This window comes from Arvicola amphibius, chromosome 9, assembly GCF_903992535.2.
Source record: "Arvicola amphibius chromosome 9, mArvAmp1.2, whole genome shotgun sequence".
Classification (NCBI taxonomy): Eukaryota; Metazoa; Chordata; class Mammalia; order Rodentia; family Cricetidae; genus Arvicola; species Arvicola amphibius.
In genome coordinates this window covers 58,191,158-58,313,006 of record NC_052055.2, presented here as the reverse complement: position 1 = coordinate 58,313,006, position 121,849 = coordinate 58,191,158, and the positions used below count along the sequence as shown (strand labels likewise).

Genomic DNA, 121,849 nt, shown 5'->3' with positions numbered 1-121,849 from the left:
TGCCTGTGGAAGTCAGAAGAGGGCATCTGATCACCTGGAACTGGAGTTGTGCACAGCTGTAAGCCAACATGTGGGTGCTGGAAACCGAGCCCTCTGGCAGAGCAGCCAGTGCTCTTAGCCACCTCAAGTCGTTCTTCAGCCCCACCCAAACTTTTTAAGATCTCTAAAAGCAGTCAATCTTGAGAAATTTTACTCCTCAGAATCAGGTCTGAATCAAGACTTCATAGAGTTACCATAAGCCCTGGCCTCAGGAGTCTGATTTTTACACCTCATCTAAATTCCTCATTCTGACATTTGCCTTTGTCTGAGATGAAATGTAACCCGCACCCACATGTCACTCCCTCCAGCCCTGTACATTGCTTTGAACGTCCACTGAAGCTTCTCCTATGTCAGACGTGGGGACAAAGGTAAGCAATGGCATAGTCCCTGCCTTTAAAACCTCCCAGCATCAAAGCAGTTCGTTGACAAGTTTCTCTAGAACAAAGGTCAGCCCTGAAACAGGGGTGGGGATGGGCTGGGCTACAGAGGGCTAGTTATCCTGACAGGGCTTTGTGGATCAGGGAGTTGAGGTGCCAGGGCCTTGCCTGGATGACAGTTGAGGGTCCAGAGCAGGTGACTGACATCCTAGTCCTGTCTTACTGCTTCCCTTTTGCTGCTCTGAGCCCACCCACTCTCAGCCAGGCCCTGATAGGCTCTGCTCCACACCAGTGACAGCTACTCCATGCCCTTCTTGGACCTCATACCCTTTTGCCCCTGGGCCATGAGAAGGAAAAGGGGCTCCTCCCACCATTAGAGAAGATCATCAGCTTAGGACTCACCCAGGGCTTTGGTATCTTGCTGACCTGGGTTCCAAACCTAGATGTGTTTCAACAGTGCTGTGTGGTGCTGGCCAAGAAATGTAGTCTGTCTGAGCCCGGCTTTTCTCCACAAACTATAAAATGCAGCTGATGCCTAGGCCAATGAAGCAGCGCATGCCTGGATAACAGTAGGTGTTCTATCAATAGTGCCAAGCACCAAGACCATCTCCGAAAGGCTGATGGGGGCAAATTCCCCATGGACACTTTCCTTGCATATGGCCCCATCTGCTGCATGTATAGAAGCACCCTCCAGCCCGTCAGAGATGGGTGGAGGAGAGAGGAGGGCAGAGGGGGACAAGGCCCCCTGGGACTCCTAGGCAGCTCTTCTCGCTCCCCCGTGCGTGAAATCACGAATGCCCCAATCTGTCTGTATCCACTTCATTTGCCAGCTCAGCAAATGCAGAGACAATTAAGAAGTTAATTTGCAGGCAGTAGGGAAGGGGCTAGGGACCCATCCTCACACTCCTTCACCCTTCTGTGTCCCCACCCATGACTTCACTTCTCCCGCCCACCCCCACCGTCTTGGCTTTCTGGTTCAAAGGCTCCTTTCACCCCCCCTATGCTTCTCTGCCACCTTCACCCTTTCTAGCTTGTGCTATGCTCACTTCTGACCCATTTCTCTCCCGCTTCTCATTCAAGTCATAGCCTTCTCTGCACTTCAAGGCTCCCTCTTCCTCCTCCCAGCCCAGCTCCATTCTCTTCTCCTCTGCTTTTCCACCTTCCTGGTTCCCACCCCCACCTGAATCTGGATCTCATTGGACTCCACATCTACCATAGGAATCAGCAGCTTCATGTTGCCTGCCGGTCCCCTGTCTGTCCCTGCAGCCTTGGAGGGTCCTCCTCTGGCCTTCATTTCTGACTTCATGCTTGAGGGCTCTGATTTGTGTCAGTGCAGGAGGTAGGACAGGACCTGGAGCAGAAGGGACATGGGGCAGGAGGTGGGGGAGATTTTCTTCACACTCCTGTCCCTGTCTGCACAGCTGTGGCTAAGCTTGTACTCCTCCCCTCTCTGGGGGTGGCTAGAAGATGACCACCTCTTTCCTTTCCTTTTCTTTCTTTCTTTCTTTTCTTTCTTTCTTTCTTTCTTTTTTTTTTTTTTCGAGACAGGGTTTCTCTGTAGCATTGGAGCCTGTCCTGGAACTAGATCTTGTAGACCAGGTTGGCCTCGAACTCACAGAGATCCTCCTGCCTTTGCCTTCTGAGTGCTGGGATTAAAGGTGTGTGCCACCACCGCCTGGTTTGACTACCTCTTTCTACCACCCATTCTGATTTATGTGTCAACATGTCATATTCTGAAATCACAAGCTCTACAAGGGAAAGATCATTAAAGGGAGGGAGAGAAGAGAGAGAGAGAGAGAGAGAGAGAGAGAGAGAGAGAGAGAGAGAGAGAGAACACTAGAGCAAGGTGGAGATTAAAGGGCAGATGGATGCAGAGGGAAGGAGTAGGGAAGGAGAACTGGAGACACGAGACAGGGCAGAGGTCCCAGTGGCCTTTCCCTGCCTGGAAAGGCTAGGTCTTTGAGAAGTGAGTGCAGAAGCGACACAGAAGGTCCTCATGCCAGAAACTTCCCTGGTTAATTTCTTACCTAGCGCTGAGTTCCAGGTCCTCCCTGAACCATCTTGCCTTCTCTACTTAGGATGGATGCTATGTCTGCTTGGGATTAGGTCTGTCTTCCTCTTCCTCTTCCTCTTCCTCTTCCTCTCTTCTTCCTCTTCCTCCTCCTCCTCCTCCTCCTCCTCCTCCTCCTCTTCTTCTTCTTCTTCTTCTTCTTCTTCTTCTTCTGTTTTTTGTTTTTTGTTTTTTCAGACAGGGTTTCCCTGTGTAACAGTCCTAGCTGTCCTGGAACTAGCTCTTGTAGAACAAGCTGGCCTCGAACTCAAAGGGATTCGCCTGCCTCTGCCTTCCGCGTGCTGGGATTAAAGGCGTGCGCCACCACCGCCCGGCCAGGTCTGTCCTCCTGTATCTTCTTCAGGTGGGGTATCCCAGAAGCGGGAGTTGCCTTGATTTCCAGAGGCGAGAGCACTGTGGATGCGGTGGGCCTAGATAAGGGTGCTCCAGTCTTTCACTTGCTAGTCTGGAGTGGGACACAAGATCCAGGGCACCTTCTGGGGGAGGGGCTACATTTCTGACAGTGGGATGAGGAGACCTGACATGAACCTGGTAAATGCAGCTGGGGAAATAGCATTTAAGGAACTGTGTAAATGAAGAGCATTCTTGGGAGTCTTGGTTGGGTTAGACAGGGTCTGTATCTACGCGCGCACGCGCGCGTGCTCGTGTGTGTGTGTGTGTGTGTGTGTGTGTGCGCGCGCGCGCGCCCTCTTTTCCTTCCGTCAGTTCGTCCTTGGGGCGCTGGGGTCTCGGAGCTGTTCCCAGCAAAGCACAATCCTCCACTACCTAGCAAGACCTCTCCAGTCCACTGCCCTTCCCAACGGGCCCCCTCCTACCCTAGCCGGCGCCCGTGGAAGGCGCAATCTCAGCGCCCAGGGCGGCCAGCGAGCCGGAGGAGGCAGAGGCGGTGAATAATTCATGGGGCTGGGAGGCCCTTATCTCCCCGGCCGGCCCCACCCGGGGGCCCCTGTGCTGGGCTGCAGTCCCTCGGCTCTCCGCTTTATCTCGACGCCCAGCTTGTAATGCAGCCCTCCATATCACAGGCAGAAGGGGAGATTAATTTTCTGGTTTTGCATGGGCGGGGAGGGGGAGAGGGCGAGGGGAGGTGCTGGGGAGCAGAAGCTGGGATCTTTCCGATTTCAGACTCCAGCGGCTTAATCCTCTCCCAGGCCTGCAGGAACCGGAGGAAGAGGGTGTTGCAAGCCAAATTTCATCATCGGCGTCAGCCCCAACAGAGGGAGGAGGAGGCGAGGGGCAAACAGACGGCAGAGGCAGCAGCGCTGGCGCGGAAAGGGGAGCTGTTTGGAAACAGGGTGTAGGGCGGCCCTCAGCCTCTCTGCGCACAAGCCCTCAGCTGGGACTCCCTGCCCATGTGGTGCACGTGTGGGCACACCACATGGGCACACGTATGTGACACATGGAGCTCGGGGGGTACATGGTTATACCTCTTTGGAAGCTGTCACCATCCTGATGTCTGCCTTCCTGTGCTGACAGCATAGACCCAGAAAGACTAAAGAAACTGACTGACGGATGTCTGGGTAATGTTGACGATCTGAGCAGACACAGAGCCACATGCTCCTAGAATCTGGTTCTGCCAGCTTCTTGCCATCTGCCCCGTGGGCCCTGGCACATGCCCACTACTGGCTCCCTTCATTTTTATGTGCTTTTATGATCTGCATGGGACAGTGAGGCTCTCTCTATGTCTGCTTACAAGACATGACTACCCAGATGTAGAAGAACCTATCACCTGTTAGCTGAGACCAGGAAGTGAGTCCCAGGGGAGATGACTGACACCTGGGTCACTGCTTCTGTGAAAGAAAGGATGAGATGCTAGGGAAAAGAGCTCGGTGGAAGAAGCATTGGTGAGAACCAGGAAAGCATTTTAAAATGTGGTGTTTGAGATGAGGTTTTGTTATTAGCAGAAAGTGGGAATAATGGCGCTAGAGGGAGGTGAAGCATCTTAGTCTGGGAAAAAATGATGATGTGGGGACGTCAGGGTGAAAACATAGTAATTTCCTCTGTTTAGTGGGTGATGACGGAGAATAGCGAGGGTCAAGGGCTGGGGTCAAGTGAGGAACTTAGATCTACCCTGAGGTTACAGGGTGGCTATTTATGTGTTGTGATCAGGAAGCAGCTTGGTCAAAATGGGACCTGTGGGAAGGAAAGATAGCCAGCTTTAAGGAACATTTGCATGCTGGGTATTGTACTAAATGTTAGGGAAGAGGTTATCTCATTGGAACCCGTAGACATCGAGGTCACCCCATTTTGCACTAGGTCTCAGGCAAGAGGCTGAGAAGTGATGTCACCTCACGGCATAGACAAGAAAACTGAGTCACGGAGGTGTGGGCAATAGAATGGAAATCGATGAAAGAAACAGAAATTGGCACAATAAATTATTTAACAACTCCATGCACTTTCAGGCGTGGAAAAACATAGACTCCTTTTTTTGTATTTTGATGTTCAATTAATCTTTATTCAATTATTAACATTCCTCCAAATAGTCTCATACTACTTACACAACCAATAAATCCAAAAACTTCTGCAATTAACAAATTTTATTTCTCCAAATATTTAAGCATTGATTGCAAATGAAATCAAGCTCTTCATAAGTCCATCATTTTTTTCTAGAAAACTTTAAACATCATTAAAAGCAGACAAAACACCCACTACAAAATCAACATCATGCATTTAATTTTCTTTGTGTGGTATTTCTAGGGCCGCTTTCTTTGTTCTTTTTGTATTTTCTTTTCCCTTCCCAGGCTAGGATTCTCCTAACTTGAACTAGAGAGTGCAGATTTACCGTCTCCTGCAGCTGAAACTATGGGATGAGAGCAGGCAGTTGGGAGAGAGTGAGGAAGGTGGACAGAGCCTAGGGGTGGGGAGGGTCTTCTAAGGACACTCTTCTGAAGTTCATTCTGCATCCCTCCCCTATTCCATCAGGAGCAGCTCTCTTTCCAGGCAGGCCAGCCACAGGCTCAGAGATTTCGTGTATGACCCTAATCTTTTCCCCCAAAAGATTCTGGTTCTGAGGACCTTATCTTTACAGCGCAGCCCACCGGATAGCGCTGTTCTGAAGGGGGCCTGGTCTGGTTAAGCTGAAAGCCTTTGGTCAATTGGTTAACTGGAACTCCAGCCTTTCCTTCCCAACCGCTAAGACCTTCAGCATTGTCATCCAGGGCGCTGAAGCAAGTTTCAAAGATGAGGTGTGAGGTATTAAAGGCTTAAATTAGGGCAGTGGTGATGGAAATAAAAAGGAAAGGATTTTTTTTTTTTAGAAAGTCTATGAAGGCAAAATTGACTTCTGCTAACTGGAGGCTAATATTTGCCTCATTGAATCAGTGAAATGCATGTGAGCCCTTTGTATTTTATGAGCACCACTACATCCTATTTTTTCCTTTTGTTATCGTGCTACCATTATAAAATGGCTAAGAACAAAACTGCACAGAGTTTGTACAAATGCGTGAACAAAAAGAAGGCAGGTGAGGAGGCTGAAGGACAAGTGGCACCCGAGAAACATTAGTTGAAGGGATGAAGACAAGGTAGGAGGCATCACAGAGACCACGGGGGTGGGAGCAAGAAACAGAGAGGTGTGTTATGGGAGCCAGGACAGAAGTGGCTAGGGTCTAGGTGGGGCAGTATAGGTGTGTCAAGAGACAGGGAAAGAAAAGAGATAAGAGGTATAGCGGGTTGTACGATGTGCTGATGGGGTCACAGAGAAGCTGGTGAGTAAAGTCATACACCTGAGACCTGAAAAGATGCAAGACAGGAAGGCGAGGGTGGCTCTGGGTTCCTATGATGCACAGGACTGAAGATCCCTCTGTGGCCAGTGTGGCTCTTCTTAGTGAGCAGAAACTGTGTGTGCCATATGGTCCTCAGCTTTCTGGTGCAGCTACAGCCTCCCGCTCAATCTCCAGCCTTCCCTGAGATTCTGAGATGTGGAATTGCAGAAGCTTAGGACCAGCAGGCACTCACCCGGGTGTGGTGCTGCACGCTTGCACTACCAGGATTTAGGAGGTGGAAGCAGGATGATCATGTATGTGTTTAAGGTTAGCCTAGGATACGAAGGGAATTCAAAACCAGTCTGGGCTAAATCACAGTATCCTGTTTCAAAGTACCAAATGCTGGAACTGTAGCTCAGTGGTAAAGCAATTGCTTGAATGTCTAACAACCTAGGTTCAACTCCAGCACTGGAAAAGCCAAACCAAAATCAGACACACATACTGAGCCTGGAGAGCAGAAGTCACATGCTTAGAGGGACAGGCCAGAATTAGAACTCCAAACCCCAGTGTGACATCCTGTACTTGTCCCTCAGTGTGGAGATCTTACTGCGTGAGGACTTGGTCACCTAGGTGTCTGAAAACCCTTTCCCATGTGCTAAAATATTTGTTTTGTTTGTCAGGCTTAAAAATGCTGGGACTGGGGTGGTAGATATGAGTGTACCATGAGGCTTCAGCGAAGGCGAGCCCCCTCATAGGCTTATCCAGGAACACCTGTGGTGTTGGGAGGTTAAAGTAATGGGAGGCAGGAGTGGGAAGAGGTTAGAGGCTGGAGGTGGAGGCTCTGGAGTTTTACTGAGGCCCAGTCTGTCTTTCCTTAAAGTTTCTCTCTGTCTTAAAGAGTGGGAAGGGCTGCAGAGATGGCTCAGAGGTTAAGAGCATTGCCTGCTCTTCCAAAGGTCCTGAGTTCAATTCCCAGCAACCACATGGTGGCTCACAACCATCTGTAATGAGGTCTGGTGCCCTCTTCTGGCCTGCAGGCATACACACAGACAGAATATTGTATACATAGTAAATAAATAAATAAATAAGTAAAAAGAGTGGGAAGACTGAGAAGGAGAGATGAAGTGATGGTGGATGAGGTACGTCCTCACAGAAGCGAGAGAAGATCAGGGGTGTGAGGTTTCGGAACTAGATGAGGAGGAGGTGCCTTTCTCTAATGGGAAAGAAACACAGACAAGCCCTAAGTGAAGCATCCCTCTGTCTGTCCAGGGCCTCTGGACATGTGACCTCCTCCCTCTGTTTGCTGGTGGTAATTGCTCTCCATTTGGTCATTACTTAGCTCATTAATTGCCTAAAGGAGAGGGGCAGCCCAGAGCAGGGGTGACTGGCAGAAGGAGTAATGGGTTAGATGGACTCTTGGGGAATGGAGAGGGCTGGAATGTGGCGTGGGCTGGAGTATAGCAGAGCGCATTCAGACTCAGTTTGGAGGAAGCATTTCAGCTGTAATGGTGACACCAGTGCTTTACCTCCGGGGCCCCTGCCATGCCCACTCCAGTCAGTGCTATTAGCTCCATTTCCCTGGGGTCATGGCTACCACCATTACCGTTTGCTAGGCATCCTCTAAGGGGGCTCCCAGTGACCTCTGCCTCCTGATATTTTATGTTATGTATAAACCTATTCCTTTAGCTTGGTTGCAATTAACAATTCCTTCCTTCCTTCCTTCCTTCCTTCCTTCCTTCCTTCCTTCCCTTTCTTTCTTTCTTTCTTTCTTTCTTTCTTTCTTTCTTTCTTTCTTTCTTTCTTCCTTTTTCAAGATGGTCTCACTGTGTAGCCTTGGCTGTCCTGGAACTCACTTGGTAGATCAGGCTGGCCTTGAACTCAGATATCCACCTGCCTCTGCCTCCCGAGTGCTGGGAATAAAAGGCATGCACCACCACCGCCAAGCTTGAATTTACTTTTACATTTATCTATTATTGTGTGTGTGTGTGTGTGTGTGTGTGTGTGTGTGTGTGTGTGTGTGGTCAGAGGCCACCTCTCAGGAGTTAGTATTCCCATTCCTCTTTGTAGGGTCTAGGGACTAAACTCAGCTTGTCAGGCCTGTGGTCAAGCCCTTTGCCCATTGAGCCACCTCAGAACCCCCAATAACATCTCTAACATCTCTAGTGAATACAGTCCAGTGAGGAGATGGGACGTGACTTTAAGATGAAACCACACCAAGTGTGGCAGGGCACTTTTGTAATAGCACTATGGAAATGGAGACACAAGGTTCAGGACTTCAAGGTCAGCTCCAGCTACAGAGGGAATCTGAAGCTAGCATAGGCTGCATGAGAACCTGTCTCAAACAGATGGATAGATGAACAGAGTAGTCTCCAGAAACACTGCGGCTTCCATTTTAGGTACACTTTCACTTGGACTGAGGAGAACCAGCTGCCATCATGGCAATGACCCTGTAGGGGCTTACTTGGAGGGTAGCCTCAGGCCAACCCCCAACAAGGCCCTGAGGCTAAGAGGAACTGAATACTGTTTATAATGGTGTTCATGACTTTGGGATGCAGACAATTCTCCAATGAAGGCAAGAGATGACATGGTAGGCCCTGTTGTCACCTTCATAGGTAACTTGTGAGAGACATGAGCCAGAAACATCCAGTTAAGCTGTTCAAACAGCTGCAGAAACTGAGCTAATAGATGTGTGTTGTTTTTTTCACCTAAGTTTTAGGTGGAATTTCTTTCTTCCTTTCTTTCTTTCTTTCTTTCTTTCTTTCTTTCTTTCTTTTTTCTTTTTGGATTTTTTTTTAAATTTTATTTATTTATTATGTATACAATATTCTGTCTGTGTATATGCCTGCCGGCCAGAAGAGGGCACCAGACCCCATTACAGATGGTTGTGAGCCACCATGTGGTTGCTGGGAATTGAACTCAGGACCTTTGGAAGAGCAGGCAATGCTCTTAACCTCTGAGCCATCTCTCCAGCCCCCTTCTTTTTGGATTTTTGAGACAGGGTTTCTCTGTAGTTTTGGTACCTGTCCTGGAACTAGCTCTTGAGGCTGGCCTCGAACTCACAGAGATCTGTCTGCCTCTGCCTCTTGAGTGCTGGGATTAAAGGCGTGCGCCACCACCGCCCGGCGTTTTAGGTGGAATTTCTTATGCATTAATAGACCTCCAACACCAGTCACCGTCACCACAAACATCATTACTTTCAAATTCATGCCATTTAATAGCATAAAGATCATCACTACCAACTGCAAAAATCTTTCTAGTCCCCAAAATGTGCCAGACTCCTTACACCGCAGGATGGCAGAGGTAGGAGATTTATTCTGTCATCAGATGGGGACTGCAGTTGAGGAATCAGGACACTTTCCTAAACAGTGAGTGGTAAACCCACTCTCGTTGTCTCTAGATCAGGATGTGTCTTAGTTAGGGTTTCTATTGCTGGGATAAAACACCATGACCAAGATGCGAGTGGTGAGGGTGGGGGCTGAACTTCCCAAGGAGCCGGGTTCAATTCCCAGCACACACATAGTGACACACAGCTGTCTAGTTCCAGTTTCTGGATTCTCCATGGAGCATGCACATGGTGCACAGACATATTGCAAGCAAAACTCATGAATTAATAAAAATAATAAATTTTTAAAAAGCAAGTTGGAGAGGAAAGGGTTTATTTGGCTTATGCTTCCACATCACTGTTCATCAGAGGAAGTCAGGACAGGAACTCAAGCAGGGCAGGGTCCTGGAGGCAGAGCTGATGCAGAGGCCATGGAGGGGTGCTGCTTACTGGCTTGCTCCCCATGGCTTCCTCAGCCTGTAGAGGAGTCTATAGAACCTAGGACCACCAGCCCAGGGATGGTACCACCCACAATGGCCTGGGCCATCCCACATCGATGATTAATTAAGAAAAATACCCTATGAAAAAGCCGAGAAACCTGATACAAAAGAGAAGAAACCTGCAGCCAAGAAGGCTGGCGGTGATGCCCCTGCCGCTGCTGCAGCCAAAAAGGGTGACCCTAAGGCTAAAAAGCTCAAGAAGGGGAAGCCCCATTGCAGCAGAAATCCAGTCCTTGTTAGAGGAATTGGCAGGTACTCCCGATCTGCTATGTATTCCAGAAAGGCCATGTACAAAAGGAAATACACAGCTGCGAAAACCAAGGTTGAAAAGAAGAAGAAAAAGGAAAAGGTTCTTGCCACTGTCACAAAACCTGTTGGTGGTGACAAGAATGGTGGTACCCGGGTGGTTAAGCTTCGAAAAATGCCCAGGTATTATCCTACCGAAGATGTGCCTCGGAAGCTGCTGAGCCATGGCAAAAAGCCCTTCAGTCAGCACGTGAGACGCCTGCGTGCCAGCATCACTCCTGGGACTGTCCTCATCATCCTCACCGGACGCCACAGGGGCAAGAGAGTGGTTTTCCTGAAGCAACTGGGCAGTGGTTTACTGCTTGTAACAGGACCTCTTGCCCTCAACAGAGTCCCTCTGAGAAGAACACATCAGAAGTTTGTCATCGCCACCTCTACAAAGGTTGATATCAGCACAGTTAAAATCCCCAAACACCTGACTGATGCTTACTTCAAGAAAAAGCAACTGCGTAAGCCCAGGCACCAGGAGGGTGAGATTTTTGACACAGAAAAGGAGAAATATGAGATTACAGAGCAGCGCAAGGCTGATCAGAAAACGGTGGACTCACAGATTCTGCCAAAGATCAAAGCTGTTCCTCAGCTGCAGGGCTACCTGCGTTCTCAGTTCTGTCTGACGAACGGGATGTATCCTCACAAACTGGTTTTCTAAATTGCTGACAACCTAATTAAACAGCTTCATGTGTCAAAAAAAAAAAAAAAAAAAAAAAAAAAAAAAAAAAAGAAAAATACCCTACAGGCTAGTCTATAACCCACTTTTATGGAGGCGTTTTTCTTTTTTCTTTTCTTTTTTTAAGATTTATTTATTATGTATACAGTGTTCTGTCTGTATGTATACTTGCATGGCAGAAGAGAGCACCAGATCTCATTATGGATGGTTGTGAGCCACCATGTGGTTGCTGGGAATTGAACTCAGCACCTCTAAACAGCAGCCAGCCCTCTTAAGCTCTGAGCCATCTCATGGGAGGCATTTTCTTTCTTTCTTTCTTTCTTTCTTTCTTTCTTTCTTTCCTTCCTTCCGCCTTTCTTTCTTTCTTTCTTTCTTTCTTCCTTCCTTCCTTCCTTCCTTCCTTCCTTCCTTCCTTAAAAAAGAATCTCTCTGTGCCACCTTGGCAGGTCTGGAGGCATTTTCTTAATTGAGGTTCCCTCCTCTCAGATGACTTTAGCTGGTATCAAGTTGACATAAAACTAGCTAGGACAGGGTCGTAGGGAAGGCCTTGTGGAGGAGGAGCACCATAAGGACTTTCTGGAGGCTTTTACTCAGGCCTGACCTTAAAGGAGCAATGCAATCGCCAGGGAAGACAGGAAGGGGAAGGCGCTGGTCTGGATGCTTTGGGTGAAAACTGGAGTGTGAAGATCCAGCCAGAGGGGAAAGGTCATGCAAGGAAGTCACAGGAAATGAGACTGGAGCAGAAAGCAGGCTGTGGAGAACCACAGCACTTTATATACTTGTGTGCGGCTCTGGGCTTTCCAAAGTCCCCTGTGCTGTTCAGGAGAGCCAGCCTCTGTAATGGAGAGCTGGGTAACTGGGAGGGGGAGTGAGCTGCGTGTGTGGCTTAGTGGCGGAGCAGTCGCCTAGTATGCATGAGGGTCTGGGTTCAGTCCCCAGCATGGGGTTGGGATGTGGGAGGCCAAAATCAACTCAGCTTTCCAACTCAGTCATGGGACAGGCCTGTCTGAAGGCTTAGATGCTCAGTGGAGACAGTGTGGAGTGACGGGATCGTGGTAACCGGCCTCAGGTTACCAGTGAGTAATAATGGACCCACACAGTGTTAGCCTTTGTGCTGATTTTACCTCTTCTCAGGCTGTGTGCAGCCCAGATATTGTATGAGGAACACTGAATGGAGCCTGGCTCACAGTAGCCTGATAGGAAACCCTGATCTTTGGGGCAGGAGAGATGGTTCAATGTTAGGACCACTGGCTGCTTTTGTAGAGATTCAGTTCCCAGCACCCACATAGCAGCCCACAACCATCTCTAACTCCAGTTCCAGTTAATCTGATGCCCTCTTCTGGCTATGCATATGTGTGGTGCATAGTTATACATGCAAGCAAAACATATACATAGCATACAAACAAATATGTCTTCTTTTAAAAATTGAAGAAAAAGAAAGAAAGCAAACTCGATCCTGTCCCTAGCCCCAGTACCTCGCCTGTCCCTGGAGGCTGGGTGGAAGTTGTCTCATTCCTTATGACAGCAGGGTGACTCCAGAGGGTGCCTGTCCCCTGTGGACATGAGGACTGGATGGCACAAGCAACAGGCTCCTTCTCAGACCCCTGCCCTGGGAAGACCTTTCAGGGTCTGTGGGAGGTGAGTTGAGAGCTGCCCCTCTCCACATAGGACTGTTTGACAGAGAAATGGCCAAATTACCCTTTCCTCAGAGAGACTATATCCCTAGAGGGGACCAGATCAGAATCAGGGATCCTAGGCCAACAGGGCCCTCTGGAGGCTTTGTGCCCAGGCCAGTCTCTAGCAGGAGCATGTCTGGATCCTCACAGTGCTGCCCCATTTCGTAGCCCCTAGTTACTTCCACCTGAGTTCACTCAGCTTTTTATTTTCTTCAGCCCCATTTTACAGATGAACAAATGAAAGTTGAGGATAAGGACTGAAGCAGCAGGCGGCCTACCTGACCCCAGGCCTCTGGGTGTTGTCTACTCACATGGTCCATGGCTTAAAAGTCTGAATGACTGTCCCAGGCTGAGATGTAACTGGAGGTTGGAATCCCAGCCTCCTCTCCGGGCCCCAGATCAGTGTTCTTTCTGCTTCATCATCACACTGTGCTGGTAGAAAAACTGCTTTGGGGAACCCAGTTTGGCAGAGGAGAGGGAGAAAGAAGGGGTGGGTAGGAGGAGGGAGCTGGAACCCTGCGGGTAACTGCAGAGAACAGGGTCGATAAGGAAATGGGAGGATTGGGACACCAGGGTCCCCAGTTGACTGGGGACGGGACCAGCCCTTCACACTGTCATGCCCAGGCCTGAGGCTGCAGGCTGCCAGTGTTCTTCTTTTAAGACCCCTGGAGAGCCCGAAATCAAATATTCCTCCTCCCTGGCTCAGACAGCCTTATTGCCATTGACAGCAAATGTATTGCTCTAATCTTTTCTCATTTGGCCAGGATGGGCTCCATTCTGACCTCCCCCCCCCCCTCGTCTTTAAGGCTTCAAGGAGGTAGGAGGGAGTTAGGAGCAAAAGGAAAGGTGGGAGGGACAGGCAGGACTCAGCTGTCAACAGAGTAGCTGAAGTGACCCCAGACTTGTCATGGCCGACTCTTTAGCATGCTGAAAGCTCCTAGACACATGGAGGCACCTAGGGAAAGCCAGTCCCTCAACCCAAGAGTATCCCCATGGAGGCAGGGTGGGACACTGCAGGACAACAGACCTCTGCAGAGCACTGCGTGTGTGTGTGTGTGTGTGTGTGCGCGTGTGTACGTGTGTGCGTGCGTGTGTGCGTGCATGTGTGTGTGTGTGTCTGTCTGTCTATGTCTATAGGTGGAGTATGTGTTTAAGGGATGATCTGCCTGCCTGTCTGTCCCACTGTCCTCTGCTGCCCAAAGAAGCCTGGCCAAATATGTGTATTGTTGCTCCTTTGACTGTTTCTCCTTCTGGTCTTCTCTGCTGAAGCGTTCTGTAAGGGTAAGGTGTGGGAATGGGACTAATACACTTAAGAGTAGATAGCTTGGGGAATAGAGATGGTATCTGAAGCCCAGATAAGGGATAGAGAGAGTTAAGAGGGAGCGGGGCTAGATGTGGTGGCGCACACCTTTTTTTTTTTTTTTTTTTTTTTTTTTTTTGGTTTTTCGAGACAGGGTTTCCCTGTAGTTCCTAGAGCCTGTCCTGGAACTAGCTCTTGTAGACCAGGCTGGCCTCGAACTCAGAGATCCGCCTGCCTCTGCCTCCCGAGTGCTGGGATTAAAGGCGTGCGCCACCACCGCCCGGCTTGGCGCACACCTTTAATCCTAGCACCTGGGAGGCAGAGACAGGTGGATCTCTTTAAGTTCGAGGCCAGCCTGGTCTACACAGTAAATTCCAGGCCAGTCAGGGCTACACAAAGAAACTCTGTCTCAAGGAAGACAAGGCGCATATGTGCGTGCATGGGATTGTGGGAAGAAACTTGTAGCTCAGAGGCAGAAGTGGGGTACTGGCAATGTGAGGCAGGCAGGAAGAGCAGGAGGAGCAAGATGAGGTCATATGTGGTGTGGTCACAACTCCAGAGCAGAGGGAGGCAGGCCAAGTCAGTCACATATGCTGGCCGAAGAATCTGGAGGCGGGTGACTGGGAACTGGAGGTCCAGGCTTCTCATTTGTTCTGCTAAAATTTATCCCGAGCGTGTGTGCACACACGCACATCTGTTTCTCCCAGCACAGTGAAGAGTCCTGTCCATCTCTTCGTGAGTCTTTAGGTTGGGCTGGAATGTTTTCTGTTTACTGGCAGAATGGGGCCTTAAATCTGTAGTGTGGGTGTGTATACACATATACACACCAAATTCTCTCGTGAAGTCCCCTGGCCCTTCCAGAAGCAACCTTTGATAGAAATGGCTGAGTTGGATCAGAACCTGTAGGGTCGGCAGAAGAGCGAGTGTAATGGAGACCTTCTGGCTCTATGCTGCTGCCTCCTACTGCCAGGCAAGTATGTTGTCCACTTTGACAAAGGCTTCCCTGTCTTGTTACACAGCTTTCTGTCCTTCCTTCCTTCCTTCTTTCTCTTCTCTCAACACCCCTGACCCCATGGTTTCTTTGTTATGTAGCCCCGGCTGTCCTGGAACTCACTCTGTAGACTAGGCTGGTCTTGAACTCACAGAGATCTGCCTGCCTCTGCCTCCCGAGTGCTGGGATTAAAGGCTACCAAGCCATACTTCTTAGTTCTTTCTTGTCCGAGGATGGCTGTGGTGGAATTTGGGAAACTCTACTTCTGGGTTTCTGAAGTCTAATTGAAGGAAGAGAGGGATAAAAGTAATAAAAATAGCTGGACTGAGACTGTGGTTCATTTGGTAGAATGTTTCTTAGCAAGAGGCCCCTAGGGTTAGTGCCTGGCAAGGCCTAAAATGGGATGTTCAAAATCATTCTTGGCTGCCTGTGAGTTCAAGGCCAACCTGGGCTACGTGAAACTGTCAAAAACAACAACAGAAAAGAAACAAATGAAATCAACTAATATTCTTGGAGCACAACGTGTGCCTAGCTCTGAGCTGAGTTTTGTAAACAGTTTGATTTAATCCCCCAGACAGCCTTTGCCATTTAATACTACCATTACACCCATTTAATACTCAGGCAAGGGAAGAAACAGAGTCCCAGGAACTACATCTAACTAGTTGGAACTGGTTTAAGGTCTCTCCTGTCCTCTGTGAAAATCCTTTACAGTCTTGTCCCCAAACTTCCAGGGGCCTTGCATTCCAGTAACAATGCCTGGATTCTCCGTTTTCTCTTGACAAGTCTGTCTGCTGCACATTCCATCCTTTGGTTGGGTTCTTCTCGTTCTTTTGACTTCACACCCAGCGCATCTGCCTTCAGCTCACCTGTCCAAAACAGTACCCAGCCTGATGCTGTGTGAGACCAGGCCTCTGCCCCAGCTGCCTCTATAAGTGCATCATGCATAGCCTTCTCCAGGCAGTGTGTGTGTGTGTGTGTGTGTGTGTGTGAGAGAGAGAGAGAGAGAGAGAGAGAGAGAGAGAGAGAGAGAGAGAGAGAGAGAGAGAGAGACAGAGAGAGACAGAGAGAGAGAGAGAGAGAGAGAGAGAGAGAGATCCTCGAATAGACGCTCAATTTACATTTTCGGAGAACCGGAGGAGGAGTCTGGAAAGAACATCAGGAACAAAGGAGAAGGAACTGAAAGTCGTGAAAGTTGCAAGCCGGGTTTTGGCGGGCGATGTGAAAAGACAAAAGCACACTGACCAGCGACTCTGGTGACAGCACCTCTGTCCTGATCTTGGGCTCCTGGCCTGCTGGGGTTCCGGCGAGGCGGGATGGGGCTGCCTGGCAAGGGTCCTCGGTGTCCAGCTCCAACCGGAAGGACTTGCCCAACAACAGCGCTTTTCCTGACACCGAAGCCCTTTCACAGACTTGACCACTCTCCACCCACATCCCAACACTCGGAACCACTGCCATCTCCAAACCACTGCCATCTCCAAAAGGCCGGAGACGGAAGAACCAGATTAAAAGCCTGTGCCTTCAATAATTGGCAGAGTCAGGATCGAAATCTAGGCTTCCTAGACCCGGAGCCTTTGCTTTTCCTGGTTCAAGTGCGCCCAGCATGTTCCCTATGCAGAAAACTAAGTGGGGTGAAAGGATTTTAACACCCCACCCCTCCGCGCCATACCTGCACACACACACACACACACACACACACACACACACACACACACACACAGCATTTTTTCTCTTCCCCAGGCTGGTGCAGCAGACAAAGGGGGTTGAGTAGGATGGTGCTTGCTTTGGGTAAAGGTGACCCGCTCCCCAGGCATCATTTGGCGCTTGTAGATTGGGTGATGGAGTGGAATACTGCCACCATCTTGATTGAGCTCAACTCACCTGCACGTAAATGAATGTTTCTTGGGGCTACCTACAATGGGAAATGTAGTGGTAAATCAAAAGCGCTCTACTGCTGTCCTCCTGAAGCTGACGGCCCAGCAAGCAAGGCAAGGAGCTTTTCCTGAGCATTTACTTCATCCTGGGATACGTGGTGAGTGTTACACGGACATCTGAGTTATTTCTCTGAATGACCCAATGAGACAGACATTATTTCTGCGTATAGACGACTGAGGCAAAGCACAGTTAGCATGCGGAAGGCCGACAGAGGTAACCGTACACAGATGTGGTGACTCATGCAGGGCGGACAGCAGTGATTAGAGTAAAAACAGATATTTCTGAGAAAGCAGTTAAAGTTCAAGCTGTCCAGAGAAGACAGGACTTGGTCAGATGAAGTGGGGCACAGAAAGAGTGCTGAGGCAGATGAGCAGCAAGAGCAAAGCTTATTTCGCTAGTTTGCTGGCGCTTGGTGAACTCTGAGGCCCGTAAATAGGAGGAGCTAGGAAGGGCAGCTGGGAGAGCACGGAAGCCCATGTTAGGCGAGCCCTGTTCAGGACTTTGGTCTTTAATAGGAAGGAGAGGTGAAATGAAGTTATTAATGGTTTTACACAAGGAAGAACCATGGTTAGATCTGCTCTGTTTGTTTTAGGCTGGCCTGGAGCTCAGTAAGTAGCCACGGCTGGTCTTTATCTCTCACTCTCCGCGTCTCAAGTGTTGGAATTATGGGTGTGTGCCACTATGCCCACGCAGAACTGCCTTTTTTAATGTCACCATTGTAAAGAGTCAAGGAGGGGTACAGCTTTCTTGGTGGTCGGACTACTGAAGTGGACCAGACTGGTTTCAGTAGAGAAGTCAGATGTGCCTGGTCTGGAGCCCTGTAGACCAGGCTGACCTTGAATTTACAGAGCTCCTCCAGCCTCTGCCTCCTGAGTGTTGGGATTGAAGGTGTGCACCATCACAGTACCTGGCTCACTGTTTCTAGTATGTAACTGGTATTTTGTCAGGTTGCTGGTATCCAGTGAAGGAATTCCAAGACAGATAAATAACAAAAGAATAGAACGATCGAGAGTACATTAACAGGTTAAGGATGAAGAGTTTGCTGGCACTCGGTTGTAGGGTAAAGTGCCTTTCTGATGTTGGGTTCGAACCTTTGAAAGTTCTAAAGCTTTGTACCAGCATATTGCCAGATTTTAAGTGCATTTATTAAACGGGATTAGAACACTTCATTTTATATTTCTGTTTGTTTCTTGGAGCTGTCTCCCTCATTCATGGCTACTGGAAAGCTGAGACCACATGATCTGTATTTCTCTGATTCCAGCAGAGTGCTAGCTAGCTATGAAGTTGGCATACTTACTGTGCATCAAATAAAAGTCTGAATGAATGCGTGAATGAATGAAGGATAATTATAGCTCAGAAAATATGGTTAAAATGATTGCTACTCTGTCTCCTTCTGGAATTCTTCCTATTCTACAGTGAGACCTGAAACTATTCAGTTATTAGTTTCCAAGAGCCCTATTTGCCTGCCCTGGGGAAACAAGGAGGCAAGAATAATATGCAATTAGTCAACAGGTCATTAGAATAATTGCAGGAAAGGGAGCCGGAGCCGGGGGCGGGGAACCTACACGGACCACAAAACACCCTCTACCCCCGCAAAACACCCCACAATGCCCCCACCCGAACTGTGCCCTTAGCCAAAATGGCCCTTTTCGGCGGCTCCCTAACGTAACGCGCATGCTCATCTCCATTTTTTTTGCTCCCGCCCCCTAGCCCTGACGCATGCGTTGTCGTAAGGATGATGTTCTCTGATTGGCTGGTCCGCGATTTTGAACCGGATCTGGCGGCGCGGTTCCACACTGCCGTTAGTGAGGCGCGCCGCGAGCGGACGGCAGCCCTTCTGGGGCGCGGCGGCCGGAGAGTGAGTGCCTCGGGCCGGTCGGGCTTGCGGGTGCGCGGGACCAGGAGCCTCGGTAAGCCGGTCCGAGGCCACGAGCGGGCAGCCGGGAGGGGGGCTGCTCTGGGCGTTGCGTTTTGGGCTAAGTCAGGGGCGTCCTTTTGAGGCGTGGCCGGAGGGGTGTGGGTGTGGTTCCCCTGTGGTGGTCTTCGCTTCATGCCTGGCTTGGGAGTGGCTGGGATGGAGCTCCCTGTGACCCCTTCGGAGGAACAGGTTTTTCGGAGGGGGAAAGCACTGGTGTTTGAGGGGCCTAGGCGGCCCAGAGTTGTCTCCCTTAAGATTAATTAGAGCACCCCTAGTTGTGAAGAATTGGAATGTTGCAAATTCGGAACCTTGACTGTCTCCGGTTATCTTTAGGTCCCCCTTTAATAAGAATTCATTGCCCCGCTCTCACGGACCTACCGCCCTGAAGCACGTTTCTGATGCTGCCGGATAACAGCTTAGTCACAGCTCCACCGAGAGGAAAGTTAAGGCTGCTATCCGGTAGCATCCCAGTAGTGTGTAGGAGGGTTAGTGGAGTCACCATTTATCTTAAGTTCTGTCACACCTAAGTTAACTGTACCCTCTGTGACTATGTGTGACAGTGTCCTATGTAGCCCAGGCTGGCCTTTTGTGGCCAAGGATACCTTTGCACTTCTGATCCTCCTACCTCTGGAGTGCTGGGATAACAGGCATTACAGGATAATTTGGAAGTCTCTAGTGTGGTCCACCATGCCCATTATTTGCTGTGCTGAGGACAGACGCCAGGGGCTCATGCATACTAGGCAGGCATGGTGTCAGCTAAAGGCCAGCACAACTGCACACTTCCTTAAGTTCAAGGAAGATCGTCTTCTACTTAAGTCTTGAACAAAAAAATGTGTTGATTGATGAAGCTGGTGTGCACGCCAAGCTGTGGGTTGCTGTAAAGAAAGGGAATCTACTGTATTAGGTTTCAGTGCTACTGAGTGGATGATCTTAGCTTTCGGGTTGGTGAAAAGTAGACTTTTTTTTTTTCTTCCATGTAGCCCTGGCTGCCCTGAAACTATCTATAGGCTAGGCTGGCTTCGAACTCAGAGATCTGCCTGCCTCTGCTTCCTGAGTGCTGGGATTAAAGACATAGGCCACCACCACCATGTCCGGTTCAAAGGTAGTAGACTTGTCATTCATGCCAAAATTTCATCTGATGTCACAAGAAGGTGACTGGTGAATTAGTGGAGCTAAAGATCACTTGAGATGATTTGGCTCCGGATCTGAGATGGTCTGTCTAATGCTCCACAAATACAGGTGTTCTAGTCAGCTTTATAGAATCCTTAACACTGGCTTTTCTTTCCTTTGGGAAAACATTTTGGCAATATTTATCAAGAGCCATTTAAGACTTTTATACTACGATACATTAATTAAAGGCTGTTGCAAAAACTCTCCTTAAAGACCTGAATACTGGTCATGAGGAGGTTCACTCATTCTGTGACTGTCAAGTCACCTTCCAAGCCCCAGGCAGTGTTCTAGTCACCAGTGGCTCTGCAGCAAACAGACAGTAAAGTAAGCAAATATATTAGATGGAGACAAGTCTTTGCAGCAAAATTAAGCTGCCATTTCCAAAAGTTGCAATTTTAAATAGGGAAGTTAGCAGAGACTTCACTGAGAAGGAAGTGCAGATTCCTGGGTGTGTGTGGGGAGGGGAGGGCAGAGGTGACAGACAGGACAGTGCCATGCTAGAAACTGCAGGCAGAGGGTAATTGAAAAGCTATTTATAATTATCTAAATCCAAAGGGAATAAAAAAAGATAGTAGCCCATCAACTCATTTTATTAATTTATTTTGTTGTTTTTGTTTTGAGACAGGGTTTCTTGGTATAGACTTGGTTGTTCTGGAACTGCTCTGTGGACCAGGCTGACCTTGAACTCACACTGACCCACCTACCTCTGCCTCCTGAGTGCTGGGTTTACAGGTGTGCGCCACTGCCCCAGCGCCCATCAACTCTAGTGCTTAATTGAAACAAAGTGCTGGTAATCAAGACATGAAATTGTGTGTCCCTTGCAGTGTAGCTCTGATAGTGCGTGGTGGACAAAGGGTGTAGATTGGATGGCGAGGGTTTTGTTTCACTGTTTAAAAGGTGTCATTCCCCAACGTGTATTACCATTGTGAGACTTTCTATGTCGGCCTGAGCGTCACAGATGACGAAGTTGATTGAGATCATTAGGAAAAGGCTTTGGGGATTAGTGAGACTCTAGGCGTGAAGACCCAGAAGATCTAGCAGGACACAGAATGCCCGTGTGCTGAACTTAAAACATCACAATTCGGTTTTCCTTTCCCTCAGTTTAGTCTTCACGCATGTTGAGCCCAAGGCATTCTGTTTACTTTTCCTATAGTTGATTTGCTTACAAGAACAGCTGGTCTCATGGTAGTAGCTCTTCTGCCAGTTGGATGGAGCCTTTGATATGGAGCAGAAGCTGGGCATTTAGGGAAATGAATTGTTCTCAAGTGCTGTTGAATGAATGCATGCTAGTGTTGAGCTTGTCTTTGGGAGTGCTTTTCTTTGGCAGCAGGAACCCTACATTGTTAATTTCTTGGGAATCTCTAGAACAACAATGTGTATGTATAATAATGTTTTTGATTAAAACACTTTGTTGAAGCCGGGCGGTGGAGGTGCATGCCTTTAATCCCATCACTCGGGAGGCAGAGGCAGGTGAGTTCGAGGCCAACCTGGGCTACAAGAGGTAGTTTCAGGTCAGGCTCCAAAAGCTACAGAGAAACCCTTTCTTGAAAAACAACAACAACCAACAACAACAACAAAACACTTCGTTGAAAAGAAAAAAAAAACCCAAGCAATCTGCCATTGCTTTGTTTTATACTATATAATACTCTTGATGCATCTAAAATACTTGATACATAGTTTTCTTAATAATGTTTGTACGATGGGTATAGATGCTTTTTCTAGGATACCCTGCAGAAAATCCCGTAATGGTCTGTTGTTCTGAAGGACTGTCTGTCTCTTCGCTGGGTGATTGAAATTAAATTGGGGCCTCAAAGCAATAACAGCAAGCTGAGACTCTTTTTTCCTGGTGTTGCCAAATTGCTCCCTTAGGGATACGCACAGAACGGGACTGTAACACAGTGACGACTCTCCACCTCGGGGCTCCCCATCAATAACAGCTGAGATTCTGGGCACCTTTTTGTTTAAAGTGCTATAAACTGATTTCCTCGCTCCACAGACGGGCTGTTGCCGCATTCTCAAAAGGCAGTAGCCTCTGCCGTGGGAACTGACAGCTGCTTTACAGCTGAGAGCCACGCTCTACTACACGACTGTTGTGTTCCTTCACATTAGCGCGTCTCCTAGCCCTGAAGCTAAATAATAAAGGGGAGGACATAAACAGGAGGATGGAAGTGTGGCCCAGCAGGAAAATTAAAATCCTTCTCAGTCGACACTGAGAAGGACAAGGAGGCCTTACCTCTCCAAGTCACAATTGACTGAGGTACTGAGAGCTAGTAGTGATGCAGAGGGATAGTTTCATCACCTAGAAATAATTCCTGAGAGTCACTTCTGTAGAATGTTAGAATATAAGGCCCCCTAGCATATAAAGAGGAGTATATTTTGCTAGAACCAGATTTTATTTCTCTTTAGCAAAACTGTATTATAGGGGGGAAGTATGAACTTTCTTCAGCCTCATTGAGAACAGCTTGTTTGACCCTGTCAGAAGTTTGTTGTCTTTTTCGGTCTGGATTCTAGCTGACGTCTGTGTTTACACACATAGACACATGAGTCTGCTTTGCGTGACTGTCAGGATTTGCAGGTGTCTGAGAAGATCTTTGGCATATATGGTCGATACTTTTCTGACACTTTAGTGTGTTAGGGTGGAAAGAAAATAGACTTTGGACTCAACACCTGCTTTTCATTGTGCGCTCAGTATTTAGTCACTTCATGGTTCTGAGTCTAAATTGTCTATAAAATGGCATCTTAGTTAATTAGATTCATAGGAAGGAAAATGTGAAATGTCAAGTTTAGTACTCAATTCACAGCAAAGGCATATATTAAATATTATGTAGCACTATTTTAAAAAATAGTCTATGTTTCTGAAATTCGTGGTGCCTCATGTGGAGACAGTCTAGATGACTTAAGGGGACTCACTCTTTCAGGACCTAATTAACAGCCGTCAGACCCCAAACAACACAGAGTGCACTTCATATTTCCATTTGTTTGTTTTTTGGAGACAGTGCTGTGTAGCCATGGCTGTCTTGGAACTCATTCTGTAGACCAGGCTGGCCTCGAACTCACAGAGATCTGCCTGCCTCTGCCTCCCGAGTGCTGGGATTAAAGGTGTGTGCCACCAGCGCCCGGGGTTGCATTAGGATTTTAAATCACTATCTCCTAGTATGCCTTGAGAACAGCTGAGACTTTGTTTGCATGCACACCAGCTGCAATGTCTTGTAGAGTCTGGTTTTTGGAATCGGGCTTGTTCTCAGGAAACTGTTTCTTTCTTCAGCTAGGCAGAGTGGCTCATGTCTTACAGTATCACCACTTGGGTGGACTGACATATGATTGTTGTGGGTTCAAAGCCAGCATGGGCAGTCTCAAATAGCCCTTCCCTCAAAACAAAACACCAAAACCACAGACAACCAGCTTCTAACCGTACTCCTTGGAGTACACAGGAACCAGAGTAATCATGAACTAAAGAAACTTGAGTAAACGTGAGGATTCTTTTTCTTTAATCCTGCTGCTGTAACAAAGTACCTTAAACTGGATTGGGTAATCTATATTTATTGTGTGTGTGCACACGGACCACATCAGCCTTTAGTGACGTTTCTCAGGAGCTGTCCATCTTGGATGTTTTGCTTTGTTTGAGATAGGATCTTATACGCATCCCAAGCTAGCCTTAACTTGGAGGTCTGCCTGCCTCTGCCTCTCCCTCCCTAGCGCTGAGACTGATAGAATGAAAGGTGTGTGTCATCACTCCTGGCCCAGTGTCTTGGCTTTTGGGCAGGGTCTCACTAAGACCTGGGGGTGAGCTTTGAGGATCCTGTTGCTTCCCCAGTGCTAAGATTCTAAGTGCACATCACCTGCTCATCTTAGAGTTTCTCTTTTCACATCTGTGTGTGGGGTGCACATGTGCCACAGCATGTGTGTGTTTAACTTCATCATATTTGTCTGTGGGATCCAACTGGGGTTGTTAAGCTTACACAGCGGGTCCTTGTCCTCTGAGCCACCTTGGTGGCCTGCACATAGGTTTTTACGTGGTGCCGGGGACCAGACTCAGGTTCTCATGCATGTGTAGCAAGCACTTTATGGATGGAGTTATCTCTTTATCCCTGAATCATTTATTTCTCAGGGTCTAGAAAGTCCAAGATGAAAGTGCCGTGTCATTGCTTGCTAATCCTTTCTTTCCTTGATGATGCATTTTTTGTGACCTTGTGGCAGAAGAGCAATAGGGCCACCTACGTCCTTCAGGCCCTCCTGCATGAGGACGCTAACCTTATAACATTCTAGTCCTGCTGCAGAGGGAATTCAGTTTCGACATCCATTTTGGAGGGACACAACCAAATCATAGAGGGAGTCAGGTCAGGTCCTATTGTCATTTAAGATAACATTTTTGGTGGTTGTGCTTTGAGACAGGGCCTTGCCGTATTGCCCCCTGGCCTGGAAAGTGTGGCCATCCTGCCTTTATCTCTAGTGCTGAGCTTGCGACACAAAGCACCAGGCCTGCTTAAAATGAGGTTTTTGCCTGGTGTGGTGGTACACACCTTTAATTTCAGAGGCAGATCTCTGGGTTCCCAGTCCAGGTCTCAAAAACAAGACTGCCCCCTCCCCCCCCACCACCATTTTCAATATCATAGTTGCTGCAGAATCTGTTCTCCTGAACTCCTTAGAAGTTTTTATGTTCTGAATTGGCAGGATATACTTATGATGCTGAGAAAGGAGAGATCAATATTCAGTGTTACAGCTGTTGACTAATGGCCTCCATTTTTACTGGGAGCCAGCGATCATCATTTGAATTGATCCCGAATGTTCTTCCCTGCTTCTGTTCTGCCGCATTGTGTGTGGACCTCTCCATGACTTCCACCTCCTCCCTGCTGGCCGTAATGCCACTCTTACTTTGTTCTGCTCTGGGGGAAGATGTTTATAAGTCAGTTAGTCTGGTTGCTTAACAGCTTGCCACAGTTAGTTGCTTGGAACCAGATACATTGTTGCCATTTGAAGAGCATGGTTCCAGCCTCTTCTGGTTACACTGCAGACAGACTTGGAACTGATAGATTTTTTTTTATAGCAGTTGTTTCTTGACTTACAAATGAGTATTTCTATACTGTTTAATAGAAAATATTTTTATGCTCCTGTATTCCTTTTTTGTGAGTTTTTGCTTGTTTGTTCTTTTTTCTATTTTTCTACTGTCATAGCTTGCAGTACAATCTTGCAAATATTTGCAAAATCACTAAAAACTCAAAATAGAGTTCTGAAGTTTTTATTTAGATGCATAGAGTAACTACCTGGACAGAGCATCAGGGGTGAGAGGAATGTGAGGGTCTTCTGATGTGTTTCTAAGAATATTTCATTTTCAAGTGAAAGTGACTTTTCTTGATATTTTTTGTCACATTTAGTAAATGGCTTTCCTGATGACTAAAGAAGAACTTATTTTCCTAATCCATTCCTTGTTGAAGTCTATTTGGGGAACAGAGAGCTGCCTAGAAGGCTGGCCTGAGTTTTTAATGCTATATTAGCAGATCTCTGGGAGGAAGCACAAAGCCTGAAATTGTCTATACAGAGCACACTAACAAATGACTTCCTTTGCCCTTGTCCCTGGGAAGGTGCTGCCTTGTCTCTGGCGCAGGGTGGGATAACATAGTCCTTCGCCTGCACTCAGTATAAATTTACTCCACACAGTCCCTGCATGCATTCCAGCAGAGAACCCCACACTACAGAAATAATTCTTATGCTGCTGAGCTGGCAGTTTCCCCACTTAATCACTGTGTGATGTCACCTGTGCCATTGGTGGGAAATGTGCTGACCATGTCCTGCCTTTTAAGAGACAGTTGTGACCGGATATTAGCTAAAAGTGAGGTCAAAATAAACAGTTCAAGTTACATTATAGGTTTTCAAAGTCTGAAAGATTATAAAGTAGCAAAAAAATGTTAAATTAGATTTAAAGAACCACATTTTGTTTGTGGTATTTATAGTCCACTGACATGCTCCTTCCTACTGAAAACAATTAGCACCAGAATCATTATAAGAATTGGTATAAAAGTAAACAGAGGTGTGTGTCGTCAGTGGTCCAGTGGTTTTCTAGTTCATAAGTAAGCATTAAACATTGCAGTTTTGGTCTGGCATATGCTTGTAATCCCAGCATTTGAATGCTGAGACAGGAAGATTCTGAGTTCAAGTCCAGTTTGAGCAACTAACTAGTCTGACCTCCTCAGAAAATAAACAGCAGCCGGGGGCAGGGAGGGGAGGGAAGAGGGGGATGGGAATGAAACAAAACAAAAACACTAACTTTTTTAAAATACAGATTAGGGTCACAAAATTGTTGGTTTAAGATTCTTGAAATGGGAGCTGGGTGGTGGTGGTGGTACACACCTTTAATCCCAGCACTTGGAAGGCAGAGGCAGGTGGATCTCTTTGAGTTCAAGGCCATCCTGGTCTACAGAGTAGAGTTCCAAGACAGGGCTGTTACACAAAAAAACCCTATCTTGAAAAACAACAAAACAAATAAAGATTCTTGAAATGGTGGCTGCCAATAGGAGAGTCCAGGTATTGGCAGATTGTTACTGAATTTTCTGTAAGGGGGAGAAGGCATCTTCCTTAATGTATATTTGATTTCTTGGCAGAAGATGGATACTACAATGGTGAATTTGTGGACTCTGTTTGAGCAGCTTGTGCGCCGGTTGGAGATTATCAATGAAGGAAATGAAAGCAGTAAGTCATTCTGAGCTGGTCTCTGGAGGGTGGAGAGGGAGGACGGGTGAGATAAGAAGGAAACCAATCAGATTTCAGCATTTGGTTTGTATGATGCTGTCTGAAATGGCTAAGATCTGAAAGTTGGTGTTCTTTCAGTTTCCCTAAGAAGACAGTGATGGCCAAAAGGTGCTGGCCAAAGGGTGCTGAGCACTCGTTTTAAATGACCATTAAAATTTATTCTATGTAACTCATTTTTATTTTTTTAGTTATTTGAGACAGGGTTTCTCTGTGTAACAGTCCTGTCTGTCCTGGAACTAACTCTGTAGACCAGGCTGGCCTCAAACTCACTGAGATCCACCTGCCTCTGCCTTCTAAGTGCTAGGGTTAAAGGTGTGTGCCACTATCGCCCAGCTATATTACTCTTAAAAAAAATCGTGTGTATGTGGGTACCCATGGATCCAGAAGAGGGCACAGGAACTTCTGGAGCTGCAGTTACTGGTGGCTGAGAGCTGTCTGACGTGGTGCTAGAAATGAGTGCAGGCCTTCTTTACCACTGAGCCATCCATCGTGGTTTTTAAGTGAACTTTACCCAACTAGCTAGATTGCTTGCTTTCTTGCTTACCAAGGGTCTCTTTCCATAGAATAGTTGATATTAATTACCAATTTCTTATTGATTCGATGAACTGGGACAAGTCTGGATTTCTGAGCATGTTGTTTTTTTTTTTTTGTTTTTTGGTTTTTTTGGGTTTTTTTTTTTTTTTTTTTTTTGTTTTTTTGTTTTTTTGTTTTTCGAGACAGGGTTTCCCTGTAGTTTCTAGAGCCTGTCCTGGAACTAGCTCTTGTAGACCAGGCTGGCCTCGAACTCATAGATCCGCCTGCCTCTGCCTCCCGAGTGCTGGGATTAAAGGCGTGCGCCACCACCGCCCGGCCTGGTTTTTTGTTTTCCCTTTTTAAGAGGGTAGGTCTCATACTGTAGCCCAGACAACCGAAGTTGCAGCAATCTTCTTACCTCAGATTCCTGACACAAGCACAAAGCTACCTCATGCAGATCTGCTCTTCATGCTTCCAGACAAGCTAGCCCAGACTTGCCTAAAGTTCTGTTCTTCCTGCCTCAGCCTCCCAAGTTTTGATGGTCTTGAAACTTACTATGTAGACCAGGCTGGCCTTGAATTTACAGAGATCTGCCTGAGTCTGCCTCCCTAGTTCTGAAATTAAAGGTGTGTGCCACCACTGCCCAGCTCTAAGATAACTTTCATACTGCCCTACTTTATAAAATTGGTCTGCTACTAACATAAGTTCCCTTATGACTCAATTTCTTTCTTTCCCCTCATTTCCCTGACTGTCCTGGAACTCTCTCTGTAGACCAGGCTGGTCTTGAACTCAGAGATCCACTGGCCCCTGGCTCCCAAGTGCTGGGATTAAGATGCATGCCACCACACCCAGCTGACTGGGTTCTTTTGAATGAATTGGTATACCAAGTTGGAAGTTCAGTCAGATTAAAATTGCTGGTATGTTGTACATTACTGTACATGGTTTAAATTTGTATAGGAAAAAAATGCCCTCTCTACCTAAAAATCTGCTGACTTTATATGAATGTTTATCTGTAAACAGGGTTTGACCAGCAGTAGCCACAGCTTGGACTCTTCCAGTATGTTGCTGGTGGAGAGTGATGCTTGTATATAGGTTGAAGTTGGCTCGGGAATTGAAGGCACTTGTGTGTATTGTAGAGCGGTCTTCATCAGCAGCAGGGGATGAAAATGAATGCTGCTGGGGAGTGATTCTGTTATTGCAGATGTTTGAGCAGAGTCCCCATTCTGCTTCAAGTGACTTTCCAAGAGCTTGTGTGATCATTTCTGCTTTTACACTAGAGTATTTACTTCCCCTCAAGGCATTGTTAAACAGCAAAAGCAATTGGTTCTTTACTTTCTGATCAATATTTGTATAATTATTACTGAATGGAATTACAGGCCTTAGATATCTGTAATATTAATCTACATCTACTAGAGCGTATTGTAGCAGTTGTACTTGAATTTGCTGTATAACTCTGGTTCAGCAATGTGTGACTGTAAAGGAAGCTGTTTTTTGTTTTATGTGACTGTCCTGGTGTGTGACGGCTGCCCCAAAGGTATCCCTCTTTGATTGCCTTCTGTTCATGATCTTTTAGTGTTTGTGACATCTGGAGCCAGGTGACTAATGAGTTATACTCCATGGCAGATGCCCTGGTTAAGCCAGAACTGTGTAGCCTATTGGATCAGGTATTGCTTCCCACTCAGTTCTTATCCATAGTGACAGAACAGGTTTGTGCTTGGTCATGTTCAGATATGTTTGACTATAGTCTAGCAAGACTTTATATTTGGGATGAAGCTAACTAACTATAGGCCTGTTTGGTTGAGCAGTTGTAGTTTTGCTGCTTGGATTATTGAAGTTTTTACCTGTCCTCAGTTGAATTCATCCAGGTTGTGAAGGACTTCGAAGATTTCCGGAAGAAATGTCAAAGAACCAACCAGGAGCTGGAGAAATTCAAAGATCTGTTATTGAAAGCAGAGACTGGGCGGAGTGCTCTGGACGTTAAGCTGAAGCATGCTCGTAATCAAGTAGATGTAGAGATCAAACGGAGACAGCGAGCTGAGGCTGAGTGTGCAAAGCTGGTGTGTACTCCTGGAGTGTTAGACTGGTGATGGGCTTGGGAGACATCATTTGATAATGTTTCTCTTTATCAAATATACCCAGTTTCTCTCCACATAAACAACTGAATTGTTTGACATATTGCCTGTGATTAGAGATGAAACTGCAACCTGTGACCTCTGTTTTTTCAGCTTGAAATTAATATTTATTTTCTCCTTTACATTTGAAACTGTTTTTCGCTAGACATATTTCAAATGAGAGGTATAACAAAATGGCCAAGAATGTAGTACAGTTGGTAAAATGCTTGCCTGGCATGCTCAAGGTCTTGGGCTCCAGCACTCCATTTTTTTTTTTTTTTTAAGAATTAAAATGAGGGAGAATAATAATGAAATTCTAAAATCCTTATCAATCACAGTTTATTTGCTATTCTGCAGGGGTGGGTGGGCATCTTTTGAGACAGGGTTCTACTGTACAATTCCTGATAGGCTGAAACTCAAGGATGACCCTCCTGCCTCTGCTCTGAATACTGGGTTTAGAGTTGTATGCCACCATGCCCATCCTATATTGTTTATTATAAATGCCTAGAATATTGTTCTCCTTTTATGAATTGGTGGCACTGGCCTGCTGTCACTGATACAGGCAGGCAACTCTAATGCTTTATCATTGCTCTCTAACTCAGGATAAAGGGCTAGACGTAGTTAGTGAGTTAAACAGTGTGACTGGCATATGACATTATTCTTTTGATGTGGCAGGAGGGGTCTGGTGCAAAGGAGAGCTTTAGCTGAGGGGCCTAAGCCATCTTAACTCAGTGTTAGACGCCTCAGTGAGCCTAAATTGTCTGCATTGCAGCTTTGTATCTATTTTAATGTATTTAGCTCCATTATTTAGAAAAACATGACTGCTTTGATCTATAAGAGAGGCCAATAATTGTACTGATAAAAACAACACTTGAAGTATTTTTGCTATGAGAAATCTATTTTGGAACTCTTATTCTATATCACTATCCTTTTGGATTAGCAGTTTGATCTAAAAATCTTATAGCAGAGACCCCCCTATTCTATATGGAGCTGATTTTACTCATCAGAAACCAGCCACAGCATGGGCTTGATGTAAATTAATATTCTATTGTTGTCATGCCTTCCTGAAGGCCCATTTGCATAATGTTGTATTTTAATGTCATCTGTCTGTCCCATAAATTTAAGGTGAAGCTTTCTTCCCTGGCTAGTTCTGATGTTTTACTCTGCTTTGGTCTGTAGGAACAACAGATTCAGCTGATTCGAGATATACTCATGTGTGACACATCTGGCAGCATTCAGCTGAGCGAGGAACAAAAATCAGCTCTAGCTTTTCTCAACCGAGGCCAAGCAGCCAGTGGCAACTCTGGGAACAATAGGTGGGGAGCTGCATCTGTTGTAATCTGATCACAAGCGGCACAGCTGTCAGAAGTCCTGACATCTGACCCTTAAATGTACTGCTTCTGGGATGTGTGCTGAACAAAGCAGAAGAGCCTTAGGAGTAGGGCGGTGGTGGGGCACAGAGCCCGCCCCCATTTGCTTTCATTATTTTTTTAAACTTTCCTTAGGATGTTGTTTCACCAAAGGTGCAATTTTGATGCTGGTGTTAAATTGCACATCAATAACTAATCCTTAACATTGCGGAGAATACTGAGGTGAAAGTAGGAGTTCAGCAGTGCTCACAGTGTTTATTCTCCAGAGCTCCGCGGCTGCTGGGAGCCGTAGTGTCAGGAATAGTTTCAGCCAGGCTTTGAATGTAATGCTCCCAGTACAGTAAGTAGGGAAAGACTTAAAGACTCTCAGGGTTATTTGTTTTGTTGGCTGTTTGGTCCATGAGGAATCTTGTTTGGTAAGATAGGGTCTTAGGGTATAGCCCTGGCTAGCCTTCATTTATTGTTTATACTGAGCTGCCCTTGAATTCATAGAGACCTACCTTTCTCTTCCTCCTGAATGCTGGGTTAAAGCTATGATGCTCCTATGTCCAGCTCACATGGAATCTTTATAATTAAGAAGATATGGGAACTTTTTTTTTAAGTTTAAAAAAAATTATGCGTGAGTGTGAGGTAAGCATGTGTTCAGGGTGCACATGAAAACCAAAAAAGAATAGTTATAATAATAGTTGGTCCCCCAGAATGAGAGATGTAAAAGACTGTAAGCCGCCTGATGTTTGTAGTGGGAGGTCTTAATCGCTGAGCCATCTCTCATCCCCGGCCCCTGTTTTTTGAGGCAGGGTCTTACATATCCCAGGTTGGCCTTGAATTCTTTAGCTTATGTCTCTCAAGTGCTACAGTTATTTCATGGACCACTGTATTCAGCTTAGACTTAATGTCTTAAAAAGTCAGGGCTGGAGGCTGGGGATGTAGCTCAGATAGTAGAGTACTTGCCTAGGATGGTTTAGTTCTCAGTGCTTTGTAAACTGGACATGGATGTGCACATCTGTAATCCCAGTGTTTGGGAAGTAGGGGCAGGAGAGTCAGATGTTCAAGGTCATCTCCAGTTACGGGAAGTTCATGGGACAGCCTGGGCTAGAAGCCTTATCGCAGACAAAAATATCAAACTAAAAGCTCAGTACTTGGGTAATATTCACTTGTAGGAAATCTAGACTCAATTGGAATTAAATTGAACCTCAGTCTGCTTCCTTGTAGTATACACTCAACAAGAAAAACCCCATAGCCCTGGCTATGACACTTACTGCTGAAACCACTGTGCTGTTCTACACTCACAATGCTCCATGGAAATGATGGAGAGCAGCTCATTGCAGCCATGGCTTCAGCTTGTGCTTGTCTGTAAACTCGCTCATATTACCTGACCAGTGGGGCTTTTCAGGGTACTGGTGGCTTTTATGTTTTATAGCGTCTCTGTTTAACACTGTGTTATTGTTTTTAATCCAGACTATCAACCATTGATGAATCTGGTTCCATTTTATCAGATATCAGCTTTGACAAGACTGATGAATCACTGGTAATAAACATTTGATCTCTAGAGTTTCTGCTTTTGTTAACCTGCCCTGTAGGAGCATCCCTGCTCCTATCCTTGCCGTCCTTTATGATTCTTTCATTGATTTGTTACAGATTTCGAACTGGCAATTTAAATTATAAACTTACACAAGCTATAAATATATATAAATATATATATTTGGCTTAAATATTCATTTTCTGGAAGTAAGAATGTGAAATTCAGGATTTGCTGTGAAGTTGAATTTATCTGAAGGGTCTCTGGGAGGCACCTGTAGTAACTGATGGTGTCTTAACTTGTTAAAGCCCTAGCTAGAGGTAAAAATTAGCAAGATTGACCAGGCAAGGTGTTTTAATTTTTGAGATTGGCTCTCACTATGTAGTTGTAGCTGTCCTGGAGCTTGCTATGTAGATGCAGGTAAGGTTTATTTGCTGCTCCTGAAGTGAATGGATTTGTACTTTATTACCCTCATAGTTTGTTTTTTGAGGGAAGCTTAGCCATCCTTCATCTATTAGAAGGAAACTAAAGTCCTTGGGCTCGAGCCAGAAGGATAGAATTTAAATTTCTTGGCATCATATTATTCTTTGATTAAGCAATGGTTGCTGTCTAAATTTTACCTTGCTTTTGTCAGTAGCAGAACTGGTGAAATTTCTAAATAAATGTTAATGTTTCAGAAACCTACTGACATTTAGTCTTTAATGTTCAGGAGACTGGTAACCCACTGGCAGTTTATCATTTCCGTGGGAGGCTGAAACCTAGGAAACAAGCCAAAGCACAGGAAGTTGTTAGTGTTTGGTTTTTGATGGCAAAGCAAGTAGCAAGTACTTACTACATTTCTGGGAGTGTAAAAACTCATAGTCAGTGTTTAGCCAGAGAAGCAAATGTCCATTTTAAGGATATAAATACTGGGAAGCCACCTTTTGAAATAAAGAATTATATAGAGTAGGTCTGGGGTATATCAAGCATATCAGGTGAGTTTCGAGGAAAACCTCTACTGTGGTAGCTGTTATAATTAGAGCTCATCGACCAGTAGCTGAATTATTTGATCATAACTGGGGAAGTTCAATTCATGTTGCGCTACTGTTCATTGTATGTGCTGTTTTCAGATACTGTGTTTTTAGGGGTAACCGGGAGTAAGGGAAGTACAAGTAGATACCAAAATGATACAGTAATGGAAGTGAAACTAGTCTGTAGTAAAAAGCATAGACTTCAAAGGTAAATCGTATTTAGGATCAAGAAAGAGTAATATTGAGGGTTAAAAACATAAACCAGCTTCTTCAGAGGGCCTGTTGGGTGGAATATCCAGTTAGACAGTAGCAGTCACCTAGGGCAAGAGTCACATCTAACGTGGTCAGTACAGTGTCTTGTATTCTCTAGGTTCTAACACTAATTAGAAGAATAATCAGGAATAAAGGACCAGGTGCCTGAAATACCACGACAGGGGTTGGTTCTCTGACCTTTTCCTGTCTCTGTGGCATTGGTTCCTGATTCTGTTACTGTGGCTTCAATATTTGAAGGAAGCCTGCTAACTGGAGCTTTGGAGCAAACTTCAAAGATCGTCCAAATTTCCCTCTCCTGGGGTTTTAAGTTAGGTAGTCTGACTTATTTGATGTAAATTTATTTGTGTGGGATTTATGAGCGACCTAAGCAAAGAAAGAATAACATGGTCTAATTTCCAACAGGACTGGGATTCTTCTTTGGTGAAGAATTTCAAAATGAAGAGACGAGAAAAGAGGGTATGTCTGTGTTTTCCTTGCCTTTCCTGGTGGGGCTTGAACCCACGCTCCCATGCACACTAGGCAAGTGCTCTCTCTAGTCACTGTCACTCTTGTAACACATTCACTTAGTTCTCAGGATGTCCTTGACGTACTGTGTAGTAAAGCCTTAAATACTTCTGTTCCCGCCTTCTAAGTGGTTGTTGGGATTATAAATTTATGCCATTAGGCTCAGATGTTTTACAGCTTTTGTTTTTGCCAGGTGTGGTAGTGCATGTATTTAATTCCAACACTTGGGAGGCAGAGGCAAGTGGATCTCTGCGTCTACAGAGTTCGTTCCAGGACAGCCAGGGTTACACAGAGAAACACTGTCTTCAAAACCAAAATTTTTTTTCCCCTGGCATTAGTCCCACAGTTGTGATAATAACACTAAGGAGATTGAGCAGAAAGGTCATGAATTTGAGGCCATTCTGGGCTATTTATCAAGTTTGAGACCAGGTTAAACTACATTGTGATATCCTATTTAAAACAAAACAAAAGCAGGGCTGGAGAGGTGGCTGGCAGTTAAGAGCACTTAGCTGCTTTTGTAGAGGATCTGGATGGTGTTTCCAGGTAGTGACTCCCAAATGTATGTCACTCCAGTTTCAGGGGATCCAGTGCCTTCTTTATAGCCTCTTTGGGCATCTGTCTTACATGTAGTGTTCACATATATGTATAGGCTACTCATAATATAAAAATAAATATTAAAAGAAAAACCAACCAATCAAAAACCTATTAGTAAAAGTTTTTCTTTTTGGGAAATTTGGATACAAAACTATATTTCTGGCACATCTTTAGACATTGTTAAACAAAAAGCTTAAAATGTAGGTCAGCTGTGGTGGGGCATGCTTTTAATCCCAGCACTTGGGTGGTAGGGGCAGGTGGATCTCTGAATTAGAGCCCAGCCTGGTCTACAGAGTTTCAAGACAGCTAGGGTTACAAAGAGAAACCCTGTTTCAAAACAAACAATCACAAAACACAAATGGATTAATGCTACTGGGGCAATACTTCTTTTATTTAAATTTTTTTCTTTTTTTTAAAATTTATTTTATTTTATGTGCATTGATGTCTTGCCTGCGTGTATGTTTGTGTGAAGGTGTTGGGTCCCCTGGAACTGAACTGGAGTTACAGACAGCTGTAAGTTGCCATGTGGGTGCTGGGAATTGAACCCTGGTCCTCTGGAAGAACAGTCAGTGCTCTTAACCACTGAGCCACCTTTCCAGTCCCTAATTTAAAATTTTTATTTATTGCTATTATTGTGTGTGTGTGAGGAGGGGGGAGAGAAAGCACAGGCACGTGCATATCTCAGTGTATATGTATTGGTTCTTTCCAAGCCACTGTAGGTTCTGAGAATTGAACTGAGATCATCAGGCTTGCACAGTAAGCAACTTTACCCACTGAGCCATCTCATCAGTCCTGTAGGGGCCATAGATACTGCTTAAAGTAGTGACACAGGGCAAGAGTCTACTTTATATCACGAGTCTGGGCTACATCTCCATACAGTAAAAGAGAATATGTTTGGATTATTTTTGAGTTGTCATGTGAATTTTTATGCAGGACTTTTATGCTCTATTATAAGCTTCAGATGCAATGTGTATATAATGGGATATGGAAATCTTATCTGGGCTGACATGCTTAGGGTATTTGATGTGTTTCCAAAGACTTCGTGTCCTTAGATAGGATTATAGTTCTTTTCTTTCTGATGTTGTCTCCAAAGCTTGTCCCTTTTCTATAGCACGGAGAGCATTTTTGTATTTGTTTAACAAACAGGCATGAGAAAGAGCATTGCTATTTGTTGTAGCCCTGGTTCTTAGGACTTGCATGTAGTTGCTGATAGGATTGTTGTGTTTTTTGGGCTTCAGTTCTACTTGAAACTAAAGTTTTGGTCTTTACTCCCTCTCTAGCGCTCCAACAGTCGGCAGTTCATTGATGGCCCTCCTGGGCCTGTAAAGAAAACCTGTTCCATTGGCTCTACAGTAGACCAGGTAAGAGGAGTCAGAGCCAGAGAACTGTGATCCTAAATGCACCAGAGATTAGTGGCTTTGCAAGGTAAAATGACAGTCAGTATTAATGCGATGTTATTTTGAGAGAAGTTGAGTGTTTTTCTATGTAGTAAGATCCTCTCTTGTCCATGTGAATGGGCTTTGATTAAGAGCAACCAGTGTCAGCCAGGTGGTGGTGGTGCACACCTTTGATCCCAGCACTCGGGAGGCAGAGGCAGGTGGATCTCTGTGAGTTCGAGGCCAGCCTGGTCTACAAAGTGAGTTCCAGGCCTTTAATCTTAGCACTGTGAAGGCAGAGACAGCCAGGATTACATAGAGAGATCCCATCTCAAACAAGAAAAAGATGAGAAGTTTCAGCTATAGGTTTGATTGTGTTTTGCTGTATATGTCCCCTTGCAGTGTTTAAGATTTTGACTTAAGGGTTTAGGATTGGAATATAAGTCCTAACTTGGGATTTGGGGATTTTTAGCTATTGGAAAATATCTATATAGAAACAAAGTTAGTTTATCTTTCTTTCATTATGGCTTCTGTTTCAGGCAAATGAATCAATAGTTGCAAAAACTACAGTGACTGTTCCAAGTGATGGTGGACCCATTGAAGCTGTGTCTACGATTGAGACGTTGCCATCTTGGAGCAGGAGTCGGGGGAAATCAGGTCTGATAGTTTATGACTAAATTTCGTCACTGTCTCTACAGTGCTGGCTGTGGAGGCACGCAGCTATAATCTGTCTAATCACTTGGAAGCAGAGATAGGTAGATTGAAATTGGAGGGCGGCCTAGGCTTCATAGTGAGTTCAGGATCAGTCTGTGGATACATGGTGAGACCAAAAAACAGAAAACAGGGCTGGTGAGATGACTTAGCACTAAAGAATGCTAGCACCCAAATAGTGGCTTATAGCCATCTGTAACTCCAGACCTGGGGAATCTGACATCCCTTTCTGGCTTCCCTGGGCACTACACACGTGCATAGATCAATTCAGGCAAGCACTTATACACATAATTAATAAAATCTCAAAAAAAGTTATAAAGAAGGAAAGGAAGGAAGAAAAGCCAGGTGTGTCTCATGTCTAAAAGTAAACCATGAAGTTCTGAGGTAGGAAGATCAAGCATAAGTTTGAGGCCAGCCTTGGCTACCAAAACTAAATATAAATAAATAAATATACTGGTTGAAACTGAGAGTGGGTTTCTTTTTTTTTTTTTTTGGTTTGTCGAGACAGGGTTTCCCTGTAGTTTCTAGAGCCTGTCCTGGAACTAGCTCTTGTAGACAAGGCTGGCCTTGAACTCAGAGATCCGCCTGCCTCTGCCTCCCGGGTGCTGGGAGAGTGGGTTTCTTAAAAGTGTCTTGAAACAAGGCTTCCTGCTTGCTGCTGCCCTGGTGTGTGTGCTGTCCTTTACTTCTGGCTGGTCAGTCTAGTGTACCACTAGTAGAAAATTGGAGCTTTTTTGGAAACTGTGTATTCACTATTTATTACTAGTTATATTAATAGCAAAATTAAAAAGGAAAAATATGAAAATTAAAACAAGTGGGATTAAAATATAGGATGAAAAATTTTAGGACAAAAGTTTAAATTTGATTGTTTTCTAGGTCCTTTGCAACCTGTGAACAGTGACTCCGCTCTGAACAGCAGGCCACTGGAGCCAAGAACTGAGACAGACAATTCAGGCACACCTCAGAATACTGGAGGCACACGCCTACATGACTTTGTCTCAAAGACGGTAAATCTGGGATGACTTCATTTCCTTTGAGGCAGTTAATTTGTTTTTGAAAATGGGCTCATTCTTGTAGCCCAGGTTGGCCTCTATAGCTCTGTTGTGCCTCCTGCTTTAACCGCCCAAGTGCTGGGCATACAGCACCTCACCACCACTTTTGGAGGGAGCAGACTCCATTTTGTATTGAGCTTGTTTATTTCTTTGTTTTCAAGACAGGGTTTCTCTGTGTAGCCCTGGCTGTCTCAGAACTAGCTCTAGAGATCAGGCTGGCCTCAAGCTCAGAGAGCTGCCCCTGCCTCTGCTGAGAGTACTGGGATTAAAGGTCTGCACCATCAGCACCTGACTAATGTACAGATTTTTAAGGCTACTTTTCATCGAATTTGCCAAACCCATAGCTCATGTGACTCACATCCTAATCAAGACATTTCATATTATTTTATGTCCATAAAGTTATCCTGCATGATATTGGTGATCTTAATGTGGGGATCAGCTCATTTGGAGCTGGAGTTACAGGTGATTGTGAGCTACCCAGTGCAGGTGCTGGGGATCCAACTTGTGTCCTCTACAAGAATGATGAGTGCTCTTAATCACTGAGTTGTCTCTCCAGCCCCACTGGCAACTTTCATGCTGGAATTACAGGTGTGAGCCACCATTGCCTGGCTTCATTCATCCGTTTAAGTCCACTGACATTTAGTATATTCATAAAATTGGGTATTTGTTGCCATTGTCAATTTTAGAACATTTTCACCACCCAAAGATGAAATCTATACCTAATAGAATTTCCCCCACCATTCTGTGCTACATCAGTATCCAGTAGTCAGAGGCTACCATCATCCACACCACTCGTGTCTATGGATTTGCCTATTTTAAGATGTCTCATGTACATGAGGCCATATGGTCTGTGTACTTTTGGGTCTAGCTTCTTTCATTTGCTCATCATTGCTGTAGCCTGTGTGTTTCTTTTTTTTTTTTTTTTTTTTATTTGATGAATGATGTTCCACTGTATCGAAAGCATATGCCACATATTTATTTGTTTATTAGTGGATAGTCATTTAGGGTTTTCCATTTTCAGCTACTAGAAAGAAGGCTATGTGCACACATTTTATGTAGACCATTTTCATTTTTCTTTTTATTTTCTTTTTTTAATTAATTAATTTATTTGTTTATACAGTATCCTGCCTGTAGGCCAGAAGAGGGCACCAGATCTCATTGTAGATAGTTGTGAGCCACCATATGGTTGCTGGGAATTGAACTCAGGACCTCTGGAAGAGCAGTCAGTGAGTACTCTTAACCGCTGAGCCATCTCTCCAGCCCGACCATTTTCATTTTTCTTGCAAATGTATACTTAGAAGTGGAATTAGTGGGTCATACGGTAACTATGCTTAACTTTCTGAGGGTCTTCCAGACTTTTCCCTTATGTGTATTTTATATTCCTATCAGTGTTATGTAAGAGTTTCGGTTTATGTTTTGTCAACACTTGCTACTAGCTGCTTTTAACAGTGTGACATTCTTTATTTGAGAATTTTAGACATGAATACAATATGTTTTGATCATATTCAGCCCCTCTACCACTCCCCTAAACCCTGGACTACCCTCAACAGTCCCACTCTCAACTTTGTGTCCTCTTTTTATTTTACTTTTTAAATAACTCACTATTATCTAATTAGTGCTTCCAGTATGTGCATGGGTGTGAGGATTCATATACTGGAGCATGAGCAACTTTCCAATGGCCACACCTCCAGAGAAAATTGACTCTTCCCTCTCCAGCAGCATGGAAGGAGGAGAGGCTCACAAGGACCCACCCTAACTGAGGAGATAGTGTTAGCCAGTGACTATTGCCTTTTTAAAACTTTGTCTTGGGGGCTGGAGATATGGCTCAGAGGTTAAGAGTACTGCCTGTTCTTCCAAAGGTTCTGAGTTCAATTCCCAGCAACCACATGGTGGCTCACAACCATCTGTAATGAGGTCTGGTGCCCTCTTCTGGCCTGCAGGCATACACACAGACAGAATACTGTATACATAATAAATAAATAAATGTTTAAAAAAAAACTTTGTCTTTGTAATGGTTTCATTTCTGTAGCCCTGATCTGCCTGCCTTTGTCCCCCTAGGTACTGGAATTAAAGGCACGTGCCACCATGGCCAGCAGACCATTGCTATTCTTAAAATGAAGCAAACGTGACCTACTTTTGAGAATTTTTGTGGGAATTACATTAAAATGTGTAATGGCCTAAAACGTTGTTTTGTACATACTGTGTATTTAATACCTGTGGTTGTCAATAACTTTCTTAATTCATATCATTCTATTGTGTCTGCCCCGTTTTATCTTAAGGTTATTAAGCCCGAATCTTGTGTTCCGTGTGGAAAGAGGATCAAATTTGGCAAGCTGTCTCTGAAGTGTCGAGACTGTCGTTTGGTTTCTCACCCAGAATGTCGGGACCGATGTCCCCTTCCCTGCATTTCTCCCCTGGTGGGAACTCCGGTTAAGATTGGAGAGGTAAGACTCATTGGAGCCAGGTATCATTTGTTTCTTTTTAGTCTTTCAAAGGCACAGTCAGTTTTTATTTTAAAATTATTGATATCAAATAAAATTTCCCTCCATGAAAAATGAATATAAATAATAAAATATTGACCTATGGAAGAATCTTGTTTGGGTTTCTCTTGTTTAATAACCTTTTCCTCCCTTTTTCCTCCCTCCTCCTCCTTCCTCTTCTTTCCTCCCTTCTCGTCCTCCTTTGTTCCTCTTCCCTCTCTTTTGTTCTCTCTCCTTCTCTTCTCTCTTTTTTCTTCCTTTTTTCCCTCATCCCTCCTTCTCCCTTTCCTCCCCTAAGAAGATTTCACACGTACCCAGTGACTTTTTTTTGTTTTGTTTTGTTTTGTTTGTTTTTCGAGACAGGGTTTCTCTGCAGCTTTAGAGCCTGTCCTGGAGCTAGCTCTTGTAGACCAGGCTGGTCTCAAACTCACAGAGATCCGCCTGCCTCTGCCTCCCGAGTGCTGGGATTAAAGGCGTGCGCCACCACCGCCTGGCTCTTTTTTTTTTTTTAAGATTTATTTATTATGTATACAACATTCTGCCTCTATGTATGCCCACACGCCAGAAGGGGGCGCCAAATCTCATTACAGATGGTTGTGAGCCACCATATGGTTGCTGAGAATTGAACTCAGGACCTCTGGAAGAGCAGCCGGTGCTCTTAACCACTGAGCCATCTCTCCAGCCCCCAATGACATTCTTATAGCTAACTCCTGATTCCTACCACTTAACTCTGCAATTGTGAACTCACAGCCATTCTTATTTCATCAGTTCTCCAATCTCATCCTTAGGTCTTACCAATTATTTTTTATTTTCTTTCTTTATCTTCTGAGTTTTAAAACAGGGTTTCTCTGTGTAGCCCTGGCTGTCTTGGAACTCCTCTGTAGACCATGTTCGTCTTGAACCTGGAAATCTGTCTGTGTCTGCCTCCAGAGTGCTGGGATCAAAGGCATGCACCACTATGCCTGGCTAGTATTATTTTTTATTTTTTTAAATTGGATTGCTTAATTAGGAAATTATTTTTAACAATTTTATTGTTTTTTTAAATTTTTTATGGTTTATTTAACTTTATTTTATGTGCATTGGTGTGAAGGTGTCATATCCCCTGCAACTGGATCTTCAGACAGTTGTGAGCTGCCATGTGGGTGCTGGGAATTGAGCCCCGGTCCTCTGGAAGAGCAGTCAGTGCTCTTAACCACTGAGCCATTTCCCCAGCCCCTAAACTACAGTTTTGGTGAAAGTGTCCTTGGGAGTTTTAGCATCAGGACACCTATTGTTAGCATAGGTGATAAGCAGTGCATGTGTGACTTTTTTTAAAGATTTATTTACTTAGTTACTTACTTACTTATTTATTTATTTATTTATTTATTTATTTATTTATTTATTGTGTATACAGTGTTTTGTCTGCATGTATGCCATCAGGTCAAAAGAGGGCACCAGATCTTATTACAGGTGGTTGTGAGCCACCATGTGGTTGCTGGGAATTGAACCTGGGTCCTCTGAAAGAACAGTCAGTGCTCTTAACCTCTCAGCCATCTCTCCAGCCCATAAGGCATGGTTTTTTTGTTGTTATTGTTTTTGTTTTGTTTTTCAAGACAGGGTTTCTCTTTGTAACATCCCTGGCCTTCCTGGAACTCTCTTTGTAGATGAGGCTGACCTGGAACTCACAGAGATCCACCTGCTGCCTCCTGAGTGCTGGTATTAAAGGTGTGCACCATCACCATCTGGTTTATATGTTTTAAACTGTAACATTTTAGTATTAAGAACATATACACTGCAAAATTACTTTAAACATCTATTTTATTATTATGTATATGTGTGTATATGTCTTCGAGTACTGAAGCCTCTCCAGCTGGAGTTGTAGGCAGTCATGAGCCATGGATCCTCTGCAAGAGAACTCTAAACTTCAGACATCTCCAGTCCCACTATGAAATACCATGGAGAGATGGCTCAGCGGTTAAGAGCATTGCCTGCTCTTCCAAAGGTCCTGAGTTCAATTCCCAGCAACCACATGGTGGTTCATAACCATCTGTAATGAGGTCTGGTGCCCTCTTCTGGCCTTCAGGCATACACGCAGACAGAATATTGTATACATAATAAATAAATAAATATTTAAAAAAAAAGAAAGAAAGAAGGAAATACCAGAAAGAATATTCGAGACTGGCCCGATGTCAAACCCGTTCCTGGTAAGATAAAGTTTGTGTATTGTCCGTGTTAATTCTGAAAATTTTGTCTGTACTCATTCTAAATGCAAACCCATCATCTTCTCATCTTTAGAAGTTTACCAGGCTGTGTTTTTCCCTGCGTATAATTCTCAGATAGTAGTTTCTGAGACCATAGTCAAATTCCATCATCACATAAAGTAACCACTGATCCTTCTATATCTGGCTTTAGATGTTGATATATAATTGGATGCAATGGGTTTGCATTTCTTTGAGTGCAAAGCCAAGATGTGAGTGGGAAAAGACTTGTTACCTGTATGTAGTAGGTAAGGCAAATATTGGGACCAAGTTTTACCTGAACAAAGGAAAATGGTGATTTTATTTAAGGAGTCTAAACATATTTACCTTGGGGTCAGCTCATTCCAAAAGCACTCTGAGTTAAGGAGCACATTCCTGACTGTACTCTGTTTAAGAAGAAAAGCTAGAGTACACATTTTTGGGGGTGTGCTTCATTCAAAGTCACGATTGCACTTATGTAAAAGATTAAAGTATGGTTAAGAGCATTTGCTGCTCTTGCTGAGGACCCGTGTTTGGTCTCTACCAATTCATACACTGGACATGGTGGCTCGTGCCTGTTATCCCAGCACTCTAGAGATAGGAGGAGGTCATCTTAAGCTATATAGTAAGTTTGAAGCCATCCTCGGCTACAAGAGATCCTGTCTCAAAACAAAAACAAAGAGTCTTGGTTAATTTTCCTACCTTCATGGTGCTATTGATTTATACAAACCACACTTTTTCATGGGCAAGTAATAATGCCACCAACTCTAAGAACTTCCTCTTTTACTCAAAAGACAAGAGACAATAAGCAGTGAAGCTAGGCATGCACTCTGCTAACTGAGCCACATTTAATCCCTATGAGAGTATTTTAAAATTGTATTATTATTTAAACTGTGTATGGGGTGGAATATGTGCACCTGAGTTCAGGTACCTCTGGAGGCCAGAGATGTCAGATTCCCCTGGAGCTAGAGTTGTAGGTGGTTGTGTGCCACCCGGTGTAGGGTGCTGGGAAGTAAGCTCAGGTCCTCTGGAGACAGTACATGCTCTTAGCTGCTGAGCCATCTCTCAGCCCCTGTGGTGGTTTAAAAGAAAATACCCCCAAGGGGAGTGACACTTTTTGAAGGTGTGGCCTTGTTGGAGTAGTGTGTGGTTTTGTTGGAGGAAGTGTGTCACTGGAGGCCGACTTTGAGGTCTCATATGCTCAAGTCATGCCCAGTGAGACAGACCAGCATCATGTCTGCCTGCACACCGCAATGCTTCCACAATGAAGATAGTGGACTAGACCTCTGAACCTGTAAGATACTACATCAGTTAAAGGTTTTCCTTTTATAAGAGTTGCTGTGGTCAGCCAGGCAGTAGTAGCCTTAATCCCAGCACTTGGAAGGCAGAGGCAGAGAGATATCTGTAAATTTGAGGCCAGCCTAATATACAAGAGCACATTCCAGGACAGGCTCCTAAGCTACAGAGAAACCCTGTCTCAAAACACCCTCCCCCCCCCAAAAAAAAAGAGTTGTCGTAGTCGTGGTGTCTCTTAATAGCAATAGAAATCCTGATTAAGACAGCCCCCAAGACTATTTTATTTTATTTATTTTTTTTAAATATTTATTTATTATGTATACAATATTCTGTCTGTGTGTATGTCTGCAGGTCAGAAGAGGGCACCAGACCTCATCTCAGATGGTTGTGAGCCATCATGTGGTTGCTGGGAATTGAACTCAGGACCTTTGGAAGAGCAGGCAATGCTCTTGACCACTGAGCCATCTCTCCAGCCCTCCCAAGACTATTTTAAAGTGTACTTTGAGAATAGAAATTCAAAAACTGATACAATTTCCTTGTGTTTAATAGCAACTCTTTGCAGATGATCTTCCTCTCTTGTTCTCCGTGGTGTAAATAATAAAGATCGTTTTTTTCCCAGGGAATGTTGGCAGATTTCGTGTCCCAGACTTCTCCAATGATCCCTGCGATTATTGTCAGCTGTGTGAATGAGATTGAGCAGCGAGGCCTGACTGAGGTGAGAGTGGACTCATGACAGGGTAAGCTTGCTATTTGTATTAGTAGTTTGGGAGTCCCTAACTGTTGTCTTTTATAATAGGCAGGCTTATACAGGATCTCAGGTTGTGACCGGACAGTAAAAGAGCTGAAAGAGAAATTCCTCAAAGTGAAAACTGTACCCCTGCTCAGCAAAGTGGATGATATTCATGCCATCTGTAGCCTCCTGAAAGACTTCCTTCGAAACCTCAAAGAGCCCCTTCTGACCTCTTGGCTAAGCAGAGCCTTTATGGAGGCAGCAGGTGAGGGCGGATCTTCACTCCCGACTGTGATTCCAGAGCCGATCTTTGTTCACACAGTTTACGTCTTCCCTGCTGCCCGTGCAGTGCCTGGGGTGTAGTCGGTGCTCATGTAGTTGGTGGGTGGGTGACTGTATAAGAGATGACTCAGTGGCTAAGCACTGGCTGCTCTTGTAGAGAACCTGAGTTTGATTCTCAGCATCCATGTGAAACCACCTGTAACTCCAGTCCAGGGGAATCTGACACCCTCTTTTGGCCTCTTTGGGTATGACATGCATTGTAGTGCTCAGACTTACATGTAGGCAAAGCACCCATGCACATAAAAAATAAGGGGAAGAATTAAACTAAATAGGACTTAAAAGGTATTTTGTGTTGCTCCTTGTTTTTCAGTCAAGTTTTAGGTTGTCCTTTTGAGATCAGAACCATCTTTAATTCCTTTTCCACCACAAATCTTATTGGTAGCCTGTAAATACACCTTAAATTTGATATTTATCACAAGTCATGGGACTTAACTGTCTCTGGAATATGCTAAGAACCTGCTAACAGATTGTCCTGTCTGTCTGTGCCCTCTACCAGGTAATCTTTATACAGGAGCTGGCATGGTCCTTTTATACTCTTGAGTTAATTGTTGTCCCTTTCTTCTCTATCTGTTATTTTATTTTTATCTTATTTGGTTTTTTGAGACAGGATTTCTCTGTGTAGTCCTGGCTGTCCTGGAACTCACTCTGCACACCAGGCTGGTCTCTGCCTCCTGAGTGCTGGGATTAAAGGCGTGTGTCACCATGCCCAGCTTTCCCATCAGTTTTAGACGGAACTCATCCTTCACATGGTTGAAAAGACCCTCTGTTTTGCCTCCTGGTTATGCCTCCAACATCATCTTCCATTATACTTTCCTTCCTTCTTTTGAACCTTGGAGTCTTGGGTTTCTTTTTATTTTATCTTTTATGTATTTAGGTGCTTTGCCTGCATGGATGTCTGTGTACCACATGCATTCAGTGCCTATGGAGGCCTGAAGAAGGTGTCAGATCTCCTAGAACTGGAGTTACAGACAGCTGTGAGCCACCATGTGGGTGCTGGGAAATGAACTCAGGTCCCCTTACAAGAGCAGCCAGTGCCCTGAGCTATCTCCCAAGCCCCAAGTCTTGGATTTCTTAGCATATTCCTACCTCAAGTCCTGCATGTTTGTTATAGTTTTAGGCCCAGCTGTTTCTCCTTAGATGTCTCTGTAACCTTAACTCCGCCCTCCCTCCCCCAGTCTCTTTTCATATATTTTGTCCTCAGAAACACCTTTCCTAAGCCAGGTTTGATGACATAGTAAGCCTAGCATGTGGGAGGGGGGCAGGATTGAGACCAGCTTTGGCTGCATGGTGAGTTTGACACTAGACTGCCTGAGTCTCAGTTTCAAAAACTAAACAAACCCTACCTTTCTGACCACCTCCTACTGCCTTCCAGCATCCTGCTTGCCTTCTTTTCTTTATCTCACGTATCACTGCCCGACACATGGTCTATTGCTTGTTTCTTTCTGTTTTGACCAACTCTTCCAGTACACTGTTTATTCCATGAAACAAGGCCCTTTTTTGGTTTGCTTTAGCCTCACATTTAAAATAGCACCTGGTAGCTGGGCACTGGTGGCATGAGCTCACCATGGCACGCCTTTAATCCCAGCACTCGGGAGGCAGAGGCAGGTGGATCTCTGTGAGTTTGAGGCCAGCCTGGTCTATAGAGCGAGTTCCAAGACAGGCTCCAAAACTTCAGAGAAACCCTGTCTTGAAAAATCAAAAATAAAATAAAATAGCACCTGGTATATAGTAGGCCCTTAGATGTCGAGTGAATGAATTCCTTGTTGGTGGTGAGCTCGGCGGTTGCATGTCTTCCTAGCAAATAGGTTGCTAGCTGCTTTCTCTTACAGCAATGGTGATTTTTTTAGGAAGTTCTGGCTTCTCATATTGAACTGTCGGCCAGTGTCCTGCTTGTTAATGAAACTGGAGTCTGATGCTGTCATGAACCTCTCAGAAGTTTCAGAAACTCGGTGTATAGATGAACCTTTGTGGTCGATAACTTGGAAGCTGCTGTCAAGGGGAAGAGTCTGGTCTTCTTAGTGCTTTCTTGTCATTACAGAGATAACAGATGAAGACAACAGCACAGCTGCCATGTACCAGGCTGTCAGTGAGCTGCCCCAGGCCAACAGGGACACATTAGCCTTCCTCATGATCCACCTGCAGAGGTCAGCACAGCAGGAGCTTGTCTTGGGAGCTCGGAGAAGATGATGTGGGCTCCGGGGAGTGTGGACTGAATGTTCTCATACAAAATTTATAAGTTGGTTATATTTAAGGGAATAATACGTTTTTAACTTTGTTTGTTTGTTTGTTTGTTTAGGGTGGCTCAGAGTCCAAATACTAAGATGGATATTGCCAATCTAGCTAAAGTCTTTGGCCCGACAATAGTTGCCCATACTGTGCCTAATCCAGACCCAGTGACAATGTTCCAGGACATCAAGCGTCAGCTCAAGGTAGGGGTGCAAGTGCGTGTGCACACACGCACACGCACACACAAAAGCATATACAGAGGTACATAAAATCCAAGCTTTTGTAATGCGCTAGCATGGCATGATGGCAAAAAATAAGCCTTGCATGCTGGGCACACTCACTGGCAGGCTGTGCCAAGTTTGAGGCCAGCCTGGTCTCCATCTCAAGTTGCAGGCCAGTCTGCCCTGCGGAGTGAAACATAACATGGAGTGAGCCTTGCCCTTGTTGCCCTAGGTGGTGGAGCGCCTGCTCTCTCTGCCCCTGGAGTACTGGAATCAGTTCATGATGGTGGAACAAGAGAACATTGACATCCAGCGTGGCAATGGGAACTCAACACCACGGACACCAGACATTAAAGGTCAGTTCTACACTGTGCTTGCTTTTTCAGGGGCTTAGCCATGTGCCCATTTCCCTGAGTTTGCTCCAGCTTTTTGGAATATACGGGGCTGGGTGAAGTAATGAGCACCTTAAATCCCAACACTTGGAAAGTAAAGGCAGGAGGATACAAAGTCTCCGCTACATTTTGAGTTCAGGGCCATTCTGGGTTACATGAGACCCCTTTCCCAACTCCTCTAATCAGCCGCCCACCACCATCATATTTATCTTGAAAATTACAACAGTTTTTCATAGCTAAAATCAGTACTACACCCAGTACCATGAATATATCCTGTTATTTCCCATTTTAGGTTTGTTGGAATGTTTTACTGATCAATTTTATTTTTTGAAAATTGTTATTACATTTTGTTTTTATGTTTGTGGGAGTATATGCCATGGTATGTTTTGTGGGGGTCAGAGGACAACTTGAGGGAACTGGTTTTCTCCTCTCACCACGTGAGTTCAGGGATCAAGGCCAGGTCATCAGGATTGGCGGCAAGTGCCTTTGCCCTGAGCCATCACTTCCCATTAGATTCTTATGCCATTTATGCTGCCACTAGCAATTTTATGTGAGTAGAATCATTTTATTCCTATCACATAGACATATTAAAAGATTCTTTTTAAGAAAAGTGTTTTGTTCTTACATGTGTAAATTTCAAATGTTCAGATGTTAGATGTATGAAGTTTGGTACTTGAGAATGGTCTGAATCAGGAAGTGAATGTCAGCTATTCATTGAGTAGTTGTCTGCAAAGTTCAAAAGATTCCGGAATGTGTTAGAAAGCAAGGGCTAAAAGGGCCTGTGAAGCTGCTAGATGTGCAGCCTCCACCTTCAGAAGCTGTCAGTGTACACGGCCATCTTGGCAGGAGCTTTGTCTTCCCCCATTCTCTTACAACATATCTGAATTTTGCTTGAAGTGAGCTTACTGGGGCCTGTGACCACTCCTGAATTTCAACTTGTCAAGACGCCTTTGTCAAATTCACTGTCACAGAGATTGTACAACCTCTCCAAGAGCACTCCCAGGTATGCAGAAGTGTGTGTGTGTGTGTGTGTGTGTGTGTGTGTGTACACATGTACCCTCATGTATGAGCTACAGCAGCATACTCTGTAGGAGTCAGCTCTCTCCTACTGTGTGATTCCTAGGAATTTAACTCAGGTCAGGCCTTCAGGTTTTGGAGCAGGCAGTCTCAACAACCCTAGCATTCAAGAGACTGACACAGGAGATTTGCCATGAGTCCAAGGCCAGCCAGGGCTATATAGTAAGGCCTTATTTAAAATAGATAAATAGATAGATGGATGGATGGATGGATGGATGGATGGGTATAGTAAGGCCTTATCTAAAATAGAGACAGACAGACAGACAGACAAAAAGAATAATTGAACTAGAAGTAACCAGATGTTAAAGGAAACTTTCTGTAGAGGCTGAATGAAGCTCTCCACTGTGATCCATCATATTGGGTGATCAATAGTACCTTTAAATCGCTCTTAGAAGTTTTCTGTATTTAGTTCTTTATATCAAGTAACATTATAATTGCTTATTCAATATTTTTTATAGAATACTTCTTTAAAAAATGTGTATTTGTGTGCATGATATGTATGTGGGCATGTGTACCATGGCACCCATGTGGAGGGCAACTCTGTGGAGTGGAGCTGGTTCTTCCCTTTCACCTTTATGTGGGCTTCAGGGATTGAGCTGAAGTCTCCATGTTTATATAGAACATGTCTTTCCTCATGGCACCATCTCACTGGCCCTGTAGAATACTTCTGATTCATTCTTTCTAATTTGTTGTTTTGTTTTGTTTTTAGATTTGGGAACAAAAGCAAGTCTGCCACCAACTTAGGTCAACAAGGCAAATTTTTCCCTGCTCCGTACCTCAAGTAAAGCCATTTCTGCCTAGTGTCCCAGCATTTCCTGACCACAGGACACACCTGTTTATTCCGCAGCCTCCTTTTTATTAGTATTTTAGCCTTTTTTAGGCTTTAAATAAAGTTTACTGTGCATGAGTTTATTATTATATAGCTCCTGTTGCCTCTGGTGACTCAGCAGCACCTGTACTAGTTGTTGGGAGCTTTCAAATAGGAGATCTTTACCAGGCTAGAAGGGTAATGGGTATTGCTTTTGACTCTGGCGGGGGTGGGGAGTAACCCTTTGGCTTAAAGCCAAAATACTGCTCATAAAATGACTTTCCTTTAGTGTCACTTAGACAATGACAGAAATCCTACCTCGTGGGTAAAACTGAGTTGTCTCAGGACAAGCAGTTGCAGAACAGGACAAAGAGCTGGACCGAAGCTGCAGGAAGGCCCCCTCTCAGAGCCCAGTCCCTGTGCTCCTTTAGGAACCGAGCAGTGGCATGGAGCCCTCAATGGGGTTGATAGGCACTGACTTCATTTGGGTTCTTAGGTCTGCGTCGTAGACAGTGCGCAGTGTAATCTGCAGTCCTGCATCTCGTAGTCTCTAGTCAGCTTCTCGCTGGACTTTTGGAGTTGCTTGGGGTCAGAGCCAGATTGATCTAAAGCTAAATTCATTCTGGTGACTGATCCTCTTGTTTTATTTTAAAAGTCGGTGTGTAGTAAGCTAACAATTCAGAAGACTGTCAACATTTTCATATGACAAAACAGCTTCTGTCTTTGCACTTTGGGTCTTTGTGCTTCTCCCGGGAAGCAGACACATGTATGTGAATGTTGGCTTTTTGATTAACATTTTTCCAGTGTCTAAATGGCTTCCTTCTCTAGGATGTTTTCTGACTCAATACTAACTCTTATCTGTAAGACATATATTTGGAATATGATGTGAAAAAAATAAATAGTTTTGCGAAATGAATGTGATGCTGGTTTTCTTGTGGAGGATGGTAAAGTAACCTTCAGCACCTTTCAGAAAATGTCTTCCCTTAAAGTGTTTTGAGTTTGTTCATCTCTACTTCCCACCTGAACCTTTTGTCTGCCTGTAGGTCTTTGTTTCTCCTTTTTTTTTTTAAAGTCTGTTTTTTCTAAACTGAAGTCCTAGATTTGTTATCTTCTTGTTTGAAGAAAGCATTTTAGACAAAAAAAAAAATAAAATAAACTTTTAAAACTAGTCTTTAGGGATCAGAATGGTGCAGATTTAGAGAAAAAAATTGCGGCTGGCTGCCTGCCTGGAACCTGCTTCCCTGCTGGAAGTGACTCTGGAGTGAGCTGGGCTGATTAACTGAGGGCACCTGCTCTTAGAACTCTGAAGCTCTGAACAGAATGTATCCAAGATTGAACGCAAACAGTCGCGGGCTTAATATGTAACAGTGGAGAGAGGAGGCAACCTACTGGCTTTTTTCCCAGGAGGGGGCAGCTCTCACAGCAGGGCCCATCTGCCTCAGCAAATTGACAGAAGATGGGTCCCATCTCCCAGACTCCCTCCTCACACATGCCTGCTAGGCTTTTTTTTTTTTAACTTTGTCCTAGATGGTACCTCTTTTCTCTGTCTTTGCACGTTTGCTCTTCTGTAGCATCCCTCCAAGGCACACTTGAAGTCACTAATGTAGAAGAAGCAAATGGATTGTGTAGCGAAGGCAAGACTACCCTATGCAGGAATTGATGGCCTGTTAATGAAAAAGAAAATGGTTTTTGTGTGTCAATTGTTGGCAGCCAGTTGCTCAGGTTTTGAGCTAAGCCAAGGGACCTTGGCCATGAAAATAATTTTGATTCTAGCAAAGGGAATGTACCCACTTTCAGCTTCAGCACTGCTTCACATGTAACAGGTCGACTAGTAAGGGCCTTTTTGATTAAAGGGATCCAGTGCTTTGAAGTGGCTGGACCCTTATCTTTTGCGTCTAACCCTTTCTCATGCTGCCTCTTTGTCTTGTTTTAAACCATGTCTCACTGTGGCCCAGGCTGGCCTAGAGTTACTTCAACTTTGATGCTAAAACTGCGAATTGTTGTTTGTATTTATTTTGGAGGCAGTGTCGCACTCTCTATCCCTTGGGCTTGCTGTGTAGACCAGGCTGCCCTGTGGCTGAACTGCTGCCCTAGCATTCCCACTTCTCTAACTGTAGACATACCACCATACCACGGCTAACAGGAATCTTTTAAGTCTTAAAGCTCAATTTATGCACAACTCCTGGTTTGACTGACAGCAACAATTTGTGTTCATTGCTGGGTGTTTAACCATGTCTTCTTAAAATGAAATTTGTGTCTGGGCTTGGTGGGGTGGTGGCACACATCTTTAATCCCAGCACTCGGGAGCAGAGGCAAGTAGTTCAAGGCCAACCTGATCTGTAGAGGGACTGTCTCAACAAACAAAAAGACTGAATTTATGTTGGGTGTGGTGACTTACATCTTTAATTCTGGTAGTAAAGAGGCAGAGGCAGGTAGGTCTCTGATGTCCAGGCCAGCCAGAGTTGCATAGTAAGCCTGCCTAAAAAAAGACAGGAAAGGGTGAATTTGCCATCTCTAAGAACAAAGCACTGGGTTTTATTACCATTAGGATGGGCAGCTGATTTGCTGGAGAAGAAAGTCATTTTTGGCAGCAAACTAAAAATGTGCCAATGCAAGGAAGGGCTTCTTCATTTCTTCACGCCAAAATTATCAAGCAGCCCTAAATGACAGGCAGGAGCATAACGACTTGCTCTTTTTCTTTCTTCTCCTCTACCTCCTTTTTTTGGGGGGTGGGGATGGGGAGGCAGGGTCTCTATGTAGTTCTAGCTGGCTTGAAACTCAGAGATCTTGCTCTCAAGTGCTGGCATTATAGACGTGTGCCACATGTCTTGTGCTATTAAAGGAAGCACTTTATGGCTTCTCTTTGTTGTGTTAGAATTGTACTCTTGTGTCTTGGGTCATTATTCAGTAAAGTAAGAGCTGAACACAAGCACTGTGATACCATGACGGATCAGTCTGATCATTGAGTGGTTAACAGGCAGATAGTGTATATGATGTGTATAGGTGAGCAGAGAGCAGTTCATGTTCCAGGGAGGACAGCAGCAATGGCATGAAGAAGCCATCATGCTTACTCACAATAGGACACAGCTTAAAACCTGTTTTAAGTTGTTTATTTGTGGCATTTTCCATTTGATTTTTTTTTGGGTCATGGTTGACTAGGGAATTGAAACTGCACAAAGTGAAGCCACAAATGCGAGTAGCTCTCGTACCCATGCATATGTGTGTAGCCGCATACATTATTCTACATATACTATGTGCCCAGTGTGGGCTCTCATACCCATGCATATGTATGTAGGTGCATACATTATTTTACATATACAGTGTGCCCAGTGTGGGCTCTTGTACCTGTGTATATGTGTGTAACTGCATACATTATTCTACACATACAGTGTCCGTTTGGGGTGTATTGTTCTGTTTGGAAACAGTGGTGTTCTTAATGGTGCATTATTTTTTCTAGGGCTTTCAACACGAATGGGAAAGAGCTATTGTGGAAGTCCAGGTTTGTGAAGTGAATGTGATCACAGTCAGCTCAACTCACACAGTAGGTTCTCAACCAATGAACTTGAATACGGTCTTGGTGATGACTCAGCTTTAGCCATTGTTAGGATTCAGAGAAAACTTAAGCCTGTGGAGCTGGGCCTATTAGCATTATGCTTTTAGTGTACACAGAGTTTGGAGAATGACCACTTAACCTAAGAACTTGGTAAAGTTTTTAAATATGCTTCCTGTAACTGGTATGTTTTGTAAACAATGGAAGGCGCCAGGCCAGGAGCTCCCTGGCTTATGTAACTCATTAGACCTTGGTTCTCAGAACTGTATTTGTTGGTGGTTTCTATTCATGAAGTCGGGTAGAAGACAGCCAATGTCACCAGTAATAACCTTGTAGTGTGTAAGAGCTTTGTCCTCTGGTCATGTAGGATGGGAAAGAAGGTCACTTTGGGGACTCATAGTTGGAAGTGGGGACTTGTTTGTTTGGGTTTTGTTTATTTTTTATTTATTTATTTATTTATTTATTTATTGTGAGCTAGTAGCTTGTGTAGCTTATGCTGGTCTCAAAACTTGCACTGTAGCTGAGGATGACCTTGAATTTACAATCATCCTGCCTCCATGTTCAGAATGCTGAGATTACAGCTATGTACCACCACATCAGTTTATATGGCATTAGGGCTCAAGCCTGGGGTTTCCTGTGTGTACATGCTAGGCAGTCACTCTGTCAACTGAACCAAATCCCTAGCCCTCATTTTGTTTTTATCCTGCACTGCTCTGTCCCACACAGTTGGCCATCCTGACTCAGACATAAATGGACAGCAGGCTTCGGATGAGGCACTTGCCAGTTATTCCTGCTCATCTTTCTGCTGAAATTAAGGACAGGTTCTCCTTAAGATCTCTAGAACTTACAAAGTACTTTCTTTAAGTTTATTTGCATTGTGTTTTGAATGTTGACCTGTATGCATGTATATATGCACTAAGTGCATGCAGCTGCCCACTGAGGCCAGGAGAGGACATCGGATCCCCTGCAAATGGGACTGCAGATGATTGTGGGAACTGGGAATGAAACCTTGTCCTCTGAAATAGCAGCAAGCACTTTTAACTGCTGAGCCCTCTCTCCAAGACTCTAGGAAACTTAGTATCGTGATTTACCCCGTTTGTGTCCTGTGACTTGACCTCAGAATGCTGTGTGAGGGCAAAAGGTATGGGTGATGTGTCTCAGTTGGTAAGTTCGGTGAGATGATTTGGCCCAGATTCCTACAAACTATAGTTTACCTGGGAATTCCAGCTCTTAGTCTCATGTCAGCAATTGTGGATGCCATTGCAAACTTCTTATTAACAGAGTCCTGCTAATGGTATTTAATACCTGATAGTTTAGGTTGCCTTTACTTAGGTCCAGTATTATTTGTATCATCAAATGGTCAAATAATAAATGAGCAAAGCTAGTTGGGCTTGGTGGCATAAGTTTAGGATTCTAGCCATGTAGGAACCTTGGCCATTTCAAGCTTGACTGAAATTGTGAGTTCTGGGTCAGCCCAGGTAACTTAGTGAGACCATGTCTCAAAATTTAAAATTAAGGAACAGAACAGGGATATATAACTCAGTGGAAGAGTGCTTGACCAGCATGTGTGAGACCTCAGTGGTTCAAACCTCAGAACTGCCCAAAACAAACTACAAAAAAAAACAAAAACAAAAACAAAACTGGCTGCTCTTCCAGGGATCCATTCCAAGGATCTACACATGGCTTCAGTTTCTGGGGTCTCCAAGGGCAACAGGAACATGTAGTACACAGACATACTTGCAAATAAAGCACCCATATACATTAAATAGACAAAAAGCTGTAGTAAGAAGTGGCCAGCGATCATTTATATTTCAGAATTTTCCTTTCTTATGATTGTAAGAACTAGGTCTCATTCCTGAGCCAAAGAGATGCTTTGTAAATCGTACCCAATCTAGAGTCAAGACACTGCTAACTAACTGTATGTGGATATAGTTCAGTATTCTCAAGAGATAACTTGGAAAGAGCAAGGGCAGCTCATACTGTAAGGACAGAGGATGGGGACAGATTTCATACTGGTTGGGGTATTGCTCGGCAGAGTGGAGGACTTGAACTTGGAAGTTCTGGGCTGTTTTCTGTCTAGGAGAGTGAACAGGTATGCGCACGTGAGGTTGGTCCTGGTGCTCGTCTGTTCTCAGGCCACCCGTGCGTGGCCTCTGTGCTATGAAGCTGAAAGCTAAAGCCAGACAAGGCTGAGCCACGCTGTCAGCCAGCGGATTAGCTCTTTGGCATTCCCTCTGAGTGGCATTAGCTCGCACTCTGACTCATGTTTACCATCTGGCTTTGAGTAAGACATCTTGGAGTGCTCTCTCCAGCAGCCTGTGCTGTGCCAGGGCTTTCTGAGAGGTGTTCAGCTTTCCCCCTCATCAACCCTGGTTGGGGCCTGGTGCTCTCCACAAAGTCGTCAGTCTGTTGTGTTCACATGTGTGAATGCCTGGCATCAGAAGAATTCGTTAGACCTTAAAGATGGGGGAAATGAACTTCAAGCATAAGTAGTCAGTGTGCTTAATGGTCCAAGCTCTTCCTGTTGTCAAAACTAACAAGTGGCTTTGTCCTCAGGTGGGTCGTTCCTACACAAAGGACACACTCTGCTAGGAGATGCAAAGGGGCTGGGATTTCTCTCCCCCTTTGGAATGCAAAGCCTGGGGGTGAAAATGCTTAAAGGGAGCACCTCCTTTCCTCCCAGGGAGCTGGCTGCTCTCCCCTCCTGGGCTAATGTGCACTGACTAGGGCTAAATGCCTGATGCTCCTGGATGGCATCCAGCCCCTCAGCAAAGCAGCCACATTGGAGATACAGCTGCTGGCATTAAAGGGCTAAGTCCTCTCCAGCTGCTCTGCTTTAACAGGAGCCTCCCGCGGTCAGGCAGCTTAAGGGAGCTGTCTTAGCTGGGTTAGAGGAAATGACTAATCTCTACATCTTCTCATAATACTGCTTGGAGGCTCTGGGGAAGATAACCTGGTGGGGTGGGAAGTGGCTGGATAATGGTGTCAGAGTGCTTGGCTATTATCGTCTCTAAATCGCGGTCCTGGAAGTGCCAGAGCTGAGCTGTGCCATGCAGTAGTGAACCGCCTGAGATCTCTGGCCACAGCAGCTGCAGTCTCTGTACCTGCACCACATCCCAGTTCCCAGAAAACCTAAAGCACTCTGGCCCAGGCACAAATGGCTCTGTGGAGGAAAATGGTAGGAAGCTACAAGACCAAGGAGGTAGAGACCCTGGCACATGCCAAAGAGTGAAAACTGGGGGAGATGAGGGAGGTCACGCAGATGTGTCTAGAACTTGAATGGGACAATTGAGATGGTGGAGCTGGCACAAATCCTGACAGCTGGACGTTGCCTGCTATGCTTTGGGCAGCGTGTTGGCTATGGAGAACTCCAGTGGGCTCTAGCACTGACGGAAGTGTGACACACGCAGAGTGACTACAGTGAAGCCAGCATGCTCAAGAGCATGTCACGTGTGCAAGGCCCAAGCTCCAGCATACATGGAAACCATACGACTGATGTCTGATTTGAACAGGGATGGCAAATTGAGCCTGTTGGCAAGAAGCCAAGCTTGGAAGCATTCACCATCTTCACATTTCAGACAAGGAACAGCTGTGGTGATGAGAAAGGGCATCCTACAGCTCACCAACTGCAGAGCACCATGTCTCTCGCTGAGGTGTGGAGCACTAGTGGAAAGGACTTGGAGACTGCTCTGCAGTGAGCCCCCCATATAAAATGGAGGTCCCTCAAACCTTGCTCTTCTGTTCTCACCCTCCTTCCCAGACCTAGGGATCAAGATCTCTCTTCCCTCATCCCCAAAACTGCACACAGCTGCCTACAGAGCAAGACAGAGTTAGGAGGGTGGGTGGCTGATGGGCCACCACTGAGCTTGCTCCAACCCAGCCTTGAACAGATCTACAGCTCCACTGCCATGGGCCATTGGTTGAAGAGATGATGTGGAGGACATGGCTGGAGCTTCCCTGGCTCTTCGCTGCTATTTATCAGCTCATTTACTGCACGGCTTGGCCTTCTCCATGCAGTGGTGACTCCTCTCTTGCTGTCCTCTGAGTTCCAGGTGTGAAAGGCGCCCCTTCCTATCCTTGTCTGTTTACTTGTATGCCCCCTTCCTCTTTGGGTGTCAGACAATTAAGTGGAAATATTCTGCTATGACAAAGAATTCTGGGTCTGGCTTGCAGTGGTTTGTTGTCTTGCGTCTCTATAAAGGATAACTTGAAAACTGGCTGTCTTAGTTAAGGTTTCTATTGCTATGACCATGGCAACTCCTATAAAGGAACACATTACAGTTTCATAGGTTCAGCCCATTATCATGGTAGAAATGGTTGCATGCGGTAGATGTAGTACTGGAGAAATAACAGAGTTCTACATCTTGCAGGCAACAGGAAGTGATCTGTCTCCCTTGGGGTAGCTTGAGCATAGAAGACCTCAAAGCCTGCTCCCACAGTGACACACTTCCTCCAACAAGACCACACCTCCTAATAGTGCCATTCCTTTTGGGAGCCATTTTCTTTCAAACCACCACACTGGCATAGCAATAGATGGGCAGTGGGAGGTGGCCATCCCACTGAGAGGAAGACTTGAGGCCTGTCAGGATGCTTTCCACTTTGGCCTTTTCCTATTAAATCCTGATTTAAAGAACCAAGATTTGAAGGAGAAATGATTATTTCATTGATTATAAAATAAGCTTCAAAAATAAACTGTTAAGGGGGCTGGAGAGATGGCTCAGTGGTTAAGAGCACTGCCTGTTCTTCCAAAGGTCCTGAGTTCCCGGCAACCACATAGTGGCTCACAACCATCTGTAGTGAGATCTGATGCTGTCTTCTGGCCTCCAGGCATACATGAAGACAGAATACTGAGAATACTGTATACATAATAAATAAATCTTTAAAAAAAATACCTTGGGAGACTCAAGGCATCTTATGATCAATAGACTTTTTTAAAAAGATTTATTTATTTATTATGTATTCAGTGTTTTGACTACGTATCTGCCTGCAGGCCAGAAGAGGGCACCAAATCTCATTACAGATGGTTGTGAACTACCATGTGGGTGCTGGGAATTGAACTCAGGACCTTTGGAAGAGCAGTCAGTGCTCTTAACTGCTGAGCCATCTCTTCAGCCCCCAATCAATAGACTTTTACATTGCATACTTTGTGTTTTCTTGTTGGCTCATAAAATAATGACATATATTCCTACATCCCATGTTAGTTTGATTAGAAGTATAAGCTGTTTTGTTAGTTGGTGACCTGCTACCTTGCCATGGTCAAAGACATGTTAAAACAGTTCCAATATGCGGTGGTTTGAATGAGATGACCCACATAGGGTTGTGTGTTTGAATGCTTGGTCCCAGGTGGTGGGACTGTTTGGGGACCATGGCCTTGTTGGAGGAGATGTGCTGTGGGGCAGGAGTGGGGAGTGCTTTAGAAGACTTTAAAAGTCTGTGCCATCCCAGTAGCTCCGTCTCCCTCTGCCTCCTGTTTATGTCTCATCATGGCAGCTCCCAACTCCCATTCCAGCACTGTGACTGTCTGCCTACTGCTGTGCTCCCCACGATGGTCATCGACTGTGAACCCACAAATAAAATGTTTTCTTTTATAAGCTGTTGGTGTCCACAGCAACAGAAGTGTGACTAAGACATACCAAGCTAGTGTATGCTAAGGGTGGAGACGAGGAGATTGAACCTTGGGGCTTAATCCTTAGCACCAACTAACAAGCAAACCCCAGGGCACCCCTCTTCTGAGCATAGCTGCTCCAGGGAAAGCAGAGACACTAAGATTCTCCACAAAACAGTAGACAGGCAACTGTAACTCAGTGCCAAAAATCTATCCCAGACATTATCCCCAGAGCAAAGACTCAAGTAGGGAGAAATACTGCTGGACGGAGGTCGGGTATGTTAACAGATCAGTCTATAGTCGTAAGATGAGCAGGGCATGAGTGTCTCTTAAGATCCTTGTTTAGTTTGCTCACCAAGTCCAGATACCCAAGGAAGGTCTGTCGTCCCCGAAGCGGACTGTGGTGACTCGGTGCCTGTGATGCCATCACTTTAGAGGCCAAGGCAGGAGGATTTTACAAGTTTGAGAGCTGCCTGGGCCACATAGTTACATGCTGCCACTAAATGAGACCCAGAAAGAAAGACCAAGGGAAACCAATGGCGGGGAGGGGAATGAAGCCTCTAGCATGGGACAAGACGCTAAAGTCAGGGAAATTTGCCCTGAAATTAGTAGACTAAAAATATAATTTTGTTTTAAATGGCCTTCCTGTGACAGTTACTCAGATAATCTTGAAGAAAGGTGTTGAGGGCCAGGGCATTGGGGTGGAGTGTGTGGGAGCAGAGGAGGAGAGCCAGAAGCTGACAGTCTCTGCAGTCACCTCAGGGAGAAATTGGGAGGCTGTTCCAGTTTCCAACTGGAGAAACATTCAGCCTGTGGCTCTCATTGCCCTGGTTGGAGTTCTGACCCATCTGCAGATTGGGGTGGAAGTCAGGGTCCCTGCGTGACTCTGAACTTCTCCCTCCCTGAGAGTCACTGCATCTTCATCTGCCCTAATCAGAGCTCTGAGATCCCATTGTTCATCTCTGTCTTTTTTTTTCTGTCCACTGCAGTCTATTAATTAGTGCCATCAGACTCCTGTAAACCCCTTCACTAACAGTGTCTGGCCTCCTTAGCTTTGCTGAACGTGACTGTGCCTTGTGTGGCTCTCCCTGAGAAGTGATTGCAGATCCTGGCAATGCCGACCCCCTGCCATAGCTGCCCAGAGTGGCCACAGCGTGGCTAGATGCTTGCCTTGATTAGCTCTTAACTTCCTCCCTGCCTTTCTCTGACACCGCTGCAGCCCAGCCCTACGCCTTTCCCCGGCTCCCATCAGGAGTTCAAGGTCACTGGGAAGCACATTGGTCAACTTGCAGTCATTTGATGGCAAGGATCTTGCTCCATGCTGTACCTCAAACCTCGGATCTGGAGCTGGTGCTCTGTGTGTTTCTCCTCTCATCGCCGCTGCTTTATTCATAACTATCCCATTCTCGGCAGCTTGCATTAAAAGGAAAAAGCCCAGTGTAAGTGCAATGAAAAGACCAAGAAGAAACATTCACATACTGTGAACAAAGATTGCGTTCCTAAACAGAAAACGCCCCAGACAGCGCTCTTAAAGTCACCACCAAAAGGAAGTGAAGCAAGGGGCAGTGTCCTAGATGATGAACTACACTTCAGCAGGAAGAGGCTGGACTTCTTCATGCCCAGAAGGTCCCTTCTTTTTCTTTCTTTCTTTTTTTTTTTTTTTTTCGAGACAGGGTTTCCCTGTAGTTTCTAGAACCTGTCCTGGAACTAGCTCTTGTAGACCAGGATGGCCTCGAACTCAGAGATCCGCCTGCCTCTGCTTCCCGAGTGCTGGGATTAAAGGCGTGCGCCACCACCGCCCGGCTTCAGAAGGTCCCTTCTTATAACCCCTGAAAGCAGTCAGGTCATACGGCAGGACAATGGATGAGTCAGACCTGCTGAGGGCTGCTCATCACTTTGGGTGTATGTGGGCTTTTGTTGCTCTCTGTTGGAGACAGAGAGTCTCTGTTGTCCAGGCAGATCTCCAGCTCCAGACTCAGATTCTCCTGCCTCAGCCTCTAGAGTGGCTAGGAGTTCTTATGGCTTATTTGTCTATATGTCGTCTGTGGGGTCACGGAGAGACAGTCCTTCCCTTCACCGGTAGCCAGTATTGCGTCAGCTAGCACAGCTGACTGACCCGAGTTGTTCAGTTGTTCGCTGACGCCGACAGCCCTGCCCTTGGCTCCTGGGAGACGGTCCTATGAGAACATGGATTAGAAATGGCTTTGTGGAAGTGGTTCTATGAATTACTCTTCAGATCGCCTCCAGACTTCCCACCTAGCAGAGTTATAAACCCAGGAGACCAAGACCATTTTAAGGAGTGGGAATTAGCTGGGGCGAGGGGCTGTCTGTGAAGGAAGAAGCAGCCACATCCAAAGGGCTGTGTTTAGTTGTCCCGGGGGACGCAGAGCAGAGACCTCTGGAGTGAGGGGCTTGAGTTTCTTCTGAGGCCCCAAGATGCCTTTAACTGTAGCTGATGTGGGTCCAGAGGTTGGGTGTATCTGTAGCCAACTGTAGGCTATCCTGGAAGCTGGCTCAGGCTACCAACAGGCTGTGTTGGCAACTAGGATTGTAAGCCAGCTCGGGGAAGCCTGTAGGTGCAGAGGTCTGGAAATGCTCCTGTGTTTTCAGAGCTCCTGAGTCTAGATGTCCCCTCTAAGCACTCTGGAGTCTGTTCTGGGCCTTGCTGGTTCACATGCAAGCCTGGGGTTCCATAGGGCGGGCATATGTGGGGGCTGGACTGACTTGGCACCCATGGTGTAGCCAGCCTTCACAAGTGAAGCCAGCCCTCCTCCCCTGTGTGCTCAGAGTTTCCCATTTTACCTCCCGTTCCTCCAGGTCACCAAGTCCAGGAGCAATGTGTCCTGCTCTCCTTTATGAGTGTGTGTGTAGCTGAGGCATGGTTAGGATAGCTCCGGCAGGCGTGGAGCTCATGACTATCTTCCTGCCTCAGTCTCTGATGCACCACGACATCTGACTCCTGTTGTTTCTGCCGCAGGAAGTTCCAAATCCTCACCTTTTCACTTAACCACAATCCTCACCCAGCATCCTTCAGTCTCAAAGCTCCCCTGAGCCCGCTTTCTCAGCTATGATCACCCCAAAGTCCACTTCTCTGCTCTGAGGCCATTATCATTTTATTTCTCTTCTTGTGTGTGACTTTTTACCTTTCCTCTGGAGTCCACCTCACTTCCAGAAACACACGCGTACACACACCCCTCCATGGCTCGGCTAAGCCCAGGGTATGGAGAGGAGGCAAGGCCTTCTTTAGTCACAGCCCTGGCTTTGCCGGGAACCACACAGGAAGCAGCCTTGCTCACGTGGGTGAAATGGCATCTGACTGTTAGATGTGGTAAGACCAGGTCTCAGATAGCCATCCTTGCAGCCTCTCTACTGCTGAGTTGTCCAGATGAGGAAATGAGTCCACATGCCAGACCCTGAGGGCTTACATCCCCTTGGGAGGCTAAGGCAGTGCCTTCGTTTCAAGTTTGGGGTCACTCGGGTTACCCTGCCTCAAACCTTCTGACCTTCCTGTCCCCACCTCCTGAGTGCTAGGATACAAATGTCTGCCACCATGCCACGTTTATGCTGGAGGTCAGACCCAGGGCCTTGTGCATGCTAGGCCAGCATTGGGCCAGCTGAATTACCTTCTAGCCCTGTCTTGTTTTCAGCCTTGGCACACAAGAATCCCTTAAGCCAAAGTGGCTCTCTTGGAATGCGAGTCTCTGGTTTGGCTCCCATCTTCCCTTAGACCTGGGGACCAAAAGTGTCCCCAGCCTGGCCCCCTCTGGGCTTTTCTGGTTGCACAGTATGGTGTCAGATGAGGCCTGTCCTCTTTATACCTGGAGGTGGCAAACTAAAGACCAACAGTTGCGGTGGGGGTGGCAGTGGCAGTGGGAGTGGGGGTGGGGGAGGAAGGGGGCTTCCTGCCAGCCAATCGGAAACAACTGCCTAGGCTCTGGGCTCAGATCATCTGCCCCTGCTAAGACAATCATCAACATAAAAGGCTAATTGTATTAATCACCAAGGCACCCATCCTGAGTCCCCCTCCCCTTGGAGAGAGTTATGAATTGCCACTGCAGATGGCTCCCCTGATTGAAAGCAGTACTCAGCGGGAAGAAGGGCCAGATCAGATTACACACCATTAATTAAAAACTTCCCCTGACAAACGAGAGCCAGGGGATGCACACCGAGGGCCTGCCTGGTGGGTCTCTGTCCTCCCCAGACCCCTTGTCCCCAACCAGCCCGAGGGACTGTGTCGGTGATGCCTGCGTCGCCAGCTGGAACTGCTGAGATCTGGAGTGCCCAAGGCCAGCTCGTCCCTTATCCCTCGTCTAAACAGATGGCCTGGCGTCCTAGAAATGCCTCCAGAGGAAAGGCTAACCTTTGCTTACTTATTCCGTCCGACCTTCGAAGCTCTTCAGCTTTAACCTAATTACTGGTTCCTCCTTTCTCAGGAAGGCCATCTCTAGTCCTTCTCTACAGAAGGACTGCTAAAGGATTATCAGTGAAAACGGCTCCCAGCTTCCAGCAGGCCACCCCCTTGCTCTTTTGGGTTCCTAAATTCAGTAATCTCTTCAACCACCACGGCCAGCAGAGGAACGATCTGAGGGAGGCAAGAAGGCAGTTGGGGTAAACAGACAAAGTAGCCAGTGTTGGTTCAAACTTTGGGAGTCTGATGCCAAGTAGTTTATTTTTGGCATATTTTAAGCATAGCACAATTTGGTGAAAATTTTCCTGGTGATAATTAACTCAATCTTGCATGCACAATAAAGCTTAAGACATGACTACATTGAAATTCTTTGTAAAGTACATGTGACACTTTCCATAAAGATGGGTTCTATAGAGTGACAAATTCACAATAAGGGTCTTGGGGGCAGGGAGCGGGTCTGGTGGTCTCGCAGGCTACACAGACAGTGCAACGGTCACCAGGTTATTAACCACTTTCACTCCCAGCCTTCTGGGCAGATAACAGGTTACACATCCCTCCCTTTGAAGGAACAAGCCTGTGTGTTTAACACTCATGGTTCCCCTAGTGCATATCTGTGAGCTCAAGGACCTCTGTGCCTCCCACACCTAAATTCTGGGATTGCCAACGCTGCTCCAGAGTGGTAGAGTGGAGACACTAACTCTGACTTCCACCCTCTTCCCAGCCCCTGCGTGGAAGCACAGGCTTCTCAGCTGCTGTCATTTGGTCCATTTGGAGCTCCAAGTTCTGAATTTTCCTCTTCTTGATCAATTACTGCCTCCTCTCCTTCCCCAGCCGCCTGGCCTCCATCATTCATTCATCAAACTTTTATTGAGCACCCAGTGTGTGCTTGGCTCTGGGGCACAGAGATGATTTGTCAAGAGGCTTAAAAGCCTCCTGCAGGAGTTCCCTGCCACAGCCCTCCCTACTGCAGGAGTTCCCTGCCACAGCCCTCCCTGAGCCCCTGCCTCTTTCCCTCCAGTGGCTGCAGCTCCTCTGAGACCCCAGAGAGCTCCATTTTAGAAAATTCTAAACTGAGAGCTGGAGAGACCTTAGGGATCTTTGCAATGACCTTTGGCAAGTCAGTCATGTCCTCTGTTCACACGCTTGTACACAGATGAACACACACACACACACACACACACACACACGTCTGTCCTTACTTATAAAAGGGCACAAGAAGCCCTGGGGCTTCGAGATTATGAAGATGGCTGAGGAAGGCTCAGACTGGAGAGGTGGATAGTTCTCAGTACCAATGCTACCGCAGCATGCAGAAGACCATGGACGCATGGTGGTCACGGGCCACCACCGCAGCAGGTCCACCCATTGCCCTGCCCTTGCAATGTTTTGGCAGCCCCTCCCTCCTGCAGCCCAGCTGAAGACAAGTGCTTATCAATTATCTCGCTTTCTTTTCTTTTTTTTTTTCTTCCCTTTTTTTTTTTTTAATGGATTTGGCTGCTGCATCTCAGGGTACCATGGTGATGGGTGCCATAGAGATGAGAACGGACTTGAATTGGCTTATCTCCTCATGCCAGGGTCTCTTCCTAGCCCCACCCCCACAAAGCTCCCAGGTCAGAAGACCTCAGAGAGAAGGGGGGCAGGGCCTCCTGGGAAGCAACCCAGTGGAGGAGAGCAGAACTTGCTTTCTCTCCCTCCCTCTCCATCATCCCCCCCTTCCCTCTTCCTTCCCATTACCAACAGCAATTGTATTCAAACCCAATAATTACAGTAACTGCAACAATAATCATCATTTATTGGAGTTGTTCTACCAGCATTTAACTCCCCAAAGCATCTTCTAACTCGCTGTTGCCACAGCACTCTCTGCAGGAGGAGTGTGCCCATTTTACAGTGGATAAGCTGAAATTCAGACAGGATCCCCACCACCACACGGCCGAGCTCCTATTAGAAGCAGAGAAGATGCACAGCAGCCTTTAACATCTACCAAAATCGATTCAACTCCCAGGGTCTTTCAGAGGCGCTAAACCTCTAATCTCGATTTTCTGGGTCATTCTGTGGTCTCATTTAAGAGGACTTATTTAAGAGCTTCTTTGGGTCCTATGATGCTGAGAACCAGACTGGAGAGGCTTCCAGCCCAGGATGTAGACTTTAGGACAGGAGTAGAGGTTTTCCTGTGTCTACACTGAGGGGCCCCAGGGGAAGAGCTCCTTAATGCTGTTCCTTGCTAACCTAGGAGAAGGTTCCTCTGTCTCAGCTGGTCCCACAGAACCGGGTGCGAACCTTCCCGAGCATTTGGAAAGTAAGAATGAAGTCCTTTTAAGAAAGCGATTTCTTTCCTCAGGAAATCCCACTCTGATGGATCCCCAAACCACTCTGAGAGCAAAGAAACCCTGTGAGAAGCTCAGGCTTCTCAAAGAGTAGTGTTCCCCTCCTTTCCTCAGCGGAAAAATTTGGGGCTTCCTAAAGCTCCCTCATCAGAATCCAAGCAGAAAGGCTATCTGGGTCCCAATTCCCCTTTCCCCAAGGTAGGGATCCAGAGGCCCAGGATGCCACGGGGTCCTGCTGCCTCCCTTCACGCTTGTCCTAATGGAACCAGAACCAGGGTCACAGGAGGGAGAAGGCCTTACAGGTGTGGAGGGACTGGGGATTAGGGGGGACGTGGAGGACCTAGTGGGAGGAGGGGACCAGGAGGAAGTGTCTAAGAGGCCTGGGGGGGACATCCAGGAAGAGGGTCAACAAAAACAAAGTACTGATGAAAAGGACACAATGAAAAACATTACTTTGTATGTAAAATTTTAAACACTGAAAGAAAGAAAAAGGAAATGCAAGGAAGATCTTGGAGAATTAAATTAACTGGATGGATTTACTTCCAGATTTTTCTGTCTATTAATGCAGAAGCCAGTCATGGTGGTGTGCCCAAGTCCCAACTATTTCATAGGCCAAAGGGGAAGACTGAATATAAGGTCAGCCTGGGCGGTGGATCTCAGGGGAGAAAGGCAGGGAAGGAAAAGAAGCAACCGTTTTGTCAGGGATAGGATTGGTACCTACTTAGAATAAGTGACCAGTCTCCTGATTCCCCCAACACCAGGGACACCTCAAACCAGGTCATGAAGGCAAGCCGCCCACCTGCATGCCGCCCTGGAAGCCGAGGGGCCAGGGGCTGAGCAGTGTCACACGCTCACTTCTGTGTCCTCTGAGCTCGTTTGGGATTCTTTCTTCTGGGTCTCCGCATCTACAACTTTCTCCACCTTGGTGGTGCCCACGAGGATGGCCAGTCGCTGGGCCACAGTCTTGGTGTCAGGGAAGAGGATGAAGTTGTAGATCAGCGAAGCCAGGACAGCCCCTGTGAGGGGTCCCACCCAAAAGATCTGAGGAAACAGAAGTAGGTGTGAGCCATCAGTAGCGCAGGGTGACTTTGGAGCCCTGCCTGCTGCCTGCTGCCTGCTGCCTGCTGCCTGCTGCCTGCTGCCTGCTGCCTGCTGCCTGCTGCCTGCTGCCTGCTGCCTGCTGCCCTTAGCACTGACTTGCTCCCAAGCCCAGTCCCAGGGACTCTCAAGCACCCACAGAGCAGTGACCTGAGAACTATGCGCCCAGGGCTTCCTTCCTTCCCTGGAGGGTGCAGCCAAAGCTAAAGCTGGGGCTCCAGTCCTCTCCCACTGCTCCTCTTCCCTCTCACCTCTCCTGTTTTAGCCCTGACTATTGCTGTTTCTATCTCTGCTTCTGTGTGGTCTATTTCTGTTTGTCTTTTTCTTTATTCAAGTTTGAAAATTGGTCCAGCTGGAGAAAGTGAAGAAGGAAGCAGCCAGAACATAAAGCCTGGGCCAAGGCTGCAGCTCCTGCCCTGGCCCACTTCTTGCCAGTCCCTGGATACTGCAGGATATTGGAGGTGAAAGAGCCGGGATGCTCACCTCGGCTTTTTGAATGCAGGGAAAGCTGTACTCCTGGATGGTCTAAGTGACCAGGTGACGAGAGCGGCTGATTTTTCTCCGTGTGGATTTCCTAATGGTAAAACCTACTAGCTCTAGTCCTCTACACCCCACGCCTAACAGTGGAGGGCTCACCCAGTGGACCGCGAACTTCCCGACAATGACAGCAGGACCAAAGGAGCGAGCTGGGTTCATGGAACAGCCAGTGAAGTAGATCTAGGGAAGACATTCAGGATCAAAGAAAGTACGAGGAGGTCTGAGGCAGCCTAGGGAAGGACATTTCCCACCCCCCCACCTCGGCTAGCCCTACAGTACAGGGCACTCACTACCTCAGGCCACAAGACATGAGGAGCTCAGGGAAAGGCACTTCCTGGCCCTCCTGTAGTTTCTCCAGGGAGGACTTTGGTATGTGCACATGCAGGGTGTTCTTTTTTTTTTTGTCCCTTACCCCAATGAGGTGGCCCAGGGCCACAGAGATCCCAATCATGGCAGCTGGGGAGCCCAGGGTCTGCCGACTGTCCATGGAAGCGAAGACACAGAGCACCAGCTGCAGCGTCAGGATCAGCTCCACGGCCACGGCCTGGCCGGTTGATGTGCTGTTGTGGACCTGGGCAGAGAAGAAAGGAGTATGCCAGGGTGGACGAGGGCTCTGCCCGCGGGACAGTGAGACTCCATAGGTCTAGTCTTCTCTCTGCCCCAGAACACAAGGTCTGAGCGGCCGACTCCTATTACATCCGGATGCCTGATTCCCGCGGAAGGCGCCTCTCCCACTCTGCCTTTGAGGGAGGCCTGTGGTTCAGGGGGACACGGAAGTAAGGAACAAGAAAGTTGAGGACAGAATGGAGGAGCCCTGTGGGCAGTAGTGGAAGCAGGTGGAACAAAGGCGATTGGGGGAGGGAAGCAGGCTCCAGGGACCTGGAAGATGGCAGAGGGGAGGACATAAACAGAGCACTGTGAGTTAAACAGTGTGGGCAGGGTCCCCTCTCTCCCTCGGTCCCAGCCCTACCTCTGCGCCAGCCTTTAGATGCCTGGTCCTTCTGACTCCCTCTCCTCCCTGTTCCATTCTCTGCCCTGCCTAGATGAATGCCCAAGTCCAAATTCCTCTAGAACCCAGAGACCTGCTCGGAGCAGCTAAGGAGTGCATAGCTACCTTATCTGACCCCTCCACCCCGCTTTGCTCCTGTCTGGACTCCCACCCTTACCACCTGTCTCTCTCTCCCATGCCCTGTTACCTGCATCATTCCCAGGCCTCTTTGCACCTACCACGTTGACTCCAAGGGTCTCTCGGACACCACCTGGAGTTACCCCATAAAGAAGAGCGGCTCCAACGGTGGCCCCTGCCAGCTGGGCGGCAATGTAGGCCATAGCCCGAGGCAAGGAGATATGGGACCCTACGAGGTAGGCCAGCGTCACAGCAGGGTTGGCGTGGGCCCCGCTGGTCTTCCAGGAGATCTGCACAGCTGTGGCCGTAGCCAGGTTGAAGGTGATGGCAATCTGCAGCACAGAGGGAAGGGCCACAGGCCAGGGCAGGACAGAGCCCACGCCAAAGAACACATACAGCCCCGTGGCCAGGAACTCAGCAAACAGAGCCTTGCTGATGGCTGTCCAGAGTCTGCCAGCCAGTAAGAAAGCCCTACAACACAGCCTTGGCTCCATGTCTTGTCACCTTGTGCTTCAGGCCTGCTGCTCCTGCTCCTCCCTGATTCCCCTGTCTCCTCAGGTCTCTTGTCCCCTGGTCTCCCTTTCTGTGGTGGCCTGCACACTGCTGTCCTCAGGAGCAAGCTGCTCAGGCTGACGGGGACCTGCTGAGGGCATTATGCGTGTCTTGGGGTGGGAGGTGCAGAGGGTTGTGCTCATGTGCCTAGCTCCACCTAGGGCTCACCTGATGGGGGGAGCAGGCCAGTAATGGGGTGATACTGGGCACTGAGCTGGAACCTTCCAGGACAGCCAAACAATGGCTGCTAAAAGAAGTCTAGCCTGAGACCTGGAGATTCAGAATGGACGTCAGGTCCCCAGTGTCCCCGCAGAGACAGCAGGATCACTGAGAACCCCAAGTCCACGGCCTGCTTCAGGGTTTCTCACATCCTGACCATCTAGTCTCTTCCTCTGAAGAGGTGGGGTGTATCCTGTGCCCCATAAACCTAGGTGTGAAATTAAGGTCTTTCCACCATTCTCACCTAAAGCCGCACTCCCATGTTGCAGATGCGAACAGAGTCAATCTTACTGAGGACATGTGGTCCTAGGTGTGTGGCAGGAGCAATGGAGTTCGGGTTCACCACATAGTCCTCAAACTGTGCCAATTGCCACATGGGGCCCTGACCAGTTCTACTGTCCACCGGGGAGTTTCCTCTGGTCCTTCCCTCACTTCCTGCCTCTCTGTCTTCTCTTACCCGCTTCATAGTCTTACTTCTGCCTGTCTGCCTCTCTGAGTCCTCGACCCTGTGATTTATTAGGTCAGATGGTTATCTACTTTTGCGACTATGCTGGTCCTAAAGTGTCACCAATGCCTAGACAGTATCCCCTTGGTCCCCAGCAACATCACAAAGCATTTTCTTTTTTTGGGGGGGAGTTTTCGAGACAGGGTTCCCCTGTAGTTTCTAGAGCCTGTCCTGGAACTAGCTCTTGTAGACCAGGCTGGCCTTGAACTGAGAACAAAGCATTTTCTTAAACAAAGGTCTTCCCTCTGTGGAGCTGACCAAACAATACTCTCGCTCTGCCCTGGCCCCTGGCTGCGCCTGCCACGCACAGATGGCCCTGGCTATCCTCAGGCTCCCCAGTCTGTCTCCAAATGCATCCATTCCTCCTCCTTCTTTTCTTTTCTCCAGTTCAGCTTGGTGGTACCTAAGAAGTATCCTTGACCCTTCTCCTCATAAAGCTATCGAGCCCTGCTGGTTTCGAATCCTGCTTGCATCCGGGCTGTACCCTCCTCCCGCAGCCCTTCAGCCATTAGCCAGTTGGTGTCCTCACTTTGCCCTAGTCAACTCTCCACACTCCAGTCAGACCAGAGCTTCACAAAGGCGGTGATCAGCCGGCTGCGCTCTGCCGAAGTCTCTGCTAGGCCTCTGCCACCCTCTTTGGCCAGCATCCTGTCCGTCGCTGAGACCCTCCCTCTTCTCGGAGAGCCCTCAACGCTCTCTTTGCCTGGGTAACTCCTAGCCCATCCCTGAGGCCAGCTTCCAGTGTCACCTGCTTCTGTCCCGGGTAAGGACATCTCTGTGTGTTGTCACTGTACCTCGGCAGTTTCACACACAGTCAGGACACCGTTGCTGCAGAGTTGATGTGTCTCCCTGGCAAGAAATCACATTGAGTTCATTGCTGTACACAGTGCCTTGCACGGAGACTGCCTATACTAGATACTCAGTAATGAGCAGGTGACTGTCACATTGGCTTCATTCTGTTCGGCTGTGCCTATGGCTGTCCTCCTGCTCCTCACAGGACTGAATTCTCTGACATCTTCAAAGGACCAGAGGCCTTCCCCCATCTCAGTCCCAGGCAAGCCCCTCCCCTGCCCCCTCTGTTCTTCCAGCTGTCCTGGCTTTCCCTTCCTCTCCTCAGAAGAACCTTGGTTTCTCACTGGGCGCAGCATGCTCTTGCCAGTACCCCGCTGCTAGTGCCCGTCCTACTCCTTTCTCGTTCTCATCCCCTCTCTGTCTGATCTGAGCTGCCAGGCCCAGCTGGCAGCACTGGACGCTGTGCGGGCACAGCCGTAATGGCAGGTCTCTTCCTCCTCTGTGACTCTTCTGCCCCTCCCAGCTTCTTGTTGACACGATGCCTGATAATCAGGAGGGATAGGGGATGCCAGCTGGGAGTCAGCTTCAGTCTCATTTAGGCTGGATACCTTTGACCCCAGGCTGAACCTGCTGGGGCCAGGCACCCATGCGCCCCTGGCCTCATTGGAAGCGGAAGCTCTGCTCAGCTGATCCTTTCACTGTCTCACTGGCCCCAGAAGATTCTCTCTCCCTTTTATGTTTGCTTTTTCAAGACAAGATTTCTCTGCATAACCTTGGCTGTCCTGGAACTTGCTCTGTAGAGCAGGCTGGCCTCGAACTCACAGAGATCTGCTGCCTCTGCCTCCCGAGTGCTGGGATTGGTGCTCTCTCCCATTCTTAAAAATTATTTTCTTTACATTTTTATTTTATTGTGTGTATATGAGTATATGCACATATTGTGTTCAGAGGACAACTTTCTGGAGCCATTTCTCCCATGTGGGTCCTAGGGATTGAAGTCACGTCATCAGGTTCGGTCAGGTGTCTCTCCTCACTGAGCCATCTCCAGCCCATCTCTCCCATTCTTCAAACCTCCCCCCACTGCACAAACTCCTTGCTTCATCTGACATCCCATAATTGTGGGTCAACTCCCATCCTACCTAGAAAGCTAGGCCTCCAGCCTTCTCGTCTGCTTCCTACCAGCTGAGGGCTCAACCATGGCCCACATCCTACCCAGCTGCCCATGGCTCTAAACAAGAGGTGGCCTTTCTCTTATGCCAGAGATCCTTCCAAAATGCCACAGTGGTCACATCACCCATCAGCCCTTCAATAGCTCCCCTTTACCTCAATGACCAACATGCAAGGAGAGGTTGCTTCCTCCTGCCCCAGTTCCCACCCCCGCCTGACCTCTTTACTACAGCTGGGCCAAACATTTACAGTGTCCCTTCTGAGCCCTCCACGTTGGAGAGGCATTTCTTCTGTCTCTCCTTCCAGACAGTTCTCAAGTGCGGTTTCCCTGAGAAGCCTTCCCTGGTGTTCGTCCCTAGCAGAATCTAAATGAGCAACAGAGAGATGTAGGACTGAGCAAATGGGGGAGACTGTGGGGTGCCCTCAGCGTACCCCCAAGGCCTGCTTCTCAGCCCTCTCCTGGGCTGTGCCTGGTAGAAGGACGGCCATTTACCAGCTGCCATGTCTGACCTAGCCTGGTTCTGGGTGTGCGCCAACAGCAGTGGTGGCTGTGTGGAGCGTTTTGGTAACACAAACAGAAGTGTGTTGAATATTGCCACGTGGACTGCACCCTGACCAGCTGCTTGGCTTCTGTGACGGCCCAACCTTGCTTTTAAGTGGGTATTGTTCTTATGACCCCACGGGTTGGGAGAGGTTTCTGAAGACACCTCAGGAAAATGCCTCCAGTCAGAGACACTATCTGCTCCCATTCCCTCACCTCTGGGGCTCGGCACTGGAGAGTAGACACACAGAGAAGGGTTTACACTGCTGTGGCAGGTCGGGACCAAGTACCATCTGCAGCCCTGCTCTGCTGGCGGAAGGTAAAAGACACTAAGTGCCCTGACAGCTTCTTTCCCAAGATCATACAGGACAGACCTCCTTGGCTCCCACTCAGCCTGGGACAAGGTCTTTCACCCCCTGCGGGCATTGCCCAGTTCCTGGTTTTCCTGCTCCAGCCAGCACCTTCCTGGGCCCAAACAGTCCCAGGCTCTAGTGCCAATCTGAGCTCACTCATGCTCAGAAGCTTTTTGTTCCAGCCCCACACCTGACTGCCTGCCGCTCCTCCTGGATGTAAGCTCCCACTGAAGCCCGCTCAGGGCAGTGGGGGGAGGGGCCCAAGGAAGGGGCTCAAGCTCGCTGGCTCTGACCAGACTGACAGGCTGCCAGGTCACTCTTGACGGAGGAGGGGGCTGGGCTGAGGGGAGCTGCGATTGGATCCTCCCCCAAATTCTTCCTCCTGCCCACCACCTAAACAGCCACCTCCTGCCCAGCACCATCCAGTTTTAGCTCAAATCCTCTTCCACCTATCACAGCACCTTGTCCATCCACCGCTGATGGAAACTGGCAGCTTCCGGAGAGAGGAATAGATGCAGAGGAAGAGCCTTCAGCTGGAGAATATGGGCTCTCCGTCCATGCCACCTTCAAGCAGAGAAGTCTGTCAGAGAGCTGACAGAGCATGTGTGTGCTTGGGTGGGACTTCACAGCGGTGTGCTGCAGAATACACGGAGCCTGGCTCTTTGAGAGTGAGTGGCCAGGGGCCAGGGTGGGGATGGGGCGCCATGACTGTGGCTCGCATGCCCATGCTAAGAGGAACACACAGGGATGATATAGCCTCCCCAAGCACAGCTGCAGGTCAGTGCCACAGCTAGGAGCCCCAGAGATGGACAGGATTAGTGTATGTGTTTGCACGGCTCTTTGTCAGTTCATGGACGATCACACACAGGTGCACAGCGCCCCCTTCTGGCAAACATGCCTGCCCACTGCTCTAACTACATCAGGCAGAGCAGTAACTCCTCTGCCTCGATGCCCCACCCACACTGAGGGTCTGTCTCACCCTGTCACAGGTCCCTTGGGGCCTGTTAGACAGGAGAGTGCAAATCAGAGTTGTTTGAAAGCTGAACTGGTGTTCTGTTGCCCTCTGCACCTCCTCCTGGGTAGCGAGGTAGTGGGCTGGCGAGGGGCTACTCCCTGGTTACCTCAGAAACCTAAGCCTGGGACACCCGCTTTGTGCTCTTGAGCAGCCTCATCTCTGCCTGGATCCAGAGTCCAGTCCAATCCCAGGGAAGAAGAGATGTGTATGGATTTGGTGGGCGAGTCTGCCCCCTGCTGACTAGACCTGGCACTTGCAGTCAGCACCCTCACTTGCAGTAAGTGGGAAAGAGAAGGCCAGATGCATTGAGTGTGTGTGTGTGTGTGTGTGTGTGTGTGTATGTGTGTGTGTGTGTGTGTGTGTAGGGGTAGGTTCTGTGTACTCTCCCCTCCCCCCAGTTGACTGGTGTTCCGTGGAATCCTGTGGGGCAGGCAGGTTTGGATGCAGCGGTTTTCATTGCCTTTCAGACCCTAGGCTGTTTCGGGGGTGGGCTGGGTGGGTTGGCTTCCCAGCCTGGGTCTGCAGCTTCTCCTTCCCATTCCTGCTGCCTCCGACCCTGCTGAGGCAAAGCTGAGGAGTAAGGGAGAGGTTCTGCTGAGGAGCAGCAGACTCAAGCAGGATCTGGAGGTCCATACTCCCCCTCTCAGAGGGACCTTTCTAGGGTCTAATTCCCAGTCAGGAAGGATCTCACTTCTCCTCATGGCAGGTAAATAGATCCCAATTTTTGGGCTCGTCATCCCAGAGGTAGCAAGATTTGAATGTGGGGCTGTGCGGTGGTGGTGTATGCCTTTAATCTCAGCACTTGGTGGGCGAGGCAGCCTGGTCTACAGAGACAGTTCCAGAACAGCCCTGGAACTCAAAACAAACTTGAAAAACAAAACAAAATCAAAAAAGATTTGGATGTGGGTGGCCAGTTTCCATCCTGGACTCTTTAACCATGGTGTTGGGTTGGGTGCTGACTGCTCATGGGTCTTTACCCACTCCTCACAGAGAGGCCGTTGGTACTCCTCGCCCTTACCTCATCTGGCTCCTCATGACCCTGTGAGGAAGCGTCTGGATACATTTTACAGGTTAACAATGGAAGCTCAGGAGTTTCCTGAGTGTCAACAGCAACTGGACAAACAGGCAAAGACAGGAGGGGTGAAGGAGTGACAGGACCCCCTCCCCACCCTGCCAAAGGCAGAAGACAGAAGCCCCAAGGAGCTGGGTGGGGAGATGCTGTGTGCCTGTGAGGGAGATGGTAACCTCTGAGCACCACCTTTCAGAAACACTGGAGTCCCAGAGAAGGAAGCTCCAGGCTGGTGCTCTCAGGACCGAGAGCCTCTCACCCTTTTGGAATCTCAAGGGCCTGTGTTGGTTCCCTCCCCACCCTACCTGGCACACCAGGCCCTCCTCAAGTGGCAGGGACTTAACATAGCCGAAAGGATAGGTGGAACGGGCGTGTGACTTGGTGTGGACCCTCTTCTGGTCTCTTGTGCTGTTTCTGTATTTTTCTGTTTCTACATTTGGTCTTGCCACTCTCCAGCTCTCTGGTCCTTCCCGCCTCCCCTAGCCTCAGCTTTTCCTTTTGGAGGACTTGTCGGATGTTCTCTGTGCCCTCGGAAGAACATGTGTGCAGGTGTCACAGAGGGAGACATGACTGGCCATCGTCCCAAGAGGTTTCTGGAGGGAGATGACGCAGAACATGAAGATTGATGTTTTACTGGGAAGTGACCAACCCAAAAACCAGCACCCCCTCCATCCTTGACCAAAAATAAATAGGATGGCATTCAATGAACCATCTGTCCCTCTGCTGAGGGGTTCTGGGGGTGCCCACATGGGGGCTGGCTTTGGCGCTTGAGAGCTTGGGCTGGGCGACATGGCAGGCTACTACCACCCCTTTCTGGTGTGGTCCTGGGCAGTCTGTGAGCTCGGTACTGCAGTCACAGTCTCTGAGGTCTGACCCGTGGCATTCACTCTGCCTAATCCTGAAGAGACCCTGTCCCTGTCAGACTCCAGCCCCTGGCCCCACCCGCGTGTCCCACTGTGGGCTTCTGCTTCCATCTCTATCTTAAGCGTGGGTCCAGTGCCTCTTCCCCACCAAGAGGGCGGCTGGGAAGGATGCTCGGAGGTCGAGTTTTCTTCTTTGCCAGCAGTTCAGGGATGAGGGACTGGCCCCTGCCCGTGCTGGTCAGTGTGCCGTCAGCTCTATGGTCTTTTTCCGCTCTTCCCGATGCTCTTCCCAGTCCTCGTCCGGCTCGTACGTGCCTTTGACGACGGCCACACGATCGCTGAGGCTCAGGGAGGAGGGGAAAAGCAGGTAGAAGTAGAGGATGGCAGCCAGGACGGCCCCCACAATCGGCCCCACCCAGAAGACCTGCAAGACAGGGTTAAAGCAGAGGCTGAGCCCCGAACTCATGACCTTCCTCATGAGAACACAGACACACAGACCCGGAAAGGAAATGGACTTCCAGGCTTCCAGTCCTTAATGACAAACTCAGGACCACAGACACGCAGACCCTCCAAGGAGGCAGGCAGAGCCCATGACGGACAGACTTCCTAATCCCAGTCTAAAGAGAGGCAAGGGAACCTTCTGAGTAGGCGAACAGAGCCCCCAACATGATGTCCTCCAAGGTGCAGAGCTGAGCCAGCGTTACCCTGCTAAGCCCCAGCAAGGCTCTGCCACCCTTTTTGGCACTCTAAGCCTGGCTGACGTATGGACACAACACACTGTCCAGAGGGACAGTCCCAGAAAAACATGTCCCCAACATCTCCACTTGGACAGACAAAATCCTCAGAGGATCAACACAGATGCCCACTCCACTTCTAGAGAAGTGTTGGTCCACCCCACCCCTCGGGCTTCATTTCAGCCCCTTCTGTGTTCCCTTCTCCTTCCTGCCCCCAGTTTCTGGGCCCATAACATCCAGAAAGTCCGATCACTCCTGGACTTTCAGTTCAGTTCACGGTGTTTCCAGCACCTGTGTGTCAGGGAGCCAGGGGAGGCCCACACTCACCCAGTGAGAGGGGCTGAACCGATCCATGACCACCGCGGGACCGAAGGAACGGGCTGGGTTCATGGAACAGCCGGTGAAGTAGATCTGGGTGGATGGAGGTCACAGTGAGGAGGGCACCATCCCTTCCCCTACCACAGAATTCTGACTTTCTCGGGGTCACAGTGTAGGGACCACCCACATCTCAAAGTCGGGTTTTCCAGTTCCTAGGTTGCTGACTCTGTTCATCAAACCATTGTCTCCAGACCATGTCCTCTTCCCTTCTCAGCCTCTTTCGGGCTTACGTCTCTGACCTCACCCTCCCTTCCACTTAGTCGCACTGTTTCTCAGTCCAGAGAGGCTTTTGGGGAGGGAGTGTGCAAACCTAGGGCACAGTAGGGCTACAGCCTAGAAGCCCCGAGACCAGGCCTTGACCTCTGCCGGGTCTCATCTTTCTGGAGGAGGCGCTGTTCTAGGGCTCCATATTCATCCTGAGTGGCTTCTCTCCATGACACCCCAGCCTATGTCAGCACTACTCACCCCCACAAGGTGGCCCAGTGTGACAGACAGGCCGATGGATAAAGCTGGGGAGCCCACTGGGCTGGTACGGCGGGAGTCAGTGGAGGAGAAGATGCAGAGAGCCAGCTGGAAGGTCAAGATCAGCTCCACCACTGTGGCCTTGCCAGGTGTTGTGCTGTTGCTGAGCTACAAGGAGAAGCTGGATTAAGTCCCTGCTGCCTTCAGGTTCTGTGACAGGGCTAGCGAGTACGGTGCTGGCCTTCAAGGACACCTAGAACCCGAGTTCTTGGAAGCCAAGCCCTCTGCATGAGCCAGACAAGCCTTTCATTACAGAAACTATACTTCAATGTGCACAGGCTTGAAGCTCAGGCCTGTAGCCAGAGGGTAGGGTGTCAGCGAGCTTTCCTGGGCACCATCGTGTCAATGGCTCTGCCCAATCCCCAGCCCCCACAAGCTGGCATTTACCCTCCCTCCTGTGGGCAGCTGCCCAGTTTGCCTCCTGCAAACTGCCCCTGGCCTCCTATCCGTGCCTGACCCGCTGCTGTTGCCAACCTCAAACCCGTCTCTCCAGTGTGGCTGACTCACGGCTTGACAATGGCCGCGAAAATCCTCCTCTGTGTTTGATTAATGAACCCAGTTCACATGGGACAGGGGGCTGAATCTAGGGCTGCAAAAATGGGGAGACAGTAGGGGGCAGGAGCAGGGGTTACAAAAGGGGGAGCCGGTATTTGGGGAGTGTCACATCATAGCTTCTAAGTGTAATACCCATGACACTTGCTATGCTATGCCCACCTCCATGTTACGGCTAATAAATTGGAAGCCCACGAAGACCGGGGTTGTGCCCGACCACGATTAAGATCCATTGCTCTTTGAAGGTTCCATTAAAAGGAAACGGCCAAGGGGAAGACAAGAAAATGCTCATAGGTGTGCCTAGAAGCCGAGGGGATGTCTCGGCAGCCATGGGGAGCAAGGCCAGGCAGAGCAGTGTAAGAGGAGGGGCAGATGAAGTAGAGTGTGAGGAGAAGCTGGGACAGGAGGCACAGCTTGGCCAGGAGGTTGGTTGGTAAACCTATTTTTCCTGGTAAAGTTTTGCACCAGCCTTTTGGTTGTACCCATTCTCAAAATGGAGGAGCATGGAGGATCTGGTCTTAAATGTCCCCAGGGTCTCTGCCCACACCTCTACCGTCTGGTAGGCACTCACCGCATTGACGGCCAGGTTGCCCCGGGCATTGATTGGCGCCAACCAGTAGAGGATGCCTGCCCCAGCAATGGCGCCCACCAGCTGGGCTGCCACGTAGAAGATAGCACGAAGCAGCGAGATCTGGTTGCCTACTAAGAGGGCCAGAGTAATGGCCGGATTGATGTGGCCACCGCTCACAGGCCCCAGAGCTTGAGCCAGGGTACCTATGGCCAGGCCAAAAGCGATGGAGATCTGCAGAATGGAGGGCAGCGCCGAGGGCCACTTGAGTGCCGAGCCCAGGCCAAAGAAGACGAAGATGAGGGTGGCCAGGAACTCCGCAAACACGGCCTTGAAGAAGGCCACTGAGCACACCTCCTTCTTCATGGTGGCCTTGGGTGCCCGGTGGCAGCGGCAGCGTCGCAGGGAGGCCGTCGGGGCGGCACTGGCAGCGGCGGGCCTCTGGATTCGGGGCTCTGCGCGCGGTGCGGCGCCCACTCCGTGGCAGGCGGCCTGGCGCGGGCCGGGCAGGGGTGCGCTATATAGAGGGCGCGCGCCCCGCGGCGGGCAGAGCGCGGGGGGGCCGGGGGCGGCTCCAGTGCCCAGGGGCCAGCGCAGCGCACAGGGAGCGAGCCTGGCGGGAGCGCGCTCGCCGCCCCCCGCCCCGCGCGCCCCCGACCCCCCGCCCGTGCAGCGGCGGACCCGCCCGGGCCACGTGACCCACGCGGCGGTGTAGACCGGCCCGGTGGCCTGGGTCGCGCGCATCGTGCGCTCCGCGCTGCTCCCGCGCCCTCCTGACCGACGTACGTGCCCGGGCTCCCTGGGCTGCTGTCTCCCGTCGCACAGAGCTCTGGACGTCCCTGTCGTCGGCCTTCACCTGCGGACCGGGATGGCTGACAGTCTTTTCCTTTTCTGCTCCTTGGGCTTTTGGTCCAGCTCCCCCTTTTCCTCGCCCGACCAGGGCATCCTGACCCGGCTTCACCCACGGCCGGGCCAGAGTGATGCGACTCTCTGAGGACAGCGCCTCTTAGCTCCCTATCCGCCCGTGGCGGGGGCGGTCCGGCGATCGTGGGCCTCTCCCCGGTCCAGCCCGGCGGGAGCGGGGGCGTTGGGTAGGGAACACAGTGCCAGCCTGCCCTGCGCTTGGCAATCCTCGACGCCACGTGTGGCAGTGTCGGCTCTAGGCAGCAGGCTCTAGGAGACATTCTCCATGGCAGCCCTTGGGAGCCCTGGGGTGGTGACCGATTTGGGCTTAGGGAAGAGGCCCTGAGACTGGGGCCAGAGTGAAGGGTCTTGGACTCTTTTGTTTCTGACCCAGAAGTCCCTCACTTTAGACCTCCGCTTTCTTCTCTCTTCCTCCTCAGCCAGACTCTTTAGGTCCATTTAAACCCTCATTTAGTTTTGGTCGCTTTCCAAGTCAGCTTCTAATCCCTGCTGGTCTTTCTTCCAAACGTGGCAGACTTGGTTTCTCTCTCTCTCTCTCTCTCTCTCTCTCTCTCTCTCTCTCTCTCTCTCTCTCTCTCTCTCTCTCCCCCCCCCCCCCCCCCCGTCTCCCTCTCCCTCTCCCTCTCTCTGTGTGTGTGTTCATTCATTTCTGCTCTCTCCCACAGTCCCTTTGCCGTTTTCTTTTTTTTCTATCCCTTTTTGTTTTCTAAGTCATCCTCTTTCTGCCTGTCTCTCTGACTCTTGGTTTCTGCTTTTTCCTTCCTTGCTTTTACAGTCAACCTGTCTATTACTGTTCCTGGCTACTCTCTATTTCACGGTTATTTAGTCTCTTAATCTGTGGGTCTTTGTTTTTGCCTGTCCTCTATCTCATTTTCCTATGTCTGACTCTCATACAGTTTGTCTTTCTGGCCTCCACTCCCACCGCAATCAAGTGCTTCCACACTCTAGGTCACACATTATTCTAGTTCCCTGCTCCCTCTTGTCCCTTATCTCTCCCTTCTGGGCTTCCAGACCTCCTCTGCTGCTCTCAGCCCTCGCCTGGTTTTGTATGTGTGGAAGGATAGAGGGCTTTCCAGGGCTTGGGGACAGGGCAGGGACCCACCTCAGGGCCCCCCTGCCCTCACCATTCATACTTGAACACTTTGCATTGTGCCAGCCATAGAGCAAGGCTTAGGAAAGTCATGTCACGCTATGATCCATTTAAAAACCTCCCAGGGCAGTTACGTCCCAAGGTGCAGCCGGGAGAGAGAAAAGATACTCACGTCCAGCAGGGGGTGAGAGGAGGCGCCGACAGAAAAGCAAGAACCTGGAGGAGGGACTTCAGGCCAGGTGGCAGCTAAGAGGCCAAAGAAAACAGGGTCCAAAGAAACCCCGCTATTGTTTCCCATTCTGCCTGGCATTTCCTGCTGAGCGACTCCTCCCCAACGGCTCCAGTCAGGTGGACTGTTCTTTTCTCTGTGGAGTTGCAAGGCTATGCCCCCAGCAGGGCAAGGCAGCTACAATAAGGATTTTCTTTAGGGCTTGAGGTTCAGACTGGAGAAGGGCCATGACTGCCTCAGAGACCTGGAGGCCAGACATACCCCAACCCCCTCTCTGTAGCTCTTAGTTTGCCTTCCTAGGCACCGCTCTCCATTTAAAAAATTAGTTTATTTTCCTTCACTTTTTTTGTTCAGGCATTGTCTTACTGAGTCCGTAGGTCTCACATTCCATTTTCCCCAAGTGGGCAGAAGTCAGAGCTCCTGGTAGACTGGACATCAAAGGGCGTTCCAGCCTGAGAATGTGAGCCTTACACTTCCCCAGCTAACAAAGGACCGGGAAGGCTAAGAACTTGCTTTTGCTGGGAATACAGCTCTGTGGTAGAGCCATTGCCTAGCATATGTGGGGCTCTAAGTCTAATTCCCAGTGCTGGGGAAGAAAAAAAAGTTAGTTTGGGTCAGGCATGGTAACTCATACCTTTCATTCCAGTCTTTGGGAGGCAGAGGCAGAGGCAGGCAGATCTCTGTGAGTTCGAGGCCAGCGTGGTCTACAGAGTGAGTTCTAGATTAGCCAGAGACTACATAGTGAGACCCTATCTCAAAAACAAACAAAAGAATTAGTTCTTGTCATTTTATGGATTAAAATATAGGTTGGAATTGTCTCTTCTGTGCTAATTATTTAATTTCAAGCAACCTTGTGAGAAGACCAGAACTCAGAAGTCACTTGCTCAGGCTGGCACAGTGGCCTGGGATGGAGACCACAGACTTGGTCACAAGGAATGGCCTTGGTGTAACTAAAGAAGGCCCCATCTCCCCAAGGGCAACAAGTCTGTTTCCAAGGATTGCATCTGAGGCCTTTTCATCTCTCTAACCATCAGGGTCACCAGGTCCCTTACTGGAGAAATGTCGGTAGAGAGTTTCTGGAAAAATTATGGAGACATGGGAAGAAAAAGGAGCCTATTACCCCAGAGTCTGGATGGAGCATCTTACCAGCGGAAGACCAAAAATTTCAACACAGTTGGCAACATTTGCTTAAAGCTTTCTCCTTTCCCAACCACAAACCCCCAGTTTTCTAGCCTCTCAGGGAAGATGCCATTTACAATACAAAGACTTGTGAAACGTGGTGTCTCCTGGCATTTTCTTATCTCACTGTAATCCCAGCCAAGACACCTTGGGAGCTCCTCTACAATCTGTTATAGAGAGGGGACTCAGACTAGCGCAGAGTCAATATTCCCAGCGCAATTAACGTTTGCTTAAGGCTTTCTTCTTCCTAGCTGTAAACCTGTAATTTTCTAGGAATCCCGTCAGAAACGCCCCTTACAGTAGAACAGTTCATCCCAACCTCCTTACGCAGCTTCCAGCTTTACTTTTTCAGACTCCAGAGCCACTTCCAGAGACACCGTGAAATCACATTTATTGAAAAAAAAAAACAGTTTCTCAGCACCCCGTTGAGAGTCACCAACGTGTCCTATATGGCTAACACTCAGACATGTCACTGGCAGTCTTCACTGAGAAGCCGATGCCCACGCTCTCAGCTAGTCCTCATTTTTCTTCTAATAAAAGTGTCTTTTAATGAACTCCAACCCTACTTCGTGCTGGCATCCCCTGGAGTTCTTTTCTGTGTCAGAGCCAAGGATTCGATCTGAACTAAAGATTAAGGGAACTCAGGCACTTGTGGGTGACAATGGGGCTGTGATTCCGTCCCTGCCACTGCTGTCATAGGTACTATATTTTAGAATAGGGGCTGGAGAGATCGTTCCATGGTTAAGAGCATTGGCTGCTCTTCCGGAGAACCTGGGTTCGATTCCCAGAATGGTGGCTCGCAATGGTCTGTAACCCAGTCCAAGGGATGACCTATTCTGGCCTCCATGGGCACCAAGCACATACATGGTGCACAGACATACATGCAGGCAACATGTTCATAACACATACGATAAAATAAAAGTAATAATAATTGTCTTTGCCCTGTGCACTCAAGGTTCTGACCTTCCTGTTCCAAAGGAAGTTCCCTGGGAACTATTTATCTGGGAAGAGTGTCTTCCTACCTGTGGCCGAGGGGTTAACATCTCTCAGAGAAAGGCTCTTCTCCCATCTCTCCTAATATAGGGACCTCTGGAAGGAGAGGGTTGGGATGGAAATGTTAGGGACCTGGGACTGTCTCGGGCAAGTGGACTGAACCGATCTTTTTTAAGCTGTGGGAGAGAGGACGCATTTATCGACAACTGAGCATTTATTGTTTCCTGTATGCAGAACACCATGTTGACAAGGCCAAAAGGGAGAGATGGTAAGAGGACACCTTGCCTCTGAGGGGCACACTGCCTGCGAGGCGTGGTGTACATCCAGGGCCACAGCTTGCAGACACAAACATAGAAGCAACTTTTGGAGGGATGAAGTCATTCTGCACAACATGGGAAAAGGGGAAGGATGCCACCGGGACAGGTGGCCAGCCACTTCCTCCTGTCAGTCCAGAGCTGTGTGTGTCCCCAGCTTGGGGACCTGGAAGTCTGCTCTGAGCCATGCTGTGTCTGTCTCGTCTGGGTGTGTCTGACCTCCACCTTCTTGCCTGGGTGCTCTTCGAGGGCAGGAACCACCTGTGAGTCCTCGTGGCATTTCCTCTGACCCACTCACCACCCACTTCAAGACCATATGTCCACTCATGGTGGAGACTTGGACCGGGCGGAGTGTTCTGGTTTTGGTCGGGGGCTCTCAAGAAGAGATTGGGGTTTGTCCCAGTGGAAAGATGTGGGATCTTGTGTATGAAAGTCTGGGTTCAAGTCTTGGCTCTGATGTGTATTACCGGTATGTCTTTGGGCCAACCTTTAGAGGCCTCGGTTCTAGAATCAAATGGGAAGAAGGAACATTTCCTCTGCCTATCTCACAAGGTTGGAATGTTGAGGGAATTTTGTGGAAACAGTAAAGCCTTACATGGCTGGGGACTGTGACCCTTCCTGAACTGATGGAAGGCCTCCATAGATGAGTTAAGGAAGTGGCCAGCTCTGGTGCTGGGACACAGAGACACGTGTCACTCTTATTCCCTGATTTTCTATCGTTTAGGCTTCAGTCTTGGGGCGGATGTGACTCAGGAAGTGGTCCAGATTCATTCTTGACCTTCAAGAGGGGTGCACTGGGGTAAGTGGAGTGGGCATGGGATGCCTAAATCCTCTGAGCTTTCAGGGCAATGACCGAGAGGCGGCCCCAGAGGTCACTGATGCCACTCTTCGGAAGCCATGAGGTCAAGTCACTATCACCAGCTGTTGGGGTATGGGAGGGTCCTTCCCACAGCGTGTATGTCCAATGAGCCTCTTGCCTCCAAAGAGAAGTTTGGTCAGGGAGACACAAAGGGCACAGCTACAGAGATTGTGTTTTGATCTGGTCACATGGATGGGTGCTGGAGTGAGGCTGGTACTGTGGACAGATGCAGTCAGAAGCCTTGAGGGTGTGGGGTGACAACATGGAGAAGAGGCGCCAGGCCCGAGACTGGGATTAGTTAACGGCTGCAGAGAGAGGAAGGGTGGCTGAGGGAGAAGGTGGAACACTGCCAGCACACAGGCAATAAGGAACGCTCAGAGCCTGGACCAGGAAGCGGCCAGCGCCAAACCTGGCTCCTTCTGTCTGGACCTTGGGGCCCCAGGGCTCCCATTTGCTTTAACTACCAATTACACGAAGTAGAGAAAGTTAGAGGTCTGGCTTTTCTGCCTTCCCCTCCTGGAGAAGGCGGCGATAATGAAAATGAGCCTAATAACGTGTGATAACGGGATCACAGTTCACACGGCATCTTTATATGCATAGTCTTACTTAATCCCAGTTTAATCTCGTCTGAGAACCGTTGCCCTGCTCTGGCTTAGAAGTCTGGGTTCCAGATTCTGGACCCGCCTCTGCCTGGTCCAGTCACTTCCTTTCTCTGATCCAGGAGAGTGCAGACTGTAAGGTCCACACAGTAAGCATCAGGCTGTGGGAGCTGGCAGAGCGTGGAGCACAGGGCAGGGAGGGAGGAAAGGAAAGAGGGAACAGAGATTCCTGGGGGGGAGGGGCAACAAGAGACGGAGGGGTGTTGCTTGGTGCTTGTGGTTGCATGCCTGAGCACCTTGCCCTGCCAGCCATAGGCATGTGCTGTGTGCCAGGCTCCAGGGCTCACTTGCGAAACCGAGTGTCTCCTTTCATGCAGTATCTAATTGCAAATCTCCCCTCTCAGGACAAAATCTGCGGCCCGACGGAGGGCTTTTGTTTTCTTTGCCCAAATGGTAGACTAATCTTTGGGGGTGTGTGGGCTCCCTGGGGCAGAGAGTCATGCAACATTCTCTCCCCGTTGAAGAGCCCTCCCCTGGGGTAGAAAAAGGAGTCTTTGGATATTCACTCCTCCCTTCCCCAGAGGTTTTGTCTCGGGGATTTGTTCTCTAGTTGACAGGCTCTTGCCAGCAATGAGTCCTGGCAAGTCTTTGGGCCGAGGACTGTTAATTTGGTGAAGTCTTCCCAGAGGGTCGAGGAAGAGGTTGGAAACCAGCTCTCCACTCCTTCCTGGACCTGACTTGCTAGAAGGACTCTTCCATAGCGGAGAAAGTGGATTTATTGCAGGTGCCAGAGTAGGCGGCCAAAGCGGGAATGAGAAATCCCAGCCCTGTATCACCATGGGCATTCAGGGGCACACTCAGGCACATGCAGACCCTGCACGTGAGGAGAGAAGCACGCGGAGATGGACGAGCACTTTTACACCTGAACAAAACCAGATACCAACCACAGGACCCCAAGGGGGTCTCTACGCACATTTCCCCTTGCACCAGGTGCGGGCTCTCCAGAGCTCTCCTTCTCCTGCCCGCCTGCTTTCCCTCCCCACTGTCTTGGTTTCCCAAGTTCCTGGTTCCCTGCAAGAGGTGAGCCAGATGGTCGCTGGGGCCAAGACTTCGGGGTGGGGGTGCTGCCAGGCTCCCGGGAGAGCCCCTTCTTGAGGCTCACGGCGCTTGCGGGCAGGCGATGGAGCAGCCACTCTGCACCGGGGGCGGACGGTGCGCCGGGGGAGGGAAGGGGCGGGCGGTCGCTGGCTGAGTTGCGGTACGCTGCTGTACGCTGCGGTGCGGGGCGCTCAGGCTTTGCTCCCACGGGGCAGGCTCTGCGGGGAGTGGAGCTCCACAGACTGCCGCCGCCGCACCTCGCGCTCCTCCCAATCAGTGTCGGGCTCTAGGCCCTTGAGCACCGCCAGGCGCTCCTGCAGGCTCTTTGCCGAGGGGAACAGCAGGTAGTTGTAGAGGAGGGAACCGATGACAGCGCCCACCAGGGGTCCGATCCAGAAGACCTGTGCGGGTGAGAGGAGAGGTTCTGGCACCGGCTCACCCAGCCCGCAGAACCTCCCTGTACAGTCTGCTGTCCAGGCTGCGTAGGAACCGGCCCTCGGGTACCTCTGATTCCGTCAGCAGGAGCTGCCAAGGGCGACTTGTTAGTGTAGGGGGTGAGTGGGCAAATTCTTAAGCCTGCTGCCTGTCTGGGAGTCCGGATTCTACCACTTGTGTGAACTTAGACAACTCACTTTCTCGGAACCTGTTTCTTTTCTTACAAGAATGCTCACTTCGTAGAGATGGGGCAATTAAACGGGCAAGGTTTGCAAAGCTCCGAGCAAAGGGCCCAGCACATACCAAGCTAAATGTTAAGCATGAGTATCATTTACTGGGTTCTGAATGCCAGACACTATGTTATGGAGATAAACTCGCTTAATTTTCCCCAAGAAAACCGATAAAATACTGACTGTTATCTTCGTTTATAGCAAGGGACAGGGGAAGACAGAATCCTTGGCACGGCTCTGAAGGGTGGAACAAATGTTTCCCAGGGCCTCAGGACAAGTGGAGAGGGATTGAGAAGTCCACCCCTCCATCCCCCCCCCACAATCTGTTATAGCCCCCTAGTGTCTCTCTGGGATGATTTCTAGGAACGGGAAAGTCAGGGCTTTGGCCATTACCCAGTGGTCATCAAACTTGCCAGTGACGACTGCCGGAGCCAGGGAGCGTGCTGGGTTCATGGAGCAGCCTGTGAAGTATATCTGCAGCAGGAGGTGGGGGTGGGGTGGGGAGAGGTGAGGGGGATGGAGGGAGGGGGAAGTGGGGGTGCGGGGGGGGGTAGAGAAAAAGGAGACTGAGAACAGGGCAGGCGTCCTCACTCCCCCCTCCCCCCAGTGCTTGGAAGCTTGGACTCCGTTTCAGGTGAACCCATGAAAGGGGGCACTAGTGGCAGACGCCTTTCATCCCAGCACTGGGAAGGCAGAGGCAGGAGGATCTCAGTGAGTTCAAGGATAACCTGGTCTACAGAGTGAGTTTCAGGCCAGCTGAGTCTACATAGTGAAACCCAGTCTCAAAAAAAAAAAAAGAGTAATTAATTCCTTTGGGGTGTCTGGGAGCCCCAGTTTCAGGTTATGTGTCTCCCTTGGGCATTCTGTGTTACTGTCCCTCTGGGGAGTTGTATGTGTCTATCTCTACAATGTTCCATATGGATGTTCTTTTGGGGGGCGTGTATGTTTTGGTTCCTGCACCTGTGGCCGTGACTTACCCCAAGGAGGTGGCCGAGGGTAACAGAGAAACCAATGGAGAGAGCAGGGCTGCCCAGGCTGTCACTGCGCCTCTCGTCAGTGGAGGCAAAGATGCAGACCACCAGCTGCAGGGTCAGGAAGAGCTCCACGGTCACCGCCTGGCCCGCGGTCGCGTTGTTGTGGAGCTGGAGGGGGGCGGTGAGTGAGTGGAGGGCAGCTGCTCACTCTGCCTGCCCCCTCTTCTGTTCCCCTGCTTCTGGCTCCATAGAGGCCTCTAGGGTGAGAGCCAAGAAACTGCCCCCTCCACCCTAATTGTAACCATTACCCCTCTGGATCCTGGCCCCAAAGCAGGGCTGGGACCCTGGACAGCCTGAGGGTGGGAGGTGGATCCCAGAAGCTAACAGATGAGGAGGCTGAGGTCTGAGAGAGGAAAGATATCGGGATTCAGATTTGGGGGAGGGGGTCTGATTGCAGTAAGAAGCTTTGGGACTGGTTTCAAAACAGTCTGTTTCTCTAGGTCACCCTGAAGCAATGGGATGCAGAGGGGATCAATCTTCCTATGGTCTCATGGTCAAAGAACATATAGTTTGGTGGGTCATCTCTGCCTTCACCTCTCCCCATTGCATTCAGAATTCTGTCCCCAGGGCTGCTCCCTGCACATCCTGTGGAGAGGGGGCGGGGGGTGCTCTAGAATGCTGAAGGTGGGGTGCCTATGGTCAGTGCAGCTCCTGCTGTGGGAAAGAAGAGAACTTGGGGTTGAGCTAAGATGCCGTTTCATAACCTGGCCACACCCAGTCCTGACTTCTCTCTGGGTTTGTCATCCTGTACCCCACGCCCTGCCCTCTGGGGTTGAGCACTGCACAGGGAGGGCCGGTGACAATTCCTAAGCCCCACACTCTTTCTCTAGGTCTTGAGCTCTAGCCTCAGCTTCAAGGTCTTTCTAGGGTCTAGCCTCAACCTCTGCTCTGCTACAGCCTCCTAGAGACAGGAAAGAGGTCTTGGAACTGCTGCTTTTGAGGCTTCTGTTTGCTGGGCAACTATTTGCTTTGGTCTCAGTGTCCCATTCTGTACAATGGGGATAAGACCAATCCTGGAGGATCAAGGATGACAAGGGCGAGCCTCTAGCCCCACTCTTGCTGGCAGGGCTGTTCAAGGGGGACACTCGAGATGCAGGTCTGATGTCACACAGCCCAGACTATTTCTAGATGACACTGTTTACTGCCTCCATGATTTGGGCCCACTGAATGCTGGGTTAAAACTACAGGATCAAGAGCCCTCAGAATTGAACTTACAATGCTGTACCAAGGATAAACTAGGATGTGGCCTGGCAAAGGGCAGATTGGCATCAAGGGCAACTTCCTGTGGTCCAAGCTGACGCTTGGTATCATCCTCAGAGAACATGAGCAGCTCGGGTGGCCACTGGTCTCTCGCCAGCCTCAGGGCAAATGGGCATTATTTTGCCTTATTCCAGACAGGCAGGCTTCCTGCCACCACACAAGATGGGTCAATGCAGAGGAACAGCCTTTGATGGTGACTGCTGGGTAGGCTGGGAGATGTTGGAGGGCAAGGGCTGGCCGTTCCCCAGGGCCTTAGTTTCCCCAGTGTCTTCCTGCTAGGAAAAACCTGAGGTGTGCTCTCAGGAAGTTCTTCTTTGACTCTAGCTGGATGTCTGCCTGTTGTAAAACCCATTTAATTTTTAATAGCAATAGATACATTCCGTCCCTCGCTTAGGCCTCCCTAGCCTTTTTGGCTGTAGGTGTCCAGTCTCACTGTATTTTCCAGTCTGAAGAAGAGTGTTTTCTGTCCCTCTCAGGAGGAAGGTCACTCCTTCAGATGAGGTGAGTGTGTGCAGGGCCGAGGGAGCAAAGAAGTGGCGAAATGGAGAAGGAGGCGTGAGAGGTTCTTGCTTTCCTGGTTTGGGGTAGGGGCCCAGTTGTGCTGAAGGGTCCCTAAATTCCTAGGCCCACACAGATTGGAGAGGAGAAGGACCATGGCTCCATTTTCTCCTCTCAAAGTGTCCCAGGCGTTGTGCACCACCATGGCACGAAGGCACCATTGCTTGGCAAACTGCAGGCTTCTGTCGGGTTCTGGTAATTCTGGCATGAGCAAACTCTAGAACATTCATTCGCTCCACCGCTTCCCTTCCCAAGTCTGTTTCTTTGTTCGCGAGACAAAGCTCAGATGGTACTATTTAGGACAATTGGTTGAGGGAGAGATTATGGGTTTTGTAGCTGAATCAGGGTTTGAGGGTTTAGCACACACGCTACCCACCCAAGCCCACCCTCCCTTAGAGAGCTGTCAGTGTTTGGCTCGTGAGGAACTGTCTAGTCCTCACACAGTCAGCGCTGTGGAGAGATGTCATCCCTTCCTCTCTAGATCTCTGCAACCGCACTTGGAAGTTCCTGAGGCCCCAAGGGCCTGCTTGTCTGTTCTAGGGTGCTGTGTCTGGCTGCACTCCACCCTAGGCCTCCTCTGGAGTTCAACAGAAACCCGAGCATGCTCTCCCTTGGGTCTGGGTGCTAGGCCCCTAGGTGGCCAACAGGATTCTGCTCCTGGTGACTCTGGCTCTCTCCTCAGCTCTCCTGATGTAGCTGTGTTCCTAGCCTAGCTCTCTCTTTCCCCACTGTCCACACCTCTCATCCAGCCCAAGGGTTCTCAGTGTCCACCCTTCCGAGAAGGGGCAGAGCTTCAGGCTACTCACAGCGTTGACAGCCAGGTCCCCGCGGATTTCTACTGGAGTAATCTCATGGAGTATCGCAGCCCCGACCACAGCCCCCAGCAGCTGGGCAGCCACATAGAAGGCAGCGCGAAGGAAGGAGACATGACAGCCCACTAGGCAGGCCACAGTCACAGCAGGGTTGATGTGGGCCCCGCTGACATGGCCCAGAGCTTGAACCAAGGTGCCAATGCCCAGGCCAAAGGCCACAGCTATCTGAAGCACAGACGGTGGGGAGCTGGCCCACTGGAGGGCTGAGCCAAGGCCAAAGAAAACGAAAAGGAGCGTGGCCAGGAATTCAGCCAACACGGCCCGGGAGAAGGCTATGGATCGGAGTTCCCACATGCTGCCCAGCCTTCTGAGCCCTGGCCAGGGGTCTGGGCCACGGGAGTGGCTTTTCCTTGCTCCCTTTCTCTTTCTCTTCTCTCTTTCTCTGGGCCTCTGTGGAGGCTGAACCTTGGGCACTTATAGGGCCTTTCTATCCTGGATTTGGGCACGTGGGATAGAGGAGGTGTGTCTGCCAATACCATGTTCTCCCATGGTGGCCTTGCCCCCAGCCCTGCCCCTGCCCACCCAATGTCCTATCTTACCATCTTGGCTTTCACAGCTGACTAATGTTCTCATTAATGAACTCCAGATAAGGATTGACGTCCCCTGTTTTCCGTGTTTGTTCCCTCAGCTACCCCAGGGAGCTGCTGCAGGGCCTCCCCCCCCAGCACCAGTTCCTGTAGAGAAGACCGTGTCCACTGGATGTCTCACTGACTGACTGGTCAAGGAAGGGGCAATGCCTCATCCAAAACCAACTGTGAGGAACTGTCGGAGCAGACTGGACGGTCTTCCTTCTGGAAAGGGATGGAAAACAACCGGATGGCCTGTGACAAATATCCAAGGGAAAAGGCCTAGGACTGGCTTTCTCACAGTTAATCACTCATAAGTCATTACGCTCTACCTTCAGCCAAAAACCCCATCCAGAGAGCAACTCCCATTGCCCGCAGCTCAGTGGCTCTGGGATCCTGGCCCCGCATGATGGAGTCTCTAGGGTCAACTGGGGAAAATGAGGGCTTCTGTTCAGCAGAGCTCACTCCTGTCTCTGAGAGGTGACATTTCTGGCCTGTCTCTATAAATGAGATAATAAAACTCTCACGGGATAGAGATTTGCATGGATACAAACTCGGGTTCCGTCAGCCATTGCTCTGCGCTGTTTGCATTTTGAGGCAAACAGGTACCCAAATTCAGAGTCTCTGCAGCTGCAGTAGATTCTAGATACCACCCATCAGCTCAGAGCCACCCTTGCCACAGGAAGAAGGCATTTCTGTGGCACATGTGTGGCACAGCCAGTCCTATAAGCTCAAGGCAACCCCAGTGCCTGCTATGACCCTCTAGTGTTAGTGCCACTCACTTGGCCAGTCAGGCGAGGCCGCCCTGCCGCCACTGCTGCTGTGACTCTTGAGGCCCAGAAGATGGGCCTACCCCGTGCCTCCTCCTTCTCTGGAGATTCAAAGGTGGGAGGGCTCAATGCATTCAGATGATGGCCTTCTAGACCTCCTGGCCAGCAGTAGTCTGAGGAACAGAAGTTTGGGAGGGACTGACGAGTATAGAGTGGAGACTTTATGCTATGGTTAAAGGGGGAAACTGAGGCCAAGGGAGGGCCGGTTACTTATCCAAGGTGTCCCCGAAGACTGGGGTCTGAGCTGGGACTGGAACCTAGTGTAGACTGCTTCCCACGACACCCTCCACTTCCGACGCCTGCTCTGAGCTTCAGTCTCCTCGCCTGGATGATGGTGGCAGTGATGCTTCCCACACATTTATTTTCAGAATGTACAGGTACACAACAAACAGGTATCCACATACACAACACATGCACACACCCCACACATGATTGCAATTCCTGCTGCTTGGGAGGAAGATGAGAACAAGGGGAGAAGCCAAAACAGACCCTAACGCAGGCAAGCTCCCGGGGAGTAGGGAGCCCCACAAGGCTTGGGCCTCAGGCAGTGCTTGCTGCTCAGGGGTCCCGCCCTCCAATTCAAGGCCCTCCAGAGAATGTCAGAGGTGAGGGTGGTAGAGCCCTATTTTGAGAAGGGTACCCATGACTCAGTTTCCTCCTTTAGCCATAGCATACCCAGACTTGGCACACAACAAGGGTGGAGGACCCCACCCAGGGACTGGATCTTGACTGCATCTTGAAGATAAATACTGTTTTGTATGTACGGTCTCCCTCTACACCGTCAGTCCCTGCCTCTCTCAGGGGTCCCTGGAAAGCCCTTAGGCTTTATATGAGCTGAAGTTGTGACAAGTGGCTCCAAACTGACCTTGACCATTGGCTGTGGGACCTTCAATGCGCCACACACCCTTTCTGGTCTATACCTTTCTTGCGACCATGAGAGTAGCGTTCATTGGTTCACTGCCTGTGACCAGCTTAGTGTCACGACAGACCCGGAATAGATGTCTATGGTGCCATCTGCTTCTGCATGATCTATGAAACCTCACCACAGATTTGAGCGGTTTTTGCTATACCTCCATATTTTCATGGGGCTAGGGGTGTGGCTCAGTGGAAGATCACAGGTGAAGCCCTGGGTTCCATTGCACTGAAATAACAAACAAAATGCCAAAGGTAGGATCAGGAAGATCATGGTACACGTGGGTCTCATTTCACAGACTAGAACATAAAGCTCACAGAGACTGAGACTTCCAGGAACCTTCAGAATATTCTGGTTTGGACCCAAGCCATGGGGGGGGGGAGGGCAGCCATAACCGGACTCATGCTCTGGCATTGCTCTCGGCCTTTCCTCCTGCCAGGGAGGAAGAGGGTTCCTACCCTGGCCCAGCCTCCCATGTGGCCTGGGGTGCAGCAATATTCCCTGAGGCCACACTTTGTTTTTGCTTCTTTTGTTTCTGTTTTTTCCTGGCCCCTCCAGCTTCCTAAATTGCAATTCACAGAACTGAATGAGGGGATCAAGACTATTTGGCCACAGTAAAAGGTTTCTGAACATGCAACAACCAAAAACTTAATTCAAAACTCCAAGTCTAGTGGCTCAGTGCTTGCGGCGGCTCGGTTGTGCACTCGTGCACAGCTCACGCACGTTGTGTGCACATGTGGGTGGTACACTTCCCAAGGCCAGCAAAACCTTGCTTGCAGCACCTTGGTGAGATCTGAGATTGTTGTGTTGTGGATTGTAGTGTTTTTATGGTACATATTCGTCTTCTGTGCTTATTTATAGAAATGTAATGATTTAATTAAGAGAAAAAAGACTTTAGTATTTTCCTACCATCATTTTTCTGCATGTATCATTTTTGAATACCTGTAGATTATATCATGTTAGAATGTGTAATTTTAGAAAATTGCTGTTTGTGGGCTGAGGAGATGGCTCATTGGGTAAGTGCTTGTCACACACGTTCGAATCCCCCAGTATTGTCATCACAACCGGAAGAGCATGGTGGCCTGCCTGTAATCCCTGTACCGGGAGATCGAGAAAGGGTTCCTCAGGGCAAGCCGACGAGCTAGAGTAGACAAATCGGTGAGCTCTGGGTTCAGGGAAGTACCTACCTAATAAAGAAAGTAGAGAGAAATCAAGAAGGTATCCAATGTAAGTCTCAGGACTCTACACACATGTGACTGCATGTGCACAGACACACACACACACATACCACACAAACCACATACCATGTGCACACACTCTCAAAAAGAAAAAAAACTACGCTGTTTTGCTGGACATGGTATCACATATCTGTAATTCCAGTACTTGGAAGACTGAGGCAGGAGAACCAGGAGTTCAAGACCAGCTTAGGCTAAAGAACAAGTTCAAAGTTAGGCTGAGCTACATGAGAGTCTGTTCTAAGAAACAAAACAAAACAAACAAACAAACAAAAAACAACCCACATGTGCACAAATAGATAAAAGATAATAAAAGTTGCTATTTGTGTTGCTGACTTCCATGAAAAATTGTTGGATGAGTTTTGACTTGTTATGAGGACAGAGTTTCCAATGATTTTTGAACTTACACTAAAGCCACTGGTTTTGTCCCACATATTTATATGAACCAATGTCCTCATATTAACCACTTTAAAATCTGAATAGTAAGTACTTCTAGAAAACATTGAAGATGTACATCTTGCAGTATCAAATAGCCACAGTTTAATTCTGTATGTAAAATTAATGAGTACATTTATCTCAGTATGCAAATTTGCTTCTTTCTTTAATAAATGGTAAAATTGCCAGGCAGTGGTGGCACACGCCTTTAATCCCAGCACTTAGGAGGTAGAGGCAGACAGATCTCTGTGAATTCTAGGCCAGCCTGGTTTACAGAGCGAGTTCCAGGACTACGAAGAGAAACCCTGTCTCAAAGAAACTAAAACCAAACCAACCAAACAAATGTAAAATTACATGTATATCAAAGAATATTTTAAAAGTAAATTTCTTTATAATTTCTTTTTATTAAGTGTTTGAGTTCTGTGCCTGTTTTACACACTTACACACCTGGGGTTGCAGAAAACTTTCTCAGACAAACAGGGGTGTGAGTGGGAGACACTGAAGAAGCCTTGATCTGTCTGTCCAACCACCCACTGAATTATGGGAGGTCTAGGGAGCCAGCTACGTCTCTGTGAGTGCCTCCTCAGTAGAGTTTGGGCAATGTGCTGTCTTGGGTGAGCACAGGTTACCTCCATTTTTAAAGACAGGAAAATGTGACAAAGAGAAGTAACAAAACTAGTAAGTGTGAAGGCAGAATAGGAGGCCCAGTAATCAGATTTCAAAAAGCTTTTTTAGATTTTTTTTAGATTTATTTATTTTATCTTATTATATGAGTGTTTTGTCTGCACATATGTTTGTGCACCAGATGTGTGTTTGGTGCTTGAGCATGTTAGAAGAAAGCATTGGGTCTCCTGGAGCTGGAGATTATAGATGGCTGTGAGCCGCCATACAGGTGCCGGGACTTTAATCCAGGTCCTCTGGAAGAGCAGCTGGCACTATGAGCCATCTCTCTAGCCCACTAGGGGGCTTTAAAAAAGATTTATTATTAAGCTTAGTGGCACATGCCTTTAATCTTAGCACTCAGGAGGCAGAGGCAGGCAGATCTCTGAGTTGGTGGCCAGTCTGGTCTACATAGAGAGTTCCAGAACAACCAGAGCTACATAGATAATCCTGCCTTTAAAATAAATAATTATTGGGACTGGAAAGATGACTCAGCAGATAAAGAGCACAGGTTTCTCTCTCAGAGGACCCAGGTTCAATTCTCAGCACCCACATGGCAGCTCACACCATGTCCCTCCAGTTCTAGGGGGCCAGTGCCCTTTCCTGTCTCTTCAAGTAACATGTATGCATGTGGTGCATAGACACACATGCAGGAAAAACCTTCACCCATATACATAAAATAAACAAAAGACCTCAGAAGGTTTTTTTATTATACACTGTGTTGGTATGTGCACATGCATGTGGGTGCCCTCAGAGTCCCAGGAACTGGAGTTATAGGAGTCATAAGCCCCCCTATGAGTAAGCTGGGAGCTGAACACACATCCTCTGCAAGGGTACTATGTATCCTAACCATGGGAGCCATCTTTTTGTCCCTCAAGGGAGGTTTTGTTTCTGTGAAAGTGAACCTCATTCCATCCCTCGGAATAGTCAAGATGGCCTGGCTTTGGTAGCACACGCCTTTAATCCCAGCGTTCAGTCGGCTGAGGTATAGCAATAGCTGTGAGTTTGAGGCCAGCCTGTCCTACCGAGTTCCAGGTAAGCTTAAGCTACATAGTAATATCCTGTTTAAAAAATAAACAGAATCAAGACAGAAAGAGAGCTAGAGGTCCCTAATAATATAATTGTTAGTGTGTCCTTTGCTAGTAGCTTGAAAGGAAACTGGTATGCTTCTCCCTGCCCTGCTGGTGTGGTGGTACACACTTTTAATCCCAGCACTCAGGAAGCAGAGGCAGATGGTCTCTGTGAGTTCAAAGCCAGTCTGGTCTATATAGTGATGAGGCGAGCAGGCCTGCTTTTTGTCCTGCCCGGGTCTCGCACAGCTAGCTTAACAGCCGAAATAACAACACACAAATTGTATTCATTTAAACACTGCCTGGCCCTTTATCTCCAGTTCCTTATTGGCTAACTATCACATATTGATTAACCCATTTCTATTAATGTGTATAACACCACAAGGTGGTGGCTTACTGGGAAGATTCTAACCTACGTCCATCTTGGGCCAGAGCTTCAAGGCATCTCCCTGACTCTGCTTTCTTTCTCCCAGCATTCTCTTCTGTCTTCCCTGCCAACCTATGTTCTGACCTATCAGGCCAAGCAGTTTTCTTTATTAGTTAACCAATGAAACAACAGATAGATAGAAAACCCTCCTACATCAGGTCTACATACTGAGTTTCAGGCCAGCCAGAGCTACATAGCATCCTAGTCATTGTTCTGTTGCTGTGAAGAGACACCATGAACCACACAACTCACAAGGGCAAGTGTTTGACTGGGGGCTTGTGATGTTCCCATCATGGTAGGGAACACTGTTGCACATATCGCTTTGGAGCAGTAACTGAGAGCTACAGACTGATCCACAGACTGCAGAAAGAGAGACTGGGCCTGGCATGGGGCTTTTAAACAGCAAAGCCCACCCCCAATGACACGCTTCCTCCAAAAAAGGCCACACCTCCTCCAACAAAGCCGTATTCCTCCTAATCCTTCTAATCCTATCAGAGAGCTCCACTCTCTGGTGATGAAGTGTTATTCAAATATGTGAGCCTATGGGGATCGTTCTTATTCAAATCAATGCATATAGCGAGACTCTGCCTCCAAAAAAGGGAATATTCCTAGCAATATTTGATATATATCAAAGTTATTCTAAACAGTTCTCAAAGGCTTGGGAACATCTGAGCTGCATCCTAAGTCCTCAGGTGATGTGCCTCAGTCGCCCCATTTTATACATCAGAGTTCACAACAGTGGCACAGATCTGATGAAGGGGAGGGCAGTTTTGAGCTGTCACCCCAGGCTGCTTTCCCTGTTCTCGCCTGTGACAGGAAAGGATGCAGGCCCAGAGGTGACAGAGTCCTGTGGCCTCTGTCCTGCCCATGTATGTGGGGGGGGGGGCGAGGTGGGGGCTACGTCACAGAGGTTGGACTTTCACCTCACCTTTCATGGCTTCCCAGCATCCTCAGGGCCTTGGGCCCTAAGTCCCCTCTCTCCTCTTCATTTCTAAATCCTTCTGTGTGTTCATGGCCTGTGTGTTCATCCTCATTGTCCACAGCCAGGTCCTGATATCCAACCCTTTGGATTGAGCCCTGTGCTAAGAAGAACATTTACTATTCTAACCCATAAATATTATCTCTCAAACGGTGAGATGAGTGATGGATGGTTAGAAAAGATAGATAAAACTAGGATTTCAGAAAACATTCCTAAGTGTGATGCTTTGAATTCTTGTTTCCCGAAAGGTAATTCAAATCAAAGACAAAATGATTTTGTGATCCATTCCCAGTTGTCAGTCGGTTTGAGAGGCGCCGCTGGACATTCCCCATGAGAACATTCCCCCCCCCCCCCCCCCGGAGAGACCCTCAGCTCCATTTTCCGGCTCTTGAGTCCCTGTGTTTCTTACTCTTTGTGCTGATGCTGACTCCGTGGGCCGTGACTTCTCTGACTGTGAAGCTCAGGAACATGGAGACTGTTTCTGGTTTGTTCCCAATCGCACCCCCAGCACCTCTCACACTCTCTGCATGTTCTAGCTGCTCAGCGAATGTTTGTTGAGGGACCACTTCCTCAGGCCCACCCTGGCTCTCACCACCACCGCCACCCTCTGTGAAGGAGCTACTGACTGATTCCAGAAGAGGCTGGTTCTTGGAGCGTGGGCCGGAAGGGAAGTATTGGCATGTATTTGAATTTTGCATGTGACAAGGACTGAATGTAAAAAATGGGCTGGAGCCGGGCGGTGGTGGCGCACGCCTTTAATCCCAGCACTCGGGAGGCAGAGGCAGGTGGATCTCTGTGAGTTCGAGGCCAGCCTGGTCTACAAGAGCTAGTTCCAGGACAGGCTCTAAAAAAGCTGCAGAGAAACCCTGTCTCGAAAAACCAAAAAAAAAAAAAAAAAAGTGGGCTGGAGGCAGGGAGATGTCCTAGCAACTGTCTTTGGGGGAGATGAGTTCCTACTTACTCAGAGCAGTCTCAACAGGATGAGCGCGCGTTGGTGGGGGCAGCACCAGCAATGCGAGGGAGCATAGGTCACAGGCCAATGGGGCCTCCTGACAGGAGGGCAGCTGGGTGTGTGGCAGTTCTTCCTTATCCCTGTGTCCTCCTCACCCACTGCATCTGGGGAAAGCTGGCCAGACTGGAGGCCCATCTGGGGGGGCTGAGGGCGCCTTGCCGACCTTTCAGGGCCTGGGAAGTTCTGCTTGCACCACCAGCTGGCCTAGGAAGTCTGGTGTGCTCGCTTCCGGGGAGAGAGGGGAGCCGTGAATGCCAGCCAGGATGCACCAGAGCCATCACCAAACAGAAGCTGGCAACAAGCAGCACCTAGTGACCTTGTATACAAAGGTCGCCTGGACCTGTTTACTCTCTGCTCACTCCTGACTCCCTGTGCCGGCTGCCGGCTTCCTGGTTGGGCATCCTATTAGCTCCTCTCCCTCCCATACCCTTCCCTCCCCCACCTCTGGCCTGTCATCACAACCTTTACCTTTCTAGTGTCACCCCCCACCGCTTCTGCCCCAGCCTGTTCCGTCTTCCTTAGCAACCAGCCCTGAGCTCTGCTCTCCCTGTCCTCTCAATTACAAGGTACAGCGAGACCGTGTATCTGGATTAGGGAACAGGGAACTGAAGGAGCAGCTGGCAGCCACGTCCTCTGTCCCACCCCTACTGCCACATCTCTTGTCTCACATCCCGTAGCAGGGATAGAGTGTATGCTTTCCAAATGAACTGCAAGCTCTCAGGACAGAAGCCATGTCTAACGTGCCTTTGCTGTCCCTATGCTTTGCACGTGATTGGCCTGGGACGGATGCTGGAAAAATGTTTATAGAATGAACGCATGTTTGCTCAAGGTCAGGCAACTAGGAAGTAGCTATAGTTCAAACCTAGTTCTTCCTGGATCTCAACCCACCCCACCCTGAATCCTCCAGGAAGCCTCCCTCTACCCAGTCAGGCAGCTTCTGTCCCCACGCCTTAGAGACCGGGACACGTGCTACATTCTTGTCCTCACCTAGGATAGGCTCTGACCCCGCAACTCCGTGACTTTGGGAATGCCATGGGAAGACCTTAGCCATTGCAGTGATCCCTGATTGTAGGCCACTCACTCCCTTTGCCCTGCCCCTTTCTAGTGCTGGCTCCCACAAGGGCCACCTAGCCCCAGGACCGGCTCTGTTCATTTTGCAGCAGCTTAGTGCCAGCCTCCAACCTGCGCACTGGCTCTGCATTCCTTCCTAGTTCAAGCCTGGGCCTCTGCTGTCCCCCATAGTAATGTGAGGCCCTTGGGGGTGTTTGGTGCTGCCGCTAGGCTTGCATGGGGCTGAACACTGACCTTAGGATGGAGAGACCATTGTTTTCTCCAGTGAGACAAGGCATGGAGGCCTGCCTGGTTGTGGGACCTGAAACCATTCAGGCCTTCCAAGGTCTTAGCAAGGGTTGAAGACTGTGTGGCTCTGGGAAGTCCTTTACCCTATCTAACCACCCACCTTGGGCCACAACGTTGGCCCATCACCTCGGGCCACAACGTCAGCCCCATTCGCTCTGCGGCCAGTTGACAGATGGCTGTTTTCTCATGGCTTTAGAACAGTGAGACAGCTCATTATATTTACTTAGCCATGCAACAAATGTTTCCTGAGCACGAGCCCTGTGCCAGGTACTGGTCTAGGCTTTGGCCATCCACCACAGATTGCTGGGGGAGGGGCTTGCAGTACAGAATATTTAGTTTGTGAGGCAGAGGCCCACCGCCTGATAAGGCCTGAAAACGCCAGGATGAGGCTGAGTGACTTGTGAGAACCTGCGTAAGATCAGCACCAGAAGACAAATGAACAAACAAACCAAGATCAACAGCAGCAAAGAGAGAAGGGAAAAGATTAAATGAAAGTGTAAATATTGGAAAAGAATAATGTTTACTCTCCAGCATCTTCCCGCTGCTTAGTGCATGAATTCCGTAATTCAGTTAAAAGTGAATGCTGGGTGATGGCTCAGCAGCCAGCGTGCTTTCCTGAAAACCGAGTTCAGTCTGCAGGAGCCACATGAGGAAGAAGACAACAGACTCTTGTGAGTTGTCCTCTGATCCTCACATTTGACAACTGCACACATGCGCATGCTTGCACACATCATAAAGCATTGTTAAGTGAACGTTGTATCTTGTAAAACATAATCACAGTCAGCCATGGTGGCACACTCTTTTAATCCCAGCACTTGGGAGGCAGAGGTGGGCAGAGTTCTGTGAGTTTAAGGCCAGAGCCAGCCTGGGCTACAGAGAGAGCAGTCAGGACTTCATAGATTCTCAAGCAAAACAAAATAAGATAACCACAAGCTGACATGGCGGCACACAACTGTAATTGCAGAACTGGGAAGTGGAGCCAGGAGGATCAGGAGTTCAAAGTCGCTCTCTGCTATATAAGACCCTGTCGCAACACCCGCTCTCTCCCGGAAAAAAAAGGTAATCACAGAGTTAACATGTGACCCCACATTGTCTTTGCCGTGTATCCAAAAGAGCAGACCATTCCGGCCTCACCCTCCTCCCTCTCTCTCTCTCTCTCTCTCTCTCTCTCTCTCTCTGTCTCTCTCTCTCACACACACTCAAACACACACTCACACACACTCACACATGGCTGTAGGCACACTACTTGCACTGGGTGAAGTTAGAACACAGCTCCAATGACCATGGGGAAGAGGAACACACTTGCGATGTGCTCACACAGTAGAATTTTATTCAGCTGACAACACAGATGAAACACACTTAACTTAAGCGTGTTAAGTGTGGAGTAACCATAGAAACCAGAAAAGTAGAAGGGACCATTGCTGGGGCAGGGTAGTGGGGATCAGAAAAGAGAAGACTAACGGAATACAAATGGGGAGTGGAAAATGGGGTAAGTGCAGAAGGAGAGAGGAGAAAGAAATGAGAGTAAAACTGCCAGAAAATATCATAATGAACCATACTATTATCTACCTGAAATGCATATAATATACATACGTATCTACACACACACACACACATACACACACACACAGTTTAAATGAAAATTTCCCATCAGGATGACAATTCTCGCTCCAAGAGCCAAAGACTATCTAACGGAAGCCCCAACAGCAAGAATGAGAAGCCCTCTTTGAGTTGTTGGTCAGGGTTGTCCAGCCACATGACAGACTATTGCCATTGCCCTGGTTACCCACTAGAGGTGAAAGGCAAGTCCCTATTGCTGAAGACACCATGCACTCCAGACACAGGGCCCAGAGGCCCCCAAGCTGGAACTGACCTGAGTCTTCTCCCTGTGGACTAGCTCCCATGGGACCAGAAGGTGCCATGCAAGCTTCCAAAGGAGGGAAGCAACCTGAAAACCTCATCAATGATCAGCATGGCATGATAGCCCCAAGGGTGCAGTAGTGGCACACATACCTTGGCGTAACCAACAGCTCTCTAATTGAATTTAATATGTGCTCGACAAGAGGGAAACCTAGTCACCTTCTCAGTGCTAGTGAAGTCATAAATCTTGGAGGAGAACCTACAATCTCCACTTCACTAAACCAGCATCCTAACTACACTTGAAATATTTGTCCATATACCCACAGATAGATATAGTCTTCAACTCTCATCAAGGAAACTTTTCTTCTCAGCTAATAGAGGCTCTTACAGAAAACCACGATCAGTCACAACACAGAGTCGTGGAGCACAGGCCAGTGGACGCACCTGTAACACAGCTCCCTCAGCTCAGGCTCAGGGTGAGAGGAGAGGAGCCAGGAGTTCTCTGTGAGAGCGAGTCTTCTGGTAATGTCAGAAGCTGCACTATTTTGTCATCTTTTACTCCTTTGGCTTTTTGGGGGGCCCGCCACCCAGCTCCCAAGTAAATCACACACACGGAGGCTTTTTTTTTTACTTATAAATGTCCAGCCTTAACTTGGCTTTATTCCTGCCTGCTTTTCTTAATTTATCCCATCTACCTTTCCCCTCCGGGCTTTTATCTTTCTTACTTCTGTATACCTTCCTTTCCTTCTTACTCCATGGTTAACTGGGTGACTGGATGGCTGGGTGACTGTCCCCAGTGTCCTCCTCTTCTTGTTCTCTTGTTCCTCCTTCTATTTATCCTCTCTGCCTGCCAGCCCCGTCTATCCTTGCTCCTGCCTTGCTATTGGCCGTTCATCTCTTTATTAGACCATCAGGCGTTCTAGGCAGGCACAGTAGCACAGCTTCACAGAGTTAAACAAATGCAGCATACACACCTGGAAATAGCACTCCCCAACACTGCACCCATAAAATCTCACCAACCTGATGCTTGAACATGAGCTGAGCAGTGATGACAGCAATAGACATGCCCAAGTGGACAGGGAAGACCACAAGAACTAAGGAAACTACGGAATGCAGAGGCTGGGGTGATAGTCTTCCCCAAGAAGACACACATTGGCTCTCCAATACCAAATGGTCGACCCTGAAAACATACATGCAAGTAAAATCATACAGACACACATAAATATATGCGTGTGTGAATATAACAATAATTAATGAAAAAGGAGGTACAGATTTGAAATAGAGCAAGGAGGGGTATGTGGGAGGATTTGGAGGGAGGAAAGGGAAAGGGAAATGATGTAATTAATTATCCTATAATCTCAAAAAATAAGAGACAATTAAAAGAAGCCTGTTAAGTGGAAGAAGCAGACGTATGTTGTATGGTACCTTTTATGCGTTGTCCAGAACAGGTAAATCCACAGAGACACAAAATAGACAAGTGATTGTCAGAGGCTGGGCGGGGGGATGACGGAGAAGGGGAGCTCTTGGGAACAGGGTTTCCTCGGGGTGGTGAGCTGCCCAGCAGTCACAGTTGCATCATACTGTGGGTTTCCCGAATAACCCTGAGCCGTCTACGGGAAGATGGTTGAAATGGTGGATTCTGGGTGATTCTGCTTTACAGTGGAACAGGGTTTGCTGTACCGACCTTGTCACACTGTGCCACAAGCGGAGTGGTAGATTCAGAGGCCAGCCAAGTCCAGCCTTGAGGGCCCTGGAGGGCAGACGGAGCAGGATGGAGGGAGGGGAGGAACAGGGAATGGCTGGGTTTGCTGTCTTGCCTTAGCAAGGCAAGCTCTGGGGGTGGGCAGGCTGGAGAAGTATGGCAACACTGGACATTTCTAGGTTGACAGGCAGGACAGGCAGAAGAAGACCAAGGAGCTGCAGAGGCCAAAGGTGACGTGTGGAAGGCAAGGCTGGAGGGCAGCAAGCAGACGCTTCATTGATGGCGGGATTGGCAGGTGAAGGCTGCTGGCGGGAGAGAAAGGCAGAGCAGGCAAAGACTCCGTGTTCAAGGAGAACACCAGAGCCAGGATGAACCATAGGCTGGTCTCAGCCAGGAACGTGGTGGTGGGGGGACTATCTTGCGGGGGGGGGTGTTGGGGGAAGAGTAGGAGCATAGAGGGGGACATTATGAAGGTGGGCAGCAGGTGAGGGCTTTCCTAGGTCTGGACTTCTGAGCTCTTTCTAATGAGGAGGAGGGTCAGCTATCAGTATGCCATTGCCAGGAGGCCTCACTGGAGGGCCCAGGACAGGGCTGAATTAGCAGTGGAGAACAGAGAAGGGTTGGCGGTCATGGATGGGGACAGGGGAGAGGGATGGCGGAGCCTCATGGCAGCAGGCCCTCTCCAGCAGGGCTCAGAAGTCCAGCGGAAGGCACCAAGGCAGCCAGATCTTCCAGCCCAGAAGGCTCTGAGTGGTGTAGCAGCCCCTGGGCAGGGATAGCAGACAGGGAAGCTCTGTAAGGCCAGAGAGCCTGGGGTGATGAGAAGGCATGGTGGGGCCTGGAAGTCTTAGGGTGTGAGACTGAGGGACAGACAGACGGGAGGTGACTAGAGAGCAGACCATGAGCTTTGAGGGTCACAGGGTCACAGGTTAGGTGAGTCCCCGGATGCGGGTTGGAGGCCTGACTGACACAGACAAGGTACAGCAGAAGTTAGCTGCTCACTGGCTGATAGCAGACTGAGCGTGGCTGGAGCATGGGAGGGGGCTCTGGGACCATGCTGAGGGAGGGAGAGAGAGGCTTGTCCCAGGATGCTGTGCCAGGAGTCAGGCTGGAGGGAGGAGTGGGAGAGGCAGAGCAGGAAATGCTGGTGGCTGTGTGCCTCCGTGTGGGCACCCGCGGCTGGACACAGGTGTCCAGACCAGTTCCCTCTGCAGAGCCCAGCACAGAGGGACTCCATCCTGACAGGGGCGCCGCCACAGTTGGGGCTGCCCTTTTGAGGGAGCTTGCACCCATCTCTCCAGCCAGCTGTCAGCACCCTCGTTAACATGTGATGGACATACATGGTCCATGTCCTGTCCCCAGGCTGCAGGTTTCAGCTGAAAGAAACTGAATTTTCAGCTCATAGACCCACACTCCAGCCAACCACAGTGGCCTCTTTCCAAGACCATCTGTGGACTAGACCACAGCCAGAGTGAGGGGGACACTCCACCTCCCAGCAGCCAGAGTGAGAAGGGCATCCCACCTCCCTGCAGCCAGAGTGAGGGAGGCACCCCACCTCCCTGCAGCCAGAGTGAGGAGGCACCCCACCTCCCTGTGGCCAGAATGAGGGGGACACCCCACCTTCCTGAAGCCAGAGTGAGGGGGCACCCCACCTCCCTGCAGCCAGAGTGTACCCCATCTCCCTCCCATAGGACCTTCTCTGCTCCCCCAGGCCATCAGGATGGCTTCAGCAGCCACTCGGTCAGATGCATCTCATGAATGGACCACACTTAATCATCTGTGCTCCCCACTTGTCCCTCCTCCATGGCTGAATATGGTGGCCACTTCCTCCCAGAGAACATTCTCCTCCCTCCCTCTGGCTAGCTCCTAGCCCTGCCCTCTCCTCCTCCAGGAAGCCTTCCCTGATGAGTCAAAAACACCCTCTTATGTATTCCTAGAGCTTCCTCCTAGTCTAGTGCTTGTCTGTGGCCTGGTCTTCCCACCATGGATCTGGGGTCTCCAACACATCACCTAATATGAGTGTTCAACACAAGCTATTGCATGTGGCTGGGCTGGGCAGCAGATTTCTGTTTAATTCTCTCTCTTTCTCTTAGACAAGGTCTCATTTAACCTAGCTGGCCTGGGTAGCACTTCATCCCGGGGGAATCCCTAAGGTCACCTTAATTCCTCACTGCTCCCTGAAGACAATGAGTGGACCGTAGGCTTTTCACTGCTTACGCAGCTGCCTGACCCCGCAGATGAACGTATCCAGCACTGGCTTGTATGAGCCTCGATATCATACCCTTTCCAGTCCCCATCAGTTGCACCTCCCCCCCCCCCATATTATTCTTTTTGCTACTTTACTTCTTCGGTGGAGACTCCTGGGTCTCTGCCTGGAGATCACAGTGTGTGACACACCCCCCACCTGCGCTGTCCCCACCCTTCTGCATCTGCGTTTCCTGGTGTAGAATCATCTTTTTGTACACTGTGAAGATGTGTCTTTGCCAAGGTGCCTTCTGATTGGTTTAATAAAGGGCTGAGTGGCCAATAGCTAGGCAGGAAGAGGTTAGAGGGGACTCTTCTGGGGAGGGAGGGAGAGAGAAAGAGAGAGAGAGATAGAGAAAGAGAGGAATCAAGAGAGAGAGAGAGAGAGAGAGAGAGGAGAGAGAGAGAGAGAGAGAGAGAGAGAGAGAGAGAGAGAGAGAGAGAGAGAGAGAGAGAGAGAGGAATCTAGGAGCGGGAGAGAGGCCAGGAGAGGAAACAGGAGGTATAAGATGGAAAAGAGGTAAAAAGCCCCAAGACAGAATGTAGATTAATATAAATGGGTTCATTTAAGCTGTAAGACCCAGTGGGACAAACCTAAGCTATAGACTGAGCTTTCATAATTAATAATGTTTCCATGTTGGTTTTTGTGAGCTGGTGGCCCAAAGGAAAATCTGTCTACAATTTCCCACAGACCTTCTCTGACTAAGTCTCCCTTGGCTCCCTCCTTCCCAAGCCCTCTCTAGTCTCAACTCCCTGTGTCCCTCCAGCTCACACGGTTGGGCAGAAATAGGGGCAGGGCTAGAAAGCAGAGGACTCTGGGAATCAGCCCAGGTCATGTTCCTCAGGCATCCTGGGGTTTTCTCTGGAGTGAGGGGAGGTGTCTGGAGCTGCAGGTTTGTTCTAGAAACTGTAGCTCTACTAAGAGTTTCCATAGTGCCCTGGAGGGACTCAAGGCGGCCTTCACCCCAGAGGACCTGCCCAGCAGTGTGTACGGGGGACACCTGGGTAAAGAAGAGAGAAAGAGGGGCCGGGGCACAGCCTGTGGAAGGGTTCACACCCTACAGCTCTGCAGGGCACCCCAAGTTCTGAGGCTTCTGGGGGCTACAGGGGAAGTTAGAGATGGTTTGCCAGGCCAGTGGTCCTGCTCAGCTGCCCCAAGGCTGGAAGGAGGGGTCACTCACAGTTTGCTGTGTTTCTCTGAGAGCTCCAGGCCCTGAAGGTTTCCTGATTTGAAGCTGAAGTCAAATAGCAATGAGCCTTAGCTCTATCAGCCTTGGGCCACTCGACGTGCTATCTGCAGCAGATCTGAGCCTGCTCCATAGGCTTCTAACCAACAAGAATAGGGAAACAAATTAATCATTACTGGCACTGATCTAGAGGCTGGAGAGGAAGCTTGGTGGCTAAGGATGCTTAAGTCTTTTTTAGAGACTCCTGGATTTGTTCCCAGCACACACATCATGTGGCTCACAACTGCCTGTTCCAATGCCCTTTGGCCTCTTTGGGCACCTGCACACACTTGGTGCATATAAGCACACACAACCACACACATACACACACACACACACATTTATAAATAAAAATAAGAAATAAATCCTTTAGGAAAGAGTAAGTACTATACTGGGGAGGGTGGGCAGTGCTTGCCTACGGCAACACAGGGCTACAGTCAATAGAGGCAGAGGGTCAGCAAGACATCATCTTAAAAATAAGAAGTCGGGGTTGGGGGTATAGGTCAGTTGATAAAGTGCTTGCCTTGCAAGCATGGAGCATTCATTTCAATCCCCAAAACCCTTGTAAAGGAAACAAGGCCAGGCTTGATGGTACAGAGGAAGAATGATCCTTGGCCAGCCAGGCTAGCCCACTAGATGTGTTCCAGGCTGGTGAGAGAACCTGGCTCAAGAGAAAGAAAGAGGTGGATGGCACCCAAGGGACCATATTGAGGTTATCCTCTGGTATGTGCACCCCCATACGCATGAACATGCGCACACACCCACACAACAATACACCCACACACCCACACAGCACACAAGTCAATTCCAAGAGAGTGCATATTGAAACACGCATAAAACACAAACCTCAACGAAATGGAACTATGCTGTCTCAAGCCAGAAAAAGGTCACCTTGGGGAAGGTGGTGACCGGAAGCAGACCCAGAACCTAGAGAACTGCTCGTGTTCTGTGTCTGGGCCAGTGTTCTAGCCACACAGGTGTATTTGCCTGGGAAAACTGCATCAGGTTGCACACTAATGATTTGTGCGCTTTAATGTATGTTTGTGTTTCTTAATTACAAATTGACATTCCAGGTTGATCGATAAAGGCTTGGCTGGTGGACAAAAACACAGCTTCTAGCAAGACATTAAATCCAAGGCAGCAGGGAGAGACCTGCCCTGCCCTCTCAGCCTGGCTGGTCAGCCGAAAGCCTCAAGGACAGGTGGAAAATTCTCTGTGTGTCAACGCTTCATAGGATCCTTGGCCCGTGACTTGGCTCCCTGGGCTTTCTGAGACCTGGGCTGAGCGAGTCTGCAGTGCAGGAAGACCCTGCAGGAAATGTCCGGCTCAGCGCTGGGCAGAGAGCCTGCATGACGATGGGATCTGAGCAAGGACAGCACACAGGTAGACTGGCTGACAGCTTTCAGACTTAACCATTGCCTGATTCTCGGTGGATGGTGCACCGAGCGTGGGCACCGGACAGAGTTCAGTGTGTTCCTGTGACCTTCCCTTGCTCTGGGTGTTCCTGCTGCCTGGAACACCTTGCCCAGCGTCCCTGACTGGAGCCTCCAGTCTTCAGCAAATCCTAGGCGGGCTTCAAGGCTCAGTTCAACAAGGCCTTACTCCTCCCCACCTCCCTGCTCCCCACCCCTTCTCAGTCTAACGATTGCCCCCACTGGCTCAAAAGAGTGCTTTGGTCTGTCCCCTCCAGGACAGAGTTCTGTGACCCCAGCCCTCTGCTGAGGATTAAGGGATAAGCATGTGCAGGCATCTGTGCAGCAAGGATTAGAAGTGAGGAGGATGGTCATTAGTAGGTTAATGGAGAGTCCTGTTTGCACTGCTAATTTGAAGGCTGGTCATCTTTTGTCCTAAGCAAAGATCCAATGCTTTGATAGGAACTTTATTGTGCCGCAGTATTGATTGAGGGTGGCCCTGGCTGTGGAATGCCTGAGTATGCAATTCATGCATAATTCCTTAAGTGATTTGGGCACATTTTTCTCTTATTGATGGGCATTATAATGACTATAATAAACCAAAGAAACCTCAGGTGAAACAACATATCATTACACTAGTCAATAGAGGTGTAGCCACGAATTTAATGACTGTGTTTGCTAAGTCCGTCTTTGTTAAGGATGTCTGCCCAGGTTCTGATGAGAATCCGAACTCTGTGTGTGACTCAGTGTCTGTCAGTCGTTTATTTATCCACTCATTCATTCATTTGGCATATCCTCAGCCCCACCGCGGCCCTGGCTCCACGCCAGCGGCTAGGGAAATACTTCTAAATGAGTAACCATCTCTGCCTAGCTGACACCAGGGATGCCAGCCTCCTTGTGTGAATATGAGCCCTTGTGAATGGAGCATTAACAGAATATCAGGAGAAAGGTGCAGGCCACGAAGCGAGTCTGGGACACGCTGCCTAGAGATGGCAGTTGGGACTTAAGCTGCATATGGAGCATTTTGTTAATAGGTTCATGCTTATTTCCTGTCCATGAAAGTAGTTCAAGCTTCAGAATGGCCCAAAGGGCAACTTAGAGTGTCCTCAATGAGAGTGCTTGCTTGCCTAACATGTGGGTGGCCCTGGATTTAATCCTCAGCCCTGCAAAAACAAACAAATAAATGCATAAAGTAAGGTTGTAGAATGACCAAAACCATTTTGAAGATGAACAAAGATATGGGAGTCACACTTTCTGATATTAAAATTGACTACAGGACTATGTATCAAGTACCTAAACTATGGAAATAGAATCAAGACAGACATGTTTAGTTTGATCCAGTGAGATCAAATTGATAGGCCAGAGACATTGAATTGGGTAATTTGGACAATTTAGACATTGAAGAAACAAGAAAGAGGAGGAGTTATATTTTATAAAAAGATAAAAGCTTTTATGGGCTGAGGATGTAGGGCATTAGAACACTTGTCTAGAATGTACATGACCCAGGATTCCTTCCCCTAGAACCACAAAATTAAACACAAAAGAATGCTTGTGTGTATGGAGAGATGTTTTGGTGTTTACAAGTATGCACTACTCTTTCAGAGGATCTAAATTCAGTTCCCAGTGTTAAAAATAAGTCTAGGTTAGCAAGAAAGAGACTTCTGCTCCAGTTAGGGTGTCCTGACAAGCAAACCTTTACTCTTGATCCAGGGTGTGGGGAGCCAATAGAGATCAGAAGTGCGTTCAGCTTTGCTTTTTTTTAACTCGGGCGGTGACTGTGTCTTTTCCCAAATTAGCTGGGGTCCCACTTCACAGTCTTATTCAACTGGCTTGGCACACAGGAACTGAGAGAGGAGGGGAAATGGGGTCACATCTCCAGGCCATTGGGTTCCTGGTTTAGCAGGGGCTTTTGTATAAACAAAGATTCTTACCAGGGATGCAGGTGTGTGTGTGCCGAAGCAATAGCATAGCGGTTTTACAAGGTGAAGAAGATAAAAAGATTTGAGTTCCTGGTGTAAACACAAGCTTGAGAGAAAAGACTTGCATTTGGCTTCTTGTGCTGGCACCCGCATTGGATGGCTTACCAGAAATTTCGGCTCCAGGGGATCCAACATCCTCTTCTGGCCTCCAAGGGTATGGCGTTTACACGCACACACCCACACAGATATACAGATAACTAAAAATATTTTAAACTTTTGTGATGAGGGTGAAAGGTGAAGTCTGTAATCCCAGGGCGTGGGGTGGAGGCAGAGGGTCAGGAGTTCAAGGCCAGTCTCAGCTATGTAGCAAGTTCGAAGCCAGCCTGCAATACATGAGATATTTTATCAAAAACCAAACCAAATAAACAAACAACAGCATCAAAACCCTCAAAAATTAGAGGCAGTATTATCAAATCATGTGTTTAATATATTAAAATATATAGGAATGTTTACATTTCAACAATTAAGTCAGGTCAATTTCAAAGTGGGCAAAGGATTTGAATAGATGTTTCTCTAAAATCCGTACACAAATGGTTAATGAAAGCACAGCAGTGCACTCATGTGCCATTCGTCATCAGGAAACACAAAACAAAGCTGCCATAGGATACTGCTTCACATCTGCCTGAAAGGGCTATTCAAACAAGCAAACAAACAAACAAAAACACAATATCAAGCGGTGGCAAGATGTTGAAAAGGCATCCCTCCTTCATTGCTGGTGGGAATGTAAGATGGTCCAAACCGTGTGAAGATATCTCAGCAACAACAGAAACAACAGCTACAAAAAGAGAGAGCCTGGTCGTGTGACCCAACACAACTCCTAGGTTTATGCTGCAAGGAGACTTAAACAAGGACAGTGTGTCAAGGGTCACAACACCATATTTCCTAGTAGCCAACAGGCGGGGCCAACCCAGGCCCGTCCCCAGGTGGATGGATATGACGTACGCACACAGTGAGCTACTTAACCTGAAAAAGGGAGGGGATTCTGGCGTGTGCTCCCGTACAGACTAGCTGTGATGACAGCATGCCAAGGGAAAGAGCCAATCACAGAAAGGATGCATTCTGTGAGTCCATTGATATGAAAAACCCTGGGCAAGCAGATCCAGAGAGGGACAATAAGTAAGCAGTTGCTAGGAGACAGAGAAAGGGTGACCAGGTGTGACTGCCAGTGTGTATGGAGGGGTTCCAAGGGTCATGAAGAATACTCTGGAATGAGATTGCAGTGCTCAGCTGTATAGATATACCACCCCCCTAAATTGTGTAGTTTGTTTGTTTGTCTACTTTTTCTTATTTATTTGTTGAGATGGGGGTCTCCTGTAGCCTGGCTGTCCTCAAACTTGCTATGTAGCTGAGGCTTACTTTGAACTCTTGACCTTCTCACCTCTACCTTCAAAATGCACGGGCCTCCACAGGCAGCCTTGAACTGTACAGGGTAATTTTTTACATCATGTGAATTTTATTTCATTAAAAAAGGATAATTCAGCTGGGCAGTGGTGGCACATGCCTTTAATCCCAGCACTCAGGAGGCAGAGGCAAGCAGATCCCTGTGAGTTCGAGGCCAGCCTGGTCTACAAAGAGAGTTTTAGGACAGGCTCCAAAGCTACAGAGAAACCCTGTCTCGAAAAAACAAACACACAAACAAAACAAACAACAACAACAACAAAACCAAGGCTAATTCACGCCTAGCAGGTTCAGTTGGAAATAATTGCTTAAAATAAAAAAGAGAAAGCATTCCTTCGGCTTGCTCCTGGAGGATGCTGGGAGGACAGGGTGACTGTAGCCATTGTGTGATGTGCAGACCTGTGTGTGTGTGGGGGGGGGGCTAGGGACTAGCTAGGGTCATATGTAGGACAGGAGGAACAGGGAAGGGCTCTGGGGTGGTCCAGCTGGCACTGTCAGGAGGCCATTACCATGGGAACACAAGCAGTTCTTGCCTGGCCAACCTAGGACTTGACTTACGAGAGATCTCCCTGTCCGCAAGCAAAGTTGTGTGCCTGGGACAGTGTGTAATCCCTCAGATTTGCTAAGTGCTTTCTGTGTGCCCTTTGTCAAGCGCTTTCCATGGGTGAGCCCGTCTGATCCTGTGAACCAGGTGGTGAGGGAGCTGTGAGTGCCAGTGATCCCTGTGTACAACAGCGACTTGCCTGTGTTTCCAAATGGTGGAGCCTCTGCCATTGGACTGCTGTGCTCCAAAGCACGTGTGACAGCCACCTTGTGACAGCTGCCTTCGTCAGCTCAGTCCAGTGCTCACCTCCTTGACACCTGTGGGTTGTGGGTCAGGGCGTAAGGTGAGAAAGGCAGGGCCTGCCCTCCAGCCATGCGCAGACCCAGGTGGGAAGCAGTGAGGGATGGATGTCTGGTTGTCATGGTTACAGAAAATGGAGCTTTAAGAGGCCAAGCCACAGCTCTGAGGTTTACACCACAAAGTGTGTCAGGGCTTCGAATAACCTGGCGTGTAATAAGTGCCTGCGGCCGTGTCAGAGGCACAGCAGGAGGCATTCACGGTGTCAGCCCACTGGGAGGCAACACTCTGATGGGTCGGTCTTGGTGGGACAGGGCCCGAGACCACAGACCCCAGAGTGTCTTTTGCTTCTGCTCTGCCTTTACATGTTTGCTGTTGCCATCTTCGTCTGGTATCTGGCACGGTGTGAATGGGTGTGGGGAGACCCCACTGCCTGTAATGTAGTGAGTCTATCTCATGGATACATCTTGTTGTACTGGGCATTTTTACATGTGGATTGTCATGAGGATATTTCTTCCCTAGGCTGTACTGTCTAATTGATAATAATAATGTTAGCGTATACAGAGTTTTGTTGAATAAAAATAAATATGAGAAAACGTTAGACAGCCAGGGCCTATGAGTTTCGCCTAAGGAGCTGCATAGTTTGTGGCTCAAGTTAATGATTAAGAAAAACAATTGAGTCTCAGGAGCCAGGCCGGCTCTAATTCTCTTAACGCTGAAAGATGCAGTCACAGGTTTCGTGTGCATCATTAACCGAAACAAAGCTTTAAAGTGACTTCAGGCTGGATCAGACGCCTTGATCTAAAGTTCACAAGGCACAAAGCTGAGTAAAAGACCTGACTGAGAATAGCTTGCTTGCTCACGTGGCCGACTGATAACTAGTTGCGTGGGTATTAATGTTTGTGGGTTCTTGGGATAATTTTTTTTACCTGTAATATGTAAAATGTTTAGTCATGTGAAGGACGTGGAAAACATGTTGTTTTTCACTGGTAGTCGTGCATGTGAAAAACAGTGTAAACACACTGTAATTCTTATATTGCCTGAAGGATTTTATGGGGTATCTAAACTATAAGGGAAAGAATAGGGACAGAGTTAGAAAGAGTTAAAATGGGCTAGAAGAAAAACATCAAGAATGAGAGAGTTAGAAAGTAGCAAGAATGAGAGAAGGAATAGAGAATGCAAAAGAAGAATATAGAAAGGTTTGAAGAAAACCATCAAGAGAGTGTGTGAGTGTCTTTGCCCCTTACCCCTTCAGATAGAAAAGCCTAGAACACACTAGCGCGTGGACTCCTTCTGAGTCCTGCCCTGTCTGGAGGCCACCCCCCTGCTCCAGACAACGATATAAACAAGGCTGCAGCTGCTGAGTCTGCAGCTACACAGTCTAACAAACTCACTGCTTCTTCCAAGAAGCGTCCCAGTGTGCAGGTCTGAAGTTTGTACAGTTTGAGGGGGGCTCTCAAAGACACAAATTTCAAGTGACAATGTTGACATGACACGATGGCCGTGGGAATGTGGTTAAAGTCCCCTCAAGGTCCCAGAGGGTTCAGGTAAGGCTGGAGGATCTAAGGCTGGAGGAACACCGTGGATGAGGGGTCTGTCATGCAGAAGATCGGCCACGTGATTGGTGCCAGCCACCTGACTCTGAGCTCTGTTCTCTGATAGAATCTGTGACTCTGAGCTCTGATCTCTGATAGGATCTGTGACTTTGCATCCCATCTGCATACAGGAACACTGCTCTGAAACGCAGACCACACAGGCTCCCACCCTGACCAGTGCCCTGTCATGCCACAAGCATGCTTACACTCAGGAGACAAGTGGAGGGCTACATGCAGGAGGCAGTGTGGCTTAGAATCTGGCCATCCATCCACTCCTGGGACCACCGTCAGTCAGACCCCAGCAGGCTGCTTCTCTGCATCTCTCACCCCATGCCCAAAGCAAAGGCTGCAGAGTCCTCACCCTGGGGAGTCTTGCTCCTGCCCTGTGGAGGGCAGACTTGTGGAGCCAGGGAGAGTTTCAAGGTGGAACTGAGGACAAAAGCACTCATTTTTCTGGGTGTGATGATGTGTGTCTGTGGTCAGTTCCTGGGAGGTTGAGACCAGAAGAGTTGCTTGAGCCCCTGGAGCTCAGGATCTCAAAAAAGAGGAGGAGGCAGGTAGCAACCATGACATCTAGGGGAGGGAGGCAGTTCATTCCTTAAAGCACACGTACAAGTAAGGGCCTGGGACAGAATCTAAGCTAAAAACAAAAGCAGCAGCAGGAGATGACAAGTGTTTATAATCCCAACACTAGGGGTTGGAGAAAGGTGGACCCCCTGGGGCTTGTCGGCCAGACAGCCTACTTTATTCAAGGAGTGGTGCTTGAGGAACAACTCCTAAGGTTTTGTGCGCACACACTCACGCACGCACACACGCACGCGCACACACCCACCCACACACCTTGAAAAACTAGAAAAGAGACCAAGAGAGGCCGGGCGGTAGTGGTGCACGCCTTTAAGCTCAGCACTCGGGAGGCAGAGGCAGGCGGATCTCTGTGAGTTCGAGGCCAGCCTGGTCTACAAGAGCTAGTTCCAGGACAGGTTCCAAAGCTACAGAGAAACCCTGTCTCGAAAAAACAAAACAAAACAAAAACAAAAACACAAAAAAGAGACCAAGGGAGTGAAAATAAGTGGCAAGGACCTAAGGCTCAAGGAAGATGGCAGAAGAGGGGTGGAAGCCCATGGGAATCAGTGGACTAGAGCATTTGTGTGAGACTGTGTCCCCTAGGATTGTCAGAAGCTACGCCCCAAAATTCTAACCAACAACTACTCAAGCATGAGAGAACACTGGAGACACCGAACTGGATGGGGAAAGACCCCAAGACAAACCCTGGGCAAGGAACTACAGGCAACCAAGGAATGCTGAGACCAGGAGACATGTAGTCTTCCCCAGAGAAGACACACCAACCAGCTATCCAATACCAAGTGTCAGCCCTGACAACATCCATGAAGTAACATGATACAGACTGAGCAGGATACATGCATACATCAAGTGTGTACCAACACCTAATGAAAAAAGAAGCCATGGATCTGAAAGACAGCAAAGAGGGGTCTATGGGAGGGTTTGGAGGGAGGAAAGGGAAGGAGGAAATGACGTAATTATATCATAATCTCCAAAATAGAGGATAAAGAAGAGAAACAATGAGGACGATGGGAGGTGCAGAGAGCACATGGGACACAGATGAGAAGAACCTGGGGCTGGGGAGAATGCAGGGGGAGGGTGGGGAGGAGAAGCAGGAACCACACCATGATGGGGCCTGGAGAGATGGCTCAGTGGGTAAGAGCACTGACTGTCCTTCCAGAGGATCTGGGTTCAATTCTTAGCACCCACATGGCTGTTCACAACTGTCTCTAACTCCAGTTCCAGGGGGTCTGAGACCCATAGCAAAACACCATAAAATACACATAAAATAGAAATAAAATAATTTTTTAAAATGCCATAATGATATCTAAAGTGTTTATGCTAATTAAATAAAAGAAAATCCTGCAAAACAAAACTAACTTACCCAGCTGAGTCTTCCTCCCAGAAGGGGACAAGGGTCGGACCTAATGTAGTATCACCCCCTACTCCAGAGCACGCTCTGGCTATGTGAGTGTCAGGAGGCTTACACAAGGTGCATGTGACAATTGAAGAATTTTTACACAATGCTGGACTTTTTGTCATTGTTTTGTTTTTGAGGCTGGGTCCTCAAGCTCGTGGTTCCTCTGCCTCAGCTGTCCGAGCTGGGATTACTGGTGTGTTTGCACTACCCCCCGATTCTGGGTAGATTCCTATAGCGCTTTTATTTCTACGTTTATAAGTCCAGGCTCAGAAGCCCTTTACAGTATGCCCACAGGCGTTTCTCCAAGTGTGGTTTAACTGTCTTGTCAGCTACTGAGCCCTTCCACGGGGATCTGAGAAGTCAGAACCATTTTCTGCACAATGCAAGGTGTCGTTTGCCCTTTTCACACGGCTGAGGAATGTACAGTGGAGTTTTCCAGAAGCAGCTTAGCGCGTGATGTCATACAGCCCTGATGACTAACGGAGCGAGTGCTGGCCTGTGGTTTTATTTCTGATGTCAGGGATTGAACTCAGGGCCTTGACAATGCTAAGAATGTGTTCTCCCCAGAGTCACACCCCTAGTGCCTGTGTGCTGTGCTAAGAGTGATCAGGGTGAGGTGGGAATGTGGTTTTATTGATAGAATACTTGCCTAGCATGTGTGAAACCCCGAGTTTGACCCCTGTCACCTCATAAACAGGGTTCAGTGGCACACACCTGTAATCCTAGAACTCAGGAAGCTGGTGCAGGAGGATCAGGAATTTAAGGTCATCCTTAGCTGCTTAAGGAGTTTGAGATAGCCTGGGCTACAGGAGTCTCAAAGACAAGCCAATAGATAACTAATACTCACTGGGGGACCTCAGTAGTTACTAGAAGTGGAAAGTGGTCCTGACCACAGAGTACAGGCAATGTGCATCTACTCATGTGCAAGACTTACAATCTAGATGTTGCTTTCAGAATTTTTAGTGATGTTTTAAGGGATAGCTGTTTATAGGGCTGAACAGAAACATGTTTAAACCCCTTTCACAGCAGCAATAATTTATCGTGTACCACTTGGTTATTTTGCTTTTACATGATACATAAAGTCCAGAGTTTAGCTTTGTGTCCTCATATTGCCTGGAGAAGTATGTTATAATAAATAGAAATTCATAAAAAGTTACAGGAACTAAAACGTGTAAAAAAAAAAGCTTTCAAATTTGATAGTTAACAGGACAAAATTATGAAAAAATCTTGACGGTACATATTGTAATTCCAGCGCTGGAGGCTGAAGCAGGAGGAGCTCTCTTCTGAGGCCAACCTGAGGTACACGGTGAGAGCCTAGTTCCAGAAATAAATAAAGAGAAATGATAGGTAGCCGAAGGGACACTCATTTAACATTTGGAAGTGCTCCTGCCAGTTTACTCAGTAGGAGAACCTGTCCTGGTCCTGCAGGAGCCAACACCTGGGCCTGGTACTGTCGCCTGGGTCAACTTCTCAGTGAAGCATAGAAGTTTCCAGGATGTTCAGACCCAGAACTTTTATCACATCATTTTCTTCCGAGGCCTGAGCAACATGAACTGTTCCCATCTGGACATATGGGAAGCCTGTGGGGCAGGCAGAGAGAGAGGTACAGGGCTCAAGGCTGGAGTCCAGACGGGACCATTGCTGCCGTCCCACGGTGTTTCCTCTGAGGCTGCACGGACGAAGTGCAAATGCTGGGTGAGAAAGAAGGACAGAGTCCTGCTGGAGTGGGATTGTCCTTAGGGGCAGTTAACCCATCTTTGCAGAAAGCCGAGGCCTGTGGTTCTCCACAGTTCTCCGCGGAGTACATAAAAGGTGTGGTCAAGAAGCTTGGCTTGCCCTGTCAGTTTCTCAACCCAGGTTGCCCAAAAGGCCAGCAAATCTGGGTCAGAAGGCCTTGCCCAGACATCTGTTCTCCTTCTAGAGGCTTCACAGCTAAGAGGCAAGGTAAGCTGGGGTGCCGAGTGCAGGGGTGACGGGCTGTGGAAAGCGACTCACTATGGGGTGCTGCCGAAAAAGGCAGGTCCCCTATAGTGTTCGGATGACTTTTGCTTTGTCCTGCTCTTCCTAGTGCCGAGGCAGACAGGAGGACCTTAAGTCTCACATCTGTCTGGGCTACACAGTGAAAAAACCAGAAGGTTGATGGAGAGCCGGAAGGTGGCTCTCTCAGCCTCTGGTGTCCCTGCCCAGTCAGGAGCACAGTCAAGGAGACAGCCCGAACTGAGGTCTGCCCCGGTATCAGTTACCACTAATGTGTAGCTCTTTTTGGGTGCTGTTCAGGGGTCAAAAGGTAACACCATTCCCTACCCCCAGGCATCTCAGGCTCAGGAAAGCAAGAGGGCAGTACGCACCCAGGGTGAAACTCAACAATATTTGGAAACTGATTGGACGAATTAAGAGGGCCAATGCGGAAGGGTGGGGACCAAGGCAGCGTGACTGCACTCCTGGCCCCAGAGTCCAGGTGGTAGGGTGTGGGGGAGGGGCTGAGGTCCTGTCCTGCTGCCTCTAGACCTTGTTCCACGCAAAGTGCCCCTTACCTTGTAGGTTACAAAACGTTCTCAACTAATGCACACTTATTAAGCACTGACTGCATGCCCAAAAAGGCCTGGCCACTAGGGGCTCGTAAGTGAATATGGTTCCACAGAGCTTACAGCTGAGTGTGGAGTCACTTGTGTGTGCTGATTAAGTACCAATTAAGAGAGCAACACAGTCGTTAGCTACTAGAGGACTTGAGCTTTCTAAACTATAAAATGAAGGGGGTTAATAGTCTTCTTATAGCTTATGTCCTGCTACTTCCATTTTTTTTAAATCTTTTTTTTAAATTTATTTTATGTGCACTGGTGTGAGGGTGTCAGATCCCCTGGAACTGGAGTTACAGACGGCTGTGAGCTGCCATGTGGGTGCTGGGAATTTTAAGCTGGATCCTCGGGAAGAGCAGCCAGTGCTCTTAACGGCTGAGCCATCTCTCCAGCTCCCTTCCAATTTTTAAAAATAATGAGTTCCAAAAGAAACACAATAATTTTTGTTAAAGAAGAATTAAGGAACTTAAAAAAAAGACAGAAAAGGAAACCAGAGGAAGCAATTGAAGTCAGATACCACGCCTACCATGCCGTCACCCTGGTTATGTTGCTGCTAAGGTGAATTATCAGACATGGCTCCGAGCTTCCTGGCAGCCGAGGAGAAAGAGAAACAGAATGGTCTATATCAGTGTCCTTTAATACAGTTTAATGACCCTTCAGAACAGTTGCTCATGCTGTGGTGACCCCAACCACAGCATCATCATCTTTGCTACTTCATAACTGCCATTTTGCTACTGTTGCTGAAGTGAACTGTAAATATTGGATATTTCCAATGGTCTTAGGTGGCCCCTGGGAAAGGCTCATTTGACTCCCAAAGGGGTCATGACCCACAGGTTGAGAACCTCTGGTTTATAGAATGTGTCAGATCTTCCAGAGAAAAGTTTGTCTCATTTATTTTTTGAAGGAGAACAGGGTCTCCTGTAGTTCAGGTTGACCTTGAAGTTGCTGTGTAGCTGAGGATGACCTTGAACTCCTGCTATTTCTGCCTCTTCCTCCTAAACCTTGAGATTATAAGCACATGCTACCATGTCAGGGGTCCTCTTTTATATAAATAGCATAGATTATTATATCAAACAATGCTACCTGTGGTAATTTTTATTTTCTAAAAAAATATTTTTCTTTATGCACGAATGTTTCCCCTTCTTTGTATATACACCATGTTGTCTGTAGTACTCACAGGGACCAGAAGAGGGCGTCAGAGTCCCTGGAACTGGAGTTACGGGCAACTGTGAGCTGCCACATGTGGGTGTTGGTAATAGACCCCTATCCTCTGGGAGAGCAGCAGGTGCTCTTTAACCCCCAAGTCACCTCCCTAGTCTTTAGTGGCAGTTTTTTCCAGGAATATGTATAATATGTATATCATGTGATTTTTATAAACACACACACATACATTATATATATCTCCTCTGAAACCCCAAGCCAAAGGAAACTCCAGCTCAGCTATTCGGTCACAGCAACAGAAAGCTAACATAGCTGTTAGGTTGGTGTTCAAATATATAGCTATTTGGTGACAAGAACTGACACTAAGACAGAACTCAGAATGTATAAAGAACAACTGTATACATAGACTCTTTCCTTACCCCACCCATCACTAGTCCTGGATATTGGTAAATCTTCTCTTTTTCTTTCTCTCTTTTTCCTTTTTTTTTTCTTTTTTGCCAAGGACAGAAGTTAAAAAGTGATATGTACATTCCAGATTTATTTTGCATTTCTCTGTCTGTCTGTCTGTCTGTCCCTCTCTTTCTCTCTGTCTCTGTGTATGTATGCCTGTGCATGTATAAGAAAGGTGTCAAGGAACCCAGAGAGGACTGGATTATAAAGGGAGACTGAGCACATGGTCCTCCTGTCTCCACCTTCCAATGCTGAGATGACCGGCAAGCATCCCCTCCCTGGTTACTTTGCCTTTCTTAGGAACTGTTTTCCTTTGTGGTGATTGGCTATCAACATTTATTTTATTGAGAACTCCTTGTATGTAACCTTTGACTTTCTTAAAAAGACTTTATCAGTACCTTATATACAAGATGGAAATAACAGCCCCATCTTCTGGCTCTTTACTGTGAAATTACACAAAACCATCTGAGTCAAGGGTGTGGAAAGGGCTTTGGTCCCAGCAGTGAGAAGGCATTTTCCATCGGGGTTAGAAAAATGTACTGCTCCAGTCAGGCGATGGTGGCGCATGCACTCAGGAGGCCGAGACAGGTGGATCTCTGTGACTTCCAGGCCAGCCTGGTCTACAGAGCAAGTTCCAGGACAGGCTCCATAGCAGTTGGGAAACCCTGTCTCAAAAAACAAAAGCAAAAACAAGCAAGCAAACAAAACTTACAAGAACTCAATAGAGGACTAATTTTACAATGTTTCCAATAAGGACTCAACACAGGAAGTTTTGGAAAGAGCTTAACTTATACATCTATAATTTTAAAAAACTTCCTGCTCCAAAATTATAAATCAATTTGTCTATACTTCCTTTTGAACTTGTATGGTTTTATTCCACTTCAACCTTTGTTTTGGCTCCAGAGATTGTGGACCACTGCCTTTGCCCACTGAGTTAAACGGAAGTATCAGAATCTTTCTGTGTAGCTCCCCAGCCCTTGCCCTAACTTTCTTCCAGTGTCTTTGTGCTGTGATGTGTGAGGTTTGATGCCCACCCACTGGAAGATGGGGGCGACAGATGGAGAAGGTCCCAGCTCCTGCTGAGTGAGCATTCTGGTCCTTTTGTCTCTGGGTCTTCTCTTCTGTGTATATGGAGATAAGAGTAGATGCTATTATCTCAGGCCCTTGTGGCTGCAGACAGTTCATCCTAGAGATGACGGAGAATCTGTAGGACCAAGGGATCTGCAGGGAAGATATTTATTAGTCCCTTGCCAGCTTTGTCCTACCTACTAACCATGGCTACCCTCCCCTGTACAAGGCCCAGGGACCTGCAGACCGACTGCCTGCCCTTACACTGTGAAGGGTAGCTAAAGCCCAAGGGAAGCTGGTGACAGGGCCAGTTGCCAAGTTACTCCACACCTGAGAAAGATAACCCTGTCTAAGTATAGACTCCAGAACCCCAAATTCACCCAAGAGAGCAAGCCCTGGAGGGTGGGAGCTGTGCACTGGGCAGCCCTGCCTCATAGATGGAAGGGGACTGTGGCACATGGTATGTGTGCACCTCCCACCCACCCATACAAGGCGGATGTACAAAGGATGGCAAAATTAGCCTTTGAAGTGGGCCGGGCCTGGGTTCAAACATCTGTCTTGCCGCTTAACCTGAGTGACTTGGCAGGATACTTAGCTGCTAGTCTCCCCGTGAGTGCTGCAGAACGACTTCCATGACAAATGGAAGCCATGCCGAGGAAGTAGCTCATTTGAGGATACTCCATTGTGGTGGTTTGGAAGAAAATGACCTCGAAAGGGAGTGGCACTATTAGGAGGTGTGCCCTTGTTGAAGTAGGTGTGGCCTTGTTGGAGGAAGTGTGTCACTGTGGGAGCAGGCTTTGAAGTCTCTTTTGCTCAAGCTTCCCTCGGTGTGACACTTGTTGCCTTCTGATCAAGATGAAGCAGTATCATGTCTGTCTGCATGCCTCCATGCTTCCCGCCATGCTCCCCACCGTGATGATTATGGACTAAACATCTGAATCTGCAAACCACTACCTCAACTAAATGTTTTCTTATAAGAGTTGCTAGTGTCTCTTCACAGCAATAGACACCTTAAATAAGACACCCATGTTTGCTCTCACTGTCTTGGATGCTGGGATTTGAACAAGCTATGGCATGACACAATGAAAAGAGATCTTGGTTTTTGGGGATCAAAGCAACCTATGTTGGCATCCCAACCATATAACTGGTCATAATCTCAGAGCACCTAGCATGGCTCTTGCCCAGTCAGCAC

At 48.2% G+C, this 121,849-nt stretch overlaps 5 protein-coding genes across 5 annotated transcripts; 2 read left to right on the top strand and 3 right to left on the bottom strand.

Annotated features, from left to right (window-relative positions):
- The first annotated feature begins 9,476 nt into the window (after window positions 1-9,476).
- On the top strand, window positions 9,477-10,996 carry LOC119822693 (60S ribosomal protein L6-like). Its single transcript, XM_042055742.1, has 2 exons — window positions 9,477-9,550; window positions 10,077-10,996. Exons 1-2 carry the CDS (start codon window positions 9,477-9,479, stop codon window positions 10,960-10,962), a joined length of 960 nt encoding a protein of 319 aa, XP_041911676.1. The 3' UTR covers window positions 10,963-10,996.
- Window positions 10,997-18,685: 7,689 nt separating this feature from the next.
- Racgap1 (Rac GTPase activating protein 1) lies at window positions 18,686-50,448 on the top strand. Its single transcript, XM_038343001.1, has 17 exons — window positions 18,686-18,789; window positions 26,564-26,651; window positions 29,076-29,281; window positions 30,515-30,651; window positions 32,164-32,233; window positions 33,910-33,963; window positions 35,886-35,966; window positions 36,521-36,638; window positions 37,569-37,699; window positions 40,024-40,188; window positions 44,356-44,451; window positions 44,533-44,731; window positions 46,847-46,952; window positions 47,105-47,237; window positions 47,488-47,611; window positions 48,545-48,650; window positions 49,434-50,448. The coding sequence occupies exons 2-17, from the start codon at window positions 26,567-26,569 to the stop codon at window positions 49,507-49,509; spliced, it is 1,887 nt and encodes a 628-aa protein (XP_038198929.1). The 5' UTR covers window positions 18,686-18,789; window positions 26,564-26,566; the 3' UTR covers window positions 49,510-50,448.
- Window positions 50,449-66,259: 15,811 nt separating this feature from the next.
- Aqp6 (aquaporin 6) lies at window positions 66,260-68,671 on the bottom strand. The gene is made up of 4 exons (XM_038343492.1): window positions 68,279-68,671; window positions 67,464-67,622; window positions 67,151-67,231; window positions 66,260-66,457 (listed from the first exon to the last, which is right to left on the bottom strand). The coding sequence occupies exons 1-4, from the start codon at window positions 68,669-68,671 to the stop codon at window positions 66,260-66,262; spliced, it is 831 nt and encodes a 276-aa protein (XP_038199420.1).
- Window positions 68,672-75,488: 6,817 nt separating this feature from the next.
- Window positions 75,489-78,370, bottom strand: Aqp5 (aquaporin 5). The gene is made up of 4 exons (XM_038343370.1): window positions 78,008-78,370; window positions 76,828-76,992; window positions 76,312-76,395; window positions 75,489-75,674 (listed from the first exon to the last, which is right to left on the bottom strand). Exons 1-4 carry the CDS (start codon window positions 78,368-78,370, stop codon window positions 75,489-75,491), a joined length of 798 nt encoding a protein of 265 aa, XP_038199298.1.
- Window positions 78,371-85,480: 7,110 nt separating this feature from the next.
- Aqp2 (aquaporin 2) lies at window positions 85,481-89,972 on the bottom strand. Its single transcript, XM_038343467.1, has 4 exons — window positions 89,613-89,972; window positions 86,932-87,096; window positions 86,348-86,428; window positions 85,481-85,690 (listed from the first exon to the last, which is right to left on the bottom strand). The coding sequence occupies exons 1-4, from the start codon at window positions 89,970-89,972 to the stop codon at window positions 85,481-85,483; spliced, it is 816 nt and encodes a 271-aa protein (XP_038199395.1).
- Window positions 89,973-121,849: the final 31,877 nt, after the last annotated feature.

What these genes read in the sequence shown, in the direction of transcription:
- Aqp5 (XM_038343370.1), bottom strand. Translation starts at nt 78,370, where the DNA reads ATGAAGAAGGAGGTGTGCTCAGTGGCCTTCTTCAAGGCCGTGTTTGCG. An exon ending in CACTGGGCCACCTTGTGGGG is followed by an intron (nt 76,396 to 76,827) that starts GTGAGTAGTGCT and finishes CCATCCACCCAG; the next exon opens with ATCTACTTCACCGGCTGTTC. An exon ending in GGTTCAGCCCCTCTCACTGG is followed by an intron (nt 75,675 to 76,311) that starts GTGAGTGTGGGC and finishes CCTGTCTTGCAG; the next exon opens with GTCTTCTGGGTGGGGCCGAT.
- Aqp2 (XM_038343467.1), bottom strand. Translation starts at nt 89,972, where the DNA reads ATGTGGGAACTCCGATCCATAGCCTTCTCCCGGGCCGTGTTGGCTGAA. An exon ending in CCCTCGGCCACCTCCTTGGG is followed by an intron (nt 86,429 to 86,931) that starts GTAAGTCACGGC and finishes CTCCTGCTGCAG; the next exon opens with ATATACTTCACAGGCTGCTC. An exon ending in GCAAGTTTGATGACCACTGG is followed by an intron (nt 85,691 to 86,347) that starts GTAATGGCCAAA and finishes TCACCCGCACAG; the next exon opens with GTCTTCTGGATCGGACCCCT.
- LOC119822693 (XM_042055742.1), top strand. Translation starts at nt 9,477, where the DNA reads ATGGCAGAGGTAGGAGATTTATTCTGTCATCAGATGGGGACTGCAGTT. An exon ending in TCAGGACACTTTCCTAAACA is followed by an intron (nt 9,551 to 10,076) that starts GTGAGTGGTAAA and finishes TGATTAATTAAG; the next exon opens with AAAAATACCCTATGAAAAAG.
- Racgap1 (XM_038343001.1), top strand. Translation starts at nt 26,567, where the DNA reads ATGGATACTACAATGGTGAATTTGTGGACTCTGTTTGAGCAGCTTGTG. An exon ending in TGAAGAGACGAGAAAAGAGG is followed by an intron (nt 33,964 to 35,885) that starts GTATGTCTGTGT and finishes CTCCCTCTCTAG; the next exon opens with CGCTCCAACAGTCGGCAGTT. An exon ending in AGCAGCGAGGCCTGACTGAG is followed by an intron (nt 44,452 to 44,532) that starts GTGAGAGTGGAC and finishes CTTTTATAATAG; the next exon opens with GCAGGCTTATACAGGATCTC.
- Aqp6 (XM_038343492.1), bottom strand. Translation starts at nt 68,671, where the DNA reads ATGGAGCCAAGGCTGTGTTGTAGGGCTTTCTTACTGGCTGGCAGACTC. An exon ending in AGACCCTTGGAGTCAACGTG is followed by an intron (nt 67,623 to 68,278) that starts GTAGGTGCAAAG and finishes TTCTCTGCCCAG; the next exon opens with GTCCACAACAGCACATCAAC. An exon ending in GGAAGTTCGCGGTCCACTGG is followed by an intron (nt 66,458 to 67,150) that starts GTGAGCCCTCCA and finishes CTGTTTCCTCAG; the next exon opens with ATCTTTTGGGTGGGACCCCT.